The sequence below is a fragment of the Rhinolophus sinicus genome, chromosome 2, assembly GCF_057876585.1.
Source record: "Rhinolophus sinicus isolate RSI-liver-muscle chromosome 2, RSI-T2T, whole genome shotgun sequence".
Lineage (NCBI taxonomy): Eukaryota > Metazoa > Chordata > Mammalia > Chiroptera > Rhinolophidae > Rhinolophus > Rhinolophus sinicus.
Genome location: NC_142502.1, coordinates 12149972 through 12269620, shown reverse-complemented (window position 1 = coordinate 12269620; position 119649 = coordinate 12149972). Strand labels below are relative to the sequence as shown.

Below are 119649 nucleotides of genomic sequence, written 5' to 3'. Positions count from 1 at the left end.
CTGGTTGTTCGTCCCCAAGAGTTAATTGTAGGATACGTGTCACTGTGTGTTTACTCCTCTTCCTTTTTTCCTGTTCATGTTTCTTTTTTCGACGGTGGGCAAGGCTCGTGTTAATCAGGACGTGACAAGTGTACTCGAAGGCAACCACGGAGTGATTTCGCTGTATCTGCTTTCCTGCCCTTTATCGGCCATGTAACTTACTCTTTCTCGGATAACTTCCTTGCCGCATCTCCTGCCTGACCATTTCCACTTACTCCTAAATTATCATTAGCTGCTTTTTAAAGAGGCTGAGGCAGATTCCATGTGCCAATAAACCACGGAGGAGCAAAGCCTTCAGAGCCCCGCCCCCCGGTAGTACAACCCCCATCTTTCCCCAAAAAACTCAAGATAGTGGATTGGTGCCAGGAATACTCAAGTTTATTGCTTTAAGGCTTTGCTTTATTCAAAAGGCCTTTTCACAGCCCACCAGAGGAATGGATGTGGGGGAATATATACAACCAAGACAGATCTAGAGGGTGTGAGGGCTGAGCACTCAATCTGGGAACTCCCACATCTGATTTGAGCAAGCTCTACTAAGTGCTGTTTTCACTGTTGAGAGCTGAAATACTGAAAAAACTTGTAATTTATTGTTTTTAAAAAATCAAATGGTAAAATACAGGAGCCCTTGACAACGTCAAGTCATCCTTAAGTCATCTAATCACAACTGTTGAGGTTAAGTATAAAATTATTAGAAAATGAGCTTACATTCTATTCATTTCTTAGCTCTTCATACAAATGCAAAGTGAGGTGGAAGAATGACACAGCTCTCCCCATACAGAATACAAAGCAAAAATAGGCTTTGCTATTTGAAAACCTCCAACTAATTACCTGAATTCTTCGTCTCACTTTGTAGTCTCACTTTGTAGTACATGTATGTGTATTCAAGCCACATTACTTTATAAAATGGTTTTGCTTTAAGATAGTGGTGGAAACCCACTTTAATTCTGATCCAATATAAAACAGGACTGATCAAGTTGCTTATTTATCACTATTAGGAACAGTTATTTCCCAAGTCTAAACTCAACTTTTAATTGTTTATTTAATCATAAAAATGGTGGGAGTCATTTGAACTCGACATGATAACATTTCTCAGCTGAATTCTCAAAACAAGTCATTTCAAGAATATACTTTATTATTCTAAAAGGTGCAAAATGTAATAAGCAATAACCTTATAGAACAATGTAAAGAATCCAGCCAGGAATTATTTTTCCTCAGATGGATAAGCAATTTCAGTAATATAAATAAGTGTAGCTTTTACTCTTATAGTGTTAACACCAATGAGGAAACAGTAACTTGTCTAAGGATATATTGGTGGATTCTTTATTAATTCAAAACATTTTTAAAAGTCGGTATAATGCATGTGCATTTTACAATAATATCCATAGGTTTACACAATATAGTCAAATGAAAACAGCTGTAATTTGATTTACTTTGAAAACTAAAATTTACATAGTTTGAGACTTCTGAGTTTTCTCACATTGTCATGCTCAAATTCTGTTACGTGTTGAAAATTCTAGCATTTTCAGGAAGTCTATTGTACATAGGTAAATTGATTTAAAAAAAAAAGACTCAAGGAAAGGGGAATAAAAACCAAAACAAATTAAATTCAAGGAAAAATAATTTGGATTATCTATTCAATTTATAAATACCTACAGTTATTCTTGAATTGCAAAATAACCAAGCATGGTATCTCTTAAGTTGTATTTGTGCATTCAAAATGTCTTTATGGTCCACTAATAAATATCTGTGGAGTCGAAAATAAGGATATAGATTATTAAGCACAATGAACATGGTAGTAAAAAATTACACGTTCAATATGATAAATTTTACAGACCCAAACACATTGAATTTTTTTTTTTAATATTTAGCAAACATCCTAAAATCATATACGAGAAACACTGTATGACATAAATTAAAGCAAGGGAGAAAAATCAAGTCTTTTATATTATTTCAATATTCACTGTCCATTGTTCAGTGGAGGGCAATATAGAAAATGATTATCAATTTAAGTAACCCATTATGACAATTAGTAATACTAAAATCTTTACTACCAAGAGGTGTAGAGGATTAAAGTAATTATACAGGTAGTTCAAAGGAAAAAAAATTCACTTTCACCTCCATTAAGTGAATATTCAAGCCAACACTGTTTTGAAGTTGTATTTTCCAATTTCATTTTCCAGTTCATTGTATTTTCTTCATAGTGTTTGTTAGCAATCATTTAGTGGAACCGTATATTATTGCTGGTGAATTTGCCCATAATTTTTTTTAGTTCAGTGTAAATTTCCAATAAAGTTACCTCGAATATGACCTCTTAAAAAATCTATTATTTTACGGAGGAGAAACCTAACAAACACTACCTCAGCCAGGTCAGCATCCACAGTGATAAGTCATGGTGATGGTGTGTACCTTTGCTATCATGTGATATAAACTCTGTGGTCTTGCTTCCAAAGACCAGTAATATCTGTCTAATCATGGAAACACACACAAATTCCAGTTGAAGGACATTTTACAAAATAACTAGACAAGTACTCAAATCTGTTAAGGTCATCAAAAACAAGAAAACTTTGAGAAACTGTCACAGCTAAGAGGACCCTAAGGAGACATGATTACTAAATATAATGTACTGACTTGAATGAGATCCTGGAATAGGAAATGGGCGTTAGGTAAAAGCTAAGGGAATCTGAATGAAGTATAGCCTTAATACTGCATCAATACTGGTCAATTGTGACAAATATCTCATGAGTGTGTTAATACATGGAACCTCTTTGCACTACTTTTGCAATTATTGTGTAAATCCAAAACTATTCAAAAATAAAACTAATTTTATGAACCCACAAATACCTTTTCTTTTATTTTCATATTTTATGGCAAAATTATTTTAAATATCATACTGCTCTAATATTAAAAAGAATGCTTTCTATTCCTTGTCAATATCAATGTTTCTAACAGCCAATTTCTTGCAACTTTATTTTAGTTCTACACCCACATATTTATTTGGCAAGTTACTTGATATTTATATTCTTCCAATTCTTGAGAATGTTGTTTTATTTCCCTTGGAAATAAAATTTTTAAATGATTTATTTAAACTTTAAACCTACAATTTTATATACACAAGCACACACGTCTATCTATCTATATATCTCTACGTGTGTGATTATTTCTTGATTATAGATTCAGGGTGATGTTAGTGAACTGAAAACAGTGATTTTGAATCACATTATTGAACAAAGCAATAATATTCATATAGTGCTGCATCTTAAAATAAGCTTGGTTATATGTTCTTGGATGAATAACTAAATCACATAGTTTAAAGTATGGTTTGAAAAAATATGGGAAAGTGCATTAAAATTGCATTTAATACATACATTCTTGAACAATGGGAATTATTATTGATGGAGAACTTTGATAAAATAATAAAATATGTAACAATATATGTAACACTTTACTCTTTCCCTGTTTATTTTATTTATCTCTCCTGGCCATCTGTAAATTAATATATTCCTCATTTAAAGATAAGTAAACTGGCTCAGGATAAATGATTTGTACCAAGTCACATAGGACAGAAATGTAATTTGAAATCAAATTTACACTTAAAGCCTCATATTTGGAAATAAAACTTAACAAAACAATCTGAGTGCATTATTGTGTGTTGCAAGGATACTATTAAAAGTGTTGCAGGGAAGATTAGAAGCAAGTTTTTGGTATGTTTTATTGAATATTTGCACTTGTAGCAATCAGGAATAGCTAAAATTTTTTAGATTGAACACTTTTCTCAGGAGAACAAGCATTTTATATTGGTCAGGAATTCGTAAAGAACTGAAAGAGCGTGAAAATGTGTTTGCAAAAATATACTTTGAAAATTAATTGTCATAACTGTCAATATAAATACACAGGCAGGGAAATTTTCTGGAAATGTCTTTACCGCCTTTCAAAAAATTTGCCAGTGTATCCAGCTCAAAGTTTTAAAAATTCATGTTTGATAGGATTCTATTTATAGGTGTTTTAGATCTCAGAAATTTTAGGTGGCTTTCAAAAGAGTTCTTATTTTCTGCTTGTATTTTAAATTTTTTCCTTGAATACTTATTCCTCGATGCATCTGACATACTGTATTTCTACAAGTATAATTTGTCAAAATTACAATGTGACATTTTTTCAATATAAGGTAAAAGTATATAGAAAATATAGATAAATTCAAAATTAAGAATCTGGTATTATTTTAAATCAGCTTAATGGGGTGGAAATGTATTTTTGCCCCTAGTAAACATTGTTTACCTATATCTGTAGTCCTTTTGCAAAACTGAACTATCAGGTAAAACTATGATTGATAACACACATTTCATTCTGTAAATAAGAACATAGGCAGCATTGAAGATACTAATAAACACTCCATGCACCATGACCAAATATCAGAACTGGTCATCCTATGTACAGATTTTAAGATTAAAAAAAAAAAGAGAGAGAGAGAGACCACATTATGGTCTTGATTTTTGCATTTCATAACATTAATATCAAAATTGTGTTTTGCTATTGTTCATATGCCAGTGCACCTACTGTGCTTAGAGCTGCCCTGTAACACTGGGCACATCTGTGTTACCTTGGGTAACATAATAACAATTATTCAAAGTAAAAGAAGTGTCATCCATCCATTATTATTGTGATCTATGTACAAGAACCATCTGTGAAGAAATCTGGCTCTCTAATTTATTTCTATATGTTTATATATAATCTATATCCTCCTCTTTTCATTATAGATATATCTGAAGTTAGGCACTATAGAAAGAGCTTTAACCTCTTTCCGTGTGCATTAGCAGATTCTAATACTAGTATACAAAGATACCTTGGCAATCTGAAACACAAAGTATATATACCTTCTAAAGTGCTAATTTTTCCTCAAGGAGGAATTTACTCACTAGGAAAAATCTAATTCTACCTAAACAAATATTGTGCTCTTAGAATGGTAACATAGACACCATTTGAGGGGTTTTTGTTGTTGTTGTTTATTATAACTCTGAAATTAAAACTGAAGGAATTATGCCATACTTTAAAAATTGGTAGAGATGCAAATATACAGAAAATTTAAACATTTTTAAGTGAGAAACCCTCTCCTCCCTCTGAAATAGGAATTTAGCACAGAATGCTCACATAGCATAGTTTCCAACATCTGATGTGTAAATCTGCTCTAGAATCACTCTCAGTACAACTTCCTAATTAGGTTTCAAAAGGATATACTAACTTCAAAATCTGTATTCTACAAATGCCCAGGTTAGAGATTAGGACTCTTTATAAGGCCCTTATCTTTTACATTTGGTAAAATACAATATTAAAAGTATTGTCAAACAGACAATTCATCTAATAGTCCAAAGTATCTTATAAAGATAACTTATGACTAGCAGGTCACCATCATATATAGTAACAACAAGAATATAAAGTCTACACTTAAAAAGATTGATGCATGCGGTGTATCATAGTATATTACATATTTTCTAGTCATGTGCACCAATTTATTGTGCTTCCAACACAGCAACAAGTATGATATTACAACATATAGGTGTATACATCATAGTAGCATAATAAACTCAATTCTAATCAAGAAAAAAATTAAATAATTCAGAAACAATACAACTTCACAATAGAAGTGATGATTCTTTCAGTTTTTCTTCACTCTTTAGGAAAAAAAATAATGACTTTTTGTAAACATCTTCATAGCTTTCCTTTTTCAACATATTACTGAAAACTATTATTCAAATAGTAAATATCTAATTGACAGGGATAATGTATTTCTTAACACACCAACACTTTCAGACAAAAACAGGCATTTGTTAAAAGAAATTATTATAAATATTTTCTATCCTGTATGTTCAGTACATTTTCATAAATAATGTATTTAAAAGTGCTGATTATGATAGGATAGTCAGCAACGCCAGTGTAAACAGAACATTTTGTTTTCTACTCTGCAAACTTTTTTTAAAATCCCATTTTGTCAAACACTGCAACAGTGAAAATATTTGCATAGGGAATAGATAATAGCCCTTTTAATCACATCTCCTGAATTTTATACAAATTAGAAAATCAAATTCACTTAAAAAACAATCCTTAAAATGTTTTAAATTTATGGAAAAAGAAACTTACGATGCCAACCTTTCAAGTAAAATAAATTTATAAAAGAAAACCCCAAACTTGTTTATTTAATGTTTAATAAATTAAAAAATGAGAGGTAGTTAAAAAATGAGAAAGAATACCTATAATTTTAATATCATCCTTAATATAAGGCCAGTATTCTCAGTGGATATAAATATTTTTTAAACTTCCATTTTAGGTTATTCGATATTATATTTATTAAGATTAAGGTTAAAAAAATAGCCTCCAGGGGATATTAATATTCAATTGTAACATTTTGATATAAATATGACACTGACTTTTTTGTGTGTTTGCACGATAGGATACTGTTTTCTTGAATGTCAAAAGTACATGCCAATGCCAGGCAAGTATTTGTCTTAAAGATTTAGTGGTACTTATAAAAAATAATATGGCAGCTGGAAGATTTGAGCACTGCACTGCCTTTCAATTGTGGATGAGAATAGTTTAAAAATAAGTAGTTCTTAAGATACTACATGAAAACAGTTAAGGTCTGAAGTAGAGAAGTATATTCTTCATAACTGTTATAAAACTTTTCTTGGTTAAAAACTTAGCTTTGCATTGGCTTTCACTGTCAAGGAAAATATGCCACAGGACAGATGCATTTCATCAAAATGTTTTATGATGCTACATGTAGGCATTCCTTTATTAAATCCTTTCTTTATATTCCAAAACTAAGTTATCAAGCCTATTACTATTTTTTTCTCACTAAAGTACATACTTTACACAACTGTTTGAGAACTGGAGAGCCAGTCTTTTAATAAATTAATTACAGTTTGGACATGTGATATATACATAAATTCATTTTTTCTATTACAATTAAAAACTATCATTTTCTGATTTGTCATTAAGATAGAATATCTTCAGATTATTTTGTGCTTATTTTTTTCTCTTTTCGTCTTACTATTTTTTACACAACAAACTTCTGTAATGAAAATGCCACAGTTTTGGCAGTGAACAACGAGAGGAATCCCCCACAGGATTTTCCAGCAAACAGAGATAAGTAGCTCTTTTTTCATGTACAGAAATATTGGCTTCAAAATTAGTATACTAAACACAGTATATATAGCATGTTGAATACCATTGTTACAATTTAAAAATTGGCTTTTTCTGTCTTAGGTTATAATTAAAAATGCAAACCACAGTCAACTTTTTGGCAATTATTTCTATAAGACCATATTGCACAAGAGTCCTTAAATACAGATATAAGTTATGCCATTGGATTAATTATTACAACAACTACGTGGCAAATGAAGCAGTTTTACTTTGCACATGCAGTCTCTGGAGATACACTAGGAGACTGTTCATAGGACTACAAACACAGTTTGCTTGCAAATAGAATGAGTGGTGAATAAAACAAACTTAATTTGGCAATCCATTGTTTTCTGTGGTGTTTTCTCCAAACTTAATCATGGATAACCTTGATAAAAATGGAGACAAAGACCATATGGTTGGTTGTGTTTTCACAGTAGCCTGAGGAATGCTAAACTGTGGTTCTCCGGGAACCCAGTTTCTGGTGTGACTTAACTTCTCTTATTTCCCATTGCAGCCCTCCACAATGATTTTTACTTTTTAATTAAAATTAAGATTCCGAAGTAGAGCTGGCAGTACTTTCAACGAATGACTTATAAATTTGAGAGTTCAAAAACCTTGGAAAAGAATCTCTGTGCATTAAGGTATAAATCTGCAGTTGGGCATCTTCATACATGTGGGGATTAGGGTCCAACAGATTTCTATTGATCACCTCTCTAACTCGAGAATCGAGACTGACCTAAAAAGAAATAAGAGCAGATACATTAAATAATATTTTTCTCAAAGGATCCCTGTTAAGTAACTGTAGGTTCATGACATTTCAGAGAAATCCCAAAGAATAAATCCAACTACCTAACACCATGAGGTCCTCTTTTCAAAAGCTACACAGCCTCGCATACTTTTCTCCTCCAAAAGTTGAATTAAAGAAACAAAACAAGTAGTCTTTTAAACCAGAATTTCAGTTCACAGATCTCTTGGCTTACTTGGATTTATCTTTTTTATGCATTCACTCCAGAGTTTTCAACAATTTCTAGTCATTGTTGAGGGGCCAGAGAATTCCCTGGCCAGGTAACAGATTTACCTCCTACCATTATATGACCGCTGGGGTGACCCTCTTGATGAAGCAAGGTAAAAATCTGGCAGAAAGTAGTTCTCTAGCAAAAATTAACATGTTTATCAAATGTTGATTCCTGATGGTTTCATATTCCAACAAGTCCTACTCTGTCAGAAGTAGGAAACCAGGAATGTGGAAGGGCCTAGTAGAACCGAACCACACCAGGAGTTCTTCATGTCTTACGTCTATCTGGCAAAGCGTAGGAAACTATATTGTCCTTCTCTGGGAATACATCCAAAGATCTCTGTTCTAAAGATTACATAGAACAGTTGTTTGAAGTGGAATTTTGGAAAGGAGCAATATAAGTAGGGATTCAGAATACCCATTTATCAATACAATGTCGTTTGAAAAGTACACAGAAATTAAATTCTGCAACTGATGCAGTTATGTTTTTTGTTTTTTTCTTTGCTAAATGCCAATTCTGGTGGAACTGGTAGGGCATGTTGGTAAAGGAAGTGGAGAAAAATAAATAGCAGTAAGGACATGCTTGGGGAATGGAACTAAGCTCTGCCCTGAAATAACATGTTAGCGATACCTTCCAAGAGACAAACCATCCCTGAGTCCTGACTGGTTTTCTCAGTCTTCACTACTGAACGAGGACTGGGGCATCCTGACCCATGGTTATATGTCTCATGATGATATATTCAGGTCTATACACATTTTTCGTATTTATATCTAAACATTTCCTCATAAGCATTTTGCAAAAGCCTTTTGGGCTCTGGCTTCTTTTCCCACTCATGTTTAAATTAAGCCTGGGATCTGCAACAGTCCCAGTAATGGAAGCCTCTCCTATTTCATCTGATGTCCCCAGCTTTCTGAGCTCTATGGCCCACATGGAAGTGGGTTGATTGATACACCCAGGAGATGGCTACTACAGGAGGATTTTTCAGGGAACAGTGATCCAGACTAAATTTCTGTCGTTTAGCTAGACCAACGTATATGTAGAAAAAAATGAATCTCTTGGCTGAACTATTTATTCTTGGTCAGGAATTTTTTTTAAAAAGAGATGTGGAATTAGATCATTTAGGTTTTGTTCTCTGTATTATTGCCATATAAGATCATCATCAAGTACAAAATAATAAAAAAGCACAGGTTTTTTCCTAAGCTTTTTATTTAAAAATATAATTTGTGTTTCTACTCAACATGAAAATGTTGATTGGAGTTTAAACTGATTGATCTAACTCTGTAATGCGGTGTTATGGTAAGGGGAAGTCTTACCAAACACACTCCACTGTTTTTATAAATGTTTCTTTTTCAAACTTGCGAACTTTTTGCTTCAATGGAGAAAGAAACATTAGATTAGTGATAAAGAAAGGAGGTCATTTATTACTTAAATAATAGCATAATTAAAGCTAGCATAGCAGTTTATCAGTAGCTGGAATCATACTAGTTATTTAAGACAGAAGTAAAATAAATTGTTAAATATCTTGAATTGTTAAATATCTTGTGTCTCGTAAAATTCTTGTGTTTTTTTTCAAATTAAAAACAGCAGTGAAATATAGAAAAAGTAGTACCATTCAACACTTAGTAATCTGTAATAAAAAGGCACGTGCTATTTCCATTTGAAAAATGTTTACATTCACATCTGGTTGTTTGTTTGAAAAGGTCGTCAGTCAGTCAAAAAAAGTGTTAACAAGGACAAACCCCATGGGTCTAACAATCTATAGTTTCATCCTGTGGTATCTCTGTGCTTTCGACTGTGGAACATCTATAATACAAGTTAGTGGGGGGTGGATTCCAGCATGGGCCAGAGCCATAGTCACCCTAGGATTCAGGCTTATAAGGCCATCTTATTGCGGCTCCAATGCAGGAGAGACTGGGGAGTTTGCTGTAAAGAACTTATCCGAACAGAAGACAAAGTTGAGTAGCACAGACAAGACTTGTTCTTCGGCAATGGAAATTTGTTCCCTAGTCTTCACAGACTCACATCTAAGTCGGGGGAGGGAGGGCTGCAGTGCAGCACTGACAGAGTTTAAAGAAAAGAACTACTGTGGAACGGGGCACAAGACAGTACGGACAGATTTGGCTGCATGTAACGGGCAGTTTTCGCTATGCTGGAAACACTGGTGGTGTTGAGATTTGACAACTAGCTTTAAAAAGGCATAAGTGGCTTTGGAAGCTTTCATTCCCACAGGGAGTAGGAGACAGAGAAGAAGAAAAGCAAGTGGTTTGTAGACTCCACAAACTCATTGGGAGGAAAATGTACTGAGAGTTCAAGATTCAACAAGACTGTGGAGGTAAAGTGGGGAGAATGAAGACACGTCTTGCTAGTGTGGCTTGGGAAAAGCTGGGTCAAACTGAGCTGTATACCATTCCTAATCTACCAGGTTTCCTATCCAGTTGGGGAGAACATTAACACAGGTGAGTATTTCTGAAAGAGAGCACACCAAGTTTTGACCCTGCCATTCTGTTCTAGCTATCAAGATGCAATGGCAACTGTGTGGACATTTATGGCAGAATTGCACTGAACATGATCAATTTTCACTGAAAGCCTTTACTCCCCCCTTTCATAGAGGCCCTTCTTTAAGTCAGTGAATTCCTTGACCAATTTTTTGCATATCATTAAGTTTCCCCCCCATTATTTCCATTTTATTTTTAGTTTTACTAAGTTGCTTATTAATTTAGGATTTTATGTAAGTAAAATTCTGATTAATATTTTTTTTTCTTTTTTTCCTTTCTAAGTCTGTATTGACTTTTAGCAATTACAGCTTATGCTGTATTTTTAACTAAATTTGTTCTTTTTAATCTTAACTAAATTTGTTTTTCTCATGTTGAATTTTATAGATATGCAGAATATCTGATTCTCCTGTCAGTTTTAATAACATTTTACCATGTGCACTTTTAGTCTTATTATTTTGTGATTATTTCTACTGAAAATAATTATAAATTATAAATAAAACTGATTGATGGAATTTATTTCTTGGAGCAAAGATCTTTGGTAGGATAAAGTACAGTAACCGTATTCTTGGTAGGGTCCAAATGACGGGAAAGTTTACCTTGCTTGTGTGAGGGAGAATTCAATCGTGCAGTGAAGGTTGCTAGTTCTCATTTTGCTTCAAGTTCTAACGTGGGATTCACAGAAATCTACAGGGATGCCTTGAAGAAAATACTAGACAATGGAATAACTATTCAGCATATGGTAGTCGGAAGAGTACCACATTTAGAATCAGAAGACCTTATTGGGCTTGCGTTCTCTCTCTACCAGATGTAATTCTAACGTCTGCTTGGAAAATAAGTTTCCTTTGCTGTAAAATGGTGCCACCTGTCCTAGTGGCTACAGGATTATTGTGAGACTCACCATAATATATGTAAAACCATTTTGTCAACAACAAAGTTTAAGCCCAATGTAAAGTAATAATAGTAAGAATAATTGATCATAAGTATGATGGCACCTTGTTGATCAAGCCCAATGTCTTCAGACTTTGTATCAACTTGAATTTTACCTTTCCAGAGTGACCTTAACCTGATACCCCTATTCTAAACTACATCATTCAACCTCCACTTCCATCATAATGTTTATCACAATTTTTATTTGCTTGTTTTTGACATGATTTGTCTGTCTTCCTAAAATGTAAGCTCTACAGATATAGGCCAGTGATTTTTGTTTTGTTTTGTTTTGTTTTGTTTTTGTTCACTGTCATGTCCCTAACATCTAGCCCAGTACCTGACTCATAGGACATACTCAATAAATATTTTTTGAATAATATGCATGCACAAAGAAATGTACCTAAGAAACTATAGTCAAATGAGTTCTATTTAGAAAAACTAATTTAAATCATTGAAAGTGCCAAATTCACAGTTTCTCTTGAAAAGGCATATACACGCATACACAGAATCCACATGCCTATCACATATGCATTATTTTTAGATAATTCTAGTGCTTGAATAGGTTTATTCTTTTTTCTTCCAGCTGGCAACTGGGAATTTAGGGTAAAATCAGAAGAAGCAGTTTCTACTGTGAGAATCACCATACAGCAGAGCCTGAAAATCGTAGATTTAGTGAGTTTTAGAGCTTTTTCCCTGCCATCATTCTACGAAACAAGGAAGCTGAGGCCGCAGAGCACTGATGTGCGTTGCTAAATGTCATATGCATGGTAAGTGGTAAGGCTGGATTACAGCTGTTTACAGACAATATCATCACAAGGGGATTTGTAGATGACTGAACACACATAGTTTCCGTGAATTCAGATAAGTCTTCACATTTGTTGAAGGCTTTATAATTATTTTTGTTCAATAGCTCAATGCTTTTAAACAGATTCTTTAGTAAAGTTCTTCATTTTGTTGGGTTTGTCTTTTCAATACTTAATAAATATAAGCTGCCACCAGCATCTGCTATGTGCAGCAAGGCTACCATGACTCTTAAATTCCTCTTTATTCCCTCTGTTTCTTTTCTCTTGAGGACATCACATAAAAAGAAAATGTACTTTTGAAAGAAATGCTAGTTTTAATTTGTTTTTAGATTTTTCTTAAATTTAAAATTTGGCCTTATCCCTTCCTAAAATGTATGCTATACCAAGAAATGGAAGTTACACTGCCTCCTGATCGCAAGCATCTATTTTATAAAATAATGTTCAAATTATGAAAACTGCATATAACACACTCTTAAATAATGGAATGTAATTTTCAGCACACTGGCTTTATGAAGGAAATAAGCTTTGCACACATACATGATTTTAAGAATGTAGACTTTCTCTGTATTTAACAAAGAGAAACATGATAACCTAATTCAGGTAAAATGAAAGTTGAGTGAAGAAATACGAGATTCCGGTTCAGAATAAAATCCTGACAATTTTTAGCTATTTGGTCATTACCATTTTATAAATTATTCAAATGTTCACGTTCTTTAAAAATAACTGAAGTAGAAACAGTTATAGAATTTCAGAGGTGGAAAGACCTGATTCGTTGGCCCCCAAATGGGAAAAGATCCCACCTGCCTGTGCTGAGAGAGACTTGGTTGGAATCCGAGTGCAGCAATAAGGAGGACCATGGCTGATGTGATATATCATTGGGGGGAGAAAAAAATAGTAGCACAAGACCCTCAGAGCGGCCATGGTGGATGTGGTTTACTACTCTCTGTGCTCCTTTGTTTTTCTGTAAAATCAACTGAACACTAAGGACCAGAGAAGTGAACTAATTGAACTCCAGTCACACCATTAGTTGAAGTAGAGCCAGGATTGCACACCTGAATATGGGTTCAGTGTTATTGCTACTGTACAGTCAGGGCACGCCTCAGGTGACAGGTGTTCTCTCCAGTGTTGGAAAACAAAATCTGAAGGGTGATAACTCAGTATCAGCAGACAGTTAGTAACCTATTGAGTATGATTAGAAATTGACAAGTTTTGCACAGAAAAGTCCGTGAGATATGAGAGTTTGCAAAGGGCTCTGGGATAGCTATGAAGTACATGCCATATAGTGAGTGTATCAGTGAGTCAAGCCTTCGACATGGTTCAAGAGCAACTATGTCTATACTTTGGCTTAAAATAGCCTTTTAACAATTGTCTTTTATAGTTATAAATAGCTATTTTTGGTTCATTTGTTTTTGCTGCTAAGCAATAATCAAATAAAATTACTATGTTGATGGGAAAGCAATCAGTTGGCTAAACAAAGGCACTTCCTACAGTCCAATAATTTAGATTTTATGTCAAGAGTTATTTACAAGTCTGCACAAAAGTAGCATAATGATAAAAATTTGAATTTCACTTCTCTTTGTCTGTCTCTTTCTTTGTAGTATTTTGAGGATAGTAAAGAGTAGGCAATGGCCTAATTGTAGATGTTAAGAAAAATACAGGAGAGAATAAAAATGGCTATTACACTAAATATTTGTCTATTTAGCAAAGTTTATGTTCTTGATCAGGATATAATATTTTAATGACTGTTGGGTGACATTCAACAAAGTCAAGAAATTAGGCTAAAACAAAACTTCGTTACCTTTGCAGAAGAATGAAGACCCAATAGTTTATATTTCAACGATCAATAACTATGATAGCACTAATCTATGACCCAAAGAAGAAGTAATTTTGTGAAAAGTAAGTATTTTACAAAGCTCCATCCATCAGTGACATCTGAAAATCAGGAGCTGTGAGGACAATGGGAAAGTGTTTCCCATAAAAAGCTAAAACTTAGAAAATGGAAATTGTAAAATAAAGGAACTATATGTTCTTAATATAGGAATACTTTTTCTACTAGCATTATTTTAAAATAAAACAGTCATCATTTTAAGATGGTACATGTTATGTATTTTGGGGAGAGATGGATTTATAACCTAATAAAAAATGTTTAATTCCTTAGGTAGACCTCATTAGAGGTAAAATAGTTTATATAGAATTCCAAACACAGACATTGCTAAAGTAGACACTAATCCATTTCATAAACTTCAAGGTAAGGAGTGGGAGGCAGTTGGGACCACATCAGGTGTTGGATGAGGCGCCGATGAGTACAGCCTATTTCTAGGGGACTTCATAAATGTCCGTGCACTAAGAAAGGGGTGTGCACGCTAAATTCTGGGAGCAGAAAGGACCAGGTCAGGACATTTAAATGCACAGGCAAAAATCACAGTGGTTTAGGAGGGACAGAAAAACAAAAAGAAGGTGGTTGGAGAAGAGAAGGCATTCTAGGAACCTCTAAATTCAAACGTTTGTAAGCACTTCTGGAATTCTGTCACTGGGCACTCCAGAGGCCTGGGCACACTATTAACCCCTCTCTCACCCAATGCTTTTAACTCTTGGAGCTGGAGCATTTCTCAGGAACAAACTAATTTTTCAAAAGTTAACAGAAAAGTATTTGGTTGCTTGGAATGTGCCTTATTAGGTATATTCTGCCAATGGGAGAAATAGCTTGCACTTTCAGTTAACAGGAAAACTAGAATAAGTTAAATAATTGCCATTACCCATCTCTCCCCAAGAATATTAATGGGTCACAAAGGCTCTTTGTTCCGTTCTGTAAAAATTGTCTCATAAGCATCAACAAACACGGCATTTTTTGTTGCACCTCTATATCAGAGGTTTTCAAACTCATATGTATGTGGAAAGCTTGTTAAAAATGCAGATTCCTGGGCTCTATTTCCAAAAATTCTGATTCAGAAGTCCTGGGTAGGCCTCAAGAATTTGCTTTTCAAACAAATGCTCCTGGTAAATCTCATACAGGTGATCTGGGGATCACACTTTGGGAAACACTGCCCCGAAGTAAATTATCCTTTTCCATGTGAGTTTGAGTCACAGCAAATTGTATTTAACAGGCTTCCTAATGTTAGTTCTGAAAAGCAAGTAGATCACCACAGATTCAGCCAGAGGTAAATGATCAAAGCATAGTGGGGATACCGAGCCTTCAAACACATGTTCAGATAGATCCTCAGAATGGATCTAAATTATCTACCCAGAGAAGCCTTCTAGCTTGTCCACACCCCATGCATTACCCAATTCGGATAGATGTCCCTTTAGGTTCTTCCTTGGTCTTAGGAAGCCCACATCAATGTTTTCCAGATTTTTACCTCTTTTGGTGATAGTATAGAAATGTAATCGTCATATATCATTCTGGCCTTTTCTTCAATTACTTTTTTGTTCTGCTCTTTCTTTAAGTCTTCACAGGCAAGCCAGAAAAGTAGGTTCTCTTCACTATATTCTGTTCGGAGGAACTCTCTGAAAAGGTTTCTTCCTGCTGGAGCCTTCATCATCTTGTCAAAATTTTGAGACCAGGACAAAACTTCATCTGAAGTAGGGTTTTGGCTGCAGAGACAGAATGGGGCCATTACCAAAGGAGACTTGGACCTATGAATGCCAGCCCGGGTAGGAGGAGGTAGAAATGCTATTCAACTGCTGCCCTCTAGTGGTCATTGCCGCTCAGCCCAGCCTGATCTGGTAAATATCTGCCAGGATGAGGTTAATTTTTTTCTGGGTCTTGACAAAATTTGTGTTTGGCGGACACTGCGTGCCAAGGAGCCAAGAGGCTATACACACTATGTGGGTGGCCATCATAAATTCCTAAGGAAGCTTGGAAATGTTCACACCTTAATATTTTGCAAGTTGATAGAAACAGCCTGTACATTGTTTGAAGGGCAAACTGAATCTTTTGTTTGCATCTGATGTAGATTTTCATTTAAAAGCCATAAGATCGTTTTTCTTTTTATCTCTGGTAGCTTTCTTTTCACCATTTATCACTGAATCTAAAATAAGACTACATTCTGTGCACTTGTCAGATATTTTCCTAAATTTTAATAATTATTCTATGAAACATGAATGGTTACCCATAAATGGAGTTATCACAGTTACAAAGCACAGGGCTTTTATAATAACACTGAGGACATTTTAGGTGTCTAAATTCAGGTTTTCAGTGACTACTTCCCTCCAGAACCACCAGGTATTATTCCCTTTGCTTATACATCATTGAAGTGGAAGAAACTGGAGATTCTTATGGTTAAATTGATCCTGATATTGCTTTCCCATTCATTGGTCTATTTAATAATTTTCCAACTTAAAGTACATTTAGTCATACGTATATACCTTTTGGATCAAGTATTTTAAATAGATTTTTATTATCCCAAAAGTGTGAACTTCCTCATTCATTTAAAAAAATTTAAAGGAGAAAAAAAGTACTATGAAGCATCAACACTAAAACCTTGTAAGTAGAAAAAGAAAGCACCTATAATTATACAAATCATCTACTTGTATTTTGATTTTATTCTGTAGATAGAGTATTGCATTTCAACTTCTCATTTTGGAGAAAATACTTGGTTAGAGTCTGTTCTGATGGACCAGGGACTACTTGGGTGCCCTTTCTGACTGACTTAGGTCATTTCATATCATTTATTTTGTGTTTTAGACTCTTCCCCTATAAAGAGAATAACATAAAGAAATACTCTCAGAAAAGGCAAGTAAAGAATTAGGGCAATTTGGGGGGCTAATTCAGGCAACAGTCATTATTTTTGGGAAGAGAAAGATAAAGTCAGGCAATGTTTTAGCTTATGGCTTAACATAGCTAATAGAAAAACTGATTTTAAAAAATCACAAAATAAGGTCTCCCAGACTGAGTACGCATTCGTTTCACAAAACCATTCTGAGTTACAGGAATCAAGAACTGGTACTTAAGCACTGAGTGGATGTAAATGGTATATAAACACAAGGCACAATTATAATGTGAATCACACTCACCTTTCCTCTAGGACCTGGATACTCTCCATTTTTGTGGTATGTGTGGGTCTTTCTGCAGTTTCCCCTCTTTCTTCGTTCCTAACAGTGAGGCTGTAATGTAGCATAACACTTTATTTTGTCTAGGGAAAACCAATCATTTAAAGAAAAGAAAAAAATTGCAGCACAATATTTCACAGAAGAATTTGTTTTCAACTATGTGAAAATATTTCGTGTACAAAAAAAGCAATGCCATTTTTTAAAATGATGGGTAAGCCCATGTCAATGAAAAGAATCATTATTTAATAAAATTATAAAGTAAATCAGAACTCACAAGTGGATACTGCTATACATTCTGACTTCATCCTTACATAATTTAAATTATTTAAAATCTCTGAGATACTTACATGATTATATGCTTTACTATTTGATATTCATTATTATGCTACTCTTAGGAATAACACCATTTTGACCTTTGGTTAATTCTATTCATAGTTTGTTTTCCATTTATTTCCCCCCACTGAAAGCTAAAATGTGTCAGACTCTAAAACAGCATTTGCAAAATTCACATGAGCCTTCTTTGCAGACCAGGTTTTCTGTCACCAATATCATCATTCTTCTATCCACTCAAGTTTGAACTACTAGATTTATATTTGAGTTGTCTTTGCCCTTTCACCCCATTTAGTCAATCTCCAGTGTGTCCAGAGGGACAGGCCAGCCACTCTGAGGATTTGGATAGGAGAGCATTGGGTGAGAGGAGTCTTTGGTACAGAAATTTGGGGATGCTACAGGATTACAGGGGCTAGGATAATCCCATGGGCTTTCATAACTCAGGACGAGAATAAGAATTGTCCAGTTCAGGTAAATTGTAGCTGAGCAGCGTCTTAGGGTGGAATCGCCAAGGTTCTAGGTGTAGACTAGACGTAATGAGGGGGTTTGGGGGAGATAATAAGCAGCAGGTGGGGAGGGTGACTCAGTGGCCTTGGCAAAGTCAAGCTACCGAATTATCTAGAAACCAAGGAGCTTCTAGATCCCTCTGTCTAGAAACCAAGGAGCTTCATGGGAACTGGGCAGAGATCAAAAAGGAGTTCAGATGACATCTCTTTCCCTTGGTCATTCACTTTTTTTCAATAAGGGGAAATGGAAACTATTGTTTTTTAGTGTCTAGTATGTGCCACGCACTGTCCTTTTACTTCTAATTTGATTATCCCCATTTTATAGACGAGCACTGAAGCACAGAGCTGTGTGGTATGTTGGCTCAAAGTTTGACACTAAGTATGTGGTATGGTTGAAATTTGAACCCAATTCTGTTGAACGATCCTGTTATTTTTATTGAGTGCCTATCATGAGATATGCTGTCTGATATGCACTGAAGCAATAAACTACTTACTATGTGAATGCAGAAAAGGGTCACTAAATATGCTTGTGGTAGAAAGGAGCAGTTTATTGGGGAAGGCTTCCAACAAGTAGTTATTCGTAATCTGGAAAGTTTGGCAAAGGAAGCTGAGATAATGTCTCATCAATTCATTCTTTCATTCACAGGTGCAAGGGTGAGGGTAGAGAGAATGTAGCAAAGGGAAGAATTTAGGCAAGAGAGGCCAATCTATTTTACCACTGAAAGTGAGGCTAGATAGGAAAATTTAGTTGAGAAAGTGGACTAGCTGGAGAAAAGTGAACCCAATAGGAATTGGAAAGGATTCTTTAGCCAGAAAAAGGACACTTCAGTACAAAACAGCAAAACTTGAAGGTGAGATAAATTGATTTCTCTACCAGTTTCTAAGGAGAGTGGCAGAGTTATTGGTTTAGAAATGAGAAAACCTCTCACAAAGTAGTGTGAAAGGTCCAAACAATTCTGGGAAGCAGAAACTATAGCTGATTGGTATTCAAACACCCAGCAAATGTACCAGTGCTCTGCAGGGAGGCAGCAATTTCAGGGTTTGACCCCTCAGAGCCTCTAGCTCACGGAAGCCATGGGGAATGCAGTGAGGTGGGATTCAGACTACAGCGCAGTTGCTTATGTGTCTGCATATGTGGGTGCTGGGAACTACTTGCAGCTTGATGTAACCTAGGAAACCTCAGTCCTCCATCCTGCTACACACTTACGTCAGGTATACAAGTATGTGTAGAGGTCAGTCTGACTTCTCAAAGTATCTATCTTTGACTGGCCTGCTTCTCTGGAATTTGACGTATTTCCAGTAATTATGAGAAAGTGGGTGGGAGGAGGTTGACAATAGCCTGTAAAATTTCCTAGGAGAAATTAATGATGCCAAATGTAAGAAAATATGCACATTTTTGGTAAATTCTAGAAAGATTATATTTAAATAGGAAATTAATACGCATTCTTCCAAGCTTTACTAGGCGTGTGCGTGTGTGTGTGTGTGTGTGTGTGTACATAATCAGGTACTATATAAAGACTAGAAAAAGAGCTCACTTTTGCTGATTAAATAATAAACTTGAAAATTCATTTTTGTTGCATTTCCACACAAATGCACTGTGACACACAAATGCAGGGATTCTTCATTGTACGCAAGGTCTTTGAAAATGTTTTTTACTCCATTGTGTCTTTGCTGTACAGCAACAAATCTGGATTCCACATGCATGACTGACAAGTTTCTGAACATGAATTTTGGCTCTTGTATCGGTTTCTGTGATATTTACAAACACCTCAAATGCCACCATATTAGCGTGATCATTATGAAATAATTGGGTTGTGTTTATAGCTTTCATTTCTACAGATGGTAAAATATGGACACACATTTGTACTAAAACTACTTATCATAGCCATCCAATAAGTGCTTAACTGTTTACCATTTGCTCCATTTCTTGATCAAATATTGGACACAATATTGTTCTGTAGACAGAAGGTGACCTTGAGCAGACAACAGGTGTTCTTTTAATCAACTGTCCTTTAGTACCGTTCTTAAAAAATCGGTTTCAAAGTTTTAATTATCAAGAACCACTGATAATCCTATTTTAAAATGAAAAGATGGAGAAATTGACAGGAGAGTTGGTACTAGACAGTTTGTCATCTATGTCTTAGGAATGACTAATGTTTGTTCCCAATTTCACTTGTTCTGTTCTAAGTAATATAGTGGGTTATTTTAAGGTAATAAATTGCAGGAAATATTTGCTTTGGCTCAACATATACATATTGTCATGCTTGAGTAAAGCTCTAAAAGGAAAACATCAAGTTTAACAGTAGTCAGGGTTCATTCTAGATTTTCAGTTTTACAATGCTTGTTTTATTTTAAATGAGCATCTCTACTTTTTAAACTAAAGCTGTAAAGAGAACAAAATGCATATACAAATGCCACTGAGGGAGTCTTATTCAAAGCTTAAGTATTTTATGGAAGAAAATGCCAATAATCTAAGGCTAAGTATATGAAAATAATCATTTAAAATCCCACTGGAAATTTTCTAGGGTGGTGACTTTGAGAAGGGAGAAACACATTTGGCATATTTCAGAAAATAAGGAAATGTTCCCTCTGTGTGTGGGGGTGGATTTTTTGTTGGTTTGTTTACAGGGAAGTTGGGATTGTGGGGAAAACATTACAAGCTGCCTGTGATAGTTTCCCTTGACTTATCATCATGGATATGTGTGGGGCCTATTTTGGAAGACAGTCCACTTTTGTAAGACAAACAATTGGTTCTTAGGGAGAACCCTTGAAATGGTCGCAAATAAGATGAAAACTTTGCAGTAGCCATGGTAACTGTGGGATAGAGGACGATCACAAAATCATATATTTACACAAAATCTCAAGGAATCAATAAGATGGTTAAATTTGACAGAGCATGACATCAAGGCTCAAGAAAGAACCACTGCAATTGGTAAGGCAGATACTATTCTCTATTTTAATATTCCCACACTGTGATACCAGTTTTTCCGTTTTTTTCCCCCCCACAACCAGTTTTTCCTTTTTATTTAACAGCTTCTACCTCAAACGTCCAAGTGCAAAAATGGAATCAACATCCTTCAGGTTCTGAAAAAGAATTGGTAGCTTAAAGTGTTTCATTTTCCTTGGTCAAAATATCACGGTAAAATAATATGACAGCTTCATTTAGTAGTCAACAACAATTTACAAGTACGTCAGAGACATCCAGTTTATGCAACATTGCCTGGGTTGGAAATTCAACATCAATAAGGGAGAAATTGAGGAGCCCTGACAGGTAAATAAGCATCACACAGCATTGCGAAGAGAGCGGAAATAGAGGTATGCATATGGTGTTTCTTAGACACAGGTGCAGTATCCGTACATTTGCATGGGCGAACTGAGAAAGGCTTCACAGAGGAGGTAATGATTAAACTGGGCTGAACAATGAGCAGGTGTTTGCCAGATGGAGAGGTGGACAAAGGGAGTTTCAAGTAGAGGGGGGTGTTGAAGCTGGGAGTTGTAAAAAGGCATGCCATAAATGTAGAACAAAATGGACAGGCCAGATACTTCAGGGTGAGAGCCATAAATCAGAATAGGCAGTGAGGTATGGTTATGTAATGAGTTCAGGAAAACAATGAGGGGACTCCAAATCAAGAATATACTTCCTTTAAGATAATTTTGGCTTTCCATGCTCTCTTTTCCTCATCCATAATGGGGTAATGGTAGTGACCTATTACGCAAGGTTATAAAGCAAAGACCAAACACTTGGGACAAAAAGGCAAATTATTGCTCCTGGTTAATTAAATATAAAGGCCAATTACCTGCAAATAAAAATGACAATTCCAATTTTACCAAAGAGCTTTTTATTTCAGCCTGAGGAAATAAAGACTTACACCTTGCCATAATTGTAAAACACTTCCTCAGACATTACCTTACTATTTCTTCCTCATAATAGTCCTGTACGTTAGTCAGGGGATTTGTTATTGACTATTCTCACTTTATTTAAGAGGAAACAGTCGCCGAGGTTGATTTACACAAACAATATTTACAACTACCACATAAACACTTATCAGGGCTAGCATTGGCACTCCCGTCTCTGACTTCGTGTCTCCTGCTCATTTTCGCTATGAAATGCTGCTTCTCTTTATATAAAAAGAATTGTGGTATTTTACCTTTTCAGTTACTTACACAAACTGACTGCTCTTAAATGTTTGGAAAGGGTAAACCTCCTAACGCAAACCAGTGTCCTGAGTGCGAATGCCCCCTCTCTCATCGTTATCCCACAACTATCAGTCTACAGGAGCTATTGCCCCGAGGACTGAGCATACAGTAGGTCCTGGGGACGAGCGACCTCTCAGTTCCCTGGAGTTGGGATTACCAGGAAGGAGTCGTTACAGGAGGTTCTGACAGGAAGCCTGGAGAGGAAGAGAAGTGATTGCAGTTATGATTGCAGAGCAGGTGTTACTGCTGCAAAGAGCCTCCCTGGAGAGTGCAACTTGCTCCCATGGCAAAGAAAACTTTGGGGAGAAGGGAGTGGGGGAAGGAGAATAGCACTAACGCACTGCTTAGAAAAGACTAGAGAAGGAAGAAAAAAGCCTCAGAAGGTGGGGCAGTAACCATATACCACCCATAATTTCAGATACATAAATCTCAGTTATTGTCCAACCTATATGACTTGAACCTCATCTTTTTCATTTATACATTTTGGTAAAACAACTTTGTTTTTGAATTTGGAAACATAATACTTGTCTAAAAAAAATTGTCCCTACCCCTATAAATACTCCTCTTCATTTTATAATTATGTATCATGTCATAAAACAAATCTTTCATTTGGCTTAAGCTTTTATTTCATAAACTTGAACCTCTCAAAAGTAAAATAATCCACTATTAAAAATCTGTCCACTAGATGGCTGTGTTGCCTTTATAGTATAAATACGTTTTAATTAAATCAGAATAAAACTGAAAAAGTTTCTGGGAATAATTACCCTTATCTGGAAAAAAAAAATCTATTCCTGTGGGTGGAGTTTTGATAATTATATGTCTCTACGGAATTTGGAAAAAGTCATTCAATTTTTCTGTGAAAGAAATCATCAAACTCAAAGGGGATAAACTTAATCTTGAGAGGTGTGCACAATTACACCCATTTTTCCTTTTTAGTATTTAGAAAATGTTCTGGATACTCCCTGGCCCCAAACCATCTGATTTAGCAATACTTTAGTTTTTAAAAAAGGCAGGCACAATCCTATTAACATTGTGGTGATCCTTTCTAATAATTGTTTTGAATGCTAACGTCTCTTGCTGGGGTAATACGGAACTTAGGTCATACATTCTTAGAACAATTTAATTAGAAAGGATTTTTAAATACCCACAAGAAGGAAATATTTTTTTAATTTAAAATGTTTTAAAAGAGCCATTGTGAGAGTGGATTCTTCAAACTATTTCAATTTCAGTTTGGGTTGTATGTAAATGTTAATTTCTTTTTTTGATGCATGGAAATTGAAGATGAATTTCTTCGACGTCTCATACTTTCTTTGCTATCAGTTTTCCTCTATACGTGCTTCTGTTTGAAAAGATGGGTTTCTTCAAAGGCAAGAGAAGTAGAAGCTAAAATAAATGAATGGGACTATATCAAACTAGAAAGCTTCTGCACAGCAAAAGAAACCATCAACAAAATAAAGAGGCAACCAACCGAATGGGGAGAAGATTTTTGCAAACAATGCCTCCAATAAGGGGCCAATATCCAAAAAAATCCCCTTTTTCTATTGGTGTTAAACTTTTACTTCAGACTCCAAACCATGTATTTCAGGTTCATCAACATATTAATTTGATTAGAATGCCAACTGCATTTAAAATACGGATCCATAATGTAAGTTTATCTTGAGTTACATAACTAAAACTTCTTATTTGGCATAAACAGGGTTTGTTTGTTTTTTTTCCCCCTTAAAATTAAGAGAATTACAGGACTGAATATTTAGGTGCACTTTATATAATACACAACAATCATCAGAATCTTCTACTTCAGTTCTTAGGTTGATTGAAATCCTATTTTAAGCTCTTCCTTCAACCCACTGTAATTTTCTCTGCAAGTCATAATTAAGTTAGTGGATGCTTTTGTGGGAAAGCAAGTATCTTGGATGTGAAAAGGCCAAATGGACTTCTATTTAGTTAGTAGACACTATTATTTAAATGGTGTGTAATCACCCAAGTCTTTAAATGCATCAGTTAAGTCAGAGCTCAAGCTTCTGATTGTAGTTAACATGTGTCCCTATCATAAAAAGCAGAATGGAAAAGTTAGAAATCTAGTAGTTGATACTCAGAAACACGTCTGATAGACGCCAGGGTCACTTATCTGTCCACCCATTCCTTCCCCCACTGGTATTTTCTAGTTACCATGTATGTGAATATGTATGGAATGAGATGGGGGCCATGCTCGAGAACAATTATGGTTGGAGGCAATGACCCTGATCTGTGAGGAAACTTAACCCCAGTAGATAATGGACTTACAGCACCCTGGGAATCCTGTGGCTGGGTGGCACATGCTCTAATAACCTGTTATATCTGTGCTGATTAGCGAGCAAGTTGGGGACAAAGGGCCAGCGACACAATACAGAAACAGGTTCTGTTGCATGAACTGACAACATGTTGGTAGAACATGCTAAGCACACAGTGGTCATATCCTACAAAGTCTGGTCATTTCCTTTCCACCTGAGACTTATGAGGGGGTCAGAAATAATATCTATCAATAAAGGATTATTCAGGGCGCCTTAGAATGTACTAAACTGTAGACTAACTTATTTATATATGTTATTAATCACAATTTATAGATGAAGAAACAGGCTCAGAGATTAAGTAACTTGCAAAGGTTTCGCAGGTATATGTCATGAAACGGGGATGTATCCAGGTCTGTCTAATTCCAGTGCCATCCCATGCTGCCTCTTGAAAGTAGGCTTTATATGAGGATGTTATTAGAATTTGCATGTAATCTTTAAATATGGTAAGACTATTTAGAATGAGTCACGTGGAGTTATTAGTCCACTATTACTTATGGAATTGGTCAATTAACGTGGTTTTGTACTTTTACATAATCTATGTTGCTTTATACAAAAAGTAGCAATGGCAGAAACTTGCTCTCTACTTAAGCCGCCACATACACTAGGCATGCAACATACACTAATATATATATATATATATATAGTATATTGATAGTTTAAACAAAGATAGGAATTTTACAGCCCCAGGAATTACAGTATTTATATAACATAATAAGGCAGAATTATTATACAATCAACTCCATATTCACAAGAAGTGGATTTTATTGTCTTATCTGACAAAGAATAAGTAATTCTTGAGTGATGTCCTAAAACATCAGGCAGATCTTAATAGGTGTACCAAGTGTGGGGCATGAAAGAAAGTTAGCTAGGCCTAAAACAAATAATGAAGGATTTTAATGAGAGGGACAAAAATAAAGAGTTCACACATATTTCTATCAGAGGTAGTGCAACTACAACATTTTATACTGTATTTCCCTGAAAATAAGACCGGGTCTTATATTAATTTTCACTCCAAAAGACGCATTAGGGAGTATTTTCAGGGGATGTCTTTTTTTTTTTTCATGTACAACAATCTACATTTATTCAAATACAGTCATGTCATCTTCTGGAACATCGTCATAACGTACTAAATGCGTCTGGCTGATGATCTTAACTAGGGTTTATTTTCGGGATAGGCCTTATTTTCGGGGAAACACGGTAGATAGAGTGGGGGTAGCAAAAATGTCATAACCTCATTTTTTGTATCTTGATTCAGAGAGGCTGGGGGGAAGTTCTTAAATATTATACAGATAGCTAAGAAATTTGGCCTGGAATTGGAAGGGCTGAATTTCATACTGTTTGAATTTCATACTGTTTTTGAAATTGAATAATTTGATGAAGCCAAGTAGGGAACCCCAACTTCCCTCAAACTGCATCTTCACCCCGAGAGATCAGGGTGTCTCAGAACCCTCGACGATGGGCACATACGTTTTCTCCATCAGCAGCTTTTCTCCCTAAATTCTTCCTCCTGCAGCACCTTAAGGAGACGCTTGGTGCTCACAGAGTTCACTGATAGCCTTCCAGCTGGTCCGGTGACAAAATGTTTTATAATTCTCATCACGTGGCTCCTCCCTGTTGTATTTGGGACATCGGTCCTTCCTGTCTCTGAGACTCTCCTGGCTCCTGTGCCACCCCATGCTGTGTTTGTATGGTCCCCTCTCAGACTGTCCCTTCTCTGCGTGCCATCAGTGTTTGCAGCGCCTCCACTGCCCTCTCTTTAAAACTCTGGTATTTACTGAGGTTTCAGTCTCGCTGTTCACCCTGAGCCATCATTCTCACCTCCTGTATGCTATGTGCCGGTGACTCCCAGATTGTTATATCTAATCGAGACTTCCCCTGTGTGCTTCACATCATTTCCACAACTAACTCTCAGTACCTCTCACAGAGCAAGACCAGCTCATCATCTTATCTGGGCCTCGACAATCTCCTATTCTAGCGTTCCCTCTCACTGGATGGAGAACCCACCACTCAAACAAGCAACGTGGGGTTAATTTTCCATCCTCATTCTCCTCTATTGCAAATTCTTGACAGTGCAGCCTAAGTTTTTCTTGAATCTGTAATCTTCCATTCCTTTTATGGCCTCTTTATTTGGGGCCCTTGACATCTTTCATTAAAGCTGTTACAAAAGTCTCCTAATATTCTGGTTTTTTGTCTTGTCCTTCCTCATACTCTTCCAGAGGAATATACTTAAAATATATAATGGACTTTGCCTCCTCCTTACATAATAATCTTCGATCACCTCCTATATCCAAAAAATATAACATCCTAACTCCTTCATATGGCATAAGAGATGATATATTACTTGTCGTCGCCTATCTCTCTAGTCTTCTATTTTCCTTCTTGACTTTAAATCCCTGTAATACTAAACAGATTTTAGTGCACCCTTGGAATTTTTGTCCCTCTTTACTACTAATTACTACTAGTACTGCTAGTACTAGTAGCATTACTGATACACACACACACTCACATTCGCACTCACGCAGAGAAGAATGAAGGAAAACGGTGCATAAGAAGAAATCTTGTGAGGCCCTAATAAGTATTACCTGCCACATAATGAAGCCCTGGGAGAATGTGAATGCGATTTTTGAAAGTAATTTTATGACACATATTTCCATGTATGATAAAGTATACTCAAATGGAAAATCCAAATTCAATCATCCATCCAACACCTTAATATTAATTAAACACTTCCTGTGTGCCAAATAATATGCTATAAGCTAAAATTTATTTTTGGCTAGTTTAAAGCATGAAACTTTAGTATATGCTTATGAAAATGCTCAGCGCCAGTTGACCGATATGAACTTCTGTGAATTCAATTGAAAATTTATATAATATCATTTTACTGACAGTATTAACCTAAACAAACAAAAACACATGTCAAACAAGGAGAACCACTAGCATGAAACCAGTACAGTGAGCTGGGGAGTCAAACTGGCCCTCTACGTGTTCAAGCTTGTTCAGGGCAGACGGCAGTGTGGCCATGGGTATGAACAGCACCTGCCCACTGCTACAAATGTCATCTGAGACGCTCTGCCACACCCTGGCCCGTCCAGACCCAGATGGTCCTCACCATATCGCCAGGTATGGTGAGTCAGCTGAGATTTGAGAGATGCTCCCCGGGTCTGACCTGAAATGACTGGAAGACAGTGGGGTATCTGCAGCCAGTGGACCCCACGTGTATCTGTGCAGAACACTGCCCAGCCTCTATCTACCGTCTCTCTCCTCCGTCACCTTAGGGCTCTAGTCTCCTTGACCAGAGTGCGCCTCCTCTTTCCCCGCTCTGCGTGTCCTCCTTTGTTCTCCTTGGAACTCCCTTTCCATGTCAAACACACACTCTTGCATTCTCAGCCTTCTGTGGCCCATGTCCTCCCTCTGGCCCTAACTGGCACCCAGCTCTCTGAAGGCCCTGCCTCTCCCAGAGGCAGCTCTTCCCTCACTCACCAAGGCCAAGGTGGGGGTTGGTATTCCTCTTTCACATTCTCTGAGGCTTAAGCATCTGACTTTCCTCTTCTGTCCCTCTCCTTGTCCTCACAGTTCTGTGATTCCTTACCAGGCTCCTCACACAGGGGACTCTCCCCTCTCCTTCTTACCCTCGGTTCATGACACAGGCATCCCCGCAGGTGTCCTCAAGGAGTGTCCAGCAGGACACTCCCTTGGTTCCTTATCAACTAACCGTGGCTGCCTTATCTCCTAAGTGGCTCTTGCCTTCTTCCAGCCTGAATTAATGTAATCTTCTTTCTCCAACACTTTTCTGCTTCTATTCTATTCTATTCTATTCTATTCTATTCTATTCTATTCTATTCTATTCTATTCTAAATTCTAATCTACTTACCCTATTCTAGTATTCTCTCATTTTATAGAATCATCATCAACCTGCCACTCAAGCAAGCAAAGTGGGATTAATCTTCCATCCTCATTCTCCTCTCTTGCAAATTCTTGACAGTGCATCCTAAGTTTTTCTTGAATCTCTACGCTCTCCATTCCTTGTATTGCCTCTTTATTTTGGCGATCTATATCTATCTATGAATCAGCATAATATTTCATCTATTATTTTGTTTTCTTCACATCCATCTTTCTATTGATGATCTAAACACAGCAATGTGACACTAAGAAAAATATTAATTTACAGTAAAACAGTCAAAAAGAGGTCTAATGGTATGCCTTCAATGGAAAAGGGCCAAAGAATTCTAATCCTGGCAGTTTTCCAGTAGATAGCACTGTGGTCATGTGTAACACAGACTTGGCAGAAGAAACTTGAATACTATGCTTTTCTAGAAGGTGACTTGGGGAGTAATACCAAATATTCATGTCTAAGTTCAATTGCTTACTGAGAATGCATGCCCTGTCAGTGTAGAAGTAGAGAGAATCTGGTGAAAGCTAAATGAAGTACAACAGTACCAAGCAATAATAAATTATAACGAGTAAATTAACAAATGCGTGACATTTGTTAACTAGGCCCATAGTCCTGATGTCCACTTTTTCCATCTTGTATATATGGCCCGGGAAGCCTGGGTTCATTTTGATAGATGCCTTTCGACTTTGTGATTTTAAAGTTCACGTAAGTTATAGAAACTATTGAGGAAATTTACTAGCTATGACAAGATAGAGTCTCAAAATTGCAGCATTCTTTGTAAGTGGTTTTTATGATGATCTGGCTACAACTACGTTGGAAACACTATGCAGCTAACTTATGTTCCCATGTGAGTTGAGTCAAGTCTCCGAGGGCAACCGGTATACAAGGGACTCCTTACTCACCGGTGTCTCAGATGGAATGCTTCACCTTGCCTTTGTGAGCAGATTTATTTCTGAGGGTGTTTTCTTTACTATGGAGCAGACATGGATTTTGTTTCTCCTTTCAAAAGGTATCTTTTGACTTTTAAAGCATGCCTCTTACTATTTCCATTGGCAGAGAACTGAAATGTGACAGCGTCAGAGGATAAAGTAGGACAGTATTTTTGCAGTTTTGAGGCTGTGGTAATTGTTTAAAATGGAGGGAAGGGCAACCAAAACCATGTTTATGAGGTGCTTAACATTTACTTAGTCAGGTCTATCCCATGGTCTGGGAACTCAGGGAACCCATGTGTTCAAAAGGGAGACAATTTTAGCTTTCACAGGGGTAATTTACTAAATTCACTCTGTGACCAATTTTTCCTGAGAAGAATGAATGATACTCAACTTTTGCCAAATCTTATAGGCAGTACACACTAGTGCATGAGTTTGCAAAGTAAGGAGCTTTGGAAATGGTTCATATCAAATCTGGAAATGAAAACTTTGGAAAGTTCATCTTAAAGTGGACAAAACAATGGCCTGGTTAATTAAGGGAAATGCATTTTAGTCCTACTTCTGTCACAAATGAGCTTAGTGACAGTAGGCAGGCCTTTAGTGTTTTTATCTGTAAAATCAAACACAGTGTTTTCCAAACATTAGTTTTTTTAGGGATGTCATTTTTTCTTCCAAACAAAAGTTTATACCTAAGTCTAACATGTAAAATAGCTAAACACAGAACCATGTTTTGGAAACGCAAGTGGACAGCCTGGGGCTGTGGCCGGCAAAACTTGCCCCACCCCCCACCCATCCCCTCACCACCATGAAGCAACATGAGAAGTCAACGTGAACATTTTGGAGAGATGGTAGCTGAAGTTTCTTGAGTTCTAATTTTTTATGACTGAACATGGAAATCTGTCTTGTTTGATCAGACACCACCAGGAGCAATGAGGAATTAAAACAGCTTTGGATTAACACCTGAAGACTTTATTTGAAAAAAAAAATAGTCTGTATTATTTTACTATAACCTCTGATGTTAGGGGAGGTTTCTTGGGGCAATTTGGAAATTAGCTTTAAGCTTGAAATAAATTTTGAAAGCTCTACTTTTCTATCTCCTTTCTAAGGCACCTAGTTTTCATGACCACACAGCAGTTTCTAATTTGCAATGCACTTTCACATGTGCCATTTCATGTGCGAATGTCTGAGTGACCTCACTGATTCATACTGTCCTGATGACGGCAGTTTTCTGAGGAGTCCCACATCTTTCAAAGGTTCCTTTCTCATAAAGAAGAGGGAAGAGAGTTAACTACCTGAGAGGCAGGTCATTCTGTCGGAATCCTGATATAAGAGGAACATTAAGTTTTGAGAATGGCAACCTTTAACATTCGGACAAGTGGTATCCACACAACTACCTCCCTTCCTGGTCAGGAACAGCTTGGGCCCATGTATAAAACGTGCAGATGTATAGACTGTTCATTTTATGGCCAAGACTTGGGCTTCCCTGACACACTTATGTAACACAGGTTAAATCGTCTAAACCTCACTCCCTTGTTTTCTCTTCTTGAAATGGAGGAATATGGCGAGAAAAGGGAGACAGGGAGAGACTGATCCAGGGACAGAGAACAGATCAGCTTAATTAGTTCTTATTTTTTTAAACTTTTTAAAATGTCATTAAATGTATTGGGGTCATATTGATTCATAAAATTATACAGGTTTCAAGTGTACATTTCTATAACACGTCATCTATATGTTGCATTGTGTGATCACCACCCACAATCAGTTCGTTCTCCTTCCATCACCACATATTTGACCCCATTTGCCCTCTTCTACCTTCCCCTCCCCCCTTTCCCTCTGGTAACCACCATACTGTTGTCTGGGTCTATGACTTTTTGTTTGTTTGTTTGTCTTATTCGTTTGTTGCTTTCAGTTTTATATCTATGTATTTATTTATATTTATACAAGTGAAATCATATGGTTCTTGACGTTTTCTATCGGACTTATTTCACTTAGCCTATTTTCAAGATCCATCCATATTTGTCACATGTTGTGAAGTAAATCCAAACTTTTTGATTTTTTAAGGAAACTGTGGAAATATTCAGCAGTTATGTACTTACTCTCTGTATCAACCCTCCAACTAAAGCATAGTGGTAATTTTACAAAGACAGGAATAAATTTAAAAATAGGAGAGGAGCTGATGATAAAATATGAATGAGAAATGCAAAGTTGAGGGAAATGCTGTATTGTTTAAAGAACCCATAGCATGAAGCTAGGTTGAGGTATTATATTTATTCTTATTACTAGATATAGAAATTTCTTTTCGCAGCACTGTATTTCCTTAAAAGGAGGTAAAATCAGCTATATGACAACTGCTCCTATTGCAAATGACAGTTACTTCATATTTTGATTTCTAACTTATTTTTGTCCCTAAATTACATTTTTCAGTGTTTCTTTTTGTTCTGCTTCTTTGACCTAGCCTGGAAAATTTGAAGAACATTTTCTTTCTTTTTCCCCCCACTCTAATAAGCCTTTACATGCTTCCTCCCACCCCAAACTCAAAGTACAAAAGTAATGATATTTTTAAAATGCATGTATAAAGGACAGTTTCTCTTGCAATGAGATAACAAGACAGCTCAACTCTCATTGTTTTCATTAAGTTGTTTACATTAAAACTTTCCTCTCATTTATCATATATAGAAGACTTGTAAATTTATAGTTTGTGCATTTTATGGCCTAGACTCAAACATCCATGACTCATTGCCAACACAGTTCTTAACAACAATACTCTAGTCGAGAACTAATAGAACACTTACCAAAGGCACCGTGTGTTTGGGGTCCAAATACATGTCACCCTAGAGGAGTGGAGAGTTAATGCGATTTCCAAAAGCTATTCCAGATCCAAAGTCTGTGTTCTCTGATAATCTGCTGCTCACAAGCTCATGCTGAATATTTTGTTATTTTATGTACACTTTAAGAATAAAAGCAAATTTTGCCAAATATCAGCTTTATAGCAGATACAGCAGATATTTGTTTTGTTTGCTTTACAGCAAACAAATAGAGTGAAGTAAAACGTCAGTACTCTATCTGTTTTGGGTTTTGGTGTCTTAACTCTGAAACAATTCAGAAATAAATTTTGGCAGATACATAAAATCATATACTGACTGCTGGAACATATCATGGTGCAAACGAGAAATAGAAGTATAATTCTCAGCACTGTGTAACAAGGTATTTGTGACTTTTTATACAGAATTTAAATGAAATAGCTTTCTTTTCCAACATACTTTCGTATTATATCCACTGCTGATTTTTTTTTAATATACATTATTTTAAGCCAGCTCTTCTTTAAAGAGATTGTATTTTTCCAGTATGAAGTGCATTGTAGCCCAGTGAGCTAAATCTTATTAAATGCATACCATGTGTCAGGCACTGTTCTCAGCTTGTATGTGTTTTATTTCATTTAATGTTTACAACAACCTTAGGAGGTAGGGATTCTCATTACTGTCACTTGACAGATGAGGAATCTGAGGACATTAAATATCTTGCTGAAGGTAAAAAAGATAGTGATGGGTGTAGACAAGATTGGAGCCCAGGCGGTGTGAATTCAGAACCGCCATATTAAGTCACTACACTGTGTTTCATGGATTAAGACCAGAGCTTGTGATCTCTTTAGGAGTGACACAGGAAAAAATATATACACAAATTTATTGAAATATTTTCCTCTCCTAGAAGTCTGTGTCCTCCTTCTGAAATAGTGAAGGCTTAAAAATGAAAGAAAAGGAATAGCATATGACTTTCCATAACAAAGAATCATTGTCTGGGAAGCAATTTTGATATTTATCAAAACCACTTTAATCCTTCCGAATTGCTACAATATCTGATGGTTTTCTGGAAATGACGTTTTCTAGAGGGGTCAGAGCTTGTTGAACACCAAGCTACCACTGTGGCATGACACGTTTCATCTTCCATTTTGGCCGCAGTGATAGAACATCATGCCACCTTATCATAACGATCACTGGATGGATGTTGGGAAATTGTAGAGATCATACACAACAAGATGACTCAAGCGTTTGGGCCATTCTTTAGGGTTCTGAAATAGTTCAGGGAGCTCCAGAAGACCCCTGCTAATCCAGAAGATTCTCCTGTGAATTGGATCTTAGGGGACCTTGAAATTTATGGTTCTATGGAAAGTTCCGTGAAATCTAGCATAGCCCTGATACATCATATGCATAAATCTGAGGATTCTGGATCTCACTGATTTTCTTATTTGAAGGCTCTTTGGGAATTTGAAACTGGAGCAAGTGTTCTGAAGTGCCTGAATCATGGCCATTTAGCATCAGACAGGACCTCAGGAATCAACTTTAACTCTTCATCATTTTGCCAATGAGGAAGCCACAAAACAGATTAGAGCTTCGATGTCACGGAGGCTGTCAGTGATAAAATCACAATGGAAAGCAGATTCTCTGGCTCTAAGTTCAGAATTTTTAATTAACTGACTTGGCCTTCATACCCTTCATAGCCCCTGCTTTTAGATCTGTCGACATGAGTGTGTGGTACTTCTTTTCTGCCTTTGTCAGAACTTTGAGGCCGAGGTTGCCACCTTAACTCTGCGACTGGATGACCGGCATCCTATGAACAGCACATAACTGAAACATAGCATTGGACACTGAATGTAAGACTACTAGATACCTTCATCTTCTTGGACCTTCGGTAGCATTGGAGAATCCTGTTCATTGTTAGATAAATGTATAAGCATCTTATGTTTACCCATATCTGTAAGAGGCACAGATGAAGGAAAACATGATGCAATTTTTCATTCTTTACTATCGATTTAAATGCAGATGCTGAGAAATATATTTTGCATATGGAAATGCTTGCATTCGACCAATGGTGGTCTCCAATACTTCCTACTTGTAAAGACAAAAGAAAAGAAACAAAGGACCGACGGAGAAGTTTGTGTGGTCCCAAGAACTGATGTGCACGTGCACGCTAGCTGTTCCCCCACATCATACAGGTAACAGCACATACCAGGAGCAGCTGCAGCAACAGCACCAACAAAAGCAGCACGTGTTGTTGGGCCTCTGGTTTCCGGGGGCTTGGGACACAGCCGGTGCTCCTTCATTTTGCGACTGTTGCCTTTTGCGCATTTCAGCTACTTTAGTACTGGACTGGCTGGAAGAAGAGAGAAAACATAAGGTATGAAAAAATTACAATAAAGATAAGTTGCGGGTGCTGAAGGAAGCATAATGTAATTAAAGTGTAGGGGCAGCGAGATGAGAGTTTAAGAACAGGTGAAAACAAATAAGCTTTGGCAGTCAAATTAAATATGCTCCAGAAGAGGTTTTAGAGCATCCTCAAAACTTTGGGGACCAATTTCTATCATTATCTGCTGCATAAAATTATAGTAACAACTTTGCCACATAATCAGAAGCAGTTGGTGAGGTCAATAGGATAAGATTTGAAAGTTTATTTTTAACTTCTTTCTTTACTCAGAAACGGTTACATCTGCTTCCCTTTACAAGCACTTTTAAATGGTTATAGGGAGTGTATATTGCTGGTTTCTCCACTGATGTTTACAGTGAGGTTAATTGAGCTTTATAAATCATTGTTGCGAGGTTTCTAACTATGTAACATTGTGAGGAAGATCAAGTTTGTTTTTCGTGCTCTCTCAGCTCCTTCTAAAACACTCAATCTCCTTTTTGGCACTTCCGGCTCACCCTCCAGGGGCCTAATCTCAATTACACTGGCAAAATGCCTGATTCTCTGTTAGGTAACCTTGTTGTAAAGACATCGTGTCCTTTTCCTTCACCACCCAAATTTATTTTCATGTAGTAGAGAATTGTGAAAAGATAAAAAGTCATCCAATCCCAGAGAATTACTTCGGTGGAATTTATATTATATATCACGGCAGATAAGAAAAATATTGGGGTACAGGATGCCCTACTTGTGACCTTATAAATCAGGCCAAATGAGTTGCTTCCCATTTAAAAGCAGAACCCTGACGTAGGACTTTGTTTAGGATAAAAAAGTTTTTGTTTCAGTAGAATAATATCAAATTTAGCACGACGTCTTAGAAAAAGGAATGAATTCTACTGAATGATGTTTTTTTTACAAATATGCAGTGTGTGTAAATCATAGACATATATGGCCATGTGTGTGATGGAGAGCAATATGTATTAAAAACATAAAGTACTTCAGGTTGTTTTGGCATTGTGAACTCACACTCTAAAACTTACATTTTTAGTTCTAAATTCTAAATACAATGACAGAAATTTAAAAAAAAACAACTGTATTCTTGAAAACAAGATAAGCATCTTTTTAGACCATAAACAGACGAGAAAACCACAATGGTTGGTAAATGGGGGCTAAAGCCACAGTCATTTTGTAATCCAGGTGTAGGAACAGACAAGTACAAAGGTCTTATACTCCAGTGGGGTACACAATGCTCCATTGTGAGTAATGGGAGGCCAGATTCCAGGCTCTGATCGTAAAATCAGGGGCTGTGTTATGCGACTCATAAAAAAGATGCTGAAAATACTTTCTGTTCCATTCAAGGATGCCTAGCTGCAGGAGAGCAAGGATGCAGAGAAAGCCATCCAGACCTGACCTAGGCCAAGCAGCCCACGAGTTCAGTGTCTGGGTCAGGGACGCCTCCAGAACCATAGCTGGATGGGAGGGAATCCTGAGATGCCGGTTAGAGAGCTGCTATGGGACTGAGGGTGTCAGGGACCAGTGGAGACAAGTGGATAGCATTACATCAAAAAGAGTGAGAGAGAGTGAGAAATATGCCTCTCCCTCGATGTGTTGCCTGAAGGCAAAAATTACAAATTAACACTAAAAAACAAAAAGCCACTCAACAATCAGGAGATGAATATACTCCTGATCAAATGCAAAGAGCAAAATCATCTAAAATTAGTTTAATGAGCATATGTTTAAGGTAAACACTGTGATAAGGGAAAGAATATAAGAGAACAAGAAATAATAAAAATAAATATAGGCAAATACGAAACAAGAATAGGAAGAATGGAAAAATAGAAATGTAAAAACAAAACCATATAGCCATTAAACAGATTCAGATGGAATAATATCTTCCCAAAGAGAGTAAGTGATAATACCAAAGGACCATACCTAGAATTCAGCAAAAAGAGATAAGAAGATGAAACACAAAAGGAGACAAATACAGCAGTAATACTGAAAAGCTTCAGTATGTGTCCAACAAGATTTTCATCGTGAGGAGAGAGTTAACTGATTGTCAGGGAAATATTATTTTCAGGGCAGTTGGCTGAGAGCTTTCCAGAACTGGAAGAAAACAAAATGAAACAAAATCTCACACTGAAAGAGCATAAGACATACTGAGCAAAATTGATTAAAAAAAAAAAAATCCACACTTGCATTATAATAAAAGCACAGAACTCCAAGACGAAGAAATAAGCTGAATTATCTATAGAGGAGTAACTTGTACTGACAGGAGCCTTCCCGAGCAATATTAGAGGCCAGAAGGCAATGGGCAACAGAGTAATGTTTTTCAAGTCCTGAGGGAGAAAAAGCATCACCTACAACTTTATGTTTAGCTAAACAAAAATTTAAGAAGATAATTTATGACACATAAACTGAGTTTATTCCTCAAATCCTTGCTAGAATCTACTTCAATCAGAAGAAAACAAAATCAGAGGGAAGGAGGAGAATGTAAGAAGCGGGTGCCCTGAAACTGATAAAATATGATCCTGGGTTTAATGACTAGCTGAAATAAAACCCGATGCTTTTCTGTTTGGAAATAGTCTAGAAGTAAATTTGACTGCAGAAATTAGGAAAATAGGACAGTTACCCTATCCCTCCACTGACACTGTTTTTTGTATGCATCACAAAGTCCCCATGTTAAATCTGAGTCATTTTATCATAATTTTCTGGGCCCATCAGCATTTGACAGTGATCACTCTATCCTCTTTGAAACAATTTTTTCTCTTGCCTCCCAGGTACCACACTCACCATTTTGGTTTCAATCTCACTAGTCACTTCTCAGTCTATTCTGTTATTTCCTTTTTATTTCCCTCACCTCTAAATTTTGGATGACCACAGTACTCTATCCTCAGAATTCTCTTCGCCATCATTTCTTTACTGAACTTATTGAGATTTTTACTAGTTCTCTGTTCAAACGTCTCAAATATACATGTCCAATAAGGTGACTCTTTTCCTGAACTCAGGACACATGTAATCTAACCACCTACCTGACACCTACATTTGGCTTTCTCAACTTGGCATCTCAAACGTAACGTGTTTTAATCTGACCCTATTATCTTCCCCCCCAAACCTGTTCCTCCCACAGTTTTCCCACTTTCAGTAAATGAAAAGCCTCATCTTTCTAATTACTAAGAACAAAAAAACTCTGCAGTCAGCCTCGACTCTTCTGTTTCATTCAGATCTCACATCAGCAGATCAGCAAATATGAGACCTCTGAACTGGTCCCCTCTGCCCCCTCTACTCCTCACCCCTTCCCCTTCCTGGTCCACTCTGTTGTCAGCACAACAGTCAAAGTGAGTCTTTTAAAACCTAAGTAGATGATTTCAGCAAAGAACCTTCTACCCTAAATTCACTCTAAATCTTCCAGTGCCTTCCCATTTTACTGAGAGTAAAAGCCAATGTTTTTGCAACTTGGTCTTCTGTGAAGCATCTCCTATTCTTTCGTCCTCACTCACTCTGTGTAACCTCAATGGCCTCCTTGCTGCTCCCCAACCATACCTGGAACAGTCAGGGCATTTGCACTTACTGTTCTCAGGGCTTGTCTCTGCCAAGTCTTTACTCATATGTTACATTCTCAGTGAAATCGTCCCTGCGGCCTTACTTAAAAATCACAAGTCCTTCACTCCACTCCTAGCATGACCTGTCACCCTTGCTTAATTTGTCTCCATATTACGTATCATCACTGCTCATGTTTTAAGTTTTATGCATTTGTTTGCCTAACCAGCTAGAAAATACGTTCAATGATTTTTGTGTTATTTTTTCCTTTAGAAACACAGCACACACACACACACACACACACACACAAAAAAAAAAAAAACACACTAGCTTTGTATAAGACAGAGGTCTTAATCTATATCCCAAAAGTGTGCAGAAAGATTCAATAACTTTCTTGAGAATTGAATACCTTGATTTCCTTACTGTTAAATATTCAATTTTGAAAAATGCTACCTCGTGTGTCAATTTATTCAGAGACTCTCTAGGGATGCTGTGGTTTAAAATACAGTAAAGGGGTCTAAATATCACATGTTAGATTTGCAAGACCTTTCACTGTCTGCTGCGTCTTTTGGCTAGCTAAAAACAAAAAATCATAGGAGAATGCCTTCTCTGTGCTTTTCTGATGTAATTGTGTGTATTGTGTCATAAACATCTTCCTTCTGGAAAAAAAATAAAATTATTCTGCACTGATTTCTTTTGTGTAGATTCCTATACCATTTGGAGCAGGTTGCTTCTATTTCTCTGACTGATCTGTCTATGTGGCTGAATACCACCCTATAAGTTTAGCACCTCAACAGTGTTCATAACCTAAACTTCCCTGGACTGCCTGGTATACAACTATGGAGAAGAACAACAGTCTGCTGTCATATTTTGCTGCATAGCTGCATTGTCCAAAAACTGAGACACAAAGATCTGGGGGAAGAAAAACTATCTGAGAGCTACTTGGTGACAGTGCTGAGGAAGTGCCTTCCTAAATGTGTCTCTGGGTGACCAAGCATGGCGAACAGGGTATATGCTCTTGGGTACTACATGATCATATCCTAAAATCTTCATTTGCCTCTGCTTCCTGTGTGCCACTGTAAACAGTGGTGCTGAAGGTAACTCACTGGGGTTTATCTGTAAATACAGAACGCAAAATCTGTACAACTGTTAAGTTTTTATCCTTAGAGTTCACCAAATCTAGTTTTAAGCAAAATAAATTGTCTGAATATCATAAATGAAAGAAGAAAAAAGTTCGCAAAACAATGCAGCATCAAGGACTGAAATTCTCAACCACGTGGAGGCTAGTTCTTTTTTCTAACTCGCTAGGCAGAAGGACTTTCAAGAAATCATTTAATTTCACAGGATAGAGGCAGGGGAAATTGGTTTCTCCTTTGCAAAGAAGTACATACCTGTGCACAAAATTGGGACTGCAGACTTTATGAGCTATGCAGCCCTGGAAAGGCCCATGATCCAGGGGCAGAAAAGGGCTGGGGCATGTGCAGGGGCACCCAGACTGCTCCTCTCACACACACGCCACCTCTGGAAATGCTTCATTTAGTTCTCATAGTGAGGTGCTCGGAAAGCTGTCGTGGAATAAATATTAATCCCTCCAGCAGCATCATTTCCCCTCAAAGCTTAGGTTAATTTATTAGCAAGGAAAATCCATAAATCTGAGTTAGTCATCAGTGTGGGCTTTTCCTCTGTTGTGCATTGCTGTATCTTCCAAGAAACGAGGAGAAAATTCTGATCTTACTTCCAGCTGCCACAATTTTACTCCATGTTGCCTCTTCCCCTTTTTAGGCTTCAGATGCAATAACCAAAACCATCTTTATACAACAAAAGCAAAAATCAACAAATGGGGCTGCATCCAACTAAAAAGCTCCTGCACAGCAAAAGAAACAATCAACAAAATAAAAAGGCAACCTACAGAATGGATGGGAGAAAATATTTGCAAACCTGTATCTGATAAAGGCTTAATTTCCAAAATACATAAAGAACTCATACAAGTCAACATAAAAAAATCCAATTAAAAAATGGGCAGAGGAAGTGAATAGACATTTTTCAAAAGAAGACATTCAGAAGACCAACAGGTACATGAAAAGATTATCAACATCAGTAATCATCAGAGAAATGCAAATCGAAACCACAAGGAGGTATCACATCACCTGTTAGACTAGCTACTAACAAAAAGACAAGAAATAACAAGTATTGTTGAGGATGTGGAGAAAAGAGAACGCTTGCGCGCTGTTAGGGGGAATGTAAATTGGTTCAGCCACCATGGAAAACAGTATGGAGGTTCCTCAAAAATTAAAACTAGAACTACATGTGATCCAGCAATCTCACTTCTGGATATATGTCCAAAGGAAATGAAAACAGGATATAGAAAAGATGTCTGCACTCTCATGTTATTATAGTATTACTCACAATAGCTGAGACAGGGAAACAACCTGTAACCGGTGTTTGTCAATGAATGGATGGATAAAGAGATATGGAATATATACATACGAATAGCCATAAGAAAGAAATTCTGCCAATTGTGACAAGATGGATTGACCTTGAGGGTATTATGCTAAGTGAGATAAAGCAGACAGAGAAAGACAAAAACTGTATGGTGTCACTTACACGTGGAAGCTAAAGAACCTTAACTTGTAGAAACAGACTAGAATGATAGTTACCAGGGGTTGAAAGGTGGAGGGAACTAAGCAGATGCCATTCAAAGGGTACAAACTTGCAACTAGAAGACGAATAAGTTCTGGAGATCTAACGCATGGCATTGTGGCTATAGTTAACAATACTGTATTATATGTGTCAGAATTGCTAAGAGACTAGATCTTAAATGTTCTCACCACAAACAAGAAATGATAATTATGTGACGTGATGGAGGTATTAGCTAACGCTACAGTGATAATCATATTGCAATATATCAATGTATTAAACCAACACACTGTACACCTTAAACTAAGACACTATTATATGTCAATTATATCTCAATTAAAAAAAAAATCTTTACCATTTGAGCAATGAGCAAAATAAAACAAGATGAAATTTAAAAGGATACATTATGAGTATAATGACATAAACTTGGATCTAAAAAAACTGCATAAGACTAGAATGGGAGAAACAAGGCTTAACAGAAGCATATGAAAAAATTCTAGGTAATTTACTGGACAATGAATTCAGTGTTAATCAACAATAATCAAATAGTTAATGGAAGTTTAGAATGCATTACTAGAAGCATGTTTTCTAACAGGGGCTGTTGACAGGTCTTCTCTGAGCTGGTTAAATGGTTATGTTCAATCCTGGTCACCCACAATTTGAGAAAGAACTTGAAATATGTTCAGCAGACTAGAAGGAGGAAAGTTAAAAAAAATTAAAAAACATAAGAATACTACTTTTAGCACAAAAGTGTTTGCTCTTAGGAGACTCAGATAATCACAATGATAATTTTCTAATATTCGAAGTGATACCATTTAGAAGAGAATATAGATCTACTTTGTAAGATCCCAAATGTTGGAAGATGGATTGATGAATAGAATCAATTGAGAGACTCTTGCTTCCACATATGGAAAGTCTGTCTGACACTCAGGTAAGAACTTAATTTACCTGTGAGGTTAGCATCAATCCAAGCATCCTTGAGCATTCAATCCAAGGCTGGACAACTCTTTGGTAGAGGTTGATTTACACCAGTCTCAAGTTTACATGGGTGGTTAGACTGAGAACACCTCTCTTCACTATGAAGTTACTGCTCTTGAAATGGGCTGCCCAAGCTAACTGCTCTCTTCTAAATATATTTGGGATATGGGGAATCCCAGTTTTTATCAATTTCTACACTCTTATAGATCACAATGTCAATTATTGAGCATTGACTAATATTATTTTTCATTTTTTTGGTTTATATATTGTTTCCTAGTAGGACTGTACAACTCTTAAGGGATGGGAAAGGAAAAAATATATCTCACATATATTGGTTTTCAAAATCTAGCAATGCTTTCTGTCAATAGTAAATATTGACTATTGATGATGGTGAATATGAAAGATTTCTCTGATTATTAAAAATATGTATGTTCCCAAGGCAGAGATTTTGAAGTTTTAGATACAATTCTTCTAGTTCTGAGGCGCACTGTCAAGTTTGTTTGAACAGTACTCCTTACCCTGTCCCAAAGTGTCCCTCATGGAGGATTGGGGGAAACTCACATCCAGGAAGCCTGGAGAATTGAAGCCTCAATGGCTTACTGCAAAGTAAATTCTCACATTTTACCTCAAAAATTCATATAATACATGCCTGGTATTTTGATATATTCATGTATAAATATAAGAATAATTGTTTTATATTTCCTAACTTTGGAAGAAAAATAATATTCCTGTGTCTTTCCTAATGGTCAAGATGCTGCTGTAGTGAGGTTATCAATTTTGGAAAATTAGCTGAATTGGAAAAAACTAACTCTGCACATCAAAATTAGTAATTTCTCATCTTACTCTTGGTGTATTTTTAGAACTCAAAATTACAAATACATGAATGGCGATACCCTGAAAGCTGTACTATAGTATGGTGATTGAACAAGCTCTGGAGTCAAGGTCTGTGTGCCCAGATCTTGCCTCTGCCGTCAATTGGATGACCTTTGGTTAGTCACTTAACCTCTGTGTGTCCCAGTTTCATCATCTGTGAATAATTATGGATAATAATATAACACATCAGTACATCACTCCTACCGTAAAGGTTAAATGGATTGACCAGGTAAAATTCTTGGAAAAAATCTTGGTACATATAGTAAGCATTCGATAAGTGACAGCTCGCTCAAGGTCATAATGGGGATAGTTTTTCATAATATTGCCAAAAAGTCGGTGTGGTTCAGTGTTTTCAGGGGACAAACATTGAAGATTCCCTTCAGTGTCTTTTTGCTCGGAGAACATTTCACTTCTTATTAGATGGGTATTTGCATCCATTGGGTGGAATCTTACTATCTTGGGGATCCACACAAAGGCTTGCTCACTCAGTGAAGAAAGAAGACTAATTGTTTGGGTTTTCATTTCACCACGGTAATTTGCATCACATGTAAATGAACTGAATCTCAAATTACTGCTAGTATCCACAATCAACTCCTACTCCAACAAGCAGGCTTCATGTTCATTGCAGCCATCTTGTCCCATTTAGGGAAAGCATTCAGTTCTGTTGTGTAGTTGTTGATTCAGTGTTTAGCCCCCAAGAGGTATCTGCTAACTAAACCAAATGTGTATGGCCTTCTTTAGCACTGGGGTGGACAGGAAGGAATTCACCATGTGCAGATATTTATTCCTGGTTGTGATGTATTTTCCCTGTGAAGGAAAACAACTCCTCAATTTAAAATTTCTGATAACTACCCTGCTTCTCCTAAGCCAGCATATATCTATGTAATAGAGCAAGACTTCAATGCTGTGTTTATCTAAAAAGAGTTGTATCCAAACCAGTTTTTTTTTTTTTGGATGGGGGGGTGGGGGTTATTTTTTAGTGTGCTATTTTCAAGACCACGATACAGTAGTCCCTCCTTATCTATGATTTCACTTTTCATGGTTTCAGTTACCCGTGGTCAACTGTGCGTTAAAAATATTAAATGGAAAATCCAGAAACAAGTCATTAGTTTTAAATTAAGGATCGTTCTGAGTAGCTCACTTCATCGCATCACATAGGTGTTGTGTCATCTCACATCATCACAAGAAGGGTGAGTACAGTACAATAAGCTACTGTGGGGGACAGAGACACATTCCTATAACTTTTATTATAGTATATTGTTATAATTGTTCTACTATATTATTAGTTATTGTTCATCTACCGTGCCTAATTTATGAATTACACTTTATCATGTATGTATAGGAAAAAATAAAGTATATAAAGGGTTGAGTACTATCCGAAGTTTCTGGCATCCACTAGAAATCTGGGAACGTGTGTCCCTCATGGATACGGGGGGACTACTGTACCTTTTCAATGCTCATCTTACTTATCATTCATTCCCTTTCTGTCTTCTTCTTCCCATTTGGGCAGAAATAGATGCATTCCTCTCAGTGTGTACACAGTATTGTGCACCTACCACTTTGAATTGTAATTTGTGTACAAGCCTGCTTAAATGACAGGGCTCCGACTTCCTGGTCTCACCCTTTGCAGGATCCCCCGCGGCACTTCATGAACTCACTTGCACTTCCTCTAGGCAATCTTTGCAGACCCTCCCAGCCTGTCAGGGAAGTACCTGGCACTGCTTGACCTTCTTTGACCTCCAATTCCATATTGTTTCATAGCTGTGCCATTTGTGAGTTTTTCCTACAAGACTATGAGCTCTTTGAGTGCAGAGGCTGAGCTGTTCCTCTTAGTACTCTTGGCACACATGGAAAAATAATACGTGTCTCAATTAAGCTCCCATCAAGAAGTGCTATTTTGTGAGCTGGAGCAAATATTTCACTCCACATAGAACCATCCGTCAATTTTACTCAGAGGAAAAAAGTTAATTTAATGAGGAGAAATGTCTCTCATAACCATACAGTCTATCCTTTTTTTTTCCCCCTTCTTAAAATGTTGGTGTCTACTAATGTTTTTACATTTTGGAATCTAATATAAACAAGTATTTATTTAATTTTACAAACACATAAAAAATTATCTATTTTGATGTTAATATCCTCAAAACGATATGTGGTAAAAAGCACCATATTTACCAGGAACTTCACAAGAATAAGCTTGACAACCAGTGAGCTCAGTCAATAGATGTTAAAGGAGCGAAACGAGAGAGAGAGAGAGAGAGAGAGAGAGAGAGAGAGAGAGAGAGAGAGAGAGACTTCTTTCTAGCACATGTTCTCTAACAGACTCCAGATTGGCACATTTAAAGTGAAGGGGAAGGTCATTCAATTACTTAGCAATTTCGGAAAGAAGACCGATATAGATAAAGCAGAGCTTTTAAAAATCCATTTTTTACCTGATTATTCAGGCTTTGCTTTAGTTTAGATCAGCAGCATTAGCTTAGAGTAAATGTTTTAGAAATTGGATCAAAATACATCATAGTAAGAGCAATCTTTGTCAGAAACACAGCGTGGTGACAATGAGAATCCTTAGCATGGCCCTATTACTTTCACTGTGCCATTCTAGAAAATGCCAGTGATTAAGATAGAGTCATATGTGTTTACTTAGGAAAGTACTGACAGCACTCGCATCTATGTGACATATTCATTTTCAGATTCATCAAACTGCCTTTCAGAGAGCAGACATGCTCATTATTTCAATTCACATAAAGATACGTAAGTTAATGCAAGGGGGAAAAAAAGATTTAAAATGGGAAAAGAAAAACAAATTAGTAAAGAAAACAAAACCACAACATTGAAAAACAGGGTGTGCCAGAGACTGTTTCTCCCAGTAGTAATTATTCACATCAGTATTTAAGATAGCTACACAAACAGGGATAATTGCTATGGAAATTTAATACATAGCAATGTTTATATAAACACAAGAAATGGGCATAAGGAGATTAATACTATGTGGAAGCATCCGCAGAAAGAGCTAAAACATACAAAATACGTCCCATTTATGTCTGTGTTGAAAGTAATGTTCCTGTACATTATTCCAATCTTCTTCTAAAACTAAGCCAGCGTAGGTCACGTGCTTCGCTCCTGCCCTTCATACAACTTTCTATGCTGAGGAACAGCTTTACATTGCCATGTCCTCAAATGGAGTCAGCATCTGCGGTAGTATGTTATCTATTCTTTCCAAAGCTACATTCTGCACATTTTGTTTTACATTAGTAGACACCTATAAAAGAACACTTAAAGATACAATCAAGTAACCAGTAAACTTTTTCAAAAGCCCATGTTCTACTCAAGGTAAAAATTAGTGTAATATGGTCATGTTTCCCTATAGCACATTATTATCCCCATTTAGTCAAATTAATTATTTCCCATCACTCTGCCTATAGAATAAGTATTTTCAGCAAACTGGTCCCATGTTGTACTGTTCATAGCAATCAATCTTTTTTTTTTTTTTTTTTAAATAAACACACCAAACTCCAGGAAGTACACAAGGGATGCAGTCAATTCAATCAGCACTCTTCATTCACAACAAAACATTTTTACTCATTCCAGGAAAAGTGGGTGGCAGCTATTGGAAAGGCTGTGCATGGCACTGACGGAATAAAGGCTCTACCCAGACGCCCCTGACACAGCTATTCCAACCTGTCACTAAGTACCATCTGAAATACAGAAAAGAGGGAAGAAGTAAAATTACAGGTTTTTATTTCAGGGTGGGGAGCATAATTATTCTCCACCCTTACGTATTTATGGAATAGCCTTGGTAATAATATGAGGAACCCTGTTGGTTTGGTTTTTAGCAAAGAATAACTCTGGGGGGAGAAGTAGATATTAGCAGCAATATCCAGAACATAATCAAGTAAAACAGGCATCATAAATATCTACGTCAAAGTGCTAAAGTTGTTGTGAGATGTTAAATGATAACTCTCTCTATACACAGATGTATATGTATATACATATATGTATATATGATATATACGTGTGTGTGCCTGTGTGTGTGTGTGTGTGTGTGTGTGTGTGTATACTGGAGGTGCCAAAAAAATGTATACACATGTCTTGTATTCATCTTTTGTTATTGGTATATAGTGAGTATTACAATTTTAATACAGTTTTTCCCTTTCTTAAAATGTGTATACTTTTTTTGGCACCTTCTGTATATACACATACACACAGAGAAAAAGAGAGAAAGAAGGAGAAACTAAGCACAATAATGGGCTCATAGTAAGTACCCAGTTATCATTAGCTGTTCACACTGTCATCATAATTCCTACTTCATCTATGACACTGTCCCACCTCACTGTCCTTTGGATTCACCACACCATTGGTGGTGAAGGGCCAAGGTTTGTTTTGTTTTGGTTTGGATTTTTTAATTTCCAATCAGTCATGAAGCGATGCTTCGATCAAATACAATAAAAGGGAATAATCAAATGAAAAGGACCCATGTGCAATGTATAAGACCAAATTGGCTTTTACTGTTAGACTTAACAGACATAAAATTAGTCTGTCATATTGCTGTAAACATTTCCAAATGCTTACTCTCACTTTCATTACTTACTTTGTTGTGGACCAATAACAAATGTTTTACAAATTAGCACATAAATCACATGTGATCACACACTGAGTAGCAATGTTCTAATACTTAGTCTGTACTGAACATCAGAACTAGCATTTTTAGGGAGAATATTCTCCATTGCAGTAGTTGCGAATTCACGTTATAGCTCTACCTCTTACTCTTTAGGCAAGTTACCTACCCATTTTGAGCCCGAGGTCATGCAACTATAAAATCAAGATAATAGTAAGACCCAATTCACCAGGATGTGTGAGGACTAAATGAAAAGGACCTTGTAATAAGCACAGTGCTGGGCACAATTTATGTTAATTACCGTATTTTTCTGCTTTTGTCCTTTCCGTACATGTGCTTTGAAGGTAAGGGAACTATCAAATTATTATTTGTATCTTCAGCATCTAGGGTAGTGTCACTAGCTACTCAGTTAATGCTGATGATAGTGATTTGTCATGTAGACACAGAAATATTAGTATACACAGAAGTGTGAAAAAGGACAAGCAGTTCACACACTGTTGGAAAAAATGCCTTGCATTGCTCTATTCCACATAATTCACAAGCCATTAAAATACTTAAAAAATAAAACAAACTGCCGTTACCATAGGTCTTAGCAGAAGTTGGCCTCAAAACAAAGGTTTCTGACACTGTGTTACTGGGTTTGGGAGAAAGGGATCACATAATTCAATAGAAGTGGAATGTAGATTATTTTATTTATTTATTTATTTATTTATTTATTTATTTATTTATTAGGTTGGTGCAAAAGTAATCGCGGTTTTTGCAATTTTTTTTTTTAACCTTTTAAACTGCAATTACCTGTGCACCAACCTAGTATTTTGAAAGACTATTTTTAGAGCAGTTTTGGTTTGAAAATTGAGAGGGAGGTACAGAGATTTCCCATATAACCTCTGCCCCCACACATGTATAGCCAGTATCAACATCATTCACCAGAATGGTACATTTTTTACCAAGGCTGAACCTACATTGACACATCATAATCACCCAAAGTTCATAGTTCACCTTAGGGTTCACCCTTGGTGTTGTACGTTCTGCGGGTTTGGACAAATGTGTAATGACATACGTGTATGCATTATTATAAGAGTATATTCACGGCCTATTCATCACCCCACATCCCCCACCACTGGCCACCTTAAATCTTTTGTCGCCATAGTTCTGCCTTTTCCAGAATGTGATTATAGTTGGAATCATATAGTGTATAGCCTTTTCAGATTGCCTTCTCTCACTTAGTAGCATGCATTTAAGGCTTCTCCATGTCTTTTCATGACATGATAGCCCATATTTTTTTACAGCTGAATAATATTCCATTGTCTGGATGTACAACAGTTTATTTATCCATTCACCTACTGAAGAACTTGGTTGCTTCTAAGTTCTGGCAATTTTAAATAAAGCTGCTATAAACTTTGTGTGTAGGTTTTTTGTGCGGACATAAATTGTCAACTTCTTTGAGTATATACCAAGCAATGTGACTGCTGGATCATACGGTAAGAGTGTGTTTAATTTTGTTAGAAACTGCCAAGTGGCTTCCAAAGTGGCTATGTCATTCTACATTCAACTAGGTAAATTTTTTTTATTGAGCAGTTTTTACACATTCTCATGTAACCCTCAGAACAAACCTATGAGGCAGATACTGCCATTTTACATATAGGGAAACTGAAGCCAGAGAGATTAGTCACTGGATAGCCAGTGAATGTCCATTGCAGATTTAAACTTAAGACTACCTATCTCCAGAGTCTAGGATCCTTCCTTCTCTGTGAATGTCTCCTAGGTGATGTGGTCTAGCACAGATTTCTAGGGCAAAGCCCTGATATGACCCAAGAAGTGATCACAACTTGAAGGAAGAGATCTCATACAACCTCTCTGCTAGGCAGTGAGTATATCCCAGGTGCTCTGGAAATGCTGAGTCCATCCATGATGCATGATTTTGTCAATCTCTCTTGATGGTCTAGGCTTCTGTATCTTTCTTTCCAAAGTAACATGGAATCATTACAGTTAAACTGTTCGATCAGCAGAGAGACTATAAAAAAGTCAGTATTTATTTAAATGCCTGTTGGTGGTTCATTATACAAATGAATTTACAGTACTTTATATCCATTTCATACAATCTGTGAAAGATTTGATCCCAAATTAAAAATACATAGTTTGTGACTTATCATGGAAGGTTTACAAATCCAGAAAAATTAATGTATGAGGAGTGATCAAAAACTACGGTGAATGTTAAAATTAAAAAAAATATTATAGTAAAACACACATTGCCATTAATGCCCCTCAAAATATAGCCCCCCCCCTTGCTTCAAACACACTTATCCCATCATTCTTGCCACTTTCCTAAACAGTTCTGAAAGTCTTCTTTCGTGAGTGTCTTTAGTTGCGCTGTCATGGTACAGAAATTACCGTACCAGAAGCGATGTGTGACACGGATCCTTCTATTGTGATAACAAAATATGGTGAATGCTGCTGCTGAGTGCCACCCAATGGAAAGGCAGGGATCTTTAATAAGGGAAGTGGCGCATGGAACCTCAGTAATAGTGTGTGACAAGTTTCAACTTGTTCGGTGCAGTCAGTCGGGTGTGAGCTATGGTGGAGAGAAGGTGTGTGTTTTAAAGTGTGCCGTAAATCATCCTCCATCATGAATGACAATGTTCCATGTCACACATCACTTCTAGTATTGCAATTTCTATCAAATAAAAACATTATGTTGTGCCCTCATCCACCTTATTCACCATGCCACTTCTGGCTCTTCCCCAAAGTCAAAATGACCATGAAAGGAAAACATTTTTAATCGATTCAGGACATCGAGGCAACCACGACAGCACAACTAAAGACAATCACGAAACAGGACTTCCAGAACTGCTTCAGAAAGTGGCAAGAACGATGGGATAAATGTGTTTGAAGTGAGGGGGAGTATTTTGATAATATAATGGCAATGTGTCTTTTACTGCAATGTGTTTTTTTTTTTTTTTAATTTAAACATTCAAAGTATTGTTTGATCTCCTCATACCTGCATATATTAAGTTCCTATTATGTAAAGCTCATAACAGGCCAAAGATAGCGTCTTATTTTTCATCTTCATGATACGTGATTCATTCAGTTGGTCTACAGTGAAAGTTTGTAGGTTGGTTTGCAATAAAAGGACATTTCCTTCATTGAAAATATATCTCCCAAGGGGCTTCTAAAATAGTTTAGAAAACAGTGTAAACGTTATTTCATTAGAATTACCACAAGGAAATGTATCACTGGTCTCCTGTGCAGCCATTGCGTCCTGCTCTAGGTGCCCTTCTAGTCCCACAGTCCACATTTACTGTGTTTTCATCCAAATGGGCCGGCTCCACTTGAGAGTCTTATTAGCATCTGCTACTTTTCCAGACTCAGCTTGAGGTCCCACAGGCATGCTTTGACTTGAGAACAGTTTGTGAAATTTTCAAAAGGGGTTTAGCAGTCACATTTAAAGAGTGTTTAACAATGGGTTGTTTTGAAAAGGTGTGGGTGGCAGGAGGGAAACCCCAAGCGACAATGTAGTACCCTAGGGTCAGGTAATAGGTACTACATATAGTAGACAGGTGATGTTACCACCCTAGTGATCCAGGCACAAGGAGAAAAAGAATTACCAGAACCTAGGGACAGAGAGGGATGTGGAGAGAGGCCTTCTGACCAAAGCTGTGACCAGAGGTAGGTCAAGAGAAGCAGTCAGGCCAGGTGACAGTGCAGGAAGTAAACATCCCAGCCACTCCCTCTGTCTCCCTTTGATCTCTTGCCAGTTCTCCACATTGGCAAACCCAGCAAAGTGCCCCATGCAGCTCAGTCTCCTAGGAGAGAGAAGGGGAGAGAAGACAGAATATTCTAGAGGCACAGAAGAAGGTGGCTATCCAGCAGTGAGGGCTGCTCTGTTGGCCCATTTTCATGGATGTTCTGTGTACAGATTGACTGATGACAAAATGTACTGAAAGGGGTTTAGTTATCCTTACTGAATGTTGCTAAGTATGACATCTAGACCTAAAATAAGATGGAAATGAACTCAATAGGAGTGTTAGAATTCAGGTGTGTTTTAGGAGTATTAAGATGGTGTTTCATGTCACTCCTGAAATATAAAGAGGAGATGTTTTTCAGCATATAAAAAACTCTTGAAGACGAAATGAGTCCCACTATCCCCAAGAAAAGAGGTGCCTCCACTTGTGAGACAAATGTACACAACTTCTTGTATTTCCAAAGTGGATAGTGTTTTTAGTGGCTTGTTGTATAACAGTTTACTTCTGGCTGTTCATTTACACACAGTCAGCACAGCCAAAGTCAGCAGTGTTTTGTTGATCTCAAGTCAGTGTTTCTGAGTTTTAACAGGCGGACAAAATCGATTCAACATGAGTAGCATTTTTCCTAATAATATGTCCCCTTCATTTTGTGTCACTCAGTATCCTTTGTTTAAACTAGTCGCATTAAATTTGTTATTAAGAACACTATTCAAAAAAACAAAACAAAAGAAAACAAAAACACTATTCATTTTCAACAGCTTCCTCATAACACAACTCCCTTTTAAAGCAGAATGGATGTCAGAGATACTTGGGACTCTCTAGTTACCATATTGAAATGACTATGGAGTAGAATGAAAAAAAAAAAGTTTCTTGATTCTGTAATTGGCAAAAAAAATGCTGTCTTTCCAGTTAACAGGTATATAAATGTTATAAGCAGGATACAGCTTACTAGAAATTCCTCCTTAGCCTTAGTACATTGGATGTTGTCAGCAATCTTTAGTCTCATCATTAATTGGATTGGTAACATTTTTAAAAAAGATTTTGTACACACAGCAGTCCGTGGTTAGTATCAAAGATAGATTTTGTGATTGATAGATTGTTTGCCTTTTATATGGAAACCTCAGTTTGGGAAAGAAACTAAAATCCATTCTTTGAGCTTTCCTTTTGAAGTACACCATTAAAAAGAAGCTTGATGAGGCAGGGACCATCACATGTCTGCTCAGCATGAAACCATGAGCTGCCCTGCCTCGATGCCAATCAGAATAGAAAGCAAAATTGGGCTGATTATTTGAACTCGATGAATTTACAAAATGATGAGTAAGTAACAATATAAATAAATGAATTCATACATATTATTCATGCTGTGTTTGAAGCTTATATACATAGATCAAATTAAGTAACCTAGCTTCAAATAAACTGAAAGTATTTGGTTGGTGCAAAAGTCATTGTGGTTTAAAGGGTTAAAAATAATTGCAAAAATCGCAATGACTTTTGCACCAACCTGATAATTTGACTTGTTATTTTATAAAATTTTATTCTTATTTGCTATTCACAAGTAAACCTAGTTCAATACGGATACTATTTACAGAGAAAAAAAAGGAAATTTAGTACAGAATAATAGTGAAAAGGATTCATTTAAGTAGTGTTGGAAGAAATGAATAGCCATGTGGAAAGAGATTAAAATTAATTGAATCCTCCAACTATATACCAGAATATTCTCTAAACATACTCCAGACGTAGATGCAAGAATTGAAAATATACAACTATTACAAGAAAACAGGTGAATTTTTATATCCCAGGTGAAGGGCAAGTCTTGTAAACCATGATCAAATTCTAGAACAAATGAAAGACTTTGCATGGCAGAAGTAACAAAACAAAAACACCGCCTTCATGAGCATAATCAATAGACAAACTGGGAGTCAACATGTTAAATTTATAGCTTAAAGGCTCTATTTCCAGATAAATAAAGGACTCTTTTAAAAAGAAGAAAAAGACCAAAAACCTAATAAAAATGGACACAAGATGGTTCACGAAAAACAAATGTATAATTACACTTGAACACAAGAAAACAATGTTTAGCTTTATGCATAACAAAATAAACATGAATTAGGTTGCTATGCCACTTTTCAAATATCAGATGTATGAAGCAAAAGCTAGATAACACACCTCTCAGAAAGCTATGCAGAAAGAGCTACTTTCTGTATACTACTGGAAGGAAAACAGAACGTTCAGTCCTCATGCAGAGTAACTTGACAATATCTAACAAAAGTACATATGCATTTATCCTTTGATCTAGCCAATCTCACTTCTAACAATCTACCGCAAAGATTCATCTCCGTAAGTATGAACAGCACATGCACATGGTGCTACATCACAACATAATTTAGAGTAATAAAAGATTGGAAAGAACCAAAACGCCCAGGAATATGAAGGCTGGCTGAATAGACTATGATACATCCTGTGGGTAACGTGTTGGTCAAACCCTTTTCCCTTCTGCGTGAGGATTTAACTTCCGACTAAGGTTCAACACTGTCCTGGCAACTCAGTAAGAGTAGCATGTCAGCTATCCCCCAGCAATATTGCCTCTGATACATAATGACTCCTGACTGGAAAATTGCATCTGGATTGGGAGGAATTGTAAACAAATTCTAAATACCTTCTCTTAGGATGGTGAATTTCGTAACTAGGCTTATGCTTTCTGGGGATCCTGAAAACTGCCTATGGGATTTTTACACAAGATACTGGTCCTGTGCGAGCCAGAGTGCCTCCCCACCCTCTCCCCCAGCCCTACTCCCACCCTGCCTGCTTGGGCCTCTCTCTTGGCACCTGAGATGTGTCAGCAAAGGAGAAGGGCCTCTGAACTGCCTTTGAGCTGTCACCAGTATGCACTGCTGCCTGGATTCCTGCTGTGAGGAACACGATGCCCTTGGACTCCTGTCCTTTAGCCTTCTAAGTAAACTGACAGTATCCGGAGTCTGAATGGTTAGGGGAGCCTAAGAACACTCCCTGGAAGGTACACCTATAGATTGGAGAACGCTGCATCTGTAAAACCATGAGAACTATCTCTATGACTGATATAAAATAATTTCCAGCATACTGAACACATGTGCTAAATGAGGCAAGGACAGAATGTGTTCTGTATGTGTGTGAACAAAAGGAAATAGAATATTTGGAATGTGTGTGTGTGTGTACACACATATACACATACACATATTTGTATACATATTTGCTTACTTTTACAGAAGAATAGCACCAAGAGGACAAACCAGATAACGGTAATAGTTACATTAGTGGGTGGGTAGGAATAGAGGGAATGGGGACAATTACAAGTCAGATTTCTCAGAGTACAACTTTTTACATAGCTTTGACTTTTGAACTCGGTTTTTCATGTTCAAAAAATAATATTTAAAAGTTCTGAAATTGAACATAAATAAACCTAATGGCATATTAAATTGATAATATAACCATACACAGGAGAATTCACTCAAGTAATTTTTAAACACCATACTCTGACTATACGTTCTTGGTGGGACATAAGCAAAGAAACCTCAAACGTATACTCAGTAGGTTTTCTGTTAGCAGTAATATGGGTATTGCCATTATGAAACTATTTTACACACATTTAATAAGACAAACATGGAAAAAAAGTAAATGTAAAATAATGGGATCGTTAAGAACCAAAATTTCCAATCAAAAAGTAGAAGTATAAAAGTTAAGAAAAATTTTAATATCCCAACTGTATTAGAATTCTCACAGCCTCATGATTTTTAAAATATATTTCTTTGTTCTTTACTCTGAACAGCCTCAGAAATAATGATACCCCAGTAGCAACGAACATACATAGCATCGAGATCCTGGTTTCTAAATATTCCCTACAAAAAGGAACCAGAATTCCATGGAGAAATGGTGATTCCAGGTCTGATGTAGGAAAATCCTAAGATGAGCCAGGATTGTCTTGTGCCAGACCATAGGAAATGCTTTAAAGGGTTCACAGAAAAAGAAACAGGAGCCAGTTTGAGAAGCCTTCCTCCACTGGCTAAAGTTGGAAGAATTTCACATCTGAAAAACAATACATGCATTGATTTTAACACACTGATTAAATAAAAATTCATGTCCATAGTAATAGTAAAAAGGGGGGAGGTCATAAAGCATCCTTTTCACAGAGAATGCCAGCTAACAAATGTACCAGGAATGATTCAATTAGAAAATCATTATATTTCCCCAATTAAGTAACTAACTCAGTCAATAATTGCCAGTGGATCCTGAAACCATAACATGAAAAACTGGGAAAAATCACCTCTGTATGGGGCCAAAGCGCCACAGAATCTTTACTATTGCCAAGGAAAAAAATGTACTTTTATAGTGGGACATGTTTCAGTCACCACCTTTATTCAGTAAACAGACATCGCTAATGGGAGACCGCCTGACATGGTGTGCCTTGTAACAGACGTACAGCACGGAATTCTCAGGGCTCTACTGTTCTACTCAAGAAATAGTTCACTTGAATATCTTCAAGACTCTAGATCCAGCTTTCAGGTTACAGAAATAAAGGAGACAAAGGAACAAATTAAATGACACCAAGAAGAAACAATAAAGCAAACCCAAAATACAGGAAATTCTAAACTACAACTCTCATTACTGAGGGGGGAAATGTAGAGGGATTATTCTAGATTAAAGGGGATTATAGAAACAGGAGTAAATGTGATACATGAGTTTGGATTAGATCCTGGGGAAAAATGGCTGCAAATAATTCTTGTGATAGTTGGGGAACTCCAATATGCTCTAGATATTAGATGATTTTCTAGAACTATTGCTTATTTGACTAGGTGTGATTATGGTATTGGGAATAGGTAAGAGACTGTGCGTATTCTTTGGTACTAAATGCCAAAGTACTTTAGAGGTAAAGTTTCATGATATCTGCAATCTTTCAAATACTACATCTGTCTGTAGGTTTTAAAATTTCATAATTAAATAATTGGGGCAAAAATTAAACAAAATGATCATTAACAACAAAAACTAAATTGTAGCTGTTTACAAGTAAAATTATTCCTCAAATGAGTAATAGGGACAATGAGTGGCGAGTTTTCTGCCAAATTAGGTCAAAGAACCACTTGGAAAGTGAGAATAAGAAATATTTGATGGGGTTGTATTGGGGTAACTTGTACATTTTTCATTATCTAAAAAAGCCATTAATTGACATTAGAAAGGGTATTAACTAATGTATTCTGTGTTCAGAATTTTAAAATACTTTTTATTACAATTTTATATAAAATAGTTTTGTAATAAGGAAAGGGGGGGGCTTATGAGAAGAACACTCAACCATGCTTTTAGAACCTCTTTCAGTTGATCTTTGGAGAAATGCTGTGTCTGTCATCTGTTTAATGAGTACCAGTACCATCTGTATTGCTTAGTAAGTACTTAGTAAGTTACATACTGCTTAGGAGAAGGGTGTGCAGTAAAATATAATCTCCACTATTAGTTTATAAAAATTTACCAGTGTGTTTTGTTTTGTTTTTAATATCAACTCTATAGCCCATATAAACTGACTTTTCTTTATTTCCAGGGCATACTAGGTGGAACAATGTTATTTACTTTTTTTTTAAAGGTAATTACATTGTGTTCTGATTTACTATGTGTTTCTTTTAAAACAAATTGGAAACTATAGAAAAATACAAACATTTCTCTCTAGGGGTTTGGAGTGATTTTAAGTTTCTAGAAATGTATTCCATGGAAAAACTATTAATTACAGTGCAAAACAGTATACAGCAGCTAATGGCATTGACTTTGCGGTCAGATTGCTATGACTTCGATTAAGTTACATATCACCTGTAAAACAGGGATTATATCAGTTCTTATTTTACTAAATAAATGTTAGGGTCAAATGAGAAATCATTTGTTTGCATTTCCCTGATGACTAATGATGTTGAGCACATGTTCATGTGTTTATTTGTGATTACTGTCTCTTCTTTTGTGAACTCTGTTTCCATCTTTAGCCAATTTCTTAAATTGGGTTGTCTTTTTTTATTACAATATAAGAGGGCTTTATATATTCTAGATAAAAGTCCTTCAATAGACATACCTATCGTGAATATTTTCTTCCAGTAATTCACCTCTTCATTTTGTTATTGCTTCCTTTTGAAGAGCAAAACATTTAATTGTGATGAAATCAAATTTATCAATTTCTTCTCTTACAGTTTATGCTTTTTGTGTCCCAAAAAATGTGCTCATACAACGTCATGAACATTATCTTTTGTTTTTTTCTATGAGTTTTATAATGTAAAAATTTACATGTAAGTCTCTGATCCATTTTGAGTTCATCTTTGTACATGAAATGAACTGAAAGTCAAGGTTGTTTTTTGTTGTTGTTTGTTTTTCAATATAGGTATCCAATTGTTTCAGCAGTATTTGTTGAAAACGCTATCTTTTACCCATTAAGTTCTTTTTGTATTATTGAAAAAAATTAACTAACTATATATGTATGTGTCTATTTCTGGACTCTCTAATGTGTGCAAATGATTATAATGTCTTTATAGGAAGTCAATAATGAGTTAGGGCTAGTTCCTATACTTTGTATTTCTATGCAAAATTGTTTTGGCTATTCTAAATGCTTTGCATTTCCATATACTTTACTAGGAATCACTTTCTCAATTTCTAAAAAAAAACAACGTCATTTGGGATTTTGACTGAGATTGAGTTAAATTAACTTGGGAGAAATTAATATCCTAAACTTATTGACTCTAGTGATCATGAATATGGTATCTCTGTATATATTTATGTCTTTAAATTTCCCTCAGTGCTGTATTATCATTTTTCAGGGTTAGGTCTTGCCTGTTTTTTTAAAGATTTATCTATAAATATTTCAGGTTTTAAACAATTATCATAAATGGTATAATTTAATTTCAACATCTTGTTGTTCATTGCTGGCATATAGATTTTTGCATAAAGTTAATAACCTTGTATCTTGGTTTGCTAAATTCATATTTTAGTTGTGTGTGTGTGTGTGTGTGTTGTGTGTGTGCACTAGTGTGTGTGCAAATTCCTTAGGATATTCTACAAAAAATTTGTCTTCTATACATAAAGATAACTTTTCTTCTTTCTTTCCAATTTGTACTTCCTTTTCTTGCTTTTTTTTGTACTGGCTGGGACATCTACTACAAGGCTGAAAACAAGTGATACGAATGGACACTCTTAGTTTATTCCTGACCTTAAAGAAAACCATTCAGGTTTCACCATTAACTGTGGTGTTAGCTGTTGATTCTTCATAGATGCTCTTTGTCAGATTGAGGGAATTCCCTTCTATTCCTATATTGCTAAGTTTTTATCACAAATGAGTGTTGAATTTTGTCACTTTTTAAACACATACTGATATGATCATATGGCTTTACTTTTTATTGAATGTGATAAATTCCATTAACTGACTCTTAAAAGTGAAACCAAACGTGTATTCTTGGAACAAACACCATTTTGACAGGATGCATTATCCTTTTTTATAGTATATTGCTAGATTTGAATTGCTAATATTTTAAAGGATTTTTGCATCTACATAAATAGGAGGGATTTTGATCTGTAGTTTTCTTCAGTGTGTCCATTTACTTTTCATTTAAGTGTAGGACAGTCTCATAACAGGAGTTAGAAAGTGTTCCTTTCTCTATTTTCTGAAAGACTTTGTGAGGATACTTATTATATTTTCTTTACACATGTGAGAGAATTGAGCAGCTACGTAAGCCTTATTTGGGGGGGAAGTTTTGAATTCAAAGTTTTAATAATTACAGGAACATTTAGATTTTCTGTTTCTTGCTCTTATGTCTTTCAAGGGATTTGTCCATTTTACCTAAGCTGTCCATCATTGGCATAAAGTTGCTGCTAGAATTCCCTTAGTCTTTTAATTTCTATAAAGTCTGTTGTGATGTCCCTTTCTTCATTCCTGATATTGGTAATTTCTGTCTTCTCTCTCTCTTCCTTGACTGGACTCACTACAGGTTTGTCAATTTTATTGTTATTGAAATTAACCAGTTTTTGTTTCATCAATTATTGTTTTCTTTCTGTTTTCTGTTTTCATTATTTCTGCTTTTAGTATTTCCTTCCTGATGTTAATTTTGAATTAAAATATCTCTTTGTTTAGCTTATTATTCTGAAATTCTAGGTAATTTTGAGTTGAGACCTTTCTTCCCTACTAACATAAGCACTAAATGCTGTAAAATTTCACCTATGCACTTCTTTGGTTGCATTATAAAAAAATATAATATGTTGTGTTTTTATTTTCATTCAGTTCAAAATATTTTCTAATTCTCTTGTGGTTTTTTCTTTGACCTCTGGTTTATTTAGAAGTATGTTGTTAATTACTATTTGTATATTTCTTTAGACATCTCTTTTTTTGTTAATTTCTAATTTAATTCCATTTTGGACTGAGAACATATCAAATATATTTTAAAATTTAACTTTAACTTTTTAATTTAATAACGTGGTCTCTCTTGGTAAATATTTCACTGTACTTAAAAAGAATGTATATTACGCTGTACTTGGGTAGAGTATTTGTAAATTCAATTGGTTCATGTGTTATTCAAGTCTTCTATATTCTTTCCAATTTCCTATTTGTTCTACCAATTACTCACAACAGAATATTAATACCTCGCATTATTACTGCCAATTTTTTTTTTCTGTTTCCTTTTAGTTCTATTAGTTTCTGTTTTGGGTATTTTGAAGCCCTCTTATTGTGTATCATCGTTATTTCTTCTTGATGAAATGTACCTTTTCATTCCTGGCTATATTCTTTATTCTGAAATCTAGGTCTTTGAAAATAATGTAGCTCCTCCAGATTTCTTATGATTCCTGATTTGACAGTGTATCCCTGTGTGTCCTTTTACGCACTATCTACCTGTACATTTATAAAGTGAGATTTTTTAATGGCAATATATATAGTTGGATCTTGTTTTGCTGTTGTTGTTGTTGTTTTGTTTTTTAAATGCAGTCTAAGGATATCTGCCTTCAAAATGGAATGATTAGACCATTTATTTTAAAGTGATTATTGATACTGGTTAGTTTTAAGTCTACCATATGGCTTTGTATTCTGTTTGCCTTATTTCTTCTTTCTCCTTTTTTCTCCCTTGAGTATATTTCCATTCTGCATGCCTTTGGTTCTTTGTGCTATTGTTACACACTTTATTTTTACATATGTTATAACCCCATATGCATTGTAATTATTTTTATTTTAACCAATCAATAAATACTTTTAAAAAGTGAAAAACAGGAAACAGTTATTTCATATTTACCACGTCTGGCAGTCTTCACTTCTTTGTGCAAATTTTTTCCCCCCAGGGTATAATTTTCTTTTCTGGCTGAATAACTTCCTTTAATTTTTCATGCTGTACAGTTCAGTTTGGCACACATTTTCTGAGTTATTGATGATCAGATAAAGTTTTGATTTAGATGTCTATCTTGAAAGATAGATGGAGGGCACAACAATTCTAGGTTGACTGTTTCATGACTTTAAGCTGCCATTCCATTATCTACTGGCTTGAATAGTGTTTAAGAAAAGTTTGTAATCATACTTATTTTTGTTTTTCTGTATATAACGTGTGTGTGTGTGTGTGTGTGTGTGTGTGTGTTTCTGGTTGCTAAGGTTTCTCTTTATTACTGGTTTTTATTTTATTATAATGTTTATTGGTACAGTTTATCTTGCTTGAGGTTCACTGAACTTCTTGGAACTGTGAGTTTACAGAATTATCAAATTTGGAAAGCTGTTAGTCATTATTTTTTCAAATGTTTTTGTCTGTACTGCCCCCTTCCAAACTCTGGAAATCCAGTTAGGTGTATATTACACAGCTTGTGACTGAGGTTCTGTTCATTTATATTTCAGTATTTTTTTTTTCTCTGTGTGTTTCTATCTAGATAGATTCTGTTACTGTATCTTCAAGTTTACTTTTGTGCACCATCTAATCTGTTAAACCCAGTGATTTTTATGGTATTATGGTATTACAGGCATCTATAAGAGGTCCATTTTGTAATTTTTCAATATCGTCCATTTTCCCTTTCATTATGTTCATGTTTTCCTTTCATTTCTAAACATTATTATAATAGCTGTATTAATATTCTTTTCTACTAGTTCCATCATTTATGCCCTTTAAAAATTCTATTTCGATTATTGGCTGGTATTTCTTTTGGTTATGAGTCACATATTTTTTGTCTTTGTATGTCTAGTAATTTTTTTATTGTATACTGGACATGGTAATTTTACATTGTTGAACATCTAAATTTTGTTTTCATCTTCTAATGGAAGTTGTACTTTGTTCTGGAAGGCTAATAAGCTACTTGCAGATCAGCATGATACATTCAAGACCTCTTTTTAAGCTTTGCTAGTGTGGTCTGAAATAGCCATCACTCCAGGACAGTTCAGTGCTCCTATTAAGGCCTTACCCTACTGGGGTTTCCACTAAATGCTTTAGGTGTTTACTGTGGGCTATCCATCTACTCTGAATGGTTAGAGGTTGACAGTGGCCTCCTTTCTAGTATAAATCCTTGGGATTGTTTAGCTTACAATTCTTGCCTCCTTCTTTGCTTGACTTTGTGGAATTTCACCTTATGCATTCATGGCCTACTACTAAGCAAAGACTCAAGAAGACCCTAAGCAGATTTTTTAAGTTCTTATCTGAAAAGTAATTTCCTCTCTAGAACTCTCCCCCACAAATTCCAGTCTCCTCCAAGGTAAGACTGTATCTCTAATTAAATGTTTATCTGAATTTCGATGGTGAGAAAACATTTGTGTCTCGTTTACAAAAAAAATATCTCATGAGGCTAAGAAAGCTAGTTTTCTTTGTTAGTTTTTAGAGAATAGGGAATAGATTAAAAAGTAGTTATTACAGCTGCCATCATGGATGCATGGAGATATATATATATGATTCTCTTTTGGGGAAATACTGTAACATATTAAGGTCTATGCCATAGTCATATTTATGGGAGATAAACATTTTCTGATTTCTTCTAAAATTTTAACTAATGGACCATTTCCTTCTGCTTGCGCTTGCAGAAAGAAAAGCTGACAGAATGGTGAGTCTGTTTTTATGGAAATAAGGTCATTAGTACTAATCTTTGATGGACATGATTCATTAATTCTTGGACAGTATTGGTGGGGGAGGACAGAAGGAGAAACAAACAAGAAGCAGAACTAGCAAATATTAACTCTTGGAATTGAAACATAAGACCTGCTACAACATGAATTAAATTTAAATCTAAAGAACTATATTTTTAAAAAGATAATCCGAGATTGTAAGTTAAAATTTCTTAAATTTGTTGATGCTGAAAACTATAAAATACCATGCTTATCGTGAGGAGACAATGTTGGCTTTACTATATTAAGAACTGCAATATAGTTTTCCAGACAAAGAGTTTGTTTTTAAAGACACACACACACACACACACACACACACACACACACACACACACACACACATATCACTGTACATCTCATCATGAAATAGAAAGGTTGATAGTATCGATGCAAAATTCAGGTATGATGTGTGATCTAGGGGTGTGAAAACGTAGTGATCAGTACCTCATTGGAATTTAGGTGAATGACTGGTTCGTTTATTTAGCAGGGGGAGGAGACAGCCACATGGAGAGAATTGGTCTTCTGGCATGCAAGGTGGTAGAAGGGTTTGGCTATTCAAGGATGGGAGTAGCAAAGCTTCTGTCATCCAGCCTGGAGCTCTATCAATGCTGATCAGAAGTAGCAATGGGGTTTCTCTACAGCTTCCCCAGTTGGGCCTTACTCCTGGATGTTTAGCTGTAGGGTCTGACTCCTTGGCCCTCTTAGAAATCTGAGCTACCTAAAGGCCCTTAACAAAGTTGTTTTCTGTTTTATACTAGAGTGGATTCCATATCTGATTGACACAGAAATCAAGAAAATTACATGGGACTCAGTGGCAACCAGAGGATGGGCTGTTTTAATATAGTAATAGGATGCTGGACTGATTGGAGGTAGGTGAGGTACAAAAGAGAGGTAAGGAAAGGGAATCAGCTGGCTTAAACACCTCTTTCAAAAAGTTTGATTGTGAAGGGGAGAGGAATGTTGGGGAATAGCTGAAAAAGGATATAGAGTCAAGAAAGGGAATTTTTGTTTTTAAAGCTGGAAGTGATTTAAGGTGCCTGAGAAGACTGAGCAATGATCTAAAGGATAGGTGGGGACCGCCTTTGCTAGGAAAAGCTGTGCCTCCTTTAATGTAATATGTTATATAGATACTGTCCAATGAACAGCTTCCGGGACTCCAGAGCAGAAGTATATACATATTGGTCTGGAAGCGCTTTAACTGGTGCAAGAAGGAGCGGAGAAATGCCAAAGGAAATTTCAAATGGTGAAAATAGAGCAGTTACATTCATTAAGATATACAGAAAAAGTCTCAAAGTCGTAGGTATATTATTTAATTGAATGAATGTATATGCTATATTTGTGAACAATATAACCATTTTATTAAAAAATTAGATGACAGGAAAAAGGTCAATGCACAGGCCTGATAATTTCACAAATGCTTTTAGAATTATGTTGTTGTTGTTTTTAATTATGCTATCTTTTCTGTATATGTATTTTATATAGTTGAAATCGGGTATATATGCAAATAGTATAGGACCTACTATTTCTTTCACTTATAGTCATGTTTCTATCTTATCTATTATTCACAATCATCATTTTAATAGCATACTACTTAATTTGCCATAATTTACTTAGTCTTTTCTCCACTGCTAGCCATGGCTATACCTAAACTCAATCATTGCACAAATTTGAATTATAGCTCCGGAAAAGACCTCGGGGATTGTCAGGAGCCACATTATCTTCATACAGAGGAGAAGACCAAGATATAAGACAGCGAAGTAAATTCCATCAGAATCATGTATCAGACGAGCAGCAGAGTCAGACCAGACCCTGCCCCTTAACATGGAGAAAGGGCAGGCTAGCAGAACTGATCGGACCTACAATATTCTAGCTCAGTGTTTCCCAAAGTTCTAGTATAAAATATTTGTTAACTGTCCTCACTGAGATAAGAGGCTTGCAAAAGAATAAGGGAAGTAGTGCATTGATTTATAACAGTCTGTGACTGGTCAGTAACTATCAGCTCACATACCAGTTTTAGTCTGTGGATTATGCTTTCAGTTAGTACAGCGCTAACTGAAAAGAAAAATTACTCCCAAAATGTCTGGTTCTCTCTGTACCTATGAATGGCATTAGTAAATATTATGTTGGAGTTTCAGAGCCATATTTACTTCGTTAGTCTTACATTTTTTTTCCTTAACAAAATAAGTAGCGAAGAGATTGACTTTTCAGAAATAAAGCACACATATGCAACCTGCAAGTACGAGCATGGCGTGCCTACTCTTTGGGTTTAAGTGACTATGTAGAGGGATTCACCTATGAAAACGGAGAGTCGCGGGGACTGTTCTCTTAATCTGGTCAGTTTTTTTGTTTGATAATTCAGCAGAGTTCTTAGGATCTATCTGTTTGTCTGACAGAAACAAACCCTTGAAGAATAATTACATCCCTACTAATTCTTAGGCTTTAGTTATTCCTGACCACTATAAAATAATTGGTTCAAGAATTATTTTATGGATGTAATCACCAAATGCACCATGATAATCATATCCTGTTTTTGTTTTTCCCAAACTGGAGAAAAGGACAATAAAAATAAAAAAAAAAAAGGCAGGATGGCATAATGCCATGACTCATTATAATGTGAATTGATTTTCAGAACTAATGACAAATGTGGATATGGTGCTTTTAAAAATATATTCTGTAACTCACAGTCCATCTGAAAGTCAATTCTAAGCATGACAAAAAGTACCATCGGATCAATAGGGTAAAACAGAACACCAGTGGTCAATGACTTTATTTCTCACTTTATAAATCAGCCTACACATCAATTATGCTGGGAAGAAATTATGAATCCTGTTTAAAAGATCTCTAAAGGAAGAAGAGCAGTTGCTGTGATAGATAAATATTTACAGCTGCCCTGAAGGACACCCTAACTCCTACAATGTCCCCTCCAGATTGGTTATATCCTTTCAGTTGACAATGCTTTGGCATTATTTGCAGCAGGCAATATTCTAAACACACCGAATATATTAAATTGCTTGTCACAAACACCCTAACAGGTAGGCATTATTATTTAACTCCATCATATAAAAGACGAAACTAAATTACAGAGAGGTTAATAATGTAACTTGCTCTAGACTAAAATCTGTAGATGCCAGGGGCGAACTGGGACTCTGTCCCCAAATCCTGTGATCTTAATCACTGTTTCTCAATGTTTTTGGATGAGTTAATTTGTGACATTGCCAGCAAGTTTGAGCAAATTCTATTCTTTCAATTTAATAGTCTTTTGAGTTTCCCTATATGGTAGCCAGCCACAAGCCACATGTAGTAACTTAAATTTAATTAAAATCAAATAATATTACAAATTGAGCTCCTCAGTCACACTGGTCACATTTTAAGTAGCTAGTGGTTCTTGTATTGGACAGTGTAGCATTTCCATCACAAAGGTTTCATTGAACAGCACTGGTCTAAACTAACACTAAAATTCTCAATAATCAACCACCCGTTTTGTTTTTATGCACCTTCTCTTTTCGTAATGCATCGTGCAAATAAGGATGGTAGGTAGCAGTGGCGAGGTTTGAGGAGGAAGAATAGTCTCCCAATGTCTAAGTGACTACATCTTTAAAAAGTAATTTAGGAAGGGCAACTGAAGTATTTTTTAAGGTTTTTATTAAAAATATAGCTAACATACAATATTATAGTAGTTTCAGATGTACAGCACAGTTATTAAACATTTATATACCTAAATAAGTGATCACCATGATAAGCCCAGCAACCATCTGACACCGTACCACGCTATCACTATTACTGACTATATTCACTATGCTGTACATTATCCCCGTGACTTATTTGCTTTATCCTTAGAAATTTGAACCTCTTATTCCCCTTCACCTTTTCCCCCCTTTTTTAAATTTTCAATTAGAGTTTATATTCAATATTATCTTATATTAGTTTCAGGTGTACAGAACAGTGGTTAGACATTTATATAATTTAAGAAGTGATCCCCCTGACTAAACTGGTACCCATCTAGCACTATACATAGTTACTACCATATTATTGACTATATTCCCTATACTTTACATCCCCATGACTATTTTGTAACTACCTATTTGTACTTCTTAATCCCTTCACCTTTTTCACTCTGCTCCTCAACCCTCTCCCATCTGATGTTGGGTGAGTTGGGGGGGCGGGGTCCCAGTGAGTCAGCATGGCTAAGCAGCAGAGCTCACCAGGCTAATCAGATTTAGATTTGGCCCTGTGGGGGAGGGCTCAACACAGGACAGTTGGCCCACCTGCCCACTGCATGAAAGAAGGACTCCACACAGGGAAAATAGCAACTGTCCTCCAGCCCTCTCTTCAAAGCCACACACCTCAGTCTGCCCCCTGTATGTCTCTGAAACCCCGAGTTACTGTCTCTCCACTGGAGCCCAAGATGAGTGCCTGTGAGTGAGTCTTTGTATGGGTCATTTAAGAAGACATCTAGATTACCTGCAGTCTTCCACCCCACCCGGATGGTCAGAATCCCCACTTTTTTCACAGCCAGATGTTTTGGGGGCTCCTCTTCCCACTAGTACTCCAGGCTAGGGAGAATGGTTTGTGGCTGGGGTGCCTTATTCTTCTGGGGGGAATCTCCATGGCTGAGATATCTTTCCCAGTTCTACATGGAGTTTTGGGGCTAGGCTGTTTCTTATCTCCTCCCTTCCTACCAGTGTTGATGTGACTTCTTTATACCCTTAGTTATAAAACTTCTGTTCAGCAAAACTTCAGGTGGGTCTCCAGGTTAATTGTTCTGTACTTTAGTTGTAATTTTAATGTGTTCATGGAAGGAACCAGCCACAGTGTTTATCTACTCTGCCATCTTGGATCTCTCCCACAACCAAAATCATTTTAATCGGTAAATGAGAGATAACCATAAAGCAACTCAAAACTCTAAGAGTTAAATTAGTAAGCATTCAAAAGGTATTTATAATTTGCAAGAATGACCCCCATTTTTTTTGTAAATATGGGAATTAGGAGATATAATATGGGGATATAGGAGACATAATACAAGTGCAATAGTGTTTTAAAAGACTGAAATCTAAGTTACTAAATTGTACCCTGTAAGGGAAACTGTGATAACAGAGGGAACAGATGGACTTTACACACAAAAAAAGTAGATCTGAAAGTCAAGACCAGCCCAGCTCAAGTAAACTAATGGCTTGACTAACTTAATATAATCAACTGTTCCACAGTGGAAAGAATATCAAATAATATCGTGAGGACAGTAGTCACTTATTTCATCTCTTGCTCTGATTCAGTGCTTGTCAAGCAACTTCCTCATTTTGACTTAGTTTTCACATAGTTATTACTATAGGCAAAGAATTTTAGCAGTAGTATTTCTTAAGATGAATTAATAAATTGTCAATGTCTTGTGATCTGGTAGCGTAAATTAGTTCATTAGATTACCATTGGGTATTTGGATTTAAAAAGTTTATTTTTGTGAGTGTTACAAAAGCTGAAAATGTTTATTGCAGAACATTTAGAAAACAGACAGGCACAATCATGATAGACTATATCATATAATGGGGGAATTAAGAAAATGAATATCAATTTTCAATCAGTATTTGACAAGACATTTTTAGATCAAGCTATGAGCTTTTTAGATGAACAAGAATGTATTAGGGAAACTGGTAGAAATATGATGTCCAGATCTAGCTGGAAATAATCCTAAGACTAATATTTACTAATACATGAAAATCTTCATTTAAGCCAATTGTTAAAAATTTTTCAAAAGATTACTGGATTTATTTTTCGTATTTGTTTCTTTCAAAAAAATCTCGACATAATCCATCTTCTTTTAACCCATCCAGATAAGTGTTATGTCAGAATTGTACAAGGTACATGACTAGCCATTTTGGATAACTGTTCTTTGCCTGAAAAAAAAATATTGTCCTGTTGTAATATCTAAATACTAAAGTATAAATTTAACTTTATGGTTTTTATGGCAGCAGTTGAAGACTTCAGAAACATTTCCTTAGGACTGTCAAAAGTGTTCTTGCTGTTTGGTTTTAGACACTGAAGCTTTTATCAATATATGTTTTATTAAGATCGCTCCAAGAAACTACAGTATTTTGGTATCAGTATATTAAAGTAACTCTCCATTAATGTGGTTGTTTCGTCAGAGTGCTTCTTGTCTTTACTGAACTTCAACCCCACCTTTACTCATTCTGCCTTTAATAAAGAATGTACTATTGTACATTCATGGCTTGGAGCAGAATGGGCTTCGTATGTCACAAAATTAAAGTGACACAGTCCACTTTAAAAAATATCTCTAAGCTATGAAGTCAGTGAGACTTTGAAATGCTATAGGTCTGAACATTGCTGACAAATTATCCCAGTACAATTTAGCTTATGATTTTTTTTTTGGAATTATACAAAAAAAGTGTCTGGTGACTCATATAACTTGTACCCTAGATGGGTTTTGCTGTTGTACGATCCTTTTAGTCCAAGTGCCCCCTGAGGAACAAAGCGTTACAGAAGCAGTTATGGTTTCAATTTCCCTCTGTGATTTGCTTTCATTTGAAAACCAGTAAAAGGAGGGGAAACGGACTGACCAACTGCTGACATTATCAGGGCTTCATAGTATTAAAATTCCACTCTTCTTGTATCAGGGGAGGGATTCCTCCCAATGACAACCAACAACTTGAGGAAACCAAGAAACATGATGTTACTTAGAAATATTATATCAACAATAATTAATTAGTCTTACAACCAAGTACTATGTACTCAACTCATATAAAAAAAATTAAATATCACACGCACATGTCGTGTCTTATTTGATTTCAGATTTGGGGTTGGTGTGATTCAACAATGAATATTTTTATGGTAAGTTTACACTATTTACAGGCAGATGAACTACATTTTAGATTTTGGTGATATGACCTGATTCTTCCTGTACCTCTGAAACACTGTTTTCCAGGGGTCTTCTCACTGGTACCCAGTATGGTGATCATTTTTCTAAGTTAATGAAACGTGTTACTCTAGTATTGGTTTGGTTCATGTTTCTTTTTCCACTTGGAGAAGCCCACATCATCTTTCACAAACTCTTTAACTTGAGGGAAAGAAGACTAACAGGCCTGCCAGGGAGAAGAAACATCATATGCAAAAGCATAAGGTTAGAAAAGGGCAAGAAGTGTTAGGGAAAAGTGACTTCAATGAGTGTGAAGTCAGGCTCTGTCCCATACTTGCTGTGCAATATAGAAATGCGATTAGCCTCTCAGGGCTGTCTCCTTATTTGAAAAAAGTAGGGATGATAATAAGACTTATCTCACTACTTTATTGTGAGGATTTTGTGACACATGTAACACATTCAGAAATGTATTTGCTCCCCCACTGAAATGCTCAATAAGCATGAGCTGTGCTGCAAACTGGAAAACATAGGTGTCAACTTGGATTAATTTCCTTATCACATGAAGTCAGCCAATTAATCTCATTGGGTTTCCTCCTTAACTGGAGGAAGATCAAACTAGATGATGGTCTCAAGCCTCTTCCAGCTCACAGATTATTATAGCTATATGGCCATTACCACATAAATACTAGTTAATATTAACCCCTAAAATTGAGCATTATTTTTTCTATAAGGGACATGTCCCATTACAAAATTTTGACCTGTTATATTTGATGAATAAAAGGGTCATAGAACTGGCCTTCGTGTCTTCAGGTTGAATGATTCATTTAAAACTGAAAATCCCTGACATTCATGTTTATTTCAGATAAATCAACTTTTTTTTCTTCGAAGGATTTCCAAAAGATAATACAAAGTAGCTACAAAATATGGCCAATGATAGAAATGGCTTCTTCTTTACAACAGGGCCTCTTCCTCTAAATATAACATCGGCAATAGGGAAACCATCTAGAGCCTGTTTGTTCTGTGGCTGTTTCAACTCAGTATCTTGTTGGATTGTAATTTAGGAGTGAAATGTAACAGCTTAATGGGCATCTTGACTTATTGGTTCCTTGACAAATCATGGAAAAAGCAGTGAACTAGTCAGCTGTTATTTGTAGCTTTTGATAAAATATTTATTGTAACTACATGAGAGAATGGTCAAATATTTCTTAAGAGCAAAAGCAAGGAAACAATGACCTGTAGATTCAAACGTTCACTTTGCACATTTCTTCTTCTTTAATTCAAGTTACGTTTATTGAACAACAATTATGTGCCTAGTAGGGTTTAGACAGCAGCAATCGGAGATGAATTTTTAAAGCCCTTTAGCACCCAGGAGTGAAAGGACATCAAGGGGATTAATGGAAGACAGTGAATTAATGGAGTTTAGGTTCCTGGGTGGTCAAAGGATTGCCGAAGTCTGGGAGAAGGATGAGCTAATATTACAGGCAGCGAGGTCAGAGAATGGGATACCCATACTGAGATCATGGAGGAGTTGCAGAATCTTGTCATGTATCAATTTAAGGAAGTATGAGATGGGAGGAGTTAGTGTTTAATGTAGGACGGAGGACAAGATCACTGGAAAAGGGTTGGCCAAGGGACATAAAGAGGACTCTCTAAAATTATTAAAAATAGGAGGAAGGCTGTAAGAGTGACAGTACACCAAGAGCGAGAATTGGTGAGAAATGAGGGAGAGCAACACAGGAGTTAAGTAGATGATAGCAACAACAAGTGGTATAATTTTAGCGATTTTTAGGGAGGAGGGAGACAGATTGGTCTAGAAGGCACAATGGTGAGCAAGACAGATTACCTAGAAATAATGTCCCTAGGAATAATTATAAGGAGGTGCACTGAGGGAATGAAAGAGAAAGAAGAGCCCAAATACAAGAGTGGAAGATTCTTGGGGTCACTGTTAGGTGACCATTTATTCTGATTTGCGTGGAATTGTTCATATTTGCATCTCTTAGCTCAAGATGAATATTTCCAGTGCCCCTTTTCACTTTCTAAAGTGAAACTGACTTGGATGATAAATTATATGGTTACTCTCTACATAATGGGTTGCAGGATGAAAATGAGCACACTAGCAATAAACACATACATATATACATAAGGCATTTAGTTGAAATTAAAATTTAATCCACTTACTCCTTTGTACACACTTTTTAAAATGAAGCCATGACTTCATACCTTTCCTTCTCTTTCTCCCCTAGCAGAGTTTAGTGAAAGATGGCTTTGTCTCTTTATTTTTAATATTTAATATTTACTGATTTAAATTTAGGTACGTTCAGAACTTTTAATTAATCTTTGGGAAAAAAAAGATCGAGTGGAGACGTTTTGGACTGAATTGTAAACACCTCTGGAGAAAAAATGAAGTTAGAAAAAGTACAACCCGGACTTAATTTGAACTATTTTCCTACTCTGTTATTATTAGTAAAGCATAACTATGAGGCAAACTCTTTTCTAACATTTATGCATAAATAAAAAAGGATAGCTGTATCTGTCCTAGAGTTTCGAAGCATGCATTCTGCCCACACCAAGTTCCTTTCTTGCTTGACTTTGTATTTTATGAGTGGCTTTGTGAAGAACGACAAAAAAGAGTTTGAGTAAGAAAAGAAGATTCAGCTTTTCACTCAGAAGTTACGTGTTAAAATTCTGGTTGTACCGCTCATTACTATAATAACTGTAAGAATATTACCTAAATTCTCTACACTTGAGTGTCCTTTTTTATATAATTACTACTCCACATGGGGAATAACACTCCTTAGAGTGGTTGTGAGAATTCAATGAGAAAATACATATGAAAGGTCTTGCAGCACTTGATGGTTCCTCAAAACATAACTTGGCTACTTCACTTGCAGCTTCTTCTCTTTAAATCCATAGTCCTGAAAGTGAGAACTAGTTTTAATATTTTCAAGGTGCTACAAGTTTCCAAATGTATTCAGCACATTCTCCTTCATGTGGCAAAAAAGTGAATTCATACATTTTCAATTTGACAGGAATTTTCCCCAAGAAAATTAAGACTTGTTGAGTCTTAATTAACCTGGTAGATCATTAACCTAGAGGCTCCATTCCCTGGGTGTTCTGACTAATCAAAATGTTATGTGAGGGTAATATCAGTTTAAAATATATATATATATACATACATACATATATACACACATATATATATAGAGAGAGAGAGAGAGAGAGCGAGAGAGAGAAAATGTTTTTACTTGTGTGCCATACACAGCAACATTTTTCTTGTAGACATTATATATTTTTTGAGTGTAAGAGAAAGTAATAATAATAATAATAAATTTGTCAGTTTTTCTGTACTTTCTTCCAAAAACTTGTTATTTCTCTTACCTACTTGTTTATATTCAGATGTAATTCTCCATGTCAATCTTTCACTAGAATATTGGAGTTAGAATTCAGATAGAAAAAGGAATGGAAATAATAGTTTAAGTACTAATACATACCGGACATCATTGCTAGATGTTTTAATTTACTTAATTTATTCCTCAGAATCCTATCAGGTAAATATTCTTTCCACTTTACAAATGAAAACCTGAGCTTCAAACATTTTAAACAATTTGCCCATATTCTAAGCCCTGGAATTAAGATTTGAATTTAGTCTTATAGACTTCCACATTCATGCCCATTCTATTATATACTATATCAATGACAATACTGCATGCTATTGATTGAAAAGTACTGGCAGATGTAATTTCTCTATATAGCAGAATTTCTTCATAAAATGGAAATGGAGACTAGTAACATTGAGCTTAGCAGTTGACAGTATATACCAATCCTTGGTGAGTATTTATGGTGGCTGGTTATAAAGTGGTAACTACTAATAAGATATCAAACTTAGTCATAAAAATGGCAGCATGAGATGAGTCTCTTGAAATTTCCCCTGGAATTTACAACAAATTGAACTATAACTCCACAAAGGACTCCCTTCACAGCAGACAGGGAAGACTAATAGGTACATTACAGAAATCATCTAAAGGTGGGCAAATTGCGTGAGCAAGGGAGGAGGGAAGGGAGAAGTGTGGAGATGGAGCCGCGCAGGCACAGGACTCAGATCTAGCTCAGTGCTCCGAGCTCGCTGCATCCCGGAACTACCACAGCTGCAGGAGAGGGAAGAACTCGGACTGCTAGGGCTCCGCTTATGGCCCACACGGCATATAACAACAGCTGAACCCAACGCTCACGGTAGAGACCTTGGAGCAAAGACTGAGGGAAGAAGGCTAAAAACATTGGTTTAAGCGCTCGCTGCCAAGCAGAGAATGGAAGGCTTAGGCACTGAGACTAGCCGACCCCTCCCTACCCTCCCAGAGCTCGCCCCGCCCCCACCTGCCCAGTGCTAGAAGCAGAACAGTAGCAGTGTCAGGTTAAAAGAACAGAATATTTGCAGTTCTGAGAATGGTGGTCCGCAGACACGGACTCGCAGCCCAACTAGTTTCGGCAAAGGGGAGGGAGCTGTGGAAGCAGGACCAGCTGTGGTGGTGGTCGCTGCCATTGCTCTGGGCCACCTCTCACAACCAACCTCGCTCCTGTCCCCACCTATCTGGGTGGATCCCTGCAGGAGTACACAGAGCTGCTGAAACACACTGGCTCTGAATTTGGTGCAGGAAGAGTTTTGGAACTTCAGAGGCTCTCCACATACCCGCAAGGAGGCGACGCCCTAGGACCCACATGAACTGTTCACAGAGGAGAAGCCCGCTTCCCAGGGAATCTCCCCATTGTGTGAGAAGCCAGAATTGTGCAGAGAAAATATAACACTACAGTGTGAGAGAGAATAAATGGTTGCAATCAGAGATAAAATAAAACATTACATGAACACCTACTGGAAAACAAAAGAAAGACCTCTCTCTATCAACCTGTTGCAGAACCCACGCCTGTAGATGTCTAGGAAGAGAAATAATAAATCATTAATTGCCATGAATAAACAAGGTAACAGGACAGCTCAGAAAGAAAATGAAGTCTCCAGAAAATGAACTTTAAAGACATGGAAATATGTGACTTAAATGACAGAGAATTCAAGATTGCAGTTCTGAAACAACTCAGTGAGATGCAAGAAAACGCAGTTTAATGAACTCAGAAACACAATCAAAGAATTTCTGGAGATTAAGAACTCAATAAAAGAAATGAAGAATGAAATAGCCAGCTTAGTTAGTAGAGTTGACCAGATGGAGGAAAGAATTAGTGACATCAAAGATAGAAATCTGGAAATTACATGGATGGAAGAAGAAAGAGACTTGAGACTTAAAAAAATTAAAGAACTCTACAAGAACTTTCTGACTCCATCAGAAAGAGCAATGCAAGAATAATGGGCATACCAGAAGGAGAAGAAAGAGAGAAGTGAACAGAGAGTATATTCAAATAGTTGATGAGAACTTTCCAAACTTGTGGAAAGAACTGGATCCTTGAATCCAAGAAGCAAATAGAACACCTAATTACCTCAACCTCAACAGGCTTTCTCCAAGGCACATTGCATTGCAGCTGTCAAAAATTAACGACAAAGAAAGAATCCTCAAGGCAGCCAGGGAAAACAAGATGGTAACCTACAAAGAAAAGACTATTAGATTATTATCAGATTTTTCAGCAGAAACTCTACAAGCCAGGAGGGAGTGGAATCAAATATTCAAAGTATTGAACAAGAGAAATTATGAGCCAAGAATAATATATCCAGCAAAGATATCCTTTAGATATGAAGGAGGAATAAAGACTTTTCCAGACATACAGAAGCTGAGGGAACTTTCTAATACATGACCTGCACAATAAGAAATACTGAAGGACGCTATTTGACCACCATAAATAGGGATGATTTGTGACAACCAAAACATAAAAAGGGGGAGAGTAAAGGCCTGAACTGGAATACGGGAATGGAGAAAGTAAACATGCTGAAGAAAATGGAATACTCTAAATATGAAACTTTCTGTTACATAAACTTAATGGTAACCACTCAAAAAAAATCCAGAACTGAAATATATAATATAATACAAGAAGAAACAGAGGGAAAAATCATAGAATACCACCACAGAGAAATAAAAGACAACAACAAAAAGGCAAAGAAACAACGGAGACACAGTCTTACCAGAAAACCAAAGGTAGAATGATTAGGAAATCTTCACGTATCAATAATCACCCTAAATGTAAATGGACTGAACTCACCAATAAAAAGGCACAGAGTAGCAGACTAGATCAAAAAAACTAAACCCAACCATATGCTGCCTCCAAGAGATATATCTCAGCCACAAGGACAAATAGAGACTCAAAGTGAAAGGGCGGAAATTGACACTCCAAGCAAATGGTATCCAGAGAAAATCAAGTGTAGCTATACTGATATCAGATAAAACAGACTTCAGGATAAAAAAGGTAACAAGAGACAAAGATGGACATGTCATAATGATAAAGAGGACTATACAACAAGAAGACATAACAGTCATCAATATTTATGCCCCCAGTCAGGGAGCACCAAAATATATGAAGCAACTACTAACAGAACTAAAGGGAGAAATTGACCAAAACACAATTATAGTAGGGGACCTAAATACATCATTGACAGCTATGGATAGATCATCCAAACAAAAAAATAAATAAATAGCAGCCCTAAATGACACATTAGATGAAATGGACATAATTGACATTTATAGAGCACTTCATCCTAGAACATCAGACTATACATTTTTTTTTTCCAGTGTACATGAAACATTCTCAAGGATAGACCATAAATTGGGACATAAAACTAGCCTCAGCAAATTTAAGAGGATTGAAATCATACCAAGCATATTCTCTGATCACAAGGCTTTGAAATTGGATATCAACTTCAAAAATAAAGCAGGAAAAACCACAAATATATGGAGATGTAAACAAAATATATTTAAAGAATAACTGGGTCAAAGAAGAAATAAGGGAAGAGATCAAAAGATACATAGAAACAAACAAGAATGAAAATGCATCCTACCAAAATTTTGGGGATGCAGCGAAAGCAGTTTTAAGAGGGAAATTTATATTATTACAGGCCTATCTCAAGAAATAAGGAAAATCCCAAATAAATAACCCCATGTTACACCTTAAAGAACTAGAAAAAGAAGAACAAATGAAACCCAAGGTCGGCAGAAGAAAGGAAATAACAAAAATCAGAGCAGAACTAAATGATATAGAGAACAAAAAGACAATAGAAAAAATTAATGTGACAAAGAGCTGGTTCTTTGAAAAGATTAACAAAATTGACAAACCCTTGGCTAGATTCACTAATATAAAAAGAGAAAAGACACCAATAAACAAAATCAGAAATGAAAGAGGAAAGTTATCACGGACACCACAGAAATGCAAAGGATCATCCAAGAATACTATGAAGGACAATATGCCACCAAATTCAATAACCTAGAAGAAATGAACAAGTTCTTATAAACATATAGCCTTCCAACGCTGAATCACAAAGAACTGGAAAATCTAAACAGACCTATCACCAGTATGGAAATTGAATCAGTCATCCAAAACCTTCCCAAAAGCAAAAGTCCGGGACCAGATGGCTTCATTACTGAATTCTACCAAGCCTTCAAAGAGAATTTAATACCGGTCCTACTCAAACTCTTCCAAATTATTGAAGAAGAGACAGTACTCCCTAAATCATTTTATGAGGCCAACATTACCCTGATACCAAAACCTGGTAAGGACAACACAAAAAAAGAAAACTATAGACGAATATCTCTGGTGAATACAGATGCAAAAATCCTAAACAAAATTCTAGCAAATAGAATGCAACAATACTTTAAAAAGATTATTCATCATGACCAAGTGGGGTCATCCCAGGGGTACAAGGATGGCTCAACATCTGCAAATCCATCAATGTGATACATCACATAAACAAAATAAAGGACAAAAATCATATGATTATATCAATTGATGCAGAAAGAGCGTTTGACAAGATACAACATCCATTTATGATTAAAACACTTAATAAAATAGGTATAGAAGGAAAATACCTTAACATAATAAAGGCCATATATGATAAAACCTCAGCTAATATCATAATTAATGGTGAAAAACTGAAACCCTTTGCTCTATGTTCAAGAGCACAACAGGGCTGTCCCCTATCACCTCTGCTTTTCAACATAGTGTTGGAAGTCCTCACCAGAACAATCAGGCAAGAAAAAGAAATAAAAGGCATCCAAATTGGGAAAGAAGAAGGTAAATTGTCACTCTTTGCAGATGACATGTTGCTATACACAGAAAACCCTAAAGACTCCACCAAAAAGCTATTAGAAACAATAAACGAATATAGTAAAGTGGCCGGCTACAAAATCAACGTACAAAAGTCAATTGCATTCTTATATACTAACAAGGAAACTCAGAAAAATAAATTTAAAAAAACAAAACAAAAAACAATTCCTTTTACAATTGCAACAAAAAGAATAAAATAACTAGGAATAAACTTAACCAAGGATGTGAAAGAGTTATATATGCTGAAAACTATAAGACATTTTTAAAAGAAATTGAAGAAGACACAAAGAAATGGAAAGACATTCCGTGCTCATGGATTAGAAGAATCAACATACTTAAAATGGCCATATTACCCAATGCAACATACAGATTTAATGTAATCCCCATCAAAATGCTAATGGCATTTTTTAAAGAAATAGAACAAAAAATCATCAGATTTGCATGGAATCACAAAAGACCCCGAATAACCAAAGCAATCTTAAGAAAAAAGAACAATACTGGAGGTATTACACTCCCTGACTTTAGATTGTACTACAGGGCAATAATAATCAAAACAGCATGGTATTGGCAGAAAAACAGATACACAGACCAGTGGAATAGAATCTAGAACCCAGAAATAAACCCACATAAATATGGACAGAGAATTTTTGACAAAGAAGCAAAAAACATACAATGGAGCCTCTTTAATAAATGGTGCTGGCAGAATTGAAAAGCCAAGTGAAAAAGAATGAAACTGGACTACTATCTGTCACCATGTACCAAAATTAATTCAAAATGGATCAAAGACCTAAGCACAAGACCTGAAACAATAAACTGCATAGAAGAAAACACAGGTACTAAACTTATGGACCTTGGGTTCAAAGAGCATTTTATGAATTTGACTCCAAAGCCAAGGAAAGTGAAAGCTAAAATAACTGAATGGGATTATATCAAACTTAAAAGCTTCTGCACAGCAAAAGAAACCATCGACAAAATAAAGAGCCAACCAACTAAATGGGAGAAGATTTTTGCAAACAGCGCCTCCGATAAGGGGCTAATATCCAAAATATACAAGGAACTCATACAACTCAACAAAAAAACCCACAAATAACCAATTGAAAAATGGGCAGAGGACCTGAAGAGACATTTCTCCAAAGAGGACATACAAATGGCAAATAGACATATGAAAAAAATGCTCAACATCACTAATCATCAGAGAAATGCAAATAAAAACCACAATGAGATATCACCTCACCTCAGTTAGAATGGCTATCCTCAACAAGACAAATAGTAACAAGTGTTGGAGAGACTGTGGAGAAAAAGCAACCCTCATACACTGTTGGTGGGAATGCAGACTGGTGCAACCACTATGGAAGGCAGTGTGGAGGTTCCTCAAAAAATTAAGAATAGAATTACCGTATGACCCAGCAATCCTTCTCCTGGGTATCTACCCAAAAAATCTGAAAACACTGATCCATAAAGACACGTGTGCTCCAATGTTCATTGCAGCTTTAAAGTGGCCAAGACATGGAAACAATCAAAGTGTCCTTCGAGAGATGAATAGATAAAGAAGTTGTGGTATGTATACACAATGGAATGCTATTTGGTGGTGAGAAAAGATTAAATAGTACCATTTCTGATAACATGGATGGATCTTGAAATTATAATGCTAACCAAAATAAGTCAGACAGAAAAAGTAGAGAACCATGTGATTTCACTGATATGTGCTATATAAAACTGAAATCAACAAAAGAACAAGAGAAATGAAGGAACAAAAACTCCAAACAAATGAGAAACAGAAACTCATAGACACAGACAATAGTTCAGTGGTTACCAGAGGGTAAGGGGGGTGGGGGGTGGGAGATGAGGGTAAGGGGGATCAAATATATGGTGATGGAAGGAGAACTGACTCTGGGTGGTGAACACACAATGGGATTTATAGATGATGTAATACAGAATTGTACACCTGAAATCTATGTAATTTTACTAACAATTGTCACCCCAATAAATTTAAAAAATAAATTAAAACAACAACAACAACAACAACAACAACAAAACTCATAGACATAGACAATAGTTTAGGGGTTACCAGAGGATAAGGGCAGCTCTATAAAAAGGGAAATGGGGTTTAATATATGGTGATGGAAAGAGAACTGACTCTGGGTGGGGAACACACAATGTGAGATACAGATAATGTATTACAGAACTGTACACCTGAAATCTTTGTAATTTTACTAACAATTGTCAATAAATTTTAATTAAAAAAAAGATATCAAACTCATTGTCCCGCATTTCACCAGTGTTGTGACCTGCCTTTGTACTTGAAGGCTTCTGCTCCTTCACAGCCGTCTACTAAGGGAAGTGATAAGCCTTATCACCCACCTCCTTCAATAAGTCCTAACAGTGGACTCCAGGCGATGCTGAGAGTCTGGTGGGACACCGATAGGGAGGAGAAGAAATGCAACATGCCAGAGACACACTTTGTCTCTGGTTTTCTCTAGGGGTACAACTGGCAAAACTCACACATCTTCCAAGTTAAATAAAATTGCAAATATCATGTGTGTGTATGTACACAAAACTATGTGAACACACAGAAAGATTAGTTCTATAGTAATTACATCCCTAGAGATTTGATTTGGGCTATGAAGGAGTAGCATAATTAACTGGAACTCTTTATTTAATATAAATCTTTAGTCTTTCCTAGTCAAAGAAAAAAAATGTTTTTAAGTTCCATACTGAAGTCACATACACATCACTCTATAACCTATTTCCATGTTTTATTTTGAATGGAAGCATACCCACATGGAAATTAACGGTCTTCATTTTTAATGTTCAGATCAAAGGGAACAAAGAATCAAAGAATCAGTTGGTATATGCTCATGAGGTAAAAGGGCTTCCTACGTGTCAGTCTGGTTAATCAATTCTTCAGAGAAGGGGAAAATGAGGGTGGTCGAATTATACAGGCCTTGCAACTAGATGAACTGAATGCTATGTTCCTTAGTCCAAGAAATGTAGACACAGAATGTCATAGATATATCCTCGAGTCACAGACTGTCCAGGATCCATTAAACACATAATGAAGACAGGTAGGACAGGTACCCATCCGACTTTCCTTAAAATTATTCAGGACAGCTCATCGACCTTTGGTCTGTGTCACTCCTGTGGCTGTAAAACAATGTCACAGACAGTGGTGGTCCCTTAGAGCTCCTCCAGGCCCTCGATGCATCTGGAGGAGCCTGAGCACAGTTGCCAACTGAGGGCAGGTCTATGTCAGTGGATCCAGAAATATTTATTTTTCTGAGTGTTACTTTCTTTCACATGTTACTAAGGGCTCAGACCAAAACATTTGGGTGCCCTCCTCAAATAAAGGAAAAGTACAATGCAAACATCAGGCATTCTATTTTCATTGTGTATGTGTCTGGCTTCAAACACTGTTGTATCTTAAAATATTTAATTTTAGTCACAGCCCTGATATTCAGTGTCTGGCATTTGGTAGAATCTCAGCCATAATTGCTGAGTGAATAAAATGCATTGTGCAGTGAGCTTTCTCTATTGAAAGTCATTATGGAAGTTAACTACACTCAGCTCAGAATTTTTATAATTCAGTGACCAAAGAATATGGCTAATGTGTGTAGAATTTCTTGCAATAACCCATACAGCACTCTCAAGTTATTTTTTTCTAATTATTTTAACTGAAAACCAGGAAACTACAACAAACCGCAAGATATATATGAGGCTATAATATTTGAGTAATGACTACTGCTAGATTAACACACTACGTGAGTAGTTTCAGTTTAATAGAAGAGTGTTTAAGGAATAATAGGCTGAAATGTTACATTTCTTTACGATGACATCTTGAGTAGTAACTTTTTTATTCCTTTTGTGTTCATATTTTATTTAAAATGGGCCATAAAATAATACCACCCACTGACGATATGATACAATAGTTATATTTCCATGTCCTTCTAAGGAAGGCGACATGAGGAATGCTGCTCTGAGCTGTTGGTTTCTGCCACAGCCCACTGGCTCCTCCTGGATGACAGAACCACGTGACCTGTGGAGTGCAGCTACTACCCTTTTCTCCTAGCAACCATATTCTGTTAAAGTGTGGTTGCTGTGGTTGCCAGGATATTCTTCTATTCTTGTCCTCCATGCCCAAACCAAAGAGAAGAGAAAGTGTCAACCAAACTAGAGTGGAGATACAGGGAGAGGGATCCAGAAAAACAAAGTGCCCTCCTCTTTAATGAGGAAATAAATCGAGCAAATGACTTTGTGGTTAATGCCGTTAACAAAATGTATGATTTTTCTTATGAGTAAAATCATAAAAACAAATTTTAAAGACAGTCAGCAAAATAATGACTATTAAACATTTTAAGACAACATTCACCACTTTACCATTATTCACTGAAAGCTACTTTTCCCAATAGAGAGAGGAAAATATCTTAAAATTGTCAGGGTGACATGAGAGATTCTGAACTATAATTACCATGCTGTTTCACATATAAAAGTTTTGAAGTAGATACCACATTTCACTGAACCGAAGACACTGATTGTAAAGCTCATCATGATTCCTGAAATGTTAAAATGTGAAAAAAAGTATCTTAGAATTGTTGAAATATGGTATACTCTACTAACTCATTCAGTATTTCAGTAAATTCTGAGACAAAATTTCTCCCTTATTTATAGGAAAGGAGGCAAATTAAGTTTCTCAGGGCCACACAGCTAATAAGCAGGAGAATCTGTTTGATTATTTTGTTCAAACTCTTCATCATGCCCTGTTGCCTCTTCAGTTCCTCACACAGATAATAAATAAAATAGTTACCAACTAACATGCTTACAGAACTTTATAGTTGAAGTGTTTGTCATATTCACTAAGTATCATTAGCCTTGTTTTACAAATGAGAAAAACTGGCCCCAGGAAGATGGAATGACTCACTCAAGGTCACATAATTAGAAAATGGCAGAGCCAGGAGTAAAATCCAAGATAAATGACTCTTAATCCAAACTGTGTTTGACTAAGGTCAGACATTAACCAACTACTAGGCTTGAAATTAGATCATGGACATAAAGATTATTCAAAGAGAAATATATTTGTTGGCTATAAAAGAAGAGATGTTGAACATGTCAGATGGATTCATTGATTTATTCAACAAATATTTATTGACCGGCTACTTTGAGCTAAGCTCTGTTTGAGTACCTGGGATACCGTAGTGAATAAATCATAAAAATCACATGGAACGTCTAAGTGCTATAGAGAGAAACAGGTGGGGGATGGGAAAGGAGGTGGAGCTTGCAATTTAAAATAGTGGTGAAGGAAAGTATCCCTGGAAAGGTGTGACATTTGAGTAAAGATAAAGGTGATAAGGAAGTGAGCCACATAGATACCTGTGGGAAGAACATTCTAGGTAGGAGGAAAAAGGGCCTGAGTCGGGAATGTTCTTGCCCATTACCTGGGCAGCTAAGGCTGCATGGTAGGACACAGTAGCAGGGGGCAGAGTGGAAGGTCATGAGTTCGGAGAGCGACTGGGGACGGGGTAGAGGGGGTCATGGACAGATCATGTGCAGCTTTGTGGGCCGATGTCAAGACTTTGGGATTTACTCCGAGCAAAATGATAACCCTGGGCAGAGCAGCCTCATGGAATTTGGAATCTGGTCAGCTCGGTGAACCTGTTCTAGGCATTCCAAGCACGTCCACTTCATTAGTCCAATTTCATCTTGGGCTACCTGGCAAACAGACGTTAGTCTGTGTCTTCCCTGTTTCTGTATTATAAAACATGGCCTATCTAGAAAGTATTGACAGGTCAGCTTCCAGCTTCATGGACAGCTAATAAATAAATATGTATCAGAGGCCTATTATCTGTGCTGAGCATTTTAAGAAAAGGTCTTCTCACCTCCATTCCCCCAACATCCTCCCCCTCCCCCCAAAAAAACTCCTCCCCACTCTCAATAAGCTTCTAACTTGGCTGTGAGATCACAAGAGTCGATACTAAGTGTTCCCTTGAGGAGCAAGCGCAGGGGTAGCCAGAGACAGTTTGACTGAAAGCAGTATGAAAGGTGAGGTGTTCCAAAGGGACAGCAGCAGATAAAACGTTCCACCCAGAGGCAATGGCATGGCCAAAGTCAAGGAGACTTGTCATAGCATGGCTATTTTTAAAAGATAGATTGACTCACTCATTCAATGTGGCTGTGACATAAGGTGCCTGAGAAGTAGCAGCAATGAGAGACAGGGAATGGGGAGGAATCAGGGAAAGAGCCACATAAAGTCCTTGGATTCTATCTGTAGGAAAAGGGGAGACACCGCAGACCCTCTAAGCATAAGACCCTCCAGAGTCACATATTTGGTCATTCTGGCACCAGTGTGGAGGACAGGTAGGGTAAACTGAGAATGGAGGCAAGAAGGCGGTTGCAATAGTCCAGGCAAGATGATGATGGTGAACTGGGAGAGCAGAAATGGAACAACAGGGCAGAGATAAGAAGCACCTAAGAGGTAGGCTAAGCCTACCTGAGCAGGGTGTGAGTGAGAGGGGGGTTGTGGTTGACTGCTGGTGTTCCAGAATGGGTGACTGTGTAGATACCACCCCACTGATAAGAATCTGAGAAAGAACAAGGTTTGTTCATGAAGACAAGGATACCAGTGTCACTGCTACGATGTAGGCACTTTCCGTGAAGATGTCACTAGGTGGCCAAAGATTCCTGAAGGTCTTAGGACTTTAGTTTTAGCCCTAACAGACGGTCAGGGTTTAGAAAAGTGAAAGGGAAGCAGATACAGTATTTCAGGCAGCAAAAAAGTACGAGGAGAGGCACAGAAGTGTCAGAGTAGAAACCATTTTCTGGAGGCAAGTATTGGTCTTTGGGAGTAGGAGAGCGTGGAAGAAAGGGGATGAGGTGGTCGGTCTGCGGATGATATGGAGGCTACGTCTGAAATCTTTATTTCAGAAAGAGAGAATTCACTCTTGTGTAAGGCCTCCAGGTCCACGATCCTAGGTGGCTGACAAGTGGTATTCACCATAAACATCCTGGCAATACTATGATCTTCCATGGAGATTATAATCCTTTGTCATGGGAGGACTCATGAGTTCACGGAGCAGCTTTATAGCTATAGCTAGAACTCAGTTCTCCTGAATCCCATATCAAAATTAAACAGACGTTTTAGTGGGTTAGCATTTATAACCACTGTGCCATGCTTTCTCCAAACACCCAATTTATAGTTACATGTGAAGTGTCAAAAAGCGAGATGAACACAAGTTTAACACTTTCTTTAAAATTGATTTCATCTCACCATTAAGCCATAAATTGTTCTTTTAAGTTAAACTAAATAAATTATATAATGAATTTTTCGTACTGTTTGTATAAAACAATTATAAGTACAAAGTAAAGTTAAAGTCTATACTGTATATTCTATCATATCAGGCACTATGATAATCAATTTTTAACTCCATCCAAATAATATGTAACTTTAAAAAAATTAATATTTAGAAGTCTCAGCTGTGAAAATATTACCAGCTCTGCTTAAATTATTGCAAGTGGTGGTGGAGTACTTCTGACGTCTTTTCAAGTCCATCACAGCAAACACACACACACACACACACACACACACACACACACACACACAAAACATATAAAAAAAACAGAGCATTATCTACAGTCACTTATTTTCCTGAAATACATTCAGATTTCTCCCCTTCATTTCCTCTTGCAACAATCAAATCACTAACAGCTCTTGATAATTCATCATTTCTTGCTTCATTGCCACCCTTGAAAACAAAGCCATCCTGTGATTCTGTCTATGTCATTATGAACCAAGCAAGACTCATCACAGGTAAAAGGGGAGCTCAGACCACTCCCGATGAGTTCTTTCAGGAAATACTGCTTCTCCTATAATAAAATCAGAAACTTTGAGCACATGTCAGTAAACACCGGTCAAAAAAAAGTGCCACGACCTTCCTTCCTTGTAATTTTAAGCTGCCTCTTCTCTTTTACAGCTTTATTCCTTTTTATTCATTTCACTGCCATTCTGGCCTGCACATTATACAGCTTCCTTATATAATTTTCCCGAGAGCTTAGAGAAAATAAAAACGCATCCCTATCTTATTGCCTGAATATGTATTTCAGGACCACATTCCTCTTAGTTTTCTACCTTAAATGTGATCTCAATTTTCTGATGTACCTCAGAATTCTCCTACTTCAGTTAATTATGCTCGAAATTCTCTGAAATGTACTTCAGAGGCTGGAATACTAGGAAGCAAGTTTGGCAGACAAATGCATAAAAAAGCCAAGGGATGAAGATAAAACAGACGCTCATCCTGGGAAATTCCTGGAGGGAAGTCAGATTTCTAGTCTAACAAAAATGAGTTCATTTCTCCCCTTGTGCCCAGAACTTTGAAAACTATATGTGTATATTAAACAGCCTGCGTTACAATGGACCCCACATATCTTACAAAGAATTCCCTTTATGAACCCATTTCAAGAATTAAAGATCAAATATAAATGCATCATGGAAGCAGGCATTTTTGTCTGTTTCATCCTCTAATAATCTGATTCTCCCAGAACAGTGCCTGGCACATAGTAGGTGCCCGAGAAGTATTTGTTAAAAGAGACATTTCATGCGATGAGCCATGCACAAAAATTCTGTCTTTCAATCATTCAGCATGAATCCCTTCAACTTTCAACTTTTTCCCCAAATCACTTATTCGTCGTTCCCAAATTATCTCTATAAAAGCCCAATGCAGTGGAACATTAGAAACAAACAACAACAAAACATTACAGATTTTGAATTCAGTATTTGCTTGTGGTTTGAAAGATTTGCAGTTAAACACCGATTTCTTTTTTTATTTATTATGTGAACGTCAATTTCCTGTTTATCCCCTTATTTTGAATGACAGTTCACGCCTCTGTCTTCAAATAAGAGCATATATGAGCATATATGAAAAGGCACCTTATTTCATACTGCATTCAAAAGACTGATCTCCCAGTGAGTTCTGAGGTGATTATTTTTCCTTTTAACGCTCATTTCCATTTTTCAAATGGGTATTCTTACCTGGTTAAAACAATGGTAATTTACTTTTGCTCATTACACAAAGGCAAAACTTATTGGTTCAGACATCCTCCTGTGGAACAATTTAACAAATAAGAGAGTCTTCATTTACTTGTTTGTTTTAAGAGCCAAACATTTGGTCCATTAATTAATACAGTTAATATTATTACCAAAACTCCTCATTCAGCATACAAAGAAAACTAGATTGAATATTTTTTTATTCTGCCTTCTTCTAAGCTGAAAATACATTTTGTCTTTCTGGATGCTTCCAGTAAAGTCATTAAAGACAAACCAATCGGTAATATTTGTCTCATGACACCTTCTGGCTATGAGTTAAAATATTAGTGATGAAGAGATAAGGGAAAAAGGGACCCATTATTTTTGTGGACTCAGATAGTTTCAAGGTGCCCTTTGAGCTTATTATGCTCAGTGATTCTAAAACACCTTGCCTGTCCATAGCCCTGGGGAAATTCCGCTATCTCTGAACTGCTAATTTGTACCCTGGATTCTGGAGGCAAAGCCCAAAATAGGGCCAATTAATCACAATTTCTCCCAAGCACCTGGTCTAACCTTGAATACCTGAATGAATGAATGAATGAATGGTAAATATAGTATGTTTTTCTCTAATCTTTGTTTTCATTTTATGGAGAAAAATTTCAGATTTTTCAGAAATGAATAAAATTGGTGCTCCAGGAAATTCCATGGCATTTTGCCTGAATCTTCTCCATTGGTAACTTTGCTTCTCATTGCCAGCTTAGTTCTCTCTAAACCTAAAACAAATGTTTTTGTTTTTGTTTTAAAGTGTTTCTTGGTTCCGCTACCCACTTGAGGCTGCTATTACCTCTCCTCTATTTAGTCCCCTCCTCTCCGTAGTTCTTTCAAACAACTTATCTGTGTTCACGTGTTCTCTGGCTCACCTACTATGCTGGCTGCTGCCCCACATCAGGTGGGTCCAGTTTCCTCTCCAGCACTGAGGGGCCTCTTCTCTCAGCTGGCACCTCTGCTTTCTATTTGTATATCAGCAATTGGATTTATATTTTAGGCAATTTTGATTCATTTCTTACCTCCAACACACACACACACACACACACACACACACACACTCTCTCTCTCTCTCTCTCTCTCTCTCTCTCTCTTGAACATAATAGGTGTTCTAGTGTTAGCTGTCAGGAGAGGTCATAAAGGAAGCTGCACCCTACAGCTAGTTACTCTTAGGAAGAGTTCTGCAACGTTTATGTTAAAATAGCATGCGGCATTTTGAAAGCTATTCTCCAAAATTTAAATGGGTAATATGAAACAATCTTATCCAAAGAGGAAAGGGAATTTGCCACAATGTGGGGTCCTTTGTACTCTTCCCACTTAGGCTCCACCCCCTAGAAACCTGCTTAATGAATATTTATAAACTTAACCATTCATATTAATACCTGTGCTTCTTGTAAGTGGAAAGGAAAATGTACAGAGAAGCTGTGCTCTTTTTCCAAACCCCAATGTTCTTAAAACTCCCAGCATGAAATTTGTCATTATCAGTCATCAGCCTCTTCTCAGCTAACATTTTAGGGAGAAGCTGTTCCATCCCCAGCACTACCATGCATTTACTTGTCACATCCATACAGAGCGGAGTTATTCCACATACACGAAACATTCATTCCTTAAACATCTTGAGCACCTACTCGATTCCTGGCACTGTTTGGTGTACTGGTTTACATTCTGCCTTGTGGGAGGAGGGAGACAGATAATAAATAAAATAATTTAACAGAGCAGTAAATGCAATGAATTAAATAAAATAGATTATTATAGAGAGTGACAAATAAGGTGGATGGATGGAGAAGGGACAGCATTAGGCAAAGAGGTCTCTTTGAAGGGATAACATTTGAACTGAAACTTGAAAGATGAGAAACATCGAGGGAGAGTATTTTAAGCAGAGAGAGTGGCAAGTGCAAAGGCCCTGAGGTTGCCAGACACTTGGTGCCCTCTGTCCCCTGGCTTCCTGGAACTACCCTGGTATCTCAGATGCCATCATCTCTTAGGCTGTCTTTGATGCTGATTTTTCAGACTCACGAGTATTCAGATGCTCAACTAGTCTGAAATTGTCACTGCTTTACTGGTTTTGCAGACTTCATTTTAATACTACATACTTGACCTTCAAGGTCTTAAAAAAGGAAAAGCACTTGAAAAGAAGCCTGCGTCTTCAGCAGGATCACTTGACCCCCTTGTCCAATGTCACTGTTCCTTATCAAAGAATCCATGAGGTCTACTCCATAGAATTTAGTGCCAAGAAACAAAAATGTTTCTGAAAAACTGTTTTCTTTCATTACCCAATGAGCTATAGGGAAGTTGTCCTGTAACCTTTTTATTTTGGCTGCTGGAACCTCAGGGCTAAACTGTAGCGCTCCTGTTACAATAACAGTCTTAGCCATGTTTTGTGGCGAGTTCACCCCCTTCCCCCATTTATTTCTCTTTATGGTTTCTTATCTTTATGTTGTTTCATTTTCATTGCCTTGTGTGAAAAGTGCTGTTATTTAAGCTGCCTCAAACCTTTGGGAAATAGATGATGTATAAATCATTAATCACAGTGCTTTCTAGATAATCACAAGCCACTTCCTTATTGCAAAATCTAGTGTGTCGCCTTGGTCCTATTCTTACCCTCTGCCACATGACAAAACTCAGCTGCTCATCTTTCTTAAACCTGTCTCTCTTCAGTATTTTTTTGGAAGATTAATATAAATATGAATAAAATTGGTGAAGAACAATACTTCCTTGGTTTCAGGGCATACTACGACATCTTCATTCTCTTTTTAACACTTTTTTTTTCCATTGTGACCACATCATGTATGAGCGTATATATGTATGTATATACCTACGTATTTTTGTTTCCTTCTTTTCCCACATGCCCATTCAGTGCGGGTATACTCCAGAATTCTATTCTAAGATTCACTGCGCTCTACATTTTTTCCTTTGGCAATCACCTACTTTTGTCACCTCTCAGTAAAAGACGTTCAAATTTTATTTCTAGCCCCAACCTCTCTCCTGAGTTTGCATCCCAAATTCTCTGGAACCATTTGTACCTCAGAGTCACAACGAGGTCTTGAAGTCCTTCACCCTCCCAATCCTTAAATCTCCTCCATCACATCTCTCACCAAGCATTTGACAGCAAATTTACCACCTTCCAGGGCAGCCTACCTAGCTAGCCAGATTTGACTGTTAAAATTATTTCCAATTGAATGGCAAAATCCGTCTCTATGACGTGTGTCCACTGGTTCTAATGATATTCTGAAGAGAAACAAAGAAGAGCTGAGACACCCTAAGTGCTAATCGTGCCATGAGAATTGCCTATATTATCACCTTACCAGTCTGCCATGGGGTTTTATTATCCCTGTTGTATCACTGGGGCAATTTAAAATTAATCTAATCATTACACACGACTCTTATCTAGAAGGAAAGAAATTTAAATACATTCCAGTTGTGGTTGGAATATGCAGAATAGAACAGAATTGTCACCAACTTCATTCTAGATCTAATGTGCCTCTGTTGATGTCACCTAAGATCATACCTGTTGCTTCCTGTGGAATCGACTAGGCTTTTAATCAACAACCTGCTGAATGAACAACTGCTGGAAGTCCAATGGGGACGTCACACTGTTTCCCAAACTGAACTTAGCTTATTTCTTCCCTAACCTCTTCATCGGGTCTTAATAGCATCTGTATTAGCCAGACACACAGGCTCAAATCCTCATGTGAGCTGTAAGGCTCCTTGTACATCTTCTAAATCTCACTGGAAACCAAGTCCTAAAGGCTCTGAGCTGAACATGTTCTCACAAAGTCACCTTCCCAGTGCCTTAGTTTGGGCCTTTTGCAGGTTCCTAGTTCAGGCTGTATCTTCTCTCACCTGCACAGCTAAAATCCTGTCCCTGCCCCCCCTCTGCTGCCACCTGCACAGACCTGGGGAAACACTGCTATCACTCTGGAATCCCTCCTCCAGGGCACCCATGGCAGTTGCTCTGTGATTACCAGGAGAATTCTAGCTTTGCACTTTGATATTGACCCCAGTAGCTGTCTCCTTTCTGGCCTTATCGTCCTGTGGTTTCCTGTCTGTGTTATGTATTTCTAGAAAACTATGTCCCAAATGAGTTCTGTGCCTTTTTTATTTACATTGTCTTTGAGCCTGGAAGGCCTTTCTTTTGCCTACCAAAATGTCTGTCTTTCAATAATTTGAGAAAATGTCCCAAGCTCTATGAAACTTTTGCCAGATCTGGCCATCTCAAATGTATCTGAAGTTCCTGGGTTCTCACAGCATTTTACTTCTCCCCTAGAACATAACAGTGATAACAATTCACATACAGATTTTTTCTTCAGTCTTTAGGCTCCCTGAGCCTTGGCTCTGTCTTATTTAATTTTACTAGTCCCAGTTACAGAGTAGGGCTCCAATTAGTTGCATTAATTATGAATAAGAAGGCAGGAAATAAAAGAGGTGAAACCGATGACTCCTGAACCTGAAGAAATCTAATGCAAACACTTGGAAAAACAGACTCATTCTGGTCATATTTACAGATGCACCCAAAGGCCACTCTCCCTTTCCATTATTTCTGCCTTCCCGTAATTTAATTTTTTGGATTGCACCTTAAGCACATGACCTTCTTTTTCCCTGAAGTCTAACCAGCCTAGAACTCTCCTGGGGCGAGTGGTGAAAGGCCAGCCTACAAAGTGCCAACGTTGATTTTGGTTCCAATCAGCAGCCTCACTGAGTAACTACTTTCAGGGATCCCACTAAGCCATAAATCCACATTCCCTTAAAAACAATCTCAGTGACACTGAGCAGACAAGCTTCTCCAAGCATACCTCTCACTCCCCAGAGTCTTAATAAACAGGTTAGACATTAAGTCATTGAACTGCTCAACAAAACAAAGCTTAGCGTGTGCATTTATTCATTGCTGGTATTTTAAAGCAAACTGTAGAGGTCTCTTTACATCACAAAAATAAAATAGATTTTATTTAAGATTAATTTAGAAGGAATTACATTTAAAATATAGTTGGAGCAAATTGTTCCATCAATGTGATCGAAGCCTGGTATTGCCTGCAAGAATTTTTAACTATTTACCATAACCTCTGTCAGGTCAAGAAAAGTGCTTCACATTTTTTTCCTTCCTGGAGTTAACATTTATTTAATGAAATTCTACCTCATGAAACACCACTTGCATTACTCAGATGTTCAGTCAATGAAATTACTGAATTAATGGGAAAAAATTATCTTCTTAAGATTAGGTCACATGAATTCATGAAACTGGAAGTGGTTACATAATACAGTAGTTATATAATAATGTACTGAATGATATTATACTTTAAGATATAACAAGTTTTAAGCTAATAGCCTTGTATTCTGAGCCCAGCCATCCTGTGTTTTACTTGGCTTTCCTTCTTATCTCATTGGTACCTGCCCTTGTATTCTAAAGTGTGTATCTTTTCCTTCTGAATGCCTGGCTAGGATCACATAGGCACCAGGTGAGTTGTTTCCTGCTATCAACCACCAACAAAAAGGGGAAACACACAATGCACTCAGACACTGATACCGGTGTAGCTCTTGGTTTTCAACATTAAAAATGGTATATATAATAAACGTATTTTTCAACTACATCCTTATTTATTTAAATATAGGTGGGTCATTAGACATTGGATTTACTAAAGGCAATTTAGTCTAAAATGTTTCTTCAACAGCAAAAATTCAGATTACTTTGACATGAGCAGATAAACAAGACAGGGGCTCTAATAGCTTGAATTAAACTTGCCAACATTATTTATTTATAATTTAGCAGAAACATGACAATCAGGCCAGTTTATTTCTGATTATCAGAAGAGAATAAAACAGCAAGTTTTTTTCCTTTCCTTTTTTTTTTCTTCCTGACACATTTAACATTTGAGTTCCTGAGATGTCTTAAATTTTAGGGGGGAAAAAAGTAGCTACTTTAAAATTATATAAAATAGCATAAACACCTATTTTCTGTAAAGTGTTACAAAAAGAATTGATACTCTTTCCTCCTCAATTTATGTATTTAGAAATAATATATATACTACTAATGAAATGAGACAAAGGGAAAAGAAAAATATCAGGCTTTACTCACACAGCAGGTAGGGAAAAAGTAATACTCCAATTCACAGTACAGTATATAATACTCCACTTTAGAGTATTTAATACTCCAATTCAAAATATAGCATTCAGGTAGTCATAACAGTTTGTAAATTGTACAGGTCATTGTTTTGCTTTGTAGCGTCTATGTTTTAGTACTGTCATAAAAGATGTTCGTTTTTCCTCTGCTTTTATCTAGGGAGTCTTGATCATACTAAATTCAACAGGTCACAGGTAAAACACTGCATGGTAGTGCAGAGTAGAAACAAATTGAGAAAGAAACAGGTTCAAACCTCAAATTAGCAGGTACAGTTACTTATTAACAGCCCAGCTAAAAGTTTAATGACAAGCAAGTTAAATTTAGTGGCTTTCTGAAATGAGAGCTTAGCTTACCTGCAAGTTAATTCATTCATAATGTCAATGTCTTTCATTATTGTATACATATAGCCAAATCAATTGTATATTTACAACATTTTGCTAGAAAGGACTGAAGTCTTTTCCCTGATCTTATAAATGATATAAAATCTTCCCACATCAGGATAAATCTAGTAGTTGCTAGATTTAGAGCTCACCCTTGTGATTTCCACAAGTAGGTGTTGAAAATGGTTTTCTTTCTTTTCTCTAAAATGTAAAAAACAATTATCGGAAAAGAGTATTTTGGATTTCTGGCCAATTTACTATATTACTAAAAGATTATTTACCAAAGAAGGAACTGCAATAGTATTGGGAGAAAATTTTTTAATATTTTTATTGCATGGGAAAGTGGATCCTAAGTGGGGGTGGGGTGGGGGGGTGGGGTGGGTATCACCCTCTGTCTCCCTTTGCTTCACCCTCTCCCCGAAGTGTTAATATAGCTTCAATTATATTACAGTGATCTTCTCACTAGCCTTTGAGTGAGGGGGGAACAAGCACAATGCACGTTATGCCTATATATTTTTTACTGTAATGAGGGAGAATTGGGAGTTGGTGTGGGTTCACAAAGAGGGTTGAGTCTCTTGTGTCTTGTTGTTTGGACATGGTGATGGTTATTAAATCATTCACCAGCAAAGCCACTTCCTGCTTTCCCTTTCCCTTATCTGAGTCTCTGCTTAGCAGCTTTTGTTAGCTGTAGGGACAGCTACACTTTGAGATCAATTAGCCTGAAATCGCTAAATCCTAAAGAGATCCTTGCATATTACTCTCAGGTGGTGTTTAACTTTGACTTGTCAACTTAAAATGACCAGTGCTCACTAGATAAAAGCAAAATAATAAGTTGAAGAAGCTTATATGTGAATTCCTTGTGGAAAGAGGCCATATTTAATTAGTGTTGGCATCCAAAAATCTCATCCCTGAGCCTGGCACATAGTAAGTGCTCCAGGATGTTTATGAATGAATGAATGTTCCTGTTACTGGTTGGTTAAACAAGATGGTCAGGAAAGGATAAGACAGAGCAAACACACAGAGGGCAACTTCAACATTAATAAGGGCCATTAGGACAAAACTGGCAAGAAATTCAAATCCCTTCAAACACTTATTTACACAAAGTTTCCTGGATTGATTTTAATTATTTAAATCGAGTGCAGTATCTAACACTCTCATAGTGCTTGACAATATATGAAGCATTTTTATAGACAAAATTTCATTGAAACCTTCAACATTTTTGAGGTATGTACAACCAGTCTTAAATTTAACAGATACTAATACCAAGTTTCAACAAGGCTTAGACTAAATCGCTGGTTATTTGAACCCAAAACTGGGCTCTTTCTACCGAATTACATACTCTGCTTTTAAAGTGCCTTTCTTTCAAGGGCAATTTTCCATATGCTTTTTCAGATCCTCTACATTAAATCATACAGTTTGCCACTTTTTATATAGCAGACTTTCAAACAGTTGTTGAGTTTGATTAACTGAAATCTGAAAAAGTAGGACAGTTGTGAGAAACAGGTCTTCTTAACTGACCACAATTGACTCATCAAATCTCTAGCTTGGATAGCCTTTCATACCACACCTTTCACTGAGACTAAAAATAAACAGAGACAGTGGTGTCAACTTTCACAAAAGAGTTTTCACTAGCTTGAACTCACTATGCCATTGGGAAGACCCAAGCTAATGGAAGAAATGAAGGAGACATTTACCTGCTCCTTTCATTTATGTCATCATTTCCCTTGAGTTGTGTCTGTTTTACAGTAATGCCATGGCTCTTGAATTACAACCTTTGTATTTCAATAGCCAATCCGCAGTACTGTGCAAAGCTTGTGACCTAACACAAGGAAGTAAATATTTGCTTTGTGAAACACTTTCATTGTCTATAATAAAATTATGTTTATTGACACGGCAAATTTTTTTTCAATCTCAAATACAAAGTTAAAGAAATTCAGAAAGATTTTAGATGTGTGTTACTCATGCTAGAATGTCAAATATAAAGCATTATATAATTTAATGAAAAAGCCTACACATCTAGTGAATAGTAGAGCAAGAATTCAAATACAGTTCTATTTGAAATGATTCTTTTTTTTTTTTTTTTCCACCACAACTCACTGTTTTTCCTATTGGGCCCTCCTCTCGTTGTAAATTCCAGGTTAGTTGATACTGAATTACTGAGGGGTTTTTTTTTGGTTTGTTTCTTTGTTTTAATAATAGTAAAAGAGTATATACTGTCATTGCATTTTGAAGGTTTTACTATAATTCGATAAACTGGAACCAGCAATAATTATATAATTTCACACTTTCTTGGTAGTTTAATCTCTAAGGGACTTTCATAGAGTTTCAAACTAAATATTTAAGTTTTTGAAAGCAAATTTGTCAAAAGTCACAGAATTCAAAAAGTCAAAACCAGGGGCTTACAAGAGCACTGAATCATGTAAAACACGACAGATACAGAACTCATTAAGAGAATTGATTAGATTCTCACCTTTTAAATACTTAAATTTCACCTACAGCTTCAAATTTGAGAGAAGATATGACTCTAATCTCACAGGGTTTTATATTTAAACGCAATTTATTTCATTCTGATGAGAAATTTCAATTAAAGCCCTGTAGGACATCCATCTACTCCCATTATTTCCCTTCAATTTCATTTATCTCAAGAATACTCAAAAGGTCTCCTATAACACTGGCAACTGGCAGACAGAATCCATGAAAATCTGGATGTGAGTGTCTGTGCACAGTGCCCAAATAGAAAAATGACAGACCCCAACTATTAAGTGATTCTGGGCTTCTGAAAGGAGCTGTGCACTTTGGAAAGCCCAGGCATGGTGATAGGTGACAGTGTGCTGTGGACACCAGAGCCGACCTAGTCCCATGACTGTCCCATCTCCAGCCTCTGATGATGCCTGTTCCACTCCAGCTGAGCTGGAATCTGTTTCACCCACAATGAACTCTGGAGTCTTTGCCACATGTTTTCTTTGTCACTAAGCATTTCCTTTGTTTGTTTGCTTTTGCTTTTTTTTTTTTTTTTTTTTAAATTAACATTAGCACTCAAATAACTAAGAAAAAATGTACCAGAATACCAATAGAAAAATGGGCAAAAGGCTCGAACAAGCCATTCTTAAAGACAAATTTCTTATAAGCATGTCAAAAATGTAATCAGCATTATTAGTAATCAAAGAAATAAGTTTGAAAAATATAGTTTTACCTATCAAGTTAGCAAATATTTTTAAAAAGATAATATTATGTTGGCAAGTACTAGATGTTCTAAGCATCAAGTCTAAAGGAAAAAAGTGCCATGCACATACAAAACCTAGGAATAAGGAGGTACACTGGTTAAAACAGTAAAATGGTGGAAATAAAAATCCAAAAATCAAAGAATGGCTAAATAAATTAAGACATCCATAAGATGAATTATTTTGTAGTCACTAAATTATATTGAAATAGCAGTTTTAATTTCTTGGGAAACACCAACAAAGTAAGGTTAATATTTTTAAAAGCAAGTATGAAGTTCTATAATATTCGAATTCTTTAAAAAGAAAGGTCCATGTTATATATGATGTCAGCGGGGTAGTAGATTGGGGGAGGTGGGTTATCATTTTGTGAGGGGTGTAAATGTCTAACTATTGCATTGTTTTGTACACCTGAAACTAATAAAAAGAAAAAAAGGTCCATGTCTGCATTGGAAATGAACTGGTGGTGTCCTGCCTAGTATTTTCCATAGCAGTTCTTTAGGTATTGGGGTAATTTTAAGCACTCACTCCATGCCAGGCACATGTTCAGCACTTTACATACATTGCATTATATTTATTCTTGCAAACATTGTAGGAGGTCGTACTTTATCCCTGTTCCACATCTGAGGAAACTGAGGCTCAGAGCAGGTAACTAACCGGATCATAGTGACAAAGCTGTTAAATGGAGGAATCAGGGCACAAGCTAAGGTCACCTTGACCCAAGGCTCCTATTCATCACATCCAGGCCTTCAAAATCCATGGGTAATTCAAACTTTGCTTTATACATTTTTAAGATCTGTTCGAGGGGATCTAAAATAAGCATTTCTTTCTTTAATAATTTGGAAATAAATCAATAATATAATTATATTAAAAATGTGCATATTCACAAACTGACAATTCTAAAAACTGCTCCCTCAAAAGATGTAGGACCATGAACATGATCTTTAGGCTATCAAACTAGTGTATTTGGTAATAAACATGAGTACTCTTTTCAAAAATGTAATCCCAAATCTTGGAAGCCTTTTGTGAGCCATATCAATTGTGCAAAATTTATTCATTTAAGAAATACTTATTTAACACCTGCCTTTTGCTAGATATTGTGCTAGGTGTTGGTACAATAGCAGGAGTCTGACTTTCTTTGAATATTAGGAAAGTCTTTGAGGGGTAAGTGGAGATGGGAAGAGATAGGGAAGGTGAAAGTATCCATCAATCTCACACTAGAAGTCCTGGTTACCTACATCAAAGGATTATTTGGGGGGTTTTTTGAGCTTTCCATAAGAATTTATAATATTCCTGCGGATCCCAGACACCCCTCTGGAAATGTCATACAATTTTAAGCCTCTACAATGCATTCGTACTTAAACGCTACCTGTAGTAATCGGATGAAATAAATGCTTTTAACATCACCTAGTGTTATGTTCATCCACTGGGTATGCAGTGGTCCTTGCATCTGCACTCCTGGGAAGTGCAACATTTTCACTGTGAAGTGCAGAGCTGGACTAGCAGAAAAGGGACTCTCAGCAGAAATGTGGTTGGATGGATTCCCATCCCTCTTGGCTTTATACCTCTTTGTCTATGCACACCTTCCACTTTTTCAGAAAAGCCCATGTCTTTCTGCAAATTGACTTCTAACAGGAAAGTCATTATTTCTACAACTGTAGATTACAAGGTAAATGTTTTCTTACATTTTAGTCTATGAGTTAACCAGAATTTTTATTAATTCAAATTTAGATTTGGTTGTTACAATAATGTCAAATGGATAAGAACGTATATACAGAGGGTGCCAAAAAAATGATGTATACACATTTTAAGAAAGGAAAACTATTAAAATAGTAATACTCAATATATAATGATAATAAAAGATGAATACAAGTCACGTTTGACTTCTGCAATTACAAGAGGTGCTCAAAGTGGTTACCATCGGTGTCTAGACACTTCTGATTACGGCGAACTACTGCTTGAGCAGCGTTGACCAAAGTGTTCACTTGTATACATTTTTTGGCACCCCTGGGGGGTGTGTGTGTGTGTGTGTGTGTGTGTAAATGAATATGTATAATTTCCCTTTTTTACAAAGTCCCTGGCCCAAGGAAATGTTAAGGAATGTTACCTATTATTATTTTTCAGAAGTTTAAGAAGTCCATACAAATGATAGTGAATTAGACTTTCAATATTATTAAATATATTAGGACCCTAAAAATAAAGAGCTATGTATTTGAGAAGGAAAAGCTGAATGCCTTAAGAATTGAACAGGGACACCAAATTAATTCTCCTTGTTAATTCCTTTCCACAGAAACAAAATATCAAGAAATGGCTAAGGAACCAGAACAAAAAGGGTAGAAATTGGCAAAACACCCACCTTATGTTGTTTGTTCTGTAAATCAAGTGGTTTTCAGAATCTTTCAGACTACAAATTCAGGATGAGTGCCCATGCTTCTGAGATCAGGTGTCACTGCCATGGAGATTGATTTTATTTAATAAACGATGCCATCCAATCACTTTGTAATAAAAAACACTTGTTTTTATTTTCTCACCTCCACAAATCGCAAATAAACTACTCTTCCATGGTTTCTCTAAATATAGTTTTTAAGATGATAAAAAATAGTGAGTAAATCTACTCTCCCATGGATGTGCTATTTACTGTTTTAGTTCATTCTAACAGAAATGAACTGAATAATACCAACTTAACTGGAAGAAGTCAATAGCTCATTCCTTTGAATTGATGAGTAAGAATCACCTTTTCATTAGATATTAGTGCTACAATGTATATTCCATGCATTACTGATACTACAAAGGACTTCAGAAACAAATACAATTTACATACAGTGTTTCAGTTTTCTAAATTATTTAATACAGTGTGTAGCTATGAAACCAGGAGGAAAACATTATTTTCCATTACAAAAATAAAAATTGTTTCTCATTTCTCCAATTAAATGAGGGTTCATCACCCAGAAAACCAGTATATATGAACGCCGGAAATGCAGATGACATCCAGTCTCAGAAACGCTTATTCTAGATGGAAACCAAACTATAAGATTTCGCTTTATATATTATTTGCGATAGCCATCCCATGATGGAAATAATGTTGCTGTAAAACAATTTTTAAAAATGAAACAGCTATGGGAAACTTGCAAAGTTCTCTAGACAAAACCTTCGGGTGATTCCTAAAGAAGGAAGCATTTATCAAAGGGTCAAGGAGGTTAGGAAAACTATGTCAGGAGCCAGAGGCAGCCTTGCCTGAGAGACTGAGATTGTCCCAGGTGAGCCAGTGTCCCGGCTCCGGATGGAGGCGGAGGGCGCAGGGCGGGTCCCGGCAGGGCGGGCTTCGTTTTGGCCTGGCGATCCCAGCTGTCTCCAGGAGCCTAGTGACTCCGGAGGATGGCGCGGGCTGCGCGGGACGCGCTGCCAGCAGCCTCCCGCTCGCGCGGAGCATCTCCACATCCGCGTCTTCCGAGGCCAGCTCTGTACCTCCGCCATCCTCAAGTCCTCCGACATTTTTCACGGAGACAGGGAGGTAGTAAGAAGGGGAGGAAACCGCCAAGTGTCTGCACCCTGCCTCTGCCGCAGCACAAGAAGCGGAGAGGAAGTGCGAGGCTGGCGAGGAGGCAGCTATTAAACTGATTCCCATCGATAATAAAAAGAATCATCATCACCCGCAGCAAGAGTCTCGGGTACACCCACCTCGGCAGCGGCTAGGGGTTGGGTGGGCGTTCCTCCTCCTCGCCCCCTCGGTGGCTATGAATCCACCCCAAGCCGTGCACACACGAACTCCGTTTCCTTCGACTGAGAGGAGAGGAAGGAACAAAAGAGACCCCCAACCCCGACACACACAACAAACACCTCAGATGCTCAAGGTATGCGGTTTTTGCAATCCCATTTTTACACCTTCTCCACCTGAATAGTGCATTCTTCCAAAGGTAAAGAAAGAAAAAATACCACCCGAGGTGATCGGTCGATTGTACACTGTTAATTTCACATTCGGTTTTCTAACAACCAACCAGAAAAATCCCGCGGGACCTCGCGACCCCGCAGGGTCTCCGCCGCCCTCGGCCTGGCCCTCTCTGCAGGTTCCCCGAAGGCGCTCAGCTCTCCGCTGGCAACCCAACCGCGGGTTCCCTGGGCGGGCAGGACACTCGCCCAGCCGCTCCGCAGCAGCTGGGGGGCGGCGAGCGGACCGCGCCGAGGCAGCAACGCGGGATTCAACTTCCCAAACCTGCCGCGCGACCCCTGCTCCCTCCAGCAGCACCGCGAGCAGCGCCTAGACCCCCGCACCGCAGCCTCCCCCGCCAGGGCGAAGGCAGTTGCACTCTCCGCCCCCTCTTGCCTTCACCTCCCTCCCCCACCCCCTTTAAAAAATTCATCCATTGGTGCAAAGCAGACATTTTGCTGTCATTTACTTAGCACCGCTCGGTTCCAGTGGTAACATCTTACCCAGGAGCCTGGAGGTGTGGGCAGCTCTCCGATGGGTCCGGGGGCGCGAGGCTGAGGTGCTGGGTCCTCTAGCGGAGCCTGTTTGCTGCCATCCGTCCAACTTCAGCACCCAGCAGGCGAGGAGAGAGGGAGAGAGGCGAGGATGCAGGGGAGGCGGGAGGGGGCGGAGGGAGCGGTGGGCGGGGAGGGAGCGGGAGCCGCACGGCAGAGCGCATGCGCCCCACGGGCGGGCGCAGCCCCTCGCGGGGCTCGGCCGGAGGGGCCGCTGCCCCCGCGCGCGGCCGCGTGAGTCACGGCCCCGCCCCTCGCCCGGCGGCCCGGCCCCCGCGCGCTCTTGCCTGGGTCCGGCGCCGGCCGCGAGGAGTGTCTCCGGCGGGGCTCCGGGCTCCGGCGACTGGGGTCCGGAGCTTTGCGGGAGCCGTGAGACCTGGGAACCTTCTTGATTGGAGAGGCGGTGGCAGCCAGGCCCTTCCAACTTCGCGTGCACCCGTAGCCCGAGTGATTTCATCCTGCGCTTTAGGGGGCTGCCTGAACGCAGAAGCCTGCCGCAGCGGGGTCCCGCGGGGAGCAGTCCCTGGGTGGGCGGGCAAGAAAATGGGAAGGGAAGCGTCTTGCTTACGAAAGGCTCGACTTTCAGGAAAGTTCTTCACCTCGTTGACGTCCTCACTCAGAAATCGGACCCTTTCCCCTAGGGTTGCGGATGCTCTGGGTCTGGGACGTGTTCGCCTCAGGCGTCGGGAGGCTGGAGCCAGAGTTGTGAGTGAGAGAAGGCAAGAGGCGTGAATTGTTGACAGAGGTGTTGAGGCTTGGGGTCTGGAGCATCCTTCCCGGACGGGGACAGCTCAGTAGCTCTCAGGTCTGATAAGTGTTCAGTTCACAAGCGGAGCCCAGCTCGGTCCTGACGGCGCTTTGGATGCTGAAGGCATCATGGGCGCTGACATTGCATCTCTGAGGATTCGGTAGAAGTGTTTGTGGGGTGAATCAGGGAAGCGGGTGTCTCTTCTTCAGATGTGTCATCTGTGGGAAGAGGAGTAAGTTCTTGGGAGGAATGATTAGGCTCATTTCTTATACCTATTAAAACTGATTACTTGTAAATAGTATATATGATTTTCCTTTGCTTGTGAGTTCAAACATTGACACAGTGTTGGCATTACCACAGACTCCTTTACTGGCCTCCTGGCCCCCTCCCCCCACGTGCCTTAACTATGTCTCAGGGTTTGCCCCAGGGGCCGCCTTTCTCCAGCTACATCATGGCTTTGAGCACTGGTGCTCTTCAAAGTGTGGTTCCTGGTCTGGCGTTGGTCTACAAATTGTTCCTTATTGGTCTGTAATGAAAGATGAGTACAGTACACAAATTGAGAGTAAGATTTAGAAACTTCTATAGCAATTTGAAATTGCCTTGACATCCAAGCACATTAGCTGTACTTGGTATGTTTTATTTGTACAGTAATTCATTTTTGTTGGATTTTACAAACGAATTGCCCCATGATGCATTAAAAATAAAGGTCTTTCTTCAAAAATGTTTTGAGCAGCACTGAATTCTACGTTAACTCCCAGATTTATATCTTCTGTCCTGATTTCTCATAGAACTCTTTTATGTCCTGAATACTCTTGCAATGCCACTTGAAGAATAATTATAATAGTTAATATTTAGTGAACAATTACTGTGTGCTAGGTACTGATCTAAATGTTTTGCATACGTTTCTTTTTTTTTCTCCAAGGTAGATACTGTTACGATGTTTAACAGACATCTCAGAAGCAGAACTCCAGGTATCCACGCCCTCCAAACATGTTCCTCTTCAAATTGTTCCACCCAGTTACTCAAGTCAAAAATTTAGAAGTCGTCTTTATTCTCTTTTGTGTTTTTTGTTTTTTAATTTTCTAATTACAGTTGTCACACAATATTATTAGTTTCAGGTGTACAACAGTGATTCTTAATTTTGCCTTTCTTTTACCCCTACACCCAATTAATTAGCAACTCATGCTGTGTCTCTATCTGCAAAACGTGTCCCCAGTTCATCCACTTTCCCTCTTCATTGCTATAACCTTGGTCCAAGCCTCTATCATCTCTCACATGAACTACCACAAAGCCTCCAGCTGGCCTTTCCTCCACAGCCCCAAAACAACACAGTCTTCATACAACAGCTGAGTGATCTGTGGGGACAGAGTCTCAGAGAGCAGTTTCTAGGCTCTCGGCCTCATGTGGAAAGGTGCTGGCTCAGGTAGTAGATGGCCACCAGCTGTGATTAGTTGGCCATTAGCTGTTACCGGTTAGCCACTAGCCACTGATATAACTGCTGTGGCTAAGCCAGCAAGTGCAGATTGTGGATTTCGGATTGCAGAGAGGTGGGTTGCAGTTAGCAAGCGATGTTGGCTGGCAGAGAAGCAGGCAGCGGGTTGCGGATCCTGTGGCTCCTGCTTCCTGTGTCTCCAACCCAGCCGCCAGCGAGAATATAGTGGTATGACTCCCCTATCTATGGCTCCGTGGGGATTCCTTTTTGGCCTCACCATGTCCTGCATTCTTATGTGGGGCAGAGACCACGCATGATACCCTGCATGACAGTGATTTTTTTAAAAACATAACCAGATCATGACATGCTTCTGCTTAAAACTCTTTAATGAGTTTTCATTGCACTTTCAATACAGCCCCTAATCCCTACAACAGCCCAGCAAGTTCTGTGCAATCTTGTGCCAGCATAGATCTTTATACCAGGCTCCCATAGACAATAGCTATGTGTGCTGTAACCACATCGGCCTGTTTCTTGTATTTTCTTCAATAAGTCTAGCTTATACTTGCTGTTATTTCTGTCTGGGAAGCCTCTGCGCCCAGATCTTGCCATAGTAGGCTCCTTAATACCCTACAGGTCTTTGCTGAGCTATCACCTATTAGGCTTTATCTTACCACCCAATGTACTCTGCCCCAGAGTTATTCTCTTGGATCCCCTTACGTTATTTTCTTCCAAATACTTTTCACCATCTGAATCAGCTAACATTTATTTACTTATTTACTATCCCCTCACCCCTCTCTAGAATCAAGTGTCTCAGGAGCTTTGCCTGTACTTTTCACTGTTTTATCTCTAGTGCCTGGAATAGCTTTAGCATTGGCACCTCGTACATACTCAGTAAGTATTTGGTGAATGAATGCGTGATTGAATGAATAAATAACATGCTTAGAAAATAAATAACATGTGCTCTTTATTTCTGTGATGCTTCTTTGTCTTGGATCCTCATTGCTGCTTCTCAGAATGTGTTGTTTCTCACAAGGGCACAGGCAGACTGCATTGTTTCGTCTGCCCGCCCTGTCAGAGATGGCTCCGTGCAATGGTGCACCTTGAAACTAGATGCCAGAGTAGTGTTCCTAGAACCATCTTTAAAACAAGCATACTTGATAGCAAAAAAGATCCTTACTTCCATGAACTTCCCTAATTGCCATAAAGGCTGTTTGGACAAATTTTTACACTCATGATAACCTGACTATTCTGCCAATAATTTACTTGCCAAAGTCAAGTGTAATCTCTTGGTGACTTTCTTTCATGGTTGTGGTTTGTTGTGTTATCTTTTATGTGTTAACCAGAATCTTCAGTGATAGTGTTCTAGGAACTGGACATGTTGCCTATGATCTGAGTGTTGAACAGGTGGATGGATTGACCACAGCTTTAATGACCTTGATCTCATAGAGTTTGATCACTTGCAGTCCATGTGCATATCTGGGTCTTCAGAAATATGTGCAACACCGATGACATCAAATGATGACTGGGTCAAAACTTCAATTCAGTAACCTTATTCATGTCCACTATATGCCTGCTAGTACGTCTTCAAGTTACAAGCAAAAAGTGTAAACGTTATATAAAATTATTGTATATGACTCAGAAATGAATTTCAATGCATTTTTGCCGTGGGGATGCCTTTTTTTTTTTTTTTTTTTTTGTACAGAATTTCAGAGCTCAGTGGGCCTCTTGTCCTTGAACAGCTGTGTGGTAACTATGAAAAGCAGCATTGATCATGACCATTTCCGTACTGTGTGAATGTGTTTTCAAGTGGAGAGAATCTGGTACAGCAGCAGATTTTGGTATAGTGACTTCATAGTAAGGCAGACAGGAGATTTGCAGGCAAGATATTTGCAGATAGAAGATATTGGGAAAGGACAGAACATCAAAATATTTACAGTACATTTACTCATAATTCAGGGTATTTGTCATCGGGAGAGCTGGAATCTACCTCAGTGAGTTTGGTACCCTGGAAAGATTATTTCAGGAAGTAATTGTGTAGCATCTTTCCATTTCATTCTCTCTTTTCTTACATGCTCATTAAAAAAAAAAAAAAATGCAACTGTTTTTACCTTTGAAAATCAGAGGAAAAAGAATGAAATTTGCTTGTGTCTAGGAACCCCTGACTGTTCCATCCAGAAAAACTCTTCCAGAGGAAAGGGTGGAGGGATAGTTGAAATATGACTGCTTAAACACATTTTTTCCTTTACTTTTAGTAAACAGGGCTTATCATGTTTCTTCAACTGGTTTTAATCAAACCTTAGAAACAGGCTCTTCTGAGGGAACTGATTTAGATGGAAAATACTTGTGTTTCTTTATCAGTATTTGAAGGAGATGAGAGAAAGAAAAGAAAGAAAAGGTAATCTACTTCCCGAATATATAAAATAAGATGCTATTAGACTTTCATATTTTATAAGTACTTTATTTTTAACAAGTCATTAGTTATTAATGTTCCCTTGTTTAACTTACCGGCATTGAACTTAAAAGCCTCAATATTATTCTTTTAGAATAGCATTAGTGTGTTTGTAGGTCAATGTAATTGAATGTGTCCATAGAAGTAGATACTAACACTTTCATGTGATTTTTGTCAGTTATGCCCAGTTTTGTATAACATACATTTCCACAACGGCTCACCAACATAGAGTTGGTCTTGAGTCAATAATATAAGTACTTTATACAAATGCTCAGTTAGATGGAACCTGCATATTTGCACTCTGTTTGGTTCAACAGATGTATCACATAACATTGGGCAACAATCTTCTGCTTCTCCATGGAGAAATAGAAAAATGTTTATCTCAGCTAGAGAATGTGATGATGTTCAATTATTATGTTAGGATTCTATGTGATCAAGAAAAAATCCAGAATTTAAGCATCCATGTTATATTATCTTGAATTTTTTTTTTAAAGGTTCCTAGATGATAGTAGCTAGATTGTGAAATAGTCTTCTGCTTTGTCAGACATACCTCCAAGGCTTAATGGAAAGAAGGGTGGAGAGAGGCAGTGGTCTAGATTTCACAGTAGTCCCTCACATATTTCCTATGTTTTGGTTCATGGCAGAGCATGTTCAGAGATGTATAAAGTTCACACAGTTCTTTGTGTTTATGTGTGTGCAGAGGCATAGTTTGCTAAAGATCCTCATATCTAGAAGGGCCCAGGTCACTAATTTTTGAGTTCCATATTGAAATATCCTTAAGTTGCAAATCATGAGATCTATATTCACATTGCAAAAGTTTTGTAAAAGGCTCTCTGTTTCTTGATTTTATGTGAACCATTTTCACATTGTGATATGTTACAGTAGCATATGAGAATTCTTTATAGACTCATCTAAGTCTTCACATTTGAATTTTAGCAGATTTTACCTAATACTCATACCTAATATGAGAGCCGTTTTTTTTTCCACTAGCTCAAATATGTATGTATTATAAATTGGAGGGGGACTAGACATAACTGTTTTGTTTTGTTTTTTATCGAACTGGCAACCTTGTGGTTGAAAGCCCACTGGCCCATGTGGGAATCGAACCAGCAGCCTTTGGAGTTAGGATCATGGAGCTCCAACCACCTGAGCCATCGGGCCGGCCCGAGAGCTGGTTTTTTAAGTTTCATCCATTCAGTCATTTACCCACTCACTTAAAAAGCTCTTAGAAAGTGCCTGTCCTAGCATTGTGGGGAGTAGAAATAGAGTAGAAAATATTGTTCCTATCTTTGAGAATTTATAAACCAAGTGAGGTAGGCTTTATATACATGAAGTAACCAGAAGAAATCAATTTCAAATACTAGACAAATGTACCATGAATACTTGAAATAAAGTGCTATGATCTTTTCTTTCGAGGAGTTAGGTCAGAGAGTGATAATAAAGGAAACTGTGTGTTGTAAACAGAACTCTAAATCGAACAGCATAAAAATTACAAATGATCAAAGTGGCCTGTTGAAGTACATACCCTGAGAAGTTTCTTTGTATTACATGGAGCTAGTTTTGAATGGCTTTGCACATTTGTAATAGAAATTCAAGGAAGGAGAGATTTAGAATACAACGTTCAAAAAGTACTCTTATACTTTTCGTTGGCAGCTACTTAGAAAGTATTAATTACCTTCAATATGCAAGGTGTGTGCCAGGCTCTGTGAAGGCTGCATAGATGAATCAGATCATTAGGAATCGAGTGATAAGTAGCACAGAGGCTAGAGAGACCCTGCTCAGCTCAGTGGTTGTAGATGACAGTGGCCCTTTGAGTGATGTGCAAAGAATGGGGACCATTTGTATATACTGAGATGTTTGGGGTGGAAATCACAGTATAGTATCATGATTCTGAGCTGGTTCGGTGAGAATTACAAGGTACGTATAGGAAAACTTGATTAGTATGGTTTAGTTATATAAAGTTATTAAGTTTTAAATGTAGGTTGAGGCTACATTGTGGCTGCAGGAGGAACAGTTAAAATCTCTGATATGGCTAATTTATTTCATCCCCATACCAACTCAAATCAACTGCTACTAGTAATATGTTGAATAGGATTCTGAGGCCAAATCTGAGATTAATCATTATTGTGATTATTATCAACGTCTGATATGCTGTTGGTACATTTGGGACAACAAGGGAAGTTGTATATATTCAGGACAATCATTCTTAAAGAACTCTCAAACTGTTATTTTTCATCCAAAATTGGTATTCTGAGAAAAATAAATTCACTTGGTAAATATGCTGTGATCATGGAAATTGATATCTACATTTCTTGGCGTTTGATAAATACATTGGTATGTTAAAGGCTCTGAAGAGTTCCTTGATTAAAAAAGCCAAAATGGCTACTAAATATATGAGAAGATTCTCTCTTACATACACACACACACACACACACACACACACACGCTCGCGCACACACATTATATACACACATACATGTGGTATCAGGGTCTCAATTTTATTGATTCTATAATTTAAATTAAAATAAAATTAACTTCAGTTTTAGTTAGTCATAAGTCATAACCAGTATCTTCTCCATATGTGAATGTACTAAACTGTATCTTTCTTAATTCGTTTGGCTGATGTATGGTGAGCATTGATTGATTGCATGGCTATGTGGCAGACACTGTTCCAGGCACTGGAGATTGAGTAAGGAATGAAACAAAAATCCCTACCTGTTTAGAGCTCATAGTCTACTGACGGACAGAGACAAAAATCCAGGAAAGTAAATGACATTTATAGCAGGTTGAATAATTATAAGTACTGAGGGGGGGGAAGTAAATCATAAAAAGGGGATACTATGTGTGCATGTGAGTTGGAAGGGGCCCAGAAATTATACATAGGGTGACAAAGAAAGCTTCACTGAGAAGGTGATATTTGAGTCAAGGTGAGAAGGAAGCAAGAGATTGAGTGAGTGGCTATCTGGCGAAAGAACATTCTAGGAGAGGGAACAGCCAGTGCAAAAACCATGAGGTGAGAGTATGTCAGTCATAATGACAGAAAAGAAATGACAAATGGGGGAATTGTGAGATGAGGTTAGAGAGAGAAAGAGAAAGTGATCATGTGCTGCCTTGTAGCTTGTTGGCTTGTAGGACGTTGGCTTCTACTCTGGGTGAACTGGAGAGCCATTGGACGGTTTTGAATGGAGCGCTATGGAAGATAAGCCACAGCCTTCCTTAAGCTTATTTGCAATGTGCATATAACCCAACTCTGTGAAGAACTGTTAAATATCAATAAGAAGAAGACAGCAACCAAATAGAAAATGGAGCAAAGCGAGAATGGGGTTACACTGCTGCTGTGCTGAGTCCAGCCTGAGGGGGCGAGAGCAGGAGCCAGGAGTGTGGTTAGGAACTCTTGCAAATGAAGTTGGTGGGGGATACTGCTGGCACGGGCCAGAGTCATAGCAGTGGAATTATTAAGGAGTAGTCTGAGGCTGCATTTTCAAAGTAGAGTTTACAGGATTTGCTGACTGTTTGGATGTGTGGCATTAAAGACTTTGAGGAATCAGGGATGACTCCACTGGTTTTGGCCTGACCACAGAAACTATCCTTTAATAACGATGTGCTTGACTTGCCTATTCCCACAGCTGAGACCAACAAATTACTATAAACAGGCCTAACCAACAGTCCTTGCAGGGCCTCTTGGTCTGAAGAGCAAGAGGGATTCCAGAAAGAGGCAGTACAGAGAGACCTGTATGCATAGCCTGCTGGCTCTGCATCTATCAACTTCTCAGCTGCTGCAGCTCTGACCTTGAATCCAGGCTTCAGATCTTGTCCTTTTGTCTGTTGCCTTTGCCTCTGAATCCTACTTTCATTGTCTAGGATAGGAGTGCCTCTCTATTTCTCCAGTGCTTCAATGGGATGAGGTCGTGCTTTAGTGCTGTGTACCTGCTACTTGCTTCCAAAACCCTTGATGCCAACTAGCGGCCTGCCTGCTTGTCCATCTATTTCCTGCTGCCAAATCCGTTGACACAGATCTGCTGAGCTGCCAGGACATCTGTCTGTTGCCTTCAGTTGGACCTCTCAAATGCTGACAATTTGCCATCCTGGCCTGAACCTTTGCCTGTTAACCTGCTGTTACCATCCTCTAAAGCTCTGTGGCTTTTCCCATGTGTTCAGTTCTTTCCCATTCTTAAGGTAATTCATTCACTTAAGGATTCATTCATTCATATCTGCATTTATGCATTCAAATTAACATTTACTGAGTGTGAACTTTAAGTCATCTAGTTAAAAGATGAATAATATGTAGGCTATTCTCTGTCTTAAAAGAGCTGCTAGGTTCTAGAAGGAATGGGCTAAAGGAGACAGACATGGAAACAGTATTTACAGTGAATTGTGATAATTACCCTCAATCTATAGTCATGTTTTAAAAATAAAGATATTTTGGTGCTATACAGAGCATGGTGTGTTGTTTTATGGCCTGAAATCGGAGTTAATCTGATGGCGGCTGGAGTTTTGTCTCTCCCACTCACTAGCTGAGTGACACTGCAAGTTACTTTGTTTTTTTTTATCTTGGAAATGGGAGTAATTAATAACGAGATGTCTTTTAGGGTTGTTGTGGGGATTACATAAGGGAAGTGCTGTAGCGCTGCTTCTGACACAGACTAAAGCACAGTAAGTTTCAGTACATCTTCATTTTCTTCTCTTCCTTCTCCTTCCTCTCCCAGCAGTCTAAGGGGCGCGGTGGGAACACAGGAGAATTCTTGGCATGAGGGAAACTCCTTGATCCCAGGGGCCTGGGTTAGGAGTCCGAGGCTCTCAGCGCACCCTGTACTGGTCTGAGTCATAACACGGTTTAGTAATCGCTTATTTATGTGACCACCTCTCTCAGGAGTCTTTCCCCCTCTGTGGGCAGGGACTTCACATGCTCACATTTGCAGCCTCAGCATCTCGCACAGTGCCCAATCAGCATTTGTTGAATAAAAAAAATGATGTCTTTGCATCGGTGGCACCAACTAAATTAAATCTGAAAGAAGGAATTCATCACGTAAATGAGGAGTAAGACTGTTTTGAGCATTGAGGAGAGCGTGAGCAGAGCACTGCGACGTGAGACCTTTCATGAATTCGGAAAGCTCAGATCCTGCTAGAATCATCTAGTTACTTGTCTGTGTGCACGAGCTTCTGAATTTTCAAAGGTAGGAGCCAGAACCAAAAAGACCTCGTATGTATAATAACTAAAGAGTTTGGACCTTTTCTGGGATGCAGAGCTAGGATATGAATCAGAGTAGTCGAGGCTTTTCATGACCTAGTGCTCACCTCCCTTTTTCAGACTCTCCCCACCCCAACAATGTATGCTTCAGCAATAACAAATGTTTGCACACCATGGTGATGTCTGAGCGGTGGGCGAGCTTCTGTTTCTTGCTTTGTTTCTTTGCTTATGCTGTTCCCACTGCCTGGAATATCGCCATCATCCCTCATCACCCGCACCCCAGCTAGGCCTGTCTCCAGGCTGACTATTATTGATCAAGTGTCACTACCGCCAGGAAGTCTTCCCGAGTTCCTTAACTCCCAGCCAATCGTTAAAGTTCACATTCAATGAGTGCTCACTATGTGTCAAGCATCCTGATGTTTACTTTGTGCCTATAATTTGATTTAGTCCTTACAGCCCTATAAAATAGGTACTGTTATTATCCTTTTTTTAAATTGAGCAAACAGGTATACTCTTTTTTAGATTTATTCTATGTTTTGTAGACTAGCAAACCGAAGCTTAGATAAATTATCTAGGGTTGTGGGGACAGAGCCAGGAGTGCCGTTTCCAGGCTCTCGCCCTCACGTGGAAAGGTGCTCACTCGGGTAGTAAATGGCCATCAACTGTGATTGGATGGCCATCAGCTGTGGCTAGTTGGCCATCAGCTTTAACCAGTGAGCCATTGGCCACTCATATAATTGCCATGGTTATGCTAGCAGCAAATGGGGGCTAGCAAGAAGATGGTGGCTGAGCTAGCAAGCGCAGATTGCAGTTAGCAAGTGGGGTTGATTGGTTGGCACAGAAGTGGATGGCAGGTTGCGGATCGTGTGGCTCCTGCTTCCTGTGTCTCCAACCCACCCGCCACCGAGACTAGTGGTGTGACTCCCCTATCTATGGCTCTGTGGGTGTTCCTTTTTGGCCTCACCATGTCCTGTGTTCTTATGTGGGGAGTGGGAGCTGAGACCCCGTAGGCAGCCCTGCACCACAAAGGTTAAAGAGTTAAAGAGCTATGGTACTTGATGTAGGGGCTCTAACCCCCACCATCTTTGCACTTGAACATTACACTTCCTTCCTCACACAGGATCTGGGGGCCTTTCCCTACCTATGTAACTTTTTTTTTTTTTTTTTTTTTTTTAGGACTATCAATTTGGTAGAATAGTAAATTGATACAATTTTCTTTTTTTCAGTTACAGTCTTAAAACTTCCTGTATCAAATCCCTTTTCCCATTCCTTGATCATGTCTTGGGGAGATTCCATAATTAGCTGGTCACTTTCCATTATTAAACTCACTCCGGCGCAGTTTAAACTTTTATTACTTTTTTCAAAACTCTTTTTCTTCTCATTGCAGGACAGACTCTTGGAACAGAGGACTTGGAATGAAGGTTGGGCACAGCCTGCTCTGTCACTCCCTCCCCCACCTCCTCTAGCTAAGAGCCAGCTCCACTGGGTCAGAGGGAGTCAGGGAGAAGAGATGTAGAGAAAAGGGCAAACATCTCTTTACTTAGCTGGTCTTGGCCACTGTTCTTTCCTTGTTGGCTGTGTGTGCTTTGGAGACAGACATTAATGGGCTATCATTTTCATTTATATGGCAGATGCCCAGACACTGGCTGTGTGTGAGCGCATGCGCGGGTTTTAAGGGGGTGGGGGCGGGACTCCCACTGTACGGGCCCTTCTTTGAGATCAACTGCTGCCCCCCAGCTTTTCCACAGGCCCTCACACCAGGCACTGCCACGGGTGGTCTCCCCACAGACTCCTGTGGTTGGAGTGTCGCCACCAAGTGGGCTGGGACACCAGCAAGTTGGCTCAAACATAGGTAAGTTTCATGATGTCGACACAATCATGAGACATTGACACAATCATGAGACATTCACACAACTTCACTATCTTAAAGGGTAGAGATAGCAGAAACGCATCCTGTCACCTGTACTCTCTGCGTTGACACCCATTTAGTCACGGGACAGATGAGCAAACCTACAGCCTAAGCAGATGTCCCCATTTAGGGCACTGAAGATCATGTTCCCCTGTAGCATGCACCCCTAGCCTCCTGCTTTTGTCTGTAAAAATATTTGTATGTATAAAATACATCGTTCACAATAAAGAGTGTATGCATAGTTTAATGAACACTAATAAAATAAAAATAACCATGTATTTGCCATTTTGAGAATTAACACGTTTCCAAGTACCTCAGAAGTCTCTGAGTATACTATGTGATTCTGCATTTTGTGTTAATTCATTCTTATACATTAAAGAGTAGCTTTGGTACATGTATGTTGTGTTAGTTTTCTGTTGTTCAGGTAAAAATTACCACAAACTTGTGACTTAAAACAATACAAATATATTATCTTATAATTCTACAGGTTTGGAGTTTGACATGGGTCTCACTTGGCTGTAAAATCAAGGTGTTGACAAGGCTGTTTCTTTCTAGAAGATCTAGGGGAGGGTCCATTGCCTCGTCCTTTCCAGTTTCTAGAGGCCACATATCCCTAGGCTTAAGATTGTCTTCTGTCTTTAAAACCAGAGATGTTGCATCCTTTAGTTCTTTTATAAAATAGTGTTTTTCTTTTTTCTTATTTCTTTACTGGTATCTATTAATTTCTTCTGAGCTTCTCTATTTCTTCTTTGTGCTGTTTGTATCAAAGCTTTAATTGTTTCCTAATATTAAAACATTACCTTGCAGGTTTCATCTGCTCTGTGACCCCATTTTTGTGGTGAATTCTCATTGTTGGTCTTAATGTTATGAAGGCCTCATTTATATTTACATTGTAATAATGTTGTATGGTGTTAAGACCTTTTCTGGACAGGGGTTCCTTATGTTTGAATGAGGGACAAAATAAGATGGAATTTCCTGGTGTATTAGGAGAAATGCAGTCCAGAATAACTTTTATCTGTATCACAGTTTAAGAATTTCTTTCTCTGTTTTTAACCAATAAAGATTCAAAATATGCCCTCCTGAAGCTATGTCTGACTTAGAAATACTTTTCTGCCTCTTGTTCCTGAGGTCCACAATCCCTGCCTTCCAAAGTACTGCATCATTCCTGGGGTTTCCTTTTTCTGAGCCCCTCAGAATTTCTCTTTTATCATTAACAGTTTCCTTTCTTGCTCAGTTTGGTTGTTTCATGTAGGATGAAACACCATCCTTCTAGAGGACGGAAGCGTTTTCTGCATATTTGTGGGATTTTGTTGAAGACTGGAACCATCACATCCTTTTTAGTTTTTCCCACATCTGGATGGTTTTGGGCATTTATCTGCAACTCTGAGCCTGTGAAGGCTTTTCTTAATTTCACTAATTGTTCTCAGGGTTTGTTTTTTTTTTTTTTTTTTTTTTTTCCATCCCACATTTCCTCCTAGGTAAGTCCTTTCCTTTTGAGGTGCATGTTTATGGGGGACTTTTAAACTACTTAGTTGTCTTTCACTTCTTGCTCCCTGGTCACACAGCTGTGGCCCTGCTGCTTGTTTGTCACCAGCACATACCCATGTTCAGGGTCTGTTATCCACGTTGTCTTTAGCTGTGCTGGCTTTTCTATTTGGTTTTCAGGAGATGTTTGGGAAATACTAAACAACTACACCACTGACATAATCATGTTCCAGAAATTGTGACGTACATTTCAAGAGAATCACTGTGGTTGCTGTGTCAAGATGAGACTATAGGCGAATGAGTAGGGAAGCAGAGAGTCATTGTTACACTCTTGGAGTAACTCAAATGATAAATGACAATCACTTGGAGGATGACTATCAAAGTTAGATTCTGGGTGTTTTCTGAAGACAGAGCCTTCAGAACCACGGATGGATTGGATGTTGGATATTAAAGAAAAAGAGGAGGCAGAGCATTCCGAGGGTGCAGTTGTCATTAACTGGGATGTAGGAAGAGTGGCTAAACTCTGTTGAGTGTCATATTAGTCAGGTTAGGGGTAGACTGTGCTGCAGCAATAAACCCTGAGCTCTCCATTTCTTGAGTAACATGTAAGATGGTAGCAAGCAGCCTTCCTTCAGCCCTGCCATCATGGCTATGTTACCTCCACTGTGGTTACACCAGAGGGAAAGGTAGCTGGAGGATCACAGAGGGTGGTGGCAGCTGCTGTTCCTCATCCTCCCGTTCCTTCTCCTCCTTCCATCTCCTCTTCTTCCTCTTATTCTTCCTCCTTTTCTCTTCTGTTTCATTTTCTTCTTTTGTCAGAATCCTCGTGGCATTCATCACTTCTACCCCACATCCCATTCGCCAAAACTCAGTTACGTGGATTCAACCTAATGCAAAGGAGCTAGAAAATTCACTTGCTGCCTGAACATTTGAGTTTCCTGTTCAGTGAAGTCCTGTTTGCACACTTTACTCTTTTTCAATATCTTACATGTACAAATTCTTTATATACTCTGATAAGTAATTTTTGTATGTTATATATGTTTCACATATATCCCCAGTCTATTGCTTGTTTTTTAACCTTGTTTATAGTTACTTTTGTCCTAGAGATATGCAGATTTCATAGTGTAGTTTTCTTTGTGATTTGAGCTTCCTACAGCTTGTTTCAGAAATTTCTTCTATAATCTCAAGATCCATCCATGTTGTCACAAATGGTACTATTTCATCTTTTCTTACCGCCAAATAGTATCCCATTGTGTATATATACCACAACTTCTTTATCCATCCATCTATCGAAGGACATTTTGGTTGTATAATGCTAAGCAAAATAAGTCAGACAGAAAAAGTAGAGAACCATATGGTTTCACTGACATGTGGTGTATAAAACTGAAAACAACAAAAGAACAATACAAACACGTGAAGGAACAAAAATTCATAGACATAGACAATAGAGGTTACTAGAGGGTAAGGGGGGAGGGGGACTCTAGAAGAGGGTAAACGGGGTCTAACATGTGGTGATGGAAAGAGAACTGACTCTGGGTGGTGAACACAAATTGCAAGATATAGATAATGTAGTAAAGAATTGTACACCTGAATTCTATGTAACTTTACTAATAATTGTCACCTAAGAATTTTTAATTAGAAAAAATTCAAAAAAAATTCTCCTAGTCTTGATTCATAAAGATATTCTGTTTTCTTTAGAAACTTTTGAACTATTTGTTTATTGTTTTGTACTTGCTTATTTAAATTAATCTGGTGTCCTGTTTTATTTTGATTTTCCATCAGACCTATTTTGTGATGCCTCATCTATATTATATCAAGTTTTCATTTATGTGCAGGTCTGCTTTTGTTGTTTGTTCCCATTGTTTCCACAGTTATTTCCGTTGATATATTTGTCCATCCCTTTAAAATTAAATGTTTAGCTACCATAGTTTCAAAATAAGTTCTGATTCCTGATTTAATTTGTTATCCTTTAATTTCTTGGTTATTTTCATACATTTCCTTTTTCATATGCATTTTAAAATAAGCTTGTCAATTTATAGCAAAAATCCTATTAGTATCTTATTTGAATTACATTGATTTATAAATAAATATGGAGAGAAATTAAATATATACCATATTGAATCCATTCTTCTACGACATTCACATATCTTTCTCTTTGTACTTGTTTGCCTTGTAATAACATTTTCTGATTTTCTCCATATAGATGTTATTCATTACGTATTTGGTTATTCCTAGGCTACTTATACATTTATTTCTATTAGGACTAGACCTTTTTACTTCATATTTTCTTTTTACATTTCACATTTACAGGAGCATTAATAATTTTATTGTGTATTTTATGCGTGTATCCAACTAGTTGCCAGACTTTAAAAAATTACAATATTTTATCCAAATAATCTATTTTTTGGTAAAGAATGTAGTTAATGTTAATAAATATTTTATTAAGTTATGTTACATAAATAAACAGCTAAGAAAAGTGCCTGACATAGTAAAGGCTTAATAAATGAATAGTAAAGGCTTAATAAAGGTTAAATAGTAGTATGATTGTTTTCATTACTATCAATTACTATTAATTTTGATACATGGACATATCACCTGCAAATAATGACACATTTTTCTGTTTTATTTTATATTTACATCTCATTTTTCCTGTTTTATTGTGTTAGTTTGGAATATGATAAGTGGTAGTAGGAATGAATTTATATTTCAACACAACGTGATTTTTCTTTTTGAAGTCATGGTTGGCAAATGTTTTTATCAGGTTAAGGAAGTCATCTTCTATTTCTTGTTGGCTAAGAGCTTTCACACAATCATGAATACAAGCTGATTTTTACAGAATGTTACTTATGCATCATTTAAATAATGTTTTTTTTTTTCTTTTGGTATGTTAATATACAAATTCTACTTCCAGTCATCACAATACAGGAAGATAAGCTCCGGGGGGGCTGGAATCAATGTTGAGTGAGCCGATGTACATTCTCTGCTCAGTACAACCCTTTGGCTTCTCAGCATTCACCTCTATCCATCTTCCAATATTTAAAATTCCAAATAACCTCATAGTAACTTCAAAGTGTTACTGCCTAGCATAAATGCATCAGTTTCTCTACATACGAAAACAAACCTTCTCTCTGAAAGTGATAGCACAAAATCTCCTCAGTTCCTGCATTGATTTCTTCTTTATATTCATTCTTTTAGTTCGTAACTCAGCAGCATCTTAACATCCTGTAGTCTTTGCACTAAGATATCATTACCTGTACATCCTGTATAATAATATCATAGGTAAAAGTGACAGTGGGAAAGAAAAGGAATCGTGTAAATAAGAACATAGAACAATGAAAAATGTGGGTCATCACTGTAGTCCTCATTTACAAAGTTGTTCACAAGGTGATATTTAATATATACTACTTTTTCTTAACTTCTCATTTCAGATTTTCTTTGCTTTTAGCCAATACCTTCACTGGGCAGTTTCTTTAGCTGACAGGTGACTAACAATTTATTCCTGAGAGGTTTGAACTCTTCATGATCCTGCCTGTATTCGCTTGCTGAATTATTTCTTTCTCTTGTACAAGTGCATGTGGGTGCAGGAGGAGGGGCCCAGCAGGATTCCCTAAGCCACAGACACACTCCTCCTTGTCTCGAACCATACATCGGCACTCCTGCCCCGACTCACTTACCCAAGACAACACCGCAATGAATGTGGTGCTCGATGTTCTTCCCATTTGGAGGGAATAGAGGAGTCCCCATTCCCATTATCCTTCAACACCACCCTAAATGGAAAATGTAGAACCACAATGATCCAAATTTGTGCGATACCAGGATATCGTGAAGAATCATCTGTCAACCAGGCTTGAGGTTCTTTCTTCTCAGTTAGTCAGAGGGAATTCTGAATGAAACTCATGTTTCCCAAGGGCTAGTGATGGGCAGCAGAAATAATCACCTTGGGAATGTGAACCATCCACCCTTTTCACTAACTATGCATTTAGGACCTGCCTAAGCCTCATAAAGTACATACTGCTTCTACTTGGAAATGAAAGTTGGATGGACATGCCTTTCTTTAGTTCATGGATCAGATGGTACCCAATTGTTGATGTGCTGCTCAGGTCACTTGATTACTTGGTGTCCTATAGTCATGTGTTAACTATCAGAACTTAGCAGCAAGCCCCAAACTATTTCTCAAAAGGAGCACAGCTACTTGTTAAGGAGGGCATAGCTTTGTCCACAGCTTCTGCTATGATTTTATATTTGAGTTCTACCATAAAATTGTTATAGCAATCTGTTGAGTCACGGATAATTTGAGCACTCTTGGATCCGTTGATGGTCATAGATTAAAGATGGCTGCATATTCTTTAGTATGCTTAATGAAAAGTATTCTAATCCTTCACCCTGGAGTCTGGGATGGCTTAACTTGCTTGATCAGTAAAGTTTGGCAGAAGTGATTCAGATTAAGAGCCTAGCCTCCTAAAATGACTGGAAGATTCTGCTTTTCCTACTTGGAACCCTGGGCAACCATATAAGAAATAAAATTATTCCAAAGCCACCTTGCTGTGAGGAAGCTCAAGCTGCATGGAATGCCCATATGGACAGATTACTTAGCCAGCTCGCAATAGTTCCAGTCCCTCAGCTGTTTGAGTTACCTCAGCTAAGGCCCAGGCATTGTAGAAGAAACATGAGTTACCTCCATGAGCCCTGCCCAAAGTTTACTGAATAAAATGATTGTTGTGGTTTTAAGTAATTATGACTTGGGGTAGTTTGTTATGCCATAATAGATTAATGGACAATGGCTCATAAAGATCAGTTAGCATAGCTCCTTACACTGAAGTCTGACTCAGCTGAATCCAGTTCTAGAGCCTTTACTTGCACTGACCCCACTTAAAACTGTTAGTCTCATGGGTTGCTTGGTAAATGTATCAGAGCAGGGAATCTACGTGGAGTAAATATATTTAGGTACATTTCTCCAGAGGAGGCCACCAAAGGTTGTGACTCTTTCTTAGCAGTAGGATGTACAAGATCAAGCAACATTTACTTCATTTGGGATTGAGGCCAGTTGCTGCCCACCTTTGGCCTGTGGACTCTGATAGTTTTCCAAGAAAGAGTGCAATGAGGGAGGGAATGGCTGCTCACAGAGAAAATGCCTCCCGCTGTGTGAGAGTTGGGTGGGGTGAGGTCCCAGCTGAATAGGCCGGGTGGAGCAGCAGAGCTCAGGCCAATCAGATTCAGATTTGGCCTGTGGGGGAGGGTCAACATAGGAAAGACGGAGCTCACCTGCTAGCATCACAGGAAGAGGACCCCTCATGGGAAAATGCTGACTTTCCTCCTGCAGTTCTCCACCTGCAGCCACGCACCTCAGTCTGCCCGCCATATGTCTCCAAGGCACCCCACCCACCCCTGAGTCACCATCCCTCCACTGGAGCCAATGTGAGTGCCTGCGAGCAAGTGAGTCTTTGCATGGGCTGTTTAAGAGGATGTCTGGGTTTCCCGCAGCCTATGTCCCACCTGAATGGTCAGAATCTCCACTATTTTTCACAGCCAGATGTTGTGGGGGCTCCTCTTCATGGCACCAGTACTCAGGGCTTGGGAGGTTGGTGTGGGGGCTTGGGGTCTCTCACTCCTCCAGAGGGAACCTCCATTGCTGAGATATTCCTTCTGATTCAGGGAGTTTTGGGGCCTGTTCTGCATCTTTGCCCCTCCAACCAGTCTCGATGTGGCTTTTTCTTTGTATTTTTACTTATAGGTCTTCTGTTTG

At 37.5% G+C, this 119649-nt stretch overlaps 1 protein-coding gene across 3 annotated transcripts; it reads right to left on the bottom strand.

The window, feature by feature from the left end:
* Nucleotides 1-6978: 6978 nt before the first annotated feature.
* RGS17 (regulator of G protein signaling 17) lies at nucleotides 6979-100878 on the bottom strand. 3 transcript variants are annotated; one of them, XM_019749264.3, is made up of 6 exons: nucleotides 100645-100878; nucleotides 98573-98665; nucleotides 34688-34831; nucleotides 17464-17553; nucleotides 15807-16041; nucleotides 7057-7945 (listed from the first exon to the last, which is right to left on the bottom strand). In XM_019749264.3, exons 3-6 carry the CDS (start codon nucleotides 34804-34806, stop codon nucleotides 7757-7759), a joined length of 633 nt encoding a protein of 210 aa, XP_019604823.1. In that variant the 5' UTR covers nucleotides 34807-34831; nucleotides 98573-98665; nucleotides 100645-100878; the 3' UTR covers nucleotides 7057-7756. The 3 variants fall into 3 exon arrangements, with proteins under 3 accessions (XP_019604822.1, XP_019604823.1, XP_019604824.1); XM_019749263.3 differs by lacking the exon at nucleotides 98573-98665 and having other exon boundaries at nucleotides 6979-7945; nucleotides 100645-100808; XM_019749265.3 differs by lacking the exon at nucleotides 98573-98665 and having other exon boundaries at nucleotides 7615-7945; nucleotides 17464-17541; nucleotides 100645-100784.
* Nucleotides 100879-119649: the final 18771 nt, after the last annotated feature.

Bases quoted from the DNA above. Each gene is read 5' to 3' on its own strand.
- RGS17 (XM_019749264.3), bottom strand. From the start codon at position 34,806: ATGCGCAAAAGGCAACAGTCGCAAAATGAAGGAGCACCGGCTGTGTCC. The intron at 16,042-17,463 runs GTGAGTGTGATT...CTGTCTCTGCAG, and splicing joins ATCCAGGTCCTAGAGGAAAG to CCAAAACCCTACTTCAGATG. The intron at 7,946-15,806 runs GTAAAAATCTGG...ATTTCTTTTTAG, and splicing joins CTATACTATCACCAAAAGAG to GTCAGTCTCGATTCTCGAGT.